Source organism: Aplidium turbinatum, chromosome 15 (genome assembly GCF_918807975.1).
Source record: "Aplidium turbinatum chromosome 15, kaAplTurb1.1, whole genome shotgun sequence".
Classification (NCBI taxonomy): Eukaryota; Metazoa; Chordata; class Ascidiacea; order Aplousobranchia; family Polyclinidae; genus Aplidium; species Aplidium turbinatum.
Window position 1 is genome coordinate 6782335 of NC_137486.1, and position 117223 is coordinate 6899557.

At 38.0% G+C, this 117223-nt stretch overlaps 5 protein-coding genes across 5 annotated transcripts; 2 read left to right on the forward strand and 3 right to left on the reverse strand.

Annotated features, from left to right (window-relative positions):
* Positions 1–3566: 3566 nt before the first annotated feature.
* LOC145784569 (delta(14)-sterol reductase TM7SF2-like) lies at positions 3567–22636 on the reverse strand. Its single transcript, XM_082596416.1, has 12 exons — positions 22454–22636; positions 22261–22360; positions 19111–19292; positions 17312–17563; positions 16436–16607; positions 13180–13331; positions 12889–13038; positions 12304–12426; positions 11357–11525; positions 10852–10932; positions 9881–10009; positions 3567–6472 (listed from the first exon to the last, which is right to left on the reverse strand). Exons 1-12 carry the CDS (start codon positions 22601–22603, stop codon positions 6312–6314), a joined length of 1821 nt encoding a protein of 606 aa, XP_082452542.1. The 5' UTR covers positions 22604–22636; the 3' UTR covers positions 3567–6311.
* Positions 22637–36638: 14002 nt separating this feature from the next.
* Positions 36639–38381, forward strand: LOC145784751 (uncharacterized protein F54H12.2-like). Its single transcript, XM_082596602.1, has 3 exons — positions 36639–37035; positions 37118–37353; positions 37446–38381. The coding sequence occupies exons 1-3, from the start codon at positions 36639–36641 to the stop codon at positions 38379–38381; spliced, it is 1569 nt and encodes a 522-aa protein (XP_082452728.1).
* A 3092-nt stretch (positions 38382–41473) lies between these two features.
* LOC145784752 (uncharacterized protein F54H12.2-like) lies at positions 41474–42595 on the reverse strand. Its single transcript, XM_082596603.1, has one exon. It carries the CDS (start codon positions 42593–42595, stop codon positions 41474–41476), a length of 1122 nt encoding a protein of 373 aa, XP_082452729.1.
* Positions 42596–61562: 18967 nt separating this feature from the next.
* Positions 61563–81661, forward strand: LOC145784781 (calcineurin B homologous protein 1-like). The gene is made up of 7 exons (XM_082596631.1): positions 61563–61719; positions 66025–66097; positions 72892–72972; positions 77524–77633; positions 78007–78068; positions 78618–78740; positions 79700–81661. Exons 1-7 carry the CDS (start codon positions 61653–61655, stop codon positions 79751–79753), a joined length of 570 nt encoding a protein of 189 aa, XP_082452757.1. The 5' UTR covers positions 61563–61652; the 3' UTR covers positions 79754–81661.
* A 5504-nt stretch (positions 81662–87165) lies between these two features.
* On the reverse strand, positions 87166–100264 carry LOC145784757 (cytochrome P450 2U1-like). The gene is made up of 10 exons (XM_082596607.1): positions 100177–100264; positions 99304–99401; positions 98037–98118; positions 97112–97346; positions 96263–96436; positions 95472–95605; positions 94811–94915; positions 91660–91791; positions 89290–89487; positions 87166–88056 (listed from the first exon to the last, which is right to left on the reverse strand). Exons 1-10 carry the CDS (start codon positions 100262–100264, stop codon positions 87875–87877), a joined length of 1428 nt encoding a protein of 475 aa, XP_082452733.1. The 3' UTR covers positions 87166–87874.
* Positions 100265–117223: the final 16959 nt, after the last annotated feature.

The following is a 117223-nucleotide window of genomic DNA, read 5'->3' on the forward strand; positions in this document are numbered from 1 at the left end:
ACTTGCACTGATAATGAAGACAGTTTAATTTTTGAAGCGTTTGCTTTCATATGAGTATGATTTCTTCTTTTCTTGGCTCTATCCTTTTTACTCAAGTTGACTGCGTGTTTCGACCATTATGCTCCGAAACAACAAATCAGTTAATGAAATTTCTTTTTCAGACAAGAAACAAAAGCCCATGGGAATCATACAGCTGAAGCTATCTAATGCAGCATTGAAGCATAAAATATTAAAAAATAACATTGAAGCATTGAATTTTGTTGCTTAGTGGGATTTTTGGAAAGTCTTTTGCTTGACTAAGCGTTCAATATTTGGTCGAACAGACGATGTGACAACTCTCAACTGCATAGCCTAGCCTACTAAGATTTTCATCTGTCAGACTCGACCTGTAACGACTTAAAAAAATAGCAAAGGAAAGGTGCACCAGTGAAGGCATAATCTTTTGTCTTTAATGCATGAGCGATTGTCAAATTGTTTTGCGGGCCGCACAAAATTCTTTGACGGGCCGCAGGTTCGTCACCTCTGATCAAAAGAGTACGGTACACTGTGGCTTCTTCAAGTTCACTAAAATTAACTTTAAAATCATTCCTGGTCCAAAAGTTCCTTCTGGATCCCCCTGTCAAATCTACGGTAGGTCTACTGCGTATAAAAATCAAAACATTACCTATTAGTCTCATCTCAACTACTGGCAACTAATAATTTGTTTTGCAAAGTCGGAAAAACGTTTTGCGGTGGCTGGGTAGCTGTTTGTTATTTCCGGTTACATCACTTTGGAAAAAAATGTCTGGTGATAAGAAATAAATAAATGAGTGCCATCACCGAAGCTTAAACCACAATTTGATAGAGGATGAGGCTTCTAGCCCTAAGAATTATGCTGCATTATTTTCCAACTTCAGGAATTTACATTAGGTATGTTTTATTGCTTGCGTTAAGTAGCTATAGGATTTTTGTTTTTCTACGAACTCTCTCTCTCTCTCTCTCTCTGTAGGTATTAAAGCTGATTCAGCCCTCAATGAACAACGATGTTCTAGTTGAATCGATCTCGTTCGCCTTCCAAAGTTTAATCCTTAGAAGGTTGGGCTCCTGGAGTCTTGCTCAGTTTGAGGGGGGGGGGGGCTGTCGATTTTTCTTATGCTTTAGGAGTTATATCTCCGTTATTTTTTAAGGCACGCTTTCACAATTTGGGATTCACTTTGTAAAATTATTCACGCTGAGCATATCCGAAAGTTAAAACTATGTGAATTTTAAAACTGCTCATATACGTTGAAATGTTGAGGTGACTTATGATTGTAATTGTAGCGTGAGTTTACACATTATTTTTGGTAGAGTAATGAAGAACATGCATTGCAATGTTGTGATTAAAAATTTTTTACATAATTTTACATACAGCCAATTCCCTTCACGCTGTGAAACAGTTAGGATTAACGAGACATGGGCCAAATTAATTAGGCTACTTTCATCCAGCTGGTGGGAAAATGTTTAACAATAGAATATGAAATATTTCAGAGGATGTGCTGAGAAATGCCTCATAACTTTCAATTTATAACCTTTATTTGCTCAAAATTTCAGCTCAATAGAGGTGAATAAAAGTTAGGAAAAGTCAAGAAATCTCGTAGTCGCAGCCTCAGTGGTTTTAGAGATACAAAAAAGTTGAATTGACAGCCCCCCAACCTTCAAAGGGTTAATAGGGTGTTCGTGGTATAGTTGAAAATTATGTAGAAAGGTAAATCTTTGAGCTCTTTTGGGGCGTTTTCCGGGTACTTTACTACAGAATAATCTTCGAGCTCGCCTTTCCTTATGATAAATAGCCAAACAAGTTCAGATCTACTTATGTTTATAACAGCTGATCGTAACTGGATGTAAACCGCACCCGCGCCAGCGAAAAGTTTAGTTTGCACTCTGCAGTAAGCTACTGTGATAACCTGGTAGAACAATATTTTTCGATTAGCCTATAAGAATGCAATGCATAAAACAAGCGTTTACCACTGGCCTACACAATTAGTGTGGTGACTGTTCTTTTCGGACAAAATGTCACAACACGGAGAAGGAAGTATTTTAATTCCCATGTCACTATTGTAGCGAACGTTGTGAACAATGGCGTAGGGCGAGGCAATTCGCACCAGCATCTGTAACTAATCTATTTTGGTATAACCCAGAATTAACATTTGGGCCATAAACCTAGCACTGCAGTCAGGGCCGGATTTAGACCATGAGAGGCCCTAGGCTACTCCATTTGTGAGGCCCCTCCCTATTTTTGAGCTCAGAATTTCTCTCTAAACAAAATCACATGTCATTGCTTAATGTTAAAAATATGAGTGCATTAACTCGTTGTTCTTTTCATTTTCCACATTCATGGGTGCAAATTTTGAATTAAAAGAATAAAAATTCAGTTAAGGCAGTTTTGCTTTTAATTTCTTTGATCAAACAACCGTTACAATAATATTGTAAAGTTTATTTACGAGGACATAAGAAACAGTTACAGCCATCAAATAGAGTAAGACTATGCTACAATTTTTTTTTCTAGCTGTCGTCAAAGCAAAATCATGCAAAAGTTCATCAAAATTTATCTGTTTAAATTTGTCACTCTCAATACACAGAATGCTCAGTGCGGATAACCTTTCTTGAGACATTGTCGATCTCAGTTCATTTTTGACGCTTTTGAGCCTTGAGAAAGATCTCTCTCCTGAGCAGTTAGTGACCATTAAGCTTAGAAACAGTCTTAATATTGCTTCCACATTAGGAAAGGCAGTGTTAATTTTTTTCCTTGCACCTAATTTCATAAAGGTCTCCATTATACAAGCAAATAAATTCTTCTGTACCGGCAAGCCCATGCCATGGTTTTGTGTTTGTCTCACGTACAAATGAAAATGTAGAAGTTCATCAGTAGCCTAAGTTTCGGGTCAACATCTTCCGGATACGCTTCCTTTAAAAGTTCTACGCCTCGTACAATTTTTACCTTAGTTGCTTTCAGATTAGCAAGAAAGAGGAACATTTCTGCAATGTCGCTGTACACATTAGCTCTTCTTAAATTGGCTTCAAGTGCGTCGAGCATAGGGATAAAGAAATTTATTTTAAACTTTTCCTTTGAAGAGAGTTCACTTAAAGCGTCAGGTGCATTTCTTTGTCTCCCAGTGACAGCTCTGTAGTTAATATTCGGCAAGGTTGCTTTTGTTTGCTGATCAAGTTGTGTATAGAATTTTCTACTCTGAAAAGCTTGATATACTTTAGGTAGGGTTTGAACTTGTCAAGTTTTTAAACGAATTACAAACTTCGAAACCGAATTTCGAGGCCCCTAGGTTTCAGCCTGCCTAGCCTATTGGTAAATCCGGCCCTGACTGCAGTGGGTTCGATCACTGGCCTTACAAATACATACGACTTAATTTTTGCTTTTGTTCAAACCCTATTTGCATGATATACAAATGTTTCAACTAAACTTTGCGCAAACGATGATTTCTACCAGCAAGTTACAATCCTTCCTATTGTGAGCCCTAGAAATCAAGACTCTGCCACACCCAAACTCATCTATATCGTCATCTTTTAGTAGAAAGACATGTTTCAAAATGTGGTACACCAAACTACAAAATCATGTATTTACAATCGCAAGGCATAAAGAAAAAATCTCAGAATTTTAGCACAATAATGCATCTTATTACTGTGACTAGCTATCACGGCAGTACTTAGATGGGTGGAAATTCTTTGAAAATTGGAAATTTAATCTAAAATGTAGAATAATCGCTCGCTAAGTTGAACTACACAATAAATTTCAATATTAGCGATTGAAGGGTGTAGCTTTAAAGTGTCTGTCACAAAATGTCAGGGTGGAGAAAACGGCATAAAAGCTTCGAACTGCTTGTAAAATTACATTTGTTAGTGGCACGTGAGCGTAGACACAACCATCCAAGCTGAAAATTTATGCCAAACAGATATAGTTTTCTATGAAGACTTGTTTCCACTGCTAAGTCTAAATCGACCACAACATGACTTTAGAACTTTTAAAACTACACTCTTCGATTGGAAAAGTTAACAAAATGGGGTATATGCAAAATCTCAATTGTCATTAGTGCAGCTACAAAAAACACATGTTTTAAAACCATATTATTAGTAGGTTGTTAAGAAAAAACGTTATACGCATTTGGTATAACAATTCTGTATATTAGTCAATTATATTTAAATAAATGACACAAATGAACATACAGGAAAACGTGCAACGGCTTGACAAATAGGCTAAGTAATTCCCAAGACAAAACTTAATCAATCAAGATCTATATTCTATGGTTTCATTATAACCACCTAAGTAGAGGAAAGCGGGGTAAAATAGGGTTTGGAGGAAGTTTGGGTTAAGGATTCAAGGTTTGGGCTAGGGTTCAGTTTTGGAGGAAGCCAAGCTGCAGGTTTCAACAAAGTTTTTCTGTTTGAAAAGCATGTAATAAACTATTCAAAATTCAAGTTAAAAGCTTTGAAGGCATGGTTGAGGTATAGGGGTTCAAATTAATTTCAATCGCACATCTGAAACCCGGTCCAAAAGAGTGTGATGATGTAGAACGTGACATATATTTACACTTTTGTGTAAGTAGAGTTTTGCTAATAGGCTACGTACGTTTTCTCCGCTTTCCCTGCGAAGTCCAAGTTGATTACATAAGAGGTGCAAGCTACATACCACACGCCCTCCGGAATGATAGAACCTTATCATGAATCGAAAAGACGGCTGTACAAGTACATTGTACAAGCGAAAGTACTTGTACAACCATATCCATACAATTCCTTCTTGGGATAACCGGCTGAACAGGTAAGGGGCAACATAGATCAGTAGAGCATTCTTAAGGCTAAAAGTTGATGCTAAAATTGCAGCAAGATTGACAATAATTTAGAAACTTTTTCAACTGATGCGAATAGAACGCACAAAGTATCTTGCTGAAAATGAAGAACAGTCGTAATTTTGAGGGTCGGTGTAAAACAAAATGCAATAGGAATATTTAAGGCGCAATATTTAATTTGTAAGACTAAAAATAATCACTTTAGACTTAGAATTAGGCACACATGGTCACAATCTGGAATGAGAAACCGGAAAAAATACACACAAACAAAATGAAGCCAATGTTCAAAATAACAAGTGAAAACATGATTCCAAACATTATTTTTTGTTCATGTTAACGCAATGACTTTACTCGAAGCTGCAAACGGTGAAGTAAAAATAAACGCGTTGCTCCACACCTTTGTCCAGTGCGTGACCACAACATTTAGTACGAGAGTTGTCACTGCTAAAATTAATTTAGATTAGCTTAATTTGCGAAATTTGTATACAAAAAACAAAGCAGCCAAGCGTGAGATGCCATCATCAAGGTTCAGCACACGTGCAGTAGGCTAAGCAGGAAAAAGGCGAAGCTACGTGGCACTTCCGTACGGCGCAACCCATTATGACGAATATCAGGTCAAAACAAGGCAGAGCTAATTCGAACTTTTAAAAACATAACTTCTCTCAAGTAGTAAACAAAAAAGTTTAAGCAATAACATTTTAGGCTAATGCTAGGTGAAAATATTTAATTAAACAAACGGGAAGGTACTCTCGTTGGTTACTTTCTAGCTGCCATGGTGTCTTGCAAGCCAGTTACGTGGTCTAAGTGAGCATGAGTCAAGCGCTTTTTCATCAACAAAGCGTTTTATCTTGAATGACCATTGATCAAAGGCATTAAAAAAAACCAGGAAGCGTAAGACTCATCCCCGCTAGCAACTCTTTCCTCCAAACAACGTCTGCGGACGTTGAATCACTGTGCAAAAGGTGGATTGTGAGCAGTTTGAAACAAAACAATATACTGGAAATTTGACTTTACTGTGTTAACCAAGCTTAAATAGTTCGCTAAAATGCATACAATGTCGCAGAGGAATGAATTATATTGAATATATACAATTATACATTGTCCAAGAGAATAAGAATTATAAGTTTGAAAGCCACGCCAAAAGTTAAAAAAATGCTTCTGTTGCACCGAAAATCTGTGCCAGGACATTACATTGCTCAAAATGAGGCTAAAAATGACACGAATACAAGCACGACTGTGGTGATTTCAATTTTGAATCATACCAATAGCAAATGACATCACCAACACTTCTAAATGCACTTTGCGACATAGGTAGAGAAGTGTAGAAACTTTGAAACCACGATTCTAACACATGTCAAGGTGACCTGTAAAGTCAAATGTAAAAGTAACCCCATAGTCAAGTTGAAATCAATGAATGGGCGATCTCAACCGGAAAAGTAGCTTGCAGCACAAGGCAGGCGGTGATAAACACCGCAATGGGTGCCAATGCAGAACGATCTAGAATACACCCGGTATGACACGGTACTTCACCCGATCGCAGTACACCTTCCACACAAGACCATGCTTCTGACGGCAACGAACATCGTCCCGCAGTGAACGGTGGCAGAGGAGGACGGTGACAAACACAGGGTAGAACCACGGCAAAAGGTGAGTGAAGCCTGTTTAAAATACAAAGTTTGATGAATGGGTGATAAGCAGAAGGTTGTGTATTGATCATCAGTCTGAAGTGATGAGTGAACTTGTTGAATGAAACTACAACGATTTATATACACAGTCCTTGCCAAAATATGAAGCTATGTTATTGACTGGCTATTGACTATGCAAGTCCAAATATTGTTTTCTACTGCACTAAAACACGTTAAAAATGTTGGCGGCTTAATATAACGTTTCACACAAACTGTTTGTATATAAGTCACGCCTTTGCGCATGGGCGTAGTCATGCGCACAAAGCGAAATGACCCGATAAAGCCAAAAACAGTAAAACTGTTTGCGGCTGTGTTGCAACGTTTTTAATGTGTTTTAGTACAGTAGCAAACAATACTTCAACTTCAAGTGCCATCAACCCATACAACAGCAGAGCAACTTTAATTGAAAAGTAATTTTTAGGGCGGGAGGAAGTTTTGGACGGAAATTTCAATTTTTTTTAGAATATACTTAGAATATACACTACAGTTATATCCTAAAATCAGGGCTGAAGTTGAATTTGAAAAAAAGCCGATTAACCCCCTCTCCGATTTATATCTCTCTTGAAAAACATTTTCAAAAATCTAAATTGCTAAAGTGTGATCACTGAATCTCAAATTACTGCAAAACTCTTTGTTTCACATAAAACGACAAATCTTTTCCTGTTCCCAGTGTTGTCATGCTCTTGTGCTAAAATGTAGTCCGTTATTTGTGTGGTAACAATTGCAAAAGAGTAACCCAAAATATGAACAAATAACATATTTACCAACTACTCCTCAGACAGAGACTATCAACTTATACTAGCGATTTTAAATGCTAACAAGCGTAGCAGATCGGCCTCCAGCCAAATTTGAAGTTCGCATGTTAGCATGGCCTGTGCATACAGGTCGTTATGAAGTAAACAAATTCATAAGAAATAACAATGGTCGAAAAAGCACATATAAAAAATCTTGAAAGTATTCAAGAAGAGAATGAAAAATTGCGCTCTAGAATGTTGTATAGTCACCTTCAGAAAAATCATGCTACTTTCAAAGCACATGTTGCATGAATGGCTTCATTTTATTACATTACAATGGGTTCCAAACAATCAATGGGCTTATTCATCAAGGATTACAGGCTAAACAAAAAAATAAGTTTTCTGTTGGTGAATACAAGACATATACCAAAGTAGAGTATTTGCAATTTGCATGGATGGCCCTTTGATTGCAGATATCTTAAGTTAGATACGATTACGTTTTCGGTTAGATCAGGGGTTCCCAACCTTTTTTGCTCTTCGTACCCCTTTGTCAGGTCAGACCATTCTTTGTATCCCCAAAAAAAATCTGATAAAAATTTTCAGGTATATCATATATTGCTAAATTAAATTGCTTTTATAGCTCAATTAAAAGTTAAACCGATATTTCACACAAAAATACAAAAATTACTAAAAGAAATTAAATGTCAGTTATTTTGTTTGTCACTTCTGAGTGAGATATTTGTTGCTGCTTCATAGATAAAATTCACTCAAACGATGGTTCGATTATACTCAAGGCAACACGTAAATCATCCACCAGTTGCAGACGATTTCTGTACTTATTCTTGCTATACATCATGGTCGAAAAGCCACTTTCACAGCGATAAGTTGTTAGAGAATTAACACTACCATGGCTTCCATAGCAAGACTTGGGAAAGCTTCATAGCAAAACACCAAAAATCTTCTAACTTTGATTTGTCAAATGGCAGTTTCAATTTTTGGTAGCTTTTCATTTCGATTATTATGTTCTCCTTCCAATTATCCTCATCCGACATTTTTGTTAAATCAAAAAGAAATGGATTTATAATCCAATGCTGGAAATCATTCAATTCACCAGCAAAAAAGTAACCATCGAAAAAATCAACCAGCATCTTTAAATGGAAAATAATTTCATTTTTGTCATTTTGCAGCAAAAAGTTATTTGCAATTTGGTCAAGACAAGGAAAATTAGCAAGGTTTTCATTTTCAGCAGCAGCAAGTAAAAAAACACATTGTTATGATGAGACAATGAGGCTTCTTAGCCTACTAAATAACAACAATTCTTTGTAGATAATTGTTTTTTTTTTCTTTTTCAAAGCAAAGACGGTAATGGCATACCGGCATAGGCGTCGAAATAGGGTGGGCCGGGTGGGCGCCGCCCACCCTGCTGTAAAGGGAGGGTGGGTAAAATATGTTTCGCCCACCTTGTTTTCATGACACTTATGAAGTGTTCATTACAATTATTTCCGTTTTTGTTAAACTATGAATTATCCAACCAACTGCAGCGCAACTTCTTGTTTTACACTATGTCTCTCGCTAGGTATCCGACAGAACAAAGCAATTTTGCAACAACGCTGCGTTGAAAAAAATGCGGTATCACTGCATTGTTGTTGCTACGGCAACTGCCACACGCTGGCAATTCCTGGTGAGAGAAAGCCACGTTTGATCTTTTCTCCGAATGGTCTCACTTTCGTTACGTCACAATCAAACTTCAGTTCCGGGTCAGCCTAAGAGAATATGAATATGACATCATAATGAACATGACAATAAAATAACCGATTCAAACTAAAGACATACTGAAACAATCGCTTTTTACAAATCTTTCCTCACAAACTTGTTGCTGGGTATATATTGGGGCACCGCGCGATGTTGTCATTTCATTATTGAAAATATGAAGCAAAGTCATTTATTCGCACATTTGTAAAACCAGCTTCCAAAAGGCGTCGAGATGCAGTGCTTCAAGGATAGACCATGGACAGTGGTGAAGTCAATGTCTCAGGCAATGCACTGATAGTTGTAGAAGACAGCATGAGCCATGGAAATCTACCTGCTCCATTTGACGTTAGCATGCTGCCGGATCAGCTTCCAGCTCGGGAAGATTCCGTTAGCACAGTCAGCAGTCACTCACCTGCCCGAACATTTTGCGGCAAATCCGAAGGCGCCACTTCAAGGTAACAGGTCACGCGCTTTTTAGGTCTCAAAGGAAAACAAAAGAAGTTTGTTTAGTTTAGCAGCGCTCATAAGATCGCAAGGCGCAAGAAAGCAAACATCATATCTATTAAAGCTTAATTGCAGCAACGACGCTAAACGCAGTCTTTTTGAGAAAGACTAACCATTGCGAATTTGCGAACATACACATTCAATGAAATCTGTTTGAAAAACTCTCGCCCACCCGGAATTCCGGTAATATCATTTACAATTTCAAAATAAAACTATACTGTGAAATCTGTTTGAAAAGCTGCTCTGTGGCGCAAGGATCTTTGCACCCTTTGATGTTTAATCTCGTACCCCCGGTTGGGAACCCCTGGGTTAGATGAAGGATAATAAAAAGTTTCTCACAACTAATTCATTACAACTGAACGCTACAATATATTCATTTAAACAAACTTACCACAAGCAACGCTCCAAGCTGATCCAATAAGGATTTCACCTAAGTAGTTAGGGTGGCGCAGGTAGCCCCACAACCCCGATATGAGCAAACGAGAGCCGTTTTCCTTCGATGGCGGCAAGCTCTCGAGATCTGGGAGTGGGACACAGAAAACGTTTTTACTCATCAACAGATGTCTGACAGTCTTTAAATATGAACAGAACGAGATGGAAAACAAGAGTGAAGGCAATTGCTGTAAGGAAAAAAAAACGGCCAGCCTCACTAGAGGAGACAAAACCGAATTTGGATGATGATGCTTTTGTACGTAATAGTAATTGATTTCTTGCACAAAAATACGATGCACTGATTCATTCAGATTGAACTGAAACCACATTTACTTTACTAGTCATACTGAAAAGAGCCGAAATCAGCTTACATCGTGGTTTCGAATATGTCTTTTTACCACCCTTTTCTGGGCTAAAATAAGCATTCACAAAGTCTACTTCAAAAATTAGAATTTGAATGACAAATAAAAATAACAACCTATTAATATAGTGACACTTAGGTAATTCCACTCGTGATATTGCAAGACACAAAGCGGGTTGTACAACATCACGATAGAGCTACCTAAAGAAGAACTCTGTTTGTGGCCCCTTGAGGGGACCCAGTTGAGAAACCCTGCTTTAGTGTTTACAAGAGTATTAGAACTGAATTGGTGTTACAGTACCTTAAGATAACTTTTTTAACTTCATATTTGTTGAACGCTGTAAAAAATTTAAATCTATTGGTACAGTACAAATTTGAAAATTGAAGATGCCAACGACAGAGAGAAATGGGGCTCACTGCGGACAACCAGTCGATCCTGATGTTTCGGAATGAAGACCAGGCTTCTCTGAAGCAAAATTTAAATCTATCAATACAATAAATAATTAGCTGATACTGCAGAAGCCTACGTTGAAAAGTTAACACTAAATAACTTAATGTTAAGTACGTACTTTGCACGCGGGGATCGAATGGATCCTTTCTAAAGATACTTTTTTGCCTTCCCGACCAAAAGACTAGAATGGATCCGGTCACTGCAAAACACAAGCTCATTACCAGACGTCAATTATGAGTTTGCGAAAAAGGAAAGACGATCAAGATGAATGAGTGAAAGAAAAAGAGGGGGTTGTACCTCAAACATCTGTTAAATTGGCCCAAAAAGCAAGAGAAGGTTCCACACCACAAGGATACAAACTAATTTATATACAAAGAGTAAACAATATCCCACCAAATCAGAAAAATAAATTTATTAAAATATAGAGCTTTCGGCACACAAGTGTGGCTTCTTCAGTATCATCTTATTCAAGTAGAATCATAACAGAATAGAATCGTCATCGAATAGATTCTATTTGAATAAGATTATACTGAAGAGTTAAATAGATCTGCTTTTTAGTCACAGAATATATCACAGCATTATTAAGCATCTGATTCAAACAGAATCGTTAAGTTAGTGCTTACGTAGCAGTGCTGACGTCACAACCAATTGAGCTGGCGACAAGTCAGAAGGGTAATCGATGACGTAACGCACTGGCATGGAATACACGAACGGGACAATCACGATCTCGCCGAAGAATTGAACGAAACCCAAGCCTTCGTTCTTGATGTCCAGCATGTAAGGGCACTGGGTCTAAAGCAAGTAATGAAACTAAAACGATCATCCCGAAACAGAATAGGAAGCGCACCATTGTTTTTTTGTTGTATTGCAAAAGTTTCCTTCATATGTAGCCTAAAACATTGATATAACAATGTATGAAAAGAGTTATACTTTCTTCGTAAATCAGGCATCTTTCGAATCTAAACACGTCACGTTTTTTGTTTGTCGTATACAGGCGTAAATGTATGGTAGAAGGGCAACAAAAACGGCTGTCACAAGTGGTGTTTCAAAGATAAAATACTTTGCGAAATAGATTTAGATCATTTAAATGGACTTAAAGAATGCCGAAAGCGAAACTGATCGTACGGCTTTTTCTGGAACGTGAATTACACCTGGTGGTTGAAGATTTAGATTAAGTGGACGGGAAGGCAAGGAAGCCAATCTTCATGTCCACCTTCAGGCATGCCTTCAAGTGTCCTGCCAAAGACACAGCCGCATGCTCTTGAGCGGTGTCGAACCGGCGCCCTTTCGAACGTCGTTCCAGGGTCACACCACTCGGCTATGCAGCCGACACGTTGAAGATAACACAAGAGAGCTTTTATCATTAGATCATTCATTAGCCATCTCATTACACCGAACTAAACCTTGCCTCAACACTTGAAAGGGCTTATAGTACTTTAAACAAAGCATTTAAAATTATTTGCAAGAAAAGGTGTAATTTGAAGTACCGGTATATAATTTAGATAATGGATCTACGGAAGACATTACCAGATTGCGTTGCGTGCAAGAACAACTGACACAAACAACCTACTTCGTCGTAAAAAAACTCGAAAAAAATGTAAAGAATTTGAGAAACGGCAACAACGAGGAATCGAACGGAATGTGAACCATGTAAATCGTAATCCCTCCCCATTTCAATCCATATCAAGACGAGCTGTAACAGAGTTTTGATATCAAGTTCAGCACATATGCCCAGAAGCTCGCTTTCTTTAACGCAGTGAATCTTAGCCTTTATTCTTGTTGACAATATCTTGACTTTACCAACCAGTTCTCGCACGTCTGATGAAAAACTTCTGCAACCGTTTTAAACAAACAGAGGAAACAGTTTAAAAAGAGGAAAAAGTTGCAAATAAAATAACAATCGTCATTAGGTGGAAATTCTTATTTTGCTTGTAAAGTGTAAACTATCACATTAACAAATGAACATGGACAAACATTTCAAGCACATGTTTGGCACAAGATGGTTTGGGTTTGTAGTTACGTACTGTATATATAGTAGCGGTGGTATAGTTATACTTCGGTTTAAGTAGTTAAACTGGAATGTACTCATTACCCAATGACAGACATGAAGCAACACACACACTGCTCCAACTACAAAACAAGAAAAAACACTTACCCATCCTGCCATGGCAGGTCTGTAAAGGTAAAGCTTTAAATCAAACAGTCTCCCGATGCGGGGATGGAAGTATCGGCCAAGAAAGCTATCATACAAGTGGGAGCCGGTGTTCGCTGCAGGATTGATATCTTTTTCCCCAGCCCAGAATGACTACGTAAAAAAGACAATGAATTAGAAACTGCGTGGTTGCAAACGCAGAATAAGCACACGTTTTGCGATGCATGCAAATACTCTAGAAACGCGATGTAAGAAATTTTAACTGCGGATTCAATGTATTTTTATTTGACTTACCGCAATGTGGATTAAAAAAGTGCCAAGGTAGCTTAGGACTGTTCCAGCAACCGCAAGTTGGAGCAGTTCACCATGTATGAAAGCAAATGAAAACTTGTAACGGATAACTGGTAGAAAATAGGCAACACCGGTGATCACCAGTGTATACATTGCTGCAAAGCAACAGGAAACTAGTTATATTCATTGCAATGCATTCATAACGCTGCAATGAAGTCCTCAGTGCAGACAAGGAATTGATGTCTGTGGTTGCAAAAAATTTCAGAATAAAGTTTCACAACGTGTCAGCGTTGAGAAAAAGAAAACAAGAACAGTTCCATTTTCAGCCATGCACATTGCACAGTTGTAATGTACAGTAGGGTGCGTCATGTGCCCCAATGTTCATATTTTTTGTATTATTTTTTTTCAATGGTGAGGTTTCACTGAAATAGCAATAATATGAAGTTTCAGCAAAAAATATTAATGTTTAGGTCCTCCACATTGCAGTTAAAAATACAGGAATTTGACCCTATGGTCCATAAATACCTTGTTTTAACATAACAGCACGAGTTTTGCTCTATGGACTTTGAAAACTGATTTAGAGTAATTTTGGGATGCTGAATCCGAATCTGACCTCAGATTGATCCTATCACGTCAGATTTGTGAGATATGATAACAGCAAATTGTTATTTTTGTCAAAAGTGGAAGATTTGACGTTGCGTTTATTGCACGTTACACATTGTGCTATATCCAGAAATCCAGGCCATGTGGTGCATAAGTAGCTGGAATACACTCACCAAGTCACCAACTATAATTTTGATACCAATTTGCTTTCTAAGCAACATTATTAACAAGGCAGTAATAACAAGCTAAAAGGGAGGCTAAAAGTATAACTGACCCCCTCCCCCATCAATGTTTTGCATAAAAATACAAAATTTTTAGCAGGCCTATGGCAATGCTTAGCCAGTAACCTTACTTAAAGGCTGTTTTGGCCTGTCTAACACTAACCTTTCGCTATAGCACTGCATATGTTGGTGGTGAACGCAACGCCAAATCTTCCACTTTTGACAAAAGTAACAATTTGTTGTTATCATATCTCACAAACTGACGTGATAGGATAAATCTGAGGTCAGATTCGGATTCAGCACCCCAAAATTACTCTAAATCAGTCTTCAAAGTTCATGGAGCAAAAAAAAATCTTTTTTTGTAGACCAGTGTAATATATGGATTATGCCTGCATTGCGCTTGGGCAATTGGGCAGGTTGAATGTTGATGAAGACTTGCAGTTTTTGTCAGTCGGGGAATTATGTCATTCAAGGTGGCTAACACTTGCTTGTAGGCTACTTACGACTCATGTAATCAACCCTTCCAAAAGTTTCATGAACTTGTCTGAGTACTGCATAGTGCATCAAGGTTTGCTTCCCATCTTGGTTTGAAATATAACACCACAATTCATTATCTGATGGGTTAAAAAACTTCTTCAACATGTTGCAAAGAAATCTTCCCAAAGCAAGAAGTAAAAGAGATTTCCAAGAAGGTTTTGGAACGCAATGCATTATTTGCTCAATCTGAAAATGTCATTGTTGGTATGCTAGGCGATGAAGGCTGCCAAGTTAGAAGAGCAGCAGTCCAACAAATCTATTCCTTAGGTTCACAAGCACAGGAAAAGCAAAGCAAGAATCATGTTTGCTCCTCACAAAAAGCAGAAGATGAAAATCGAAAGCTGAGAAAGGAAATTTCACCAGCGGTGCCACCTGCAATATGCAGATTTCTTGTGCCACAGCTTAATACTAAAACAAAATCATACCACCAACTTGTGAAGCTTGGTACAGTTCATAAGTCTGAGCCACCTATCATGAGATCGCTAACAGATCAACAGCTTGACAATGTCATCGACGAACCTCTGCGGCTGGATAATCCTTGCCACAACCAAGCAGTGGAGCGTCACGTCAATCTTGTGACTGAAGCAAGCTTATATGCTGTAGGTTTTGAAAGAAGGGATGACCTGGGCTGATTCATCAGGTACGATCTCGTCAATTTATGAAAGAATTCAACAGCAAGAAGCAATTCCCACTAGGGTTAACCCACTAGATTGACATGTTCACCTTTTTGTGCTGATTGCTGAAGACTCAATGTAGTACCGGTAGTCTAGCACATGCAGCAGTATGGAGTATATCAATCTGTGTGCTGGTATTTTCTTGACAATGATTTCATGGCAGATCACAGTCTACCCATCACCAATTACGTCTACCAATTACACTATATGTTTTATGCACCTACACTTTGAACAGTCCAGTTAGTAACACCCAGGTCATGCAGCTGTGTGTGTACATGACATGAGCACTATATTGTATTACCAATCACACTACTGTACCGTTAGACCACTGCCAACATCCTCTCGATTAACCCTTGTATTCTCTATGTCATGTGTGCCGTATATTATGCATAGTTGCATACTATGCTGTATATTTATTGCAAATGCAATAAGCAAAAGTATCCAAGTCATCTGTGACCAGTATATGCAGTACAGCATGTGCATTTACCCATTACTTTGTGCTTGCGCTACCGTTTTTGTCCAAAACATTGTCAAATATACGTTTTTTGTCATAACTTTTTTTCTAGTGAAATTAAGGCAAAAAGTCCTCTTAGAGCAGATAAAAACATTACAATTCTGCATCCAAACTCATGTTCCTAGCACCAGCAGTTCCAAAGTTACATCCAATTTGAGAATTTTGGGGGTCTTCCCCCATAAAATGGGGGGGGGGGGTAGCACGGCCAATAGGTGGTACAACTCCCTGAAACCAGTTTTGTTGTTGTTTTTTGCCAATTTCTCAGGGGTGTAGACCCCCTTTTTTTAATTAAAAAAAATTTTTTTTTTTCAATCCACCCTATTGTCAAGCTAACAAGGGGATACGGACAATTGGGATGTGGAGCACCTAGACCTTGACCAAATTCTTTGAAATTTTGTAATTTTGCTTTTTTAGTCAAGCCTCACCAACAAAAAAAAATAATTTTGTTTTCGATCATTTTTTAAATTTTTGGGGGCACACGACGCACCCTAATGTACAGTGTACACTGGCCTTTGTTTTGAGTTGTTAACATGTTTTTAACAAAACAGTATAATATGTTTCCCTTATCGGGCTCACTAATCTATCTTTTTATGTTGTTTTCTGGCAAGAAAATTAAATATATAGTAAACCTGGTTAAAACTCAACAATATAAAAACCTTTTACGACCTTGCAATCAATGTTTTGCAGAAGAAGCTTCCATAAAAACTCACCACTTATTCTATAGTCCAATCTGTTTCCATAAGGTGTTGGTGGTCCTCGAATGACACGGCCAAATGGCAGTGCATATATGACAGCTTGAAAAAGCATGAAACCAAGAACTATCAGAAACGCTCTCACACTGAAGTAGGCTTGCCAATCCAAAGGAATCATGGAAGGATTAAACTGCAAAGCGCGGTTGTTGGTAATATAAGTAAAAACAAAAGATTGTGTGACGCAAACGCCACCTCTGAGCTGCAATATCAAATACTAAGGAAACAAATTAAAGACCACATTAAACAAATTACGATTTAATAGTGTAATTATATATAAAGCTAGCAATAAAACAATAAATGCTGTTAATAGGCCTACTACAAAAAGAGCTCAATGCCAAGCGAAAAGTCAAGCAAACCAAATTACATCAAAATTAGTTACTGAGTCACTAAAAACATTAACAACCTGTTAGTGTTTCGCCTTAATAGGATCATCTGAAGGAACTTATTCAAATAGAATCTATTTGATTTTAAAATCCAATTTTAAATGCTAAAGTCTATTTTATAGAATCTGTTTGAATAAGTTTCTTCTGATGATGCTACTAAGGTGAAACAGGCAGTTAAGGTTTTTAGTGAACTAATAACTAATTCTGATGTAAAACTAGTAATATATATATAATATATACAATCATACAATTTTATTTCAGTTGAGTAGGGAAGATGAACTTAAGAGAAACTTGCCGTAAATAGTCAATAAAAGTTTATTACTAGGCAATGATAAGACAGTTAAATCAAACCGGATTTCCATACTGCACTTTGCATCATTAAGATTGAAATTAAAACTGACTGATCAATGCAATAAAAACCACTAATTTTTAATCACTGAAACCAATTTACCTTGGAAACAGAACAGTCGTACTTCGTGCATCCAACTAGCATCACTAACGGTAAGAATGGGGTTGAGATATATGTCAAAAAGACACCGAGCGGTCCTCCATATTCAAACGGAAGAGGTTCTGGAGTGGTTAATTGCTTCACAGTAGCACTGTCGAGCGCCACAAATGGTGACATTTTTGTTGTTCTTTCTCTAAGTCTGGTAACAATGTGTGCAGAGTCGATTGCAGTTGAATTTTTAGAAGTAATTGTCACCTTTTAGAAAAGATACAAAACAATTATTTTAATAGCCTATATATACAAGTTTGACTGAAAGCTACAATATAAAAGTGAAGCAATATTTTGAATAGTTTTATTTCAGGCACTACAAATGACACTGAAAAGAAACTGCCTTGCTTCTATGAGCAAATACACCTACTCCGGACAACTTTTTTTAGAGAAATTACAACAATTAATTTATCATTCAGCCACATGTTTCAATTCACTGACGAAGTTTTTGTAACAACGGACGCTGAGCAAGATTAGACGTAACTATCTGACAAACAAATGATAAGTAATCAGATAAGTTCCTCAGTAAGTTTTCTAAACAAATATTAACTACACATCACTGTGTACCAATTGACATAAAGTGGATGAATGCCTGTGGTGGGATTGGCAACTAGAAAAATTCTATCCTGCTAATTTAACAGATTGAAATCACTTGAATCAAGAACAGACTATACATATAAATTTCACAAAATTAACGTCCTAATTGAATAAAAATAATCATGTTCCAGCAAGCACGTTTTTCTGTACAAGGTATCTGTATCAAAACTGAATCTTCCTTCAACAAATCAAAAATTATGAATCCTTGATGCTGTGCAGGCCTCTAAACTCCTTTATTTTTTTCGGCGACCAAGCATGCCCTACAAGAACTTCTTTCCGTCAGAAAAAAAACTGTTAAAAATTGATGAAAATAAAAATCTATTCATTAATATCGTGTTTTTGCATTTACTCAGGTAAGAAGAAAGCGTACAATGTCCTGAAAAATCTTTGCAGTTATATATATATTTTAAATGCACTGCTTTCCAAGTAGTGTAGAGCTAGTCCGAGTATATAGGTCTATGGTTAGACTTTTTGCAAAACTGTTATCAGCAATATTTCTCTTAGCATGTGACAGACTTAGCCTTGTTTGTAAAAGAAGGTTGCGAATGCGAGTGAGAACAAAAAAGTTTCACGTACAAACGCGAGTGGAGAAAAAAAGTTTCAAATACGAACAGAGTGAAAAACGTTGACTCGTGAAAACCGGCGACCAAACATGGCCCTCTAGCACTGTAATTTCGGAGGCCATTAGCTTAGTGGCCTGCTGTGCGTATTCTGCACAGAAATCAGCTTGTGCTTTCGTTGTACAAAAACACTTGAATAAAAATTTATGAACAGACTGTGTGACAATATAAACTTACAAAAAAAAATCACCTAGTAGACAGTATCACACTAAATCAGTTTTATTAATAGAATTTTATACACATAACTGTGGCTTCTTCGGTGTAGTTTTATTCGAATAGAACATTCTATCTGACTAAGACTAGCTCGTATATTGAAGCCACACTTGTGTGGCGAAAATTGTATTAATGAAACTGATTTAGTGTAATTATACTGTTTACTTTGTTTTAAATATTTTATCACACTACACATCCTATTGTGGATCATTAGTTAAATCATAAGAAAATTTGATGAAAGGTTTAATAATAATATTAATAAGGAAGTTTTGTTTTGAAAAAATCCCCTGTCGTTACAATTAAACTGAGGTACTGAGAACTAACCATTGATTTGGTAAATTTGGTGTTGGTCACAACTTTTTCCTTTGTTAAATCTCCCACTGATTTAATTGTGGTGGTCTTTTCTTCAGATGATGAAGAACTTGACAAAAGTTTGTTTTGGTTGCGAGAATTGGATTGAGAGCGATGGCGAACCTTGGGCATCTCATTGGTGCATTTTTTCAAGGCTGAAAACAAATAAAACTTGTAATCAGCTTTTAACACTTAATATATTTTTTAAATACATCGTTTCAAATATGAAAGACATACTAAGCAGGCCTCTAATCTTCTTTATTTTTACGACAACCAAGCACGGCCTACCAGAGCTTCTTTCTTCCCGGTGGCCAAATTATCACACCAGGCAATTTGTGCTTTTAAAAATCCGTTAATTAATATTATGGTTTACATTCACTGAGGTAAGAACAACAAGGCCCTGAAATATATTTACAGTTGTAGCCTACTTAAACGCACTGCTTCCAAAGTAGGTGTATATACATCTAGTCTTCGAGTTTTTATAGGTCAACGCTCAGACTTTTTGCGTATGTTTTGTCAGCAATATTTTTATCGGCGTGTGAAAGATTTTACCTTTTCTGTAAAAAAAGATTGTGAATGCGAGTGAGGAGAAAAAAGTTTCATGTACAAACGCAAGTGGAGAAAAAAGTTCGAAATACAAACAAGCGAAGAATTATTGGCTTGCGGAAGCCGGCGACCAACCATGGCCAACAAGCGCAGTAGTTTCGGAGACAATTTAACAACTTCTCAGAGATTAGAGGCCTGCCAAGATAGTATGCTTGTATTAAGATTTCAATTTGACTGAAGGTTATTGAGGAGTTAAAACTTTAAGGACCACTGATAGAGAGTGGAATAATTTACAATAACAACACAAGCCTCCGGCAATGATTTAGAGTCTTTGCAGGAATGCAATTTGCAAATCTACAATAAAGTTTACTATTAGGTTTTCTCAGTCTGGAGATGAAGATTCCTAGTCCTATTAGGCCTTAAAAGTATCTTCTTCCAGCAGCCATCATGGCCTACCAGGAGGCGAAAAATTTTTTCCCACGAACTTTTTGCTACTTCGCATAAAGTTTGTATTTATACCGTGTGAATGCAATCATTTTTTGTTGGCGCGTTTGGTTCAGTGGTTACGTGTTTTGCCTTACGTTCGTGAGGACATCGGTTCGACGCCCATCAAAGTCCATATTTTTTTTTCTTTAGGCCTACATTAATTTTTGCAGTGAACAAAAGCTTTTCAAAAAAATAAGATTAGGGCTAATGGGTTAGGGTTAATTCCAAATCAATTCGGATACCGTAATCTTACTTGTAGACTAGTGACCAGAATCAATTTCTTTTCTCAACTTTTTTAAACTTGACTAGACCAGGTGTGTCTCTAGGCTACGTATTTTTTGAAGTTTAATGTTTACATTTGGACCTGCTGGAGCGGAATGGCCCGATTCGGTGAGTCCGATTCGGTGAGAGCCTTTTTCGGTGAGAGCCCTATTCGGTGAGTTTTTTTTTTTAAATTATTGCGCGCCGTAGCCTAATTATCATTGCCGTTATAGGGTTAGGGGATAGGGGTTAGGGGGTTGGGGGTTTTTGGGGTTGAGAGTTTTTGGGGTTGGGGGTTAGGGGGTTTTTAGGGTTGGGGGTTTTTGGGGTTAGGGGGTTGGGGGGTTTTTGGGGTTGGGGGTTTTTGAGGTTGGGGTTTTTTGGGGTTGGGGGTTTGGGGTTGAGGGTTTTTGGGGTTGGGAGTTTTTGGGGTTGGGGGTTTTTGGGGGTTGGGGTTTGCGGTTTTGGGGTTAGGGGGTTTTTGGGGTTGGAGGTTTTTGGGGTTAGGATTTTTTGGGGGTTTGAGGGTTGGGGTTTGCGGTTTGGAGGGTTTTTGGGGTTTTTTGGGGTTTGGCGTTTTTTGGGGGTTTGGGGTTTTTTGGGGGTTTGGGGTTTTTTGGGGGTTGGGGTTTTTTGGGGGTTTGGGGTTTTGGGTTTTTTTGGGGGTTTTGGGGTTTTTTGGGTTTGGGTTTTTTTGGGGGGTTTGGGTTTTTGGGTTAGGGGGTTTGGGGTTAAGGGTTTTAATTAGGCTACGGTACCCGATAATTTTCAAAAAAAAATTCAAAAAAATCACCGAATAGGGCTCTCACCGAAAAAGGCTCTCACCGAATCGGACTCACCGAATAGTAGCAGACCCCTGCTGGAGGGCGAAAATCGGTAAAAACAGTTACGCGCGTCGCGCGGTAATCAGTAATGGCTACGCTTACAGAAATATGCAAATGAGACAGAAAGTTTGTGGGAAAAAAATTCGCTACCGGGAGCTCCTTCTCGGCGGTCAAATCTGTGCATTTAGAGGCCGAAATACAAATTACGATAGCACGAGTAAATATAAATAAACTTGCTACAATGCTAAAATGATCACTTAGCGTTGTTGAAGTCTGGGCGACGTCCTGCAATAGAATTGTTGTACCACGCAAATAACTGCTTTATCGGGATTGTAATCCGGTACTGTGGGACCATTTAACGACACTAAATTGTTTCAACTGCATTACCGAATACCGCCTTTCATAAAACCTGACCATTTATACCGTTATGATGTCACCATTGAGGGTGTGAAGTCACTAACCAACAGGGTGAACATTTCTCAACTATGAAGACAAGTGTTTCCCCTCGGATGTCAACTAACCTAGTTCTCATTTTTATTCACGATTCAATGTCCGACAACATTGAATCGACATAAAAACGACAATATTGCCACCGATGTAAATTAGCACTTAGGATTAACACTGAAAATAAACGTCTGGAAATACAAACAAGACTTAAAACTGGTGATCGCAGCTGGATATATTCCATTAATATACAATAGCAAATGTTCCGCACAATACAACAGCGGTGATTATGACACGCTGACCCAATTCTGCGTCACTCTTTGATGCTAAATATTTTCGACAGTTAATCCAAGGTCATTCGAAAAAATTAAATAATTGGCGAGAAGAAACCGGCGGCCAGACTGAGGAGGCAGCACCGGCGGTCATTCAAAGACCAGCTTACTTAGCGGCCATGGCCACGATAGCCGCCGGCTGCTTTAAGGCTTGCCTATGACCAACCAACATAACAAACATGAAGTTTGATTATAAATAAGAATGTTATCAGCAGAGGGGAAGTTATCACCTTGTCCTTTTCTGCTGGGACTTCTTGCTGGAGATCTTGAACGCCGCCGAGATCGAGCTGGAGATTTAGCTCGCTTTGGATGAGCAAATGCAGATTCACTCTAAAATACAAAGAAAAATATGCCATCACTTTTGATTGAACATGGGGTTATTTAGTATTTACATTATCACTCAAAAATAGTTAACAGACTAACTTTGATGTAGCTCATTGGTATTTCCATTTCTGTGCCATCACTAAACAACACTTCTGCAGTATCATCATCGATGGCTTTTATTTCTGCATGAAAATACAAAGCACTTCCAGGCCATCTGGCCATCACTCTATCACCAACATTCCGCTTCATCTTAAACCAACCAAATACAAACTAAACCACTTCAAGAAAACCTGCATCAACCATAAATAAATAATTTGCATACAGTAATACAAATAAAATCGGTTAAGAGCATACCGCTTAAACGTATCAATCGTTTATTTGGATCAAAATCTGAAATCCCAAACCAAATCCTATCTAGTGTTAAATAAAGCCATCAGTTAAGCGTATCTCGCATAAAAGAATATATAAGTCGGATGATAGTATCAGGATTTGTTTCTCGTTTGTGTACTCCATTCATTTAATTGTATAATCCTCCTCCGAACAATAAAAAAGTTTTAAATGCTTTTGATGTCATCTGTGGGCGACTGATCGGACAAATTATTTTGGCTTGAGAGAGCGATGTTAGAAAGGACGTCCAAAAGTTTAACCAGAAAACATTTTTTAGAATTACTAAATAAAATTACTGTTGTGAAATGAAGTACATGATTTCATTTGCAAAATTTCATACAATTGATTGAAAAACATTGCAAATTAATTATTTTATGAGACACTTCAAAAGACTTGAAAGAAAACCCTTGCGATTTCAAAACAAACACGTGAGCAGCCTTTTTCTTCCGCACCTCTATTTCCAAACAGGGATGTGCCCACATTTGCCAAGTAAAACTGCATGTAAATATTACCATACCTATTTGATCTAGTTTACTCAGTCAAATTTTGTTTCAGTGCAGGCTAAGCTAGTTATTTGCTGGTTTAGTTTAGCAAAATAACTTATTTTTGCTGTAAATGATTAAGTTAGATGGCTGTACAAATTGGTAATTATATACTGATTTTTGAGAAAAGCATTTTATCAATGTAGGCCTATATATATTTTTAACATATGTTTTGATATTTTTTGCTTTTATTGCTATCAAGTTTGTGTACGTAGGTCATAAGATGCTATGAGCAAACTACATTTTACAAAAATATACACATCATGCTTGCAAGTGTGATGTAAGAAAACTATAGCTTGAGAAGATATGATAACCATATAATATGGTATATAATTATAATTAGAGGGACTGCTCGTATTCGCAAAGACTAATCTTACCAAATATTGTGAATACAGCCTTAGAGGCTATTTCTATTCACTCAAGCATGACACATTTTTTCTCACCTTCTTGTTCTCTTGTCTCAATAACAAAAAAGCTGAATTTATAACCCCCTCTAAGGCCATAAACAGTAAACATGACAAATTTTAGCATAAATGTCTGTGGCTCACAGCGACTGCATCGGTCTCAGATTCTAAAGAGCACTGTCGATTTTAAACTGCATAGGAGTATTTTTTTAGAACTTTATCAGCAATAGTGCTTTTTACTGTTTCCAGTTGTAACAGTATAAATAATCAAGACCAGAGACGTTGTTAGATTTTATGCACTGTATTTTCACTGTCAACAAGTAAATTTGGTGGGCAACACTAAAAGGCGGAAATGCAGAAATAACTTTAGAATTAAAACAGTCATAGTACCATATTTAATGATCTCACAATTGCTTCTAAATAATATCTTTCAATGATATTCAACATAAGAAAATGTTTGGCATTGAGTTGTGGCTAAAAATCGCATTTTCACCTTTTCCTTGTTTAAATAAATTCCTTTCAATTTTTGAAATTTACTCCAATAACTGTGGAATTAAAACAGTCAAAGTATTTAATGACCTCACAATTGCTTCTAAACAATATCTTGCAATGATATTTCAACATAAAAGTAGGTTCGGTGGTGAGTTGTTGTTAAAAATCGCATTTCCGCCTTTTTCCATGTTGCAACATTTCATTCTTTCATGATGAAGTTATCGCTATGTTAAACAATATGGACGCCAAGATCGTATTTCCGAGTTTTCTACATCGGCATTAAATCGCTACTTCTGCAGACAATGCGCCATTTCACGCCCGGCTTATTTCCGCGTTTCCGCCTTTTAGTGTTGCCCAAATTTGGTGGTTGCAAGATTTCAAGAAAATTTTACTACATGTATTCAATAGTTTTAGTTTGAGCTATGGTTGTGCAAAAAGATATAAACCTAAGTAACAATACGCTTGAGTGCATAATTGGGGTCATCGTCTTGCTTGAGTAAACGGATGCAACCTAATTCGTACCCTCACTTTGTAGCCTGAAAAGATTGAGAAAAAATAGTACAAAGCCGAAATCGCTGATTGCAACAAAGCCGAAGTCGCTAATCGGAGTTTCTGCAAAACCTTTAAAGAACTAGGGTTAGGCGGAAACTGCGATCCGTGTGCTATTTTGGCTTTTTTCAATTTTCTCCTCGATTTTTTTAGGGTACGAAATGAGGGTATGACTTAAGTTGCATCTGAGTAAACACAGGAATACAGCCTCAGTGGCTATATTTACAATATATGGTAAATATAGTCTTTGCCTTAAGTATTATGACACTATAAAGATTGAAATTATTACAGTTGCACTTTGAAAAAATATCTACCGGTACTTCCATTGCAAAAAGTATACCACAATCCGCACTAGAATGAATCATCCAAGCAATTGCGCTACAACTTTTTTTGCAAAATTTGTATTTTTTTACCTGATCATTAGGGGGGCCATCGCCCTTTATCCCCCCCTAAATACACTACTGCCTACACACTATTATGTTGTTGTTTTTTAAACCACCCTACCCCCTTAAGCTATTCACCAGATCTGCCATTGGGCTTGGCACCATTCTAGGCCTGATGAACCTCTTCTCAACCAGTAAGCATAAATATGTAACAAAATAGGCTACCATATTTTTTAATAGTTAGATCAATAATTATAATGATCAAAAAGTTTGATGAAATGGAATCCAAAAACATTCGTAAGTAGAACTGGAAATTCCACTACACTATAAAGTAACCATGCTGTATACTGTAAAATTAAGCAAAACTAAGACACTTCTTACTTAATAATTAACATTTAAAGAACAGCAGCAATTTTTATTTTGGTGCGAAGGGTGATGGAAAAGTAATAACACGATCATTTTATACTGCATCAATGATCAACTATCAAAAATTTTGATAAATTTTGAAAGATAAAATCATCTGCAGGGTTGTCAGATTAGTTGTAGCCTTCCCTTCCAGATTGCATGCCAGTTTGATTCTAAATTATTCTAAATTTATTCTAGACATTTCATTTCAAGTCTAAAACAAAATACCATTAAATACGCAGTGTATATTGTAAATATGATATAACTTACAATAAGTAGTGGTGAGAATCTTCATGTTGAAATGAAAATATCCCTAAGATGATGCCAGCACATTTTTTATCAAGTTTTGTAGCCTTTGTTCACCCCAATTTTATGTCTGTGCCTGCGTGCTTGTTGAAAAAGTTTGTCAAATGATTGGCAGTGTAAACGATGTATGCTGACAAATGAACACAGGAAGCGAAAGAGCAACTGTTTTTTCTTTATATTATTAGAATTCTTGAAAAATGTACGTAGGGTTTCTTCCTGCTGAGAAGCCTTGCCCAGTTTTTGCTCGTTTGTGTAAGAGCTACCTTTAATAAGTTAATCGCTGTATATCTGCTAAAAAATTTCATACCGTACGTAGGCGTATACCGTGCATACATACAAATATTAGCCTACCCAAAAAGTGTTTCCAGAAAGCACTACATATAATCTATTATTTGAGTGTAATTTTGCAAAATTTTTCCAGGGGGCATGCCCTCGGACCCCTAGAATACGCGTGCCTTCGGAACGTTCTTACCCCCCACGAGTTTCATTGCTTCCCTTCAATCCCTTGCTCAACCCACCAGGATACGCCACTGCGTAGAGCCATATTCTTCCTACAATAAACTTCACATACACTTGGATTTTTGAACTTCTTATCTAACTGCTTCGATGCAACAAAATATGAAAATCAATAAATATCGTACCGGTACTTAACAATAACTACGGTACTGCATTCTGTAACAACCTAAAAACATAACAGATTAAAAGTAAACTTAACATACATAGAAATACAACCCAGTGTTAAGTGAGCGGAAAGTCCTGTCAGCTAACTAGGTTGCGTCACACTTCTCACAGACAGGCTTTCGTGCCAGAGAGCGTGCAATTCAGCAACACAGTTTCAATCAAAGAGACGGAACTAGGGCAGAAAGTTACGCGCACGCGTTGCAGCTACTAAATGCAATGAAAAAAAGACAATTACCGAAACAATCTAGACTTGTCTAAACAATCCCAATTTGCTTCTAAAATTATTCCAGATTCCAGACATTTTTTTTCCCTACTAGACAGTTCGTTTTGATTCCAGATCTGGAATCAATTATTCCAATCTGACAACCCTGATCATCTGCTAAGTTTATTGGTTGGAATGAAGACAATACTGGACACGCTTCATCAATCACTACACCAGCGTTGCCAATTTACTTAAAGCTTAACTGAAAAAGTATCAAATACAGTCTACTTTCAAATTAAACTAAAAGTAGGCCTAAAAGTCAACTAATCAAATAAATAATTTTGAGTAAAACGTTTTCTAAATAGCAAAATTTATAGTTCTTAATCTCATTAAAGTTTATTCTGGCAACACTTATATTGAGTTACACAATTCATCCATGGCGGAAAACATTTCAAATCGAACAGCCAATCAAAAATTATGAATATGAAAAAATGACGTCACGATTCGAAAACGTGATCCATATTTGTTTTTCAACAATAAACCTTTTGCATAACAAACCAACAGAGCGTGACGTTGGAGTCGTGAACGACGAGCCGCTGTTTGCAATGCTGTGCCATAGGGTTAGTGGCGTAGTTTGCAGGCGAATAAATTGTTTAACGTTTGCTTGAGCTGTTGTTTTGTGGTCTTTACGGGCGTGTATCAGTGTTTCAGTATAATTTTCCAGAAAATAAAACTCTTTTAAGTTGTAAACTTAGGCTACAGAAGTGTTAACCTTCGACCAGTTCTTTACTGTATTGGAAGCGACAGTGGCGTAGCCAAGGGGGGGGTTTTGGGGGTTACAACCCCCCCCTTTGGCACGTGTGTGACGTCACGATATTGAGAATGATGCTTTCAGTCTTAAAAAAATTGCCTAATTTTAAACAAAATTGCATTAAAAGAGCGATTTTTGCCAATACCAAACATTCAAACATCTCAGCCAGGAATTAGCAACAAGAAAACAGAGACTTTAGCTTTATTTCCGAAAAATGCCGAAGAAAACATGATCTTATCCTTTTGCTAAGCCACCGGACAGCACCATTTTACAGGAATATTCATACCCACATTTTTGTTGAAAATGCTCTCAGAATGTACCAAACTCAAAGTAATTTTTCAAAATTTTCTAGGGGAGGCCCCCCAGACCCCCCGCCGCTGGGTCGTCAAAACCCCCCCCCTTTCAAAATTCCTGGCTACGCTACTGGGAAGCGATCTTGCCCGGCAAAGATGGGAAGAATTTCCTGTATTATACAGCTTCAAAAGCTAAGCATGCAAATCAAAATGTTGATGCAGAACTTAATGACGATGCTACTTTCAAAATACCTCAAAATGATACAGGAGCACTGCATCTAGGCTACATAGACTAGCGGTGGAAGATGAATTTTTCTTGATGTTAATGAAGCTTCGCCTGGGTTTGTTTTATACAGACTTAGGCACAAGGTTTGGTATTAGTTCTGCATTCGTATTGTACACCGTATTTTTCATTCATGAATGCATCTCAATCTCATGTATTTAAGGTTAATTAGTTTGAACATATTCCGTCATCGTGATGTTATCATAGCAGCCATGAAGCCAGACTTCAAAAAGGACTACTCAAGCACCATGATCACCATCGACTACACTGAAGCCTACGTCTCGAAACACCATCCTCACTTCACCGTCAGTCGCAAACGTACTCGAACTATAAAAGTACGAACACTGCAAAGGCATTAGATTAGTGGGACTTGATCCAAGAAATAGGGTTATTATGTTTGCATCTCAGTTCCAGGGCCGTTGACAGGATTTCTCGGGCCCGGTACCAATTTATTTTCGGGCCCCCTTCATCGACAAATTTATGAATATAAACGTTGTGTACAAACTTTTATTGATGTCGTTTAAGCAATGATTAGTTAACAAATCTTGCGCAATCTTAAAATTTCTTGAACCGCAAAACTTAGCCTACTATCTCTATCTAGCAGTTGCTTTTTTGAACTTTTGTTTGTCACATGGCGCTAGTATTACTTCACGATTCCATTGATGTTTCACTGGTCATTCTAGGCTCATAAGAAGAGAATTTACAGCACTGCAGACATTAAAAAGTTTTCAATTTGATTTGGAAAAGGTGTTTGGGCCTAGGTCAACCATTTGCTGATTGCTGCAATCTGAAAAGCGGTTTTGGTCTAATAATCTTCTTACCTGTGCCATTTCAGTTTTTGAGTTTGAACAAATATTAGCCTGTTTATTTTGAAATTCGTGTTTCGAGTAGGCTAATATTCGTGGCTAGGGAAAATCACTAGCCTATACGGTAGGCTACTAGACTAAATTCTTATTTTACTGTTTGGTGGCAGAAGTGGCTATTTTACTACCAGAGAGCTGAAGTGGGGCCGGTACCCAGAAGGGGGCCCGGTACTTTACCATCTGACGGCTGAAATGACTGTTTTAACCTCTGATGGCAATTCCTTTAGATCTGATTATATTAAGATCTTGATAATGTTTGAAGCCGCAGGGAATCTTTTAAATCCGGGCCCCATAAATATTCCGGGCCCGGGTCCAAAAGTACCACCTAGGCCCCCCTGTCAACACCCCTGCTCAGTTGTACACTGGTAATGTGAGTGACAAAGAAATATGTCAGAGGAGTGGATTTTTTCACCTTTTGAAGCAGAAAAAAGCTGCTAATGAACTGCACTTCAATGGTGCTGTTATGGCCGAAAAAGAGTTTCTTACAGAAAAAGATTTAGCCTACATGGTATTTGTATACATTTGAATATCTCACCGTTCCTAGGTAGGCCTCAAATGAGTGAAGACGAAGTGTTGAATACACGAAGTATTGCACGCCATCGCATTCATGTAGAAAGCGGGTCATAAAAAAATTTGTCAATTTCACATCTTCGACAGGAAAATACCAGTGACTATGCTTGGCATCACCAATAAAGTGTGGTTGGTTTGTTGCATATGTTATGCAGAATGAAAATAAAATGTTGCAAGACAAGGTACCACTAACGTGATCCATAATTCCCGGTCAAAATGCACACGCTCCACAATGGCCGTCCTAAATTGCCTTTCCTAGTTTGTTAGCCAACACTATGATTAAAACGAACAAGAACTGAAATGTACCGATAACCTACATTAATTCATAAACACAAAAAATTTACTTTCACCTGCCAGCGACCTCACGCTTGCTTGCAATAACAAGAAACGCCTTCATAAACCGTAGAAAACAAGCGATTCTTAACCCTCGGACTCCGCGTAACTCAAACGTCACGCTCTGGTGATTTTGAATGTGCAAAAGGTCTATTACGCATATTGGCCACAAAAAGAGTAATGGATTTTTACTCAGCTTCTAAGCACAAAACGACTGAATTGGTCGTTTGGAAGATTTTTGAGCTAAAAAACAAAAGATTTTTAAAGTATTTCTCAATGCGCCTTTTTTGTAAAGATGGAACTTCGGTCCAGTTCAGTTTGTTTTTTATTTCGTTATCACAACGAAAGACAATATAAGTTATTACGCCGAACATAACAGAGATCTAGCGAAAAAACTCAAACGTCATAATGTGCTTGATATCAAAACAGGATAATCAGCTTAAAATGTGGCACTGGCGCAACACCCAAGAAGCATATTAAAATTTTGAAAAAAAAACAAAAAAACCAAGAGACAAAAAACAGCAATAAAAGTTTTAAAAATTTATATAGCTAAATGTTCCGGCGGGTCAATTGCCCTCTCGATTATAATTGTGATGAATTTTGTAACTTGGCTGGCTGAATTAAGCAACGTTGAATTTGCGTTCTTTCACTGTTCTACGTGACGTGGTCGCCTGATGACCAATACGTTTAATCTCTGATTGTCGCCTTTGCCGCGTGCCTGGAGTCGTGATTTCTGGAGACTATTTGCCATTGTGTTGAATTTTATTTCATTATCGAAATAACCCAGCTCAGTGGCCGAGTGGTTTCGCCTTCGGCTCTGGTGCTGGTAGATCTGAGATCGATTCCAGGTCGGGTCAAACCGAAGACTTTAAAAACGGTACCGATTGTGTTCTATCCTGCCTAGCGCAGTGAGAATGAGTCGGGTAATAATGTGATAACATCGTAAACCTGATATAAATTAAAAATGAGCCTTGTCGCTAAAAGACCTTAGCTGTTGTAGAGCGACAATAAATAAAACCATAACATTATTATTATTATTATCGAAATAGCAAGCCAGAGAAATGCCAATGTGTAGCCTACCACGGATTTAAGTTATCGTTGTTAAAGCCATTATAAGTTTATACAAAATCAGGTTTTTATTCCAACTCGCTAACTCAATAACTCAAAAACAACAAGAAACAATTGCAAGTATGGTTGAGGCAGACAGAGGAGGGATTGTAGTAAGGCAGTGAGCACTTACTCTTGTAACCAAAAATAAAAACCTGATTTACCTTTCGACAACTGAAGTAAAAAAGTTATAAATTATCTAAATAACAAAAATTGACAGAATTAAAAGAACAAGAACTAACTTAAAGACTAACATATTTAAACTTCAATCAAGGAAGACTTCAGAAGGGGTGGTCAGCACTTCCCTGCAACGAAAGGACTTTAATAAACTTCGATTGTGCTGTAAACTGGAACTCTACTGTAGCCTAATTGTGTATAATAATTTGTTTAAAATACTGTATTGTTTGTCAAGAGGCTTGCGTCACCATAACTCAACGAGCGGTAAGTCCCTAATTAATGTTGGTTACGCTGTCCATTACGTTACGTGTGTCGCTATTACATGTGTAGGCTATAGTATACACTATACAGCATTGTAATTTTTTTAATTTTATAAATGGAAGGTGACGGTGGCCATCCGGTGTCTCGTACGTTTCCCGCTGGCAGTGGGACGGGGGGCGCTGCGTCTGGGGGTGGTGCGGCGGACTACCCAGGCGTTGGGCAGGTGTATCCTCAGGGGGTTCATGGCAGCCTTACCCATGCTGATTCCAGTGCAGAAGCTGTGCTCAGGAACGTCACACATAGAAAAAGAGAGGTGCTGCAGGGGGTTGGAGAATTTAGGAGAAGTCTCCACATGGTACAGGATGAAGCGTCGTTAAAGCGGGCCTTGGTTGATATGGCGGAGTTAGAGGGCAACTTTGGAGAACTGTTAGAACTTGCAAATAAACTAAACGATAGCACTACGATATCTGAAGCTACAGAACAGGTCAGGTCAGAGATTGAGGAATTGAGACTGACTATAAAACAGAAGCAAATCTCCAAGGTAGGCCTAGATACAAAATTAGGTAGGCTACAATAAAAAAAATCAACCACTAGTGCCTCGAGTAGTCGTTCGCGCCGTTCAAAAGAAGAGATTGAAATCCGGCTCGAAATGGAGAAGTTGCGGTGGGAAAAACAGATGCGGGTGAACAAAGCCAAAGCAGAGGAAGCCAGAGCCAAAGCCGAAGCAGAGGAAGCCGAAGCCAGAGACGAAATTGAAATGCAGATCAAGGCAGCCGAACTGAGAGCAAGGCAAAGTAAGCTTGAGTTGTTTTCACAATGTGGATCGGACCAAGGGTCGGAGCTCTGGCAACGACGGCCTACGGCCAGTAATCTCGGAGTAACCGACTACATCCCTACAGCGATAGAAAAGGTGCAGAGGTGGGACGCTGACATTGTCAATCCGCCTGGGAGATCCCATGACACTCATGGGGCCGCTAGCATAGATGCCCAACCTTAACAGAGCAAGGCTAAACAGGAGAATTTAATGGAACCGCAGTAGTACATTAAGAGGTATTTGGGACCCCATGCACCATGCTGTGACGTCACAAAAGAAACAAACCAAAAACCACTCATGCGTGACAATGAATTGTTGTTTGTTTCTATGATGATGCTAAGGTGTTGACGTCACAAAAGGTGTTGAAGCAGAACAGTCCCACTTTTAGTGTAAATTTACCCGCCAAAATTCAAATGTATGAAGAATAAACAAAGAAATGTGAGTATGATTGTATAAAGAATAAACAAAGAAATGTGAGTGTGATACAAGCTGCAGGGTTGCCAGATGTATGGTAAACATTCAAATGTATGAAGAATAAACAAAGAAATGTGAGTATGATTGTATAAAGAATAAACAAAGAAATGTGAGTGTGATACAAGCTGCAGGGTTGCCAGATGTATGGTAAACATTCAAATGTATGAAGAATAAACAAAGAAATGTGAGTATGATTGTATAAAGAATAAACAAAGAAATGTGAGTGTCATTCAAGCTGTAGGGTTGTCAGATGTATGGTAAACAAATTAGCGTATGATTCAAGCTCCAGGGTTGCCGGATGTATGGTAAACATGTTCCCTATGAGTGGCGTGACAAGAACTATATTCTCATGCCACAGTGTTGACGTCACTTGTTTCTATGATGATGTCACTGTGTTGACGTCATGTTTTCCTTGCACCATCCTTGAGTAATGGATGATTTGGTCTCAATTTTTTTTTCTTATTGTTTATGAGGTGTTAGCTATGCATGGTAGTAGGTTGCCATTTGTCGCGACATTGTTATTAGGGTAGCACATGGTGGTTATGGATAGGTTTTTTGGATCATCGATGCACCATGCTGTGACTTCACAAAAGAAACAAACCAAAAACCACTCATGCGTGACAATGAATTGTTGTTTGTTTCTATGATGATGCTGAGGTGTTGACGTCACAAAAGGTGTTGAAGCGGAACAGTCCCACTTTTTGTGTAAATTTACCCGCCAAAATTCAAATGTATAAAGAATAAACAAAGAAATTAAAATTCAAATGTATAAAGAATAAACAAAGAAATGTGAGTATGATTCAAGCTCCAGGGTTGCCATATGTATGGTAAATAAATCTCCAGGGTTGCCAGATCACTTTTTGTGTAAATTTACCCGCCAAAAAAAAATTCAAAGGTATAAAGAATAAACAAAGAAATGTGAGTTCTGCAGGGTTGCCAGATGTATAGTAAATAAATCTCCAGGGTTGCCAGATGTATGGTAAACATGTTCCACATGAGTGTTCAAGTGTGACAAGAACCACTCATGTGTGACAATGAATTGTTGTTTGTTTCCTGCAGGGTTGCCAGATGTATGACAAATAAATCTCCAGGGTTGCCAGATCACTTTTTGTATAAATTTACCCGCCAAAACTAAAATTCAAATGTATAAAAAATAAACAAAGAAATGTGAGTTCTGCAGGGTTGCCAGATGTATAGTAAATAAATCTCCAGGGTTGCCAGATGTATGGTAAACATATTCCATACGAGTGTTCAAGTGTGACAAGAATCACTCATGTGTGACAATGAATTGTTGTTTGTTTTTATGATGACGCTCCAGGGTTGCCAGATGTATGGTAAACATGTTCCACATGAGTGTTCAAGTGTGACAAGAACCACTCATGTGTGACAATGATTTGTTGTTTGCTTCTATGATGACGTCAAGGTGTTCAAGCTCCAGGGTTGCCAGAAGTCCCACTTTTTGTGTAAATTTACCCGTCAAAATTCAAATGTATAAAGAATAAACAAAGAAATTAAAATTCAAATGTATAAAGAATAAACAAAGAAATTAGATTAGAACACCGGTCGATCAGTCTCAACGCACACTATTTGGTGGTGTTTAAAAACCCTAGAGACAACTCTCAGATACTTCATTTGGCAAAGCTAGCTTATCCGAGGCAAACGGGTGTTCTTCAAGAAGCTTTCGCAGACGCAACATCTAAGCCTTTCGGTGATTAACTGTTGGATTTTAAACAAAGCACTCCGGAAAAATTTCGTTTGTGCACTGACATCTTTCCAGGAGAAACCAATTTTGTATACATCCCCATTCCTTGATGATGACTGCCCGTTTACAACGACACATCGACACACTCAAACTTCTTTCCAAAGTGAATCCTAATGTTGCTAAAGGGGTTATAAAGTCAGCAGATAACGAATTGATTAAGTGTGTTTGTGATTGCTGCTACAACGTGTTGAAGGGCAACGTCTCCATCTCTTCAAAGCAAAAGGCAAATCTGCTTAAATACAAGAAACCTTTGCGTGAGCTGGCCAAAAAGAAGACCAGTCTTACAAAAAAACGACAGATTATTCAACACGGAGGCTTTCTGGGAGCTCTCCTATCCGCCGTTGTTCCTGCGATCGCTGGGTTGATCGGCACTTTGGCTTCAAAATAACAAGATGAAGAGTGTCAAAAAGATGAGCCTTGTGGAACCACGCCTTCTAGAATCGATGCGAGAAAAGAACATGCAAAAACCTCCTTTGCTGAACGCGATGAGTGAGTTGGACTCCAAAATGAATGACATTCTTTCTCGTTCTGATCTGACCACGAGTGAAAAAGTGAAACTCTACGATCAAATCTTGCAGCAGTACATTGTTTATCGTGAAAAATATGTCAACACTCCAACCAAGATTGTTCTTGAAGAGAAACGACATTTTACTGAGGATGACATATTGGCAGGAGTTGCAAAAACCTACCTCGGAAAAAGTCGTGGTCTTGTGGACGTTGTCAAAAACAATTCTTCTCTCGGTTGGAACAAATCTGGCGAACTCACGATTCATGGACAGGCGATTCCTAACTCTAATATAAAACATTTGATTTCGGCTGTCGTTCATAAATCCAAAAACTTTCAACCGACCGGTTTAAAAGAGTTTCAAGAAGAGTTGGGTGAAACTCGCGCTTTTCCTAGTCTCAAAAAGAAGATAACATGGCGCCAGCACGATTAATTTTACTATGACGCCGGGAATCCTGGAAGCTTCGGTGGAGAGGAAAGGCTACATAGGGTGATCAAGAAACCTGTAAAATCGTGGCTCGGCTCTCAAGACGCTTACACACTCCATAAACCGATTCGCATACGCTTTCCATGTCGTCGTGTGGTGATCGGTGGCATCGCAGAACAATTTCAAACAGATTCGATCACGACATCTACAAGGTAGAACCGATTCTAAGAAGGAGAAAAAAGAATCGAAAGAAACAGATTCTTGTAAAGTGGCTCGGTTACCCGGACAAGTTCAATTGCTGGATTGACGAAGCGAGTGTTGTGCGTTATGGCTGAGTGGAAAATGTGTGGAAAAAACGTTCCCAGAAGTGAAATAGTCTATTTTTTTCAAATGGTTGTCATTTTGATTGTGATATCATTCAGTCTCTACAATCTGAGTTTAGAAGAGGACCCGCACAAACTTTGGATCGTGTTGCTTTCCAATTGTTTAGGGTTGGTTATGCCCCAACCCAAAATAAAATATCCAATGAAGAATGTTTTACCTAACCCTGCCGAGTAACAGTTCCATGAAATTTTTCCCCTCCAACACCTTGACGGATTATGTGGTCAGACTACCGAATGAGATCAACTTGGAAGGAGATTGGGAGGTTGGTATCGCCGAAATCCAATATCCACACTCCTGGAGGAACATCATCAACTCGGTCAATAATTGGTTGCACTATGTAGACGGTGTAATTGACACTGTCGTGGCCTTGGATTCTGGTCACTACCCTAATCCTCAAGCAATCCTTCAATACTTGGAAATGAAATTAAAGCGCACAATTGGAACGCAATTGTCATTACACATGTATTACAATCCTTACACAAGGCTTATCAATTTGTTGGTCAAAAGCGGCGCGCACATCACGATGGGTGAAGGACTTGCTGAATTGTTGGGGTTTCATAGAAAGCGTTTTAAAAGCGGTGAATATGAAGCAAGGCGTCACGTAGATATCCATCAAGGTTTTTATGCCATGTACTTGTATTGTGATGTGGTAGAACCCAGGGTGGTTGGCGACACTTTAGCTCCTTTGCTGGGTATAGTTCCTGTGGAAGGAAAAGATGGTGATTACATTTACCGAAGAAATGAGAACTGAAAAACTTTGACACGGTACATATATCGCTGCGAGATGATCAGGGCAAGCCAGTTCAATTTGAGACGGGAAAAGTAGTGGTCACGCTTCACTTTCGGAAAAGACGTCTTCATCAACTATAATGCCTCACAAGCCAGTGTTCTGTTGCAACGCAAGAGCCTACGAAAACTACTACGTCTCCCAGGTTGGTCACGGTACACCAGGCTTTTTTTCCGGTGCCCAATATCAAAACGGTTATGGTTTAGGGAGTATATTTTCTAGCCTTGGAAAATCGATCCTGCCTTTGATCAAGTCAGGAGCAAAGACGGTTGGAAAAGAAGTTCTCAGGTCAGGTGCACATTTTGCTTCGGATGTGTTGTCTGGAAAAAGTGCGAAAGAAGCGGCTTTACAAAGATCGAAGCAGGCTGGTGTCAATTTATTGAAACGCGTCGCGGCCCCGGTCCATCAAACCCCACCACGCGAGACCTTTTTCTCATCTCCACCTGTCAAAAGGCGAAAGAAAATAAAACAATCCAACAGTTTGAAAAAATGTAGACGGAAAGCGGTCGTATCAAAAGACATTTTCGATGGCTAGCTTGATTCATGAAAAGTCTTGTGAAGGGTTGAAAACCGAGCTGGATTTGTTTGCTGTTCCACCTACCCAAACCAGTTTGGAAAGTGGACATTATGTGGAACATCGCCCGCAATCTACTCTCACCGACAGCGGTCCTGTCGAGTTTTTGATTGTCGAGGAAGGTGACTACTACATCGATTTGGCCAACACCTTACTCTACGTTCGTGCTAAAGTGGTCAAAAACGATGGCACAGATTTAGCCGAAAACGATGCCGTTGCTCCGGTTTGCGATTGGTTGCACACTCTGTGGTCACAGATCAACTTAAGCCTAAACAACACCCAGGTTTCTCAATCGAATCACACGTATCCCTACAGAGCTTACTTGGAGACTCTCCTCAGTTTCGGAGGACCTGCAAAATCTTCACAGCTCTCGCAAACTTATGGTACAAGGACTCCAAGGATAAGTTTGATACGCTCGCTGTTGCAAATGCAGGCTTCAATCGACGCAAGGCGTTGACGCAAGAAAGTCGATCGGTGGACATGATAGGAAAATTGCATCTGGATATGACCTTTCAGAATCGATATTTACTCAACGGAGTCGAGATGAAGCTCAAATTGACTAGAGCCTCCGACGCGTTTTGTCTCATGGGGGCAGGAAAGGTCAAGCTGCAAGAAGTGGCTTTATTCTGTAGAAAGGTCAAACCCAGTGACCCTGTAAGAATCGCCCACATCAAAGCGCTCCAGTCTGGAACAGCCAAGTATCCAATCCGCCGTGCAGAAACTAAAGCTTTTACCGTGCCAAGAGGCAATCTCACCGTCACCAAAGAAAATTTCTTTCTCGGTCAGTTACCAAGAAGGGTGGTGATTGGCATGGTGGACAATGCTTCTTTCAACGGTCTGTCGGCCAGAAATCCGTTCGATTTCAAACACAACTCTGTCAATTTTTTGGCTTTGTATCGTGACGGAAAGCAGATTCCTTCCAAACCATACCAACCTGACTTTGGAAATGGAAAATATATACGCAGCTACCTCTCCCTATTTACAGGAACAAATCAATATTACGCAGACGAAGGCAATGATATCTCCAGAGCGGAATATCCAGGCGGATATACCCTGTTTGCATTTGATTTGACACCAGACCTTGGTTCGGGGGCGAGTCATTTCGAATTAATAAAGCACGGAAACTTACGATTGGAAATTCACTTTGCGACAGCCTTACAGCGAACGATCAACGTCATTGTCTATGCAGAGCACGACAATCTTCTAGAAATTGATCGCAACAAAAGTGTCATATTCGACTATTCGGCATGAACTCGGACCAGATTTCGAGGATTTTATTCAACGACTCTTGTCTAAAGCGTGTTTTCAAGGGTGTGTACGCGAGAGACATGTTGCCCCAAGACTTATCTCCCCCTGCTGCCTTTGTCTTCAACACCGACGAAAGCGATCCACCGGGTGAACACTAGGTTGCTGTTTATTTGAATGGTCACAAGCAAGGCGAATTTTTCGATTCTTTGGTATCCGACCCTACCAGCGTGAATTTATCGATTTCATGCATCTCCACTCGATCGATTGAATTTGGAACCACACCACAATTCAAGGACCTTTGTCGCTTGTCTGTGGTCACTATTGCATGTATTTTCTATTTAAACGCTGTCGCGGTGTAGCCATGAAGGCGATTGTCTCAAATTTTCATTCTGATCTCAATGCAAACGATCGTGCTATTGAAGACTTTGTACGCCAGCGTTATAAAATAAAAATTTAATTTGCACATTTGTTTAGTTTTTGTTTTTTACTATGTATTGGTGTCTATTACACAGTTGTTGCATTTTTACCTCAGTTTCATATTGTTTTTTTTTTTTTTTTTTTTTTTTGACATAAAATTAGAAGAAGAAAAAAAAAAGAAATTCTTCTTGCTTCACCTTTCAATGCACTTTTTTTTTAAATTCTACCTTTGCACTTAAAATTATATTGCTGTTGTTGCCTAATAAAAAAAAAACAAAAAAAATACAAGTTGTCAATTTTATTTTATTGCAAAGCGCAAAAAGCTAAAATGATACAGGTGAAAAGGGAAGTTTGTTCAATAAAAAAGAAAAAAAAATACAAGTTAGCAATTTTATTGCAAAGCGCAAAATGCTAAAATGAAGCAGGTGAAAAGAAACAAGTTTCTTTTCGAAATTTGTTCAATAAAAAAGGAAAAAAAATACAAGTTGTCAATTTTATTTTATTGCAAAGCGCAAAAAGCTACAATGATAAAAAGCTAAAATGAAGCAGGTGAAAAGAAACAAGTTTCTTTTCGAAATTTGTTCAATAAAAAAGGAAAAAAATACAAGTTAGAAATTTTATTTTATTGCAAAGCGCAAAAAGCTAAAATGATAAAAAGCTAAAATGAAGCAGGTGAAAAGAAACAAGTTTCTTTTCGAAATTTGTTCAATAAAAAAGGAAAAAAAAATACAAGTTGTCAATTTTATTTTATCGCAAAGCACTAAAAGCTAAAATGATGCAGGTGAAAAGAAACAAGTTTCTTTTCGAAATTTCATTTCGAAGAAATGAAATTTAAAAAAAAAAAAAAAGGCTTGGGAGGGGCTCATCAGAAGTGTTACACTGCTTGACCTGAGACCGCTTGAGCATTGTGAAGAGTGCCGCAAGTTGTTCACTATCGTCAAGGTTGTAGAGTCGCCCTTACTCGACTGTCGTATACTGGACATAGCAGAAATCGACCATGACTGCTGTCATCAGCAACGCGTCAACTTGGTACGGACAGAAATTGGTGAAGATGAGTTTGTGTAACAATGTCGCCACAACGTTTGCTTGGGAGGCTCATCAGAAGTGTTACACTGCTTGACCTGAGACCGCTTGAGCATTGTGAAGAGTGCCGCAAATTGTTCAACATCATCAAAGTTGTAGAGTCGCCCTTACTTGACTGTCGTATACTGGACATAGCAGAAATCGACCATGACTGCTGTCATCAGCAACGCGTCAACTTGGTACGGACAGAAATCGATGAAGATGAGTTTGTGTAACAACGTCGCCACAACATTGAGATGTTTTTTGTTTTTTTTTAAATTTCATTTCTTCGAAATGAAATTTCGAAAAGAAACTTGTTTCTTTTCACCTGCATCATTTTAGCTTTTTGTGCTTTGCGATAAAATAAAATTGCTAACTTGTATTTTTTTTTTCCTTTTTTATTGAACAAATTTCGAAAAGAAACTTGTTTCTTTTCACCTGCTTCATTTTAGCTTTTTATCATTTTAGCTTTTTGCGCTTTGCAATAAAATAAAATTTCTAACTTGTATTTTTTTCCTTTTTTATTGAACAAATTTCGAAAAGAAACTTGTTTCTTTTCACCTGCTTCATTTTAGCTTTTTATCATTTTAGCTTTTTGCGCTTTGCAATAAAATAAAATTGACAACTTGTATTTTTTTTCCTTTTTTATTGAACAAATTTCGAAAAGAAACTTGTTTCTTTTCACCTGCTTCATTTTAGCATTTTGCGCTTTGCAATAAAATAAAATTGACAACTTGTATTTTTTTTGATTTTTTTTTATTAGGCAACAACAGCAATATAATTTTAAGTGCAAAGGTAGAATTTAAAAAAAAAAGTGCATTGAAAGGTGAAGCAAGAAGAATTTCTTTTTTTTTCTTCTTCTAATTTTATGTCGAAAAAAAAAAAAAAAAAAAAAAAACAATATGAAACTGAGGTAAAAATGCAACAACTGTGTAATAGACACCAATACATAATAAAAAACAAAAACTAAACAAATGTGCAAATTAAATTTTTATTTTATAACGCTGGCGTACAAAGTCTTCAATAGCACGATCGTTTGCATTGAGATCAGAATGAAAATTTGAGACAATCGCCTTCATGGCTACACCGCGACAGCGTTTTAATAGAAAATACATGCAATAGTGACCACAGACAAGCGACAAAGGTCCTTGAATTGTGGTGTGGTTCCAAATCCAATCGATCTAGTAGAGATGCATGAAATCGATAAATTCACGCTGGTAGGGTCGGATACCAAAGAATCGAAAAATTCGCCTTGCTTGTGACCATTCAAATAAACAGCAACCTAGTGTTCACCCGGTTGATCGCTTTCGTCGGTGTTGAAGACAAAGGCAGCAGGGGGAGATAAGTCTTGGGGCAACATGTCTCTCGCGTACACACCCTTGAAAACACGCTTTAGACAAGAGTCGTTGAATGAAATCCTCGAAATCTGGTCCGAGTTCATGCCGAATAGTCGAATATGACACTTTTGTTGCGATCAATTTCTAGAAGATTGTCGTGCTCTGCATAGACAATGACGTTGATAGTTTGCTGTAAGGCTGTCGCAAAGTGAATTTCCAATCGTAAGTTTCCGTGCTTTATTAATTCGAAATGACTCGCCCCCGAACCAAGGTCTGGTGTCAAATCAAATGCAAACAGGGTATATCCGCCTGGATATTCCGCTCTGGAGATATCATTGCCTTCGTCTGCGTAATATTGATTTGTTCCTGTAAATAGGGAGAGGTAGCTGCGTATATATTTTCCATTTCCAAAGTCAGGTTGGTATGGTTTGGAAGGAATCTGCTTTCCGTCACGATACAAAGCCAAAAAATTGACAGAGTTGTGTTTGAAATCGAACGGATTTCTGGGGCCGACAGACCGTTGAAAGAAGCATTGTCCACCATGCCAATCACCACCCTTCTTGGTAACTGACCGAGAAAGAGATTTTCTTTGGTGACGGTGAGATTGCCTCTTGGCACGGTAAAAGCTTTAGTTTCTACACGGCGGATTGGATACTTGGCTGTTCCAGACTGGAGCGCTTTGATGTGGGCGATTCTTACAGGGTCACTGGGTTTGACCTTTCTACAGAATAAAGCCACTTCTTGCAGCTTGACCTTTCCTGCCCCCATGAGACAAAACGCGTCGGAGGCTCTAGTCAATTTGAGCTTCATCTCGACTCCGTTGAGTAAATATCGATTCTGAAAGGTCATATCCAGATGCAATTTTCCTATCATGTCCACCGATCGACTTTCTTGCGTCAATGCCTTGCGTCGATTGAAGCCTGCATTTGCAACAGCGAGCGTATCAAACTTATCCTTGGAGTCCTTGTACCATAAGTTTGCAGAGAGCTGTGAAGATTTTGCAGGTCCTCCGAAACTGAGGAGAGTCTCCAAGTAAGCTCTGTAGGGATACGTGTGATTCGATTGAGAAACCTGGGTGTTGTTTAGGCTTAAGTTGATCTGTGACCACAGAGTGTGCAACCAATCGCAAACCGGAGCAACGGCATCGTTTTCGGCTAAATCTGTGCCATCGTTTTTGACCACTTTAGCACGAACGTAGAGTAAGGTGTTGGCCAAATCGATGTAGTAGTCACCTTCCTCGACAATCAAAAACTCGACAGGACCGCTGTCGGTGAGAGTAGATTGCGGGCGATGTTCCACATAATGTCCACTTTCCAAACTGGTTTGGGTAGGTGGAACAGCAAACAAATCCAGCTCGGTTTTCAACCCTTCACAAGACTTTTCATGAATCAAGCTAGCCATCGAAAATGTCTTTTGATACGACCGCTTTCCGTCTACATTTTTTCAAACTGTTGGATTGTTTTATTTTCTTTCGCCTTTTGACAGGTGGAGATGAGAAAAAGGTCTCGCGTGGTGGGGTTTGATGGACCGGGGCCGCGACGCGTTTCAATAAATTGACACCAGCCTGCTTCGAGCTTTGTAAAGCCGCTTCTTTCGCACTTTTTCCAGACAACACATCCGAAGCAAAATGTGCACCTGACCTGAGAACTTCTTTTCCAACCGTCTTTGCTCCTGACTTGATCAAAGGCAGGATCGCTTTTCCAAGGCTAGAAAATATACTCCCCAAACCATAACCGTTTTGATATTGGGCACCGGAAAAAAAGCCTGGTGTACCGTGACCAACCTGGAGACGTAGTAGTTTTCGTAGGCTCTTGCGTTGCAACAGAACACTGGCTTGTGAGGCATTATAGTTGATGAAGACGTCTTTTCCGAAAGTGAAGCGTGACCACTACTTTTCCCGTCTCAAATTGAACTGGCTTGCCCTGATCATCTCGCAGCGATATATGTACCGTGTCAAAGTTTTTCAGTTGAACGGGGTGATAATGCACTTTCTCATTTCTTCGGTAAATGTAATCACCATCTTTTCCTTCCACAGGAACTATACCCAGCAAAGGAGCTAAAGTGTCGCCAACCACCCTGGGTTCTACCACATCACAATACAAGTACATGGCATAAAAACCTTGATGGATATCTACGTGACGCCTTGCTTCATATTCACCGCTTTTAAAACGCTTTCTATGAAACCCCAACAATTCAGCAAGTCCTTCACCCATCGTGATGTGCGCGCCGCTTTTGACCAACAAATTGATAAGCCTTGTGTAAGGATTGTAATACATGTGTAATGACAATTGCGTTCCAATTGTGCGCTTTAATTTCATTTCCAAGTATTGAAGGATTGCTTGAGGATTAGGGTAGTGACCAGAATCCAAGGCCACGACAGTGTCAATTACACCGTCTACATAGTGCAACCAATTATTGACCGAGTTGATGATGTTCCTCCAGGAGTGTGGATATTGGATTTCGGCGATACCAACCTCCCAATCTCCTTCCAAGTTGATCTCATTCGGTAGTCTGACCACATAATCCGTCAAGGTGTTGGAGGGGAAAAATTTCATGGAACTGTTACTCGGCAGGGTTAGGTAAAACATTCTTCATTGGATATTTTATTTTGGGTTGGGGCATAACCAACCCTAAACAATTGGAAAGCAACACGATCCAAAGTTTGTGCGGGTCCTCTTCTAAACTCAGATTGTAGAGACTGAATGATATCACAATCAAAATGACAACCATTTGAAAAAAATAGACTATTTCACTTCTGGGAACGTTTTTTCCACACATTTTCCACTCAGCCATAACGCACAACACTCGCTTCGTCAATCCAGCAATTGAACTTGTCCGGGTAACCGAGCCACTTTACAAGAATCTGTTTCTTTCGATTCTTTTTTCTCCTTCTTAGAATCGGTTCTACCTTGTAGATGTCGTGATCGAATCTGTTTGAAATTGTTCTGCGATGCCACCGATCACCACACGACGACATGGAAAGCGTATGCGAATCGGTTTATGGAGTGTGTAAGCGTCTTGAGAGCCGAGCCACGATTTTACAGGTTTCTTGATCACCCTATGTAGCCTTTCCTCTCCACCGAAGCTTCCAGGATTCCCGGCGTCATAGTAAAATTAATCGTGCTGGCGCCATGTTATCTTCTTTTTGAGACTAGGAAAAGCGCGAGTTTCACCCAACTCTTCTTGAAACTCTTTTAAACCGGTCGGTTGAAAGTTTTTGGATTTATGAACGACAGCCGAAATCAAATGTTTTATATTAGAGTTAGGAATCGCCTGTCCATGAATCGTGAGTTCGCCAGATTTGTTCCAACCGAGAGAAGAATTGTTTTTGACAACGTCCACAAGACCACGACTTTTTCCGAGGTAGGTTTTTGCAACTCCTGCCAATATGTCATCCTCAGTAAAATGTCGTTTCTCTTCAAGAACAATCTTGGTTGGAGTGTTGACATATTTTTCACGATAAACAATGTACTGCTGCAAGATTTGATCGTAGAGTTTCACTTTTTCACTCGTGGTCAGATCAGAACGAGAAAGAATGTCATTCATTTTGGAGTCCAACTCACTCATCGCGTTCAGCAAAGGAGGTTTTTGCATGTTCTTTTCTCGCATCGATTCTAGAAGGCGTGGTTCCACAAGGCTCATCTTTTTGACACTCTTCATCTTGTTATTTTGAAGCCAAAGTGCCGATCAACCCAGCGATCGCAGGAACAACGGCGGATAGGAGAGCTCCCAGAAAGCCTCCGTGTTGAATAATCTGTCGTTTTTTTGTAAGACTGGTCTTCTTTTTGGCCAGCTCACGCAAAGGTTTCTTGTATTTAAGCAGATTTGCCTTTTGCTTTGAAGAGATGGAGACGTTGCCCTTCAACACGTTGTAGCAGCAATCACAAACACACTTAATCAATTCGTTATCTGCTGACTTTATAACCCCTTTAGCAACATTAGGATTCACTTTGGAAAGAAGTTTGAGTGTGTCGATGTGTCGTTGTAAACGGGCAGTCATCATCAAGGAATGGGGATGTATACAAAATTGGTTTCTCCTGGAAAGATGTCAGTGCACAAACGAAATTTTTCCGGAGTGCTTTGTTTAAAATCCAACAGTTAATCACCGAAAGGCTTAGATGTTGCGTCTGCGAAAGCTTCTTGAAGAACACCCGTTTGCCTCGGATAAGCTAGCTTTGCCAAATGAAGTATCTGAGAGTTGTCTCTAGGGTTTTTAAACACCACCAAATAGTGTGCGTTGAGACTGATCGACCGGTGTTCTAATCTAATTTCTTTGTTTATTCTTTATACATTTGAATTTTAATTTCTTTGTTTATTCTTTATACATTTGAATTTTGACGGGTAAATTTACACAAAAAGTGGGACTTCTGGCAACCCTGGAGCTTGAACACCTTGACGTCATCATAGAAGCAAACAACAAATCATTGTCACACATGAGTGGTTCTTGTCACACTTGAACACTCATGTGGAACATGTTTACCATACATCTGGCAACCCTGGAGCGTCATCATAAAAACAAACAACAATTCATTGTCACACATGAGTGATTCTTGTCACACTTGAACACTCGTATGGAATATGTTTACCATACATCTGGCAACCCTGGAGATTTATTTACTATACATCTGGCAACCCTGCAGAACTCACATTTCTTTGTTTATTTTTTATACATTTGAATTTTAGTTTTGGCGGGTAAATTTATACAAAAAGTGATCTGGCAACCCTGGAGATTTATTTGTCATACATCTGGCAACCCTGCAGGAAACAAACAACAATTCATTGTCACACATGAGTGGTTCTTGTCACACTTGAACACTCATGTGGAACATGTTTACCATACATCTGGCAACCCTGGAGATTTATTTACTATACATCTGGCAACCCTGCAGAACTCACATTTCTTTGTTTATTCTTTATACCTTTGAATTTTTTTTTGGCGGGTAAATTTACACAAAAAGTGATCTGGCAACCCTGGAGATTTATTTACCATACATATGGCAACCCTGGAGCTTGAATCATACTCACATTTCTTTGTTTATTCTTTATACATTTGAATTTTAATTTCTTTGTTTATTCTTTATACATTTGAATTTTGGCGGGTAAATTTACACAAAAAGTGGGACTGTTCCGCTTCAACACCTTTTGTGACGTCAACACCTCAGCATCATCATAGAAACAAACAACAATTCATTGTCACGCATGAGTGGTTTTTGGTTTGTTTCTTTTGTGAAGTCACAGCATGGTGCATCGATGATCCAAAAAACCTATCCATAACCACCATGTGCTACCCTAATAACAATGTCGCGACAAATGGCAACCTACTACCATGCATAGCTAACACCTCATAAACAATAAGAAAAAAAAATTGAGACCAAATCATCCATTACTCAAGGATGGTGCAAGGAAAACATGACGTCAACACAGTGACATCATCATAGAAACAAGTGACGTCAACACTGTGGCATGAGAATATAGTTCTTGTCACGCCACTCATAGGGAACATGTTTACCATACATCCGGCAACCCTGGAGCTTGAATCATACGCTAATTTGTTTACCATACATCTGACAACCCTACAGCTTGAATGACACTCACATTTCTTTGTTTATTCTTTATACAATCATACTCACATTTCTTTGTTTATTCTTCATACATTTGAATGTTTACCATACATCTGGCAACCCTGCAGCTTGTATCACACTCACATTTCTTTGTTTATTCTTTATACAATCATACTCACATTTCTTTGTTTATTCTTCATACATTTGAATGTTTACCATACATCTGGCAACCCTGCAGCTTGTATCACACTCACATTTCTTTGTTTATTCTTTATACAATCATACTCACATTTCTTTGTTTATTCTTCATACATTTGAATTTTGGCGGGTAAATTTACACTAAAAGTGGGACTGTTCTGCTTCAACACCTTTTGTGACGTCAACACCTTAGCATCATCATAGAAACAAACAACAATTCATTGTCACGCATGAGTGGTTTTTGGTTTGTTTCTTTTGTGACGTCACAGCATGGTGCATGGGGTCCTAAATACCTCTTAATGTACTACTAACCGCCACATAGAGAAACTCTCCTAAGAAAGCTCTTTCCGGGGAATGCCCTCACAAACAAGTAGGCTATAGAACGTGGACTAAAGATAATTTTTTGGAAAAACCGCCCGGGGGGACCCATGGGGCCGCTGAAAGAGAACCTCATTATGATCAACATGATTTTTATAGAGAGAAGGCAGGGATATCTAGAACAACGGGATTGCTGACTCTGTTTTGAAGTGGACAATAGGAGGGTTACTGCTTCATTACTGCATCATTACTACACAAACTAAAATGTGGATTTCTCAACATACAACCCATTTCTTGTTTTTAAAATGATGCTTGAAGATAAAATAATGTAAAAAAAGCAAAAACTTTTTTTTAAATGTGGCCGTTTTTCCCCAAACCGCCATCAAGTGGTGAAAAATACACAAATTTTAAACACAAATATTTTTAATACCACTTACTGGATTTGAATCAAATTTTAACAGAATGTTTATAAGTATCAAGACTGATGCTCTATGGAAGGAAATGAAGATATTTTGAGAAAATAAAAAGTTATTCGAATTGTTGCATTTTTTCAAAAATTTTTGATCCTTGGACATAAAACAAATGGGTGCCGACAGCATCATGGACAAAATTTCCCAAATTCTTTGACCAGAGGCTTTGCATGTTTACTCTGTCTAATAGTGTTAAAAATTTGAAAGCGATTGGCAAATAAATGAAAGAGATATTTGGGATTAAAATTTGGTACTTGGTCAAAAATCACATTTTACGAAAAAACAACAATAAACATTTTCAACACCTTAAAGCCTCCTTTATCATAAGTAGACCCTTTTTTGCCTCTGCTTGGGTTTGTAATTTTTTCTTAAGTGCTTTAAATGTTTTTCTCCTGGCCTTGGATGTGTCAATGCTTTTTTTTCTTGATTTGTCAAGTCAAAACTTGTCGAGTATTTGGCAGGTTTCTGAATATGCAGAGATTTTGCTACTGTCTTGTTTTCCTAATTTTTTTTTGCCGAAGTAGAAGGTTGGCAAAAAGGGATTTGATCTTCTGTTGTTGGATGGCTTTCTGGTGTTACAGGAAAGGTTACACTTGTGTTACAGTAACAGTTTATCAAGTCTACCACCATTGTTAGACTTACAACCAACCTTATCCAACTTTCTTTGTTTAGCAATACCACGAAATTGAATTTTCTTACTTCTTTTCATGTTTTTTTTTATTTCCTATCTTTGATGACTAAAACTTGCCCAAAAGTGATGCAATAATCAATTAAATATGAAAACTAAAACTGTGTTCACTACTCAATAGTCTTGGATGACTAACAGCAAAAATTTGCTTTAAAATGATGATCTTAAGTTATAGACAAGGCCAGCCATTAGTTGTTGCTATGGGCGTTGCTAGGGAAGATGCCAAGGAGGGCCCACTTTCAAGACCTTATTTTAGCTTCACAGCAGGGATATCTAGAAAAGGCGACTTCTCAACAGCGTAATTGACACGCGCTTTCGCCTTTTTCATTTTCGGGCGTTAACAGCGCTGACCCTTCTAGTGTCCTTCGCTTTATCGAAATTTGCAAAGTCAGCAATCCCGTTGTTCTAGATATCCCTGAGAGAAGGTTGTGAAACCGTCACAAACATGCCCCTTAACTGTAAGGAAAGATCTTAAAAGTGAGAGATATAATTTACCACTAGTTAAAGATGATGGCCGTAAAACTAGACATGTTATGACACTTCCGCCAGGGCTTAATGCAAACAGAGGTGCTGAGGATCAACAAAACTGGTTCTATAAATATCATACTTGTCGCACTTTCTATGACAGGGCCGCATTGATCAGCTATGACGGCAACAACATGCCATTTATATTTTTTAAAAACCGTATTGAATCACTAATGGAGAGTTGCCCATTTGAGGAAAATCGGCTGACTTTGCTACAGGCAGCCTGCTTACGTAGCTCCGCGCAAACCATTTCAAACTTAGCATCGGATACTTCTGGTTGGAGCGAAAAGGAAAGGATCGATACGTCGCTGGATCGCTTGTCGCAGCGCTTTGGCGTTAGAGGCGGATTTCTCGCGGAGCCGGAGATTCGGTGGATACGGCATGGCAATAAATTATCTGGGATGTCATCATCCTCAATAAAGGAATTCAAAGACGCGCTGGCTCAGTGTACCCTCTTCGCTAGGGCGTATAACCAGCGTTATCAGCTAGAAGGACGTTTTGTACTAGACTTGGCAGGTCGATTACCTGGATATGCGAAGAAAGACTTTTTGTATAATCTGAAAGAGCAATATGGTAGCACCGAGGAACCAAGCTTCCAAAACCTAATGGATTTCGTAAATTGCGAAGAGACGTGTCGCTCTGCGGACTTCGCCATACGCTTAATGGAGGAAGTCGTTGCTAGAAAAAATACAAAACGGTCGGCGAGTGATATCACATTATGCGTATTCGTCAAACCTCAGCACAGCTTGTCAGAAATGTCACCCAAGGTAGCAGTCGCGGGTCTGACTTTAGTTCTGGGAGCCGAGAAGAAACGTTTGGTAGCGCTCTTTTGAGGGTACGAGGAAGGACATACTCTGTATCTATTGTGAGAGTAGGAATAAGCAAGAGCGTCACAGACTACCCAATTGTCCTGAGTTCCTAAACTTGATGGCGTCGGGACGCCGGGATGTCATTGAATTTAACTTAACTCACTTGTACAACAACCTTGCAAAGGCTTTAATAACGTAGAAAGCAACTGCATCTGCAAATAAAAGGATACACAAATAACTGCTTCCGAACGTACATAATGCTGCAACAACAGAACTGAATGAATGAACGAATGAAGAAAACGTAGAACCAAGGCGTGTAGAAAACAAGGCAATAATTAACTGAGTAGAAAGCTTGAGGGACAGAGCGCCGTGCTCAGAAACACACGACATTTCCCCCCTCTCAAAATTGCATTATATGTAGCACAACCACGCAAAATATAGTTCATAAACGTAACTTGGACAACAGGCGTGATTTTACATGAAATCAAAGCATACTGCTAAAAATATGGCACTGCACCATAACGATCAACCGAACGACGAATACGAGTAGATCTGCGTAAGTGTGTTGTATCAGTGGTGGGCGAAGACGATGACATAGAGTGATCAGTAGTTTCACGTTGTACAATGTCGCCATCGTCACTACGCACACTTAAATTTACATCCGGTGATGTTGAAGTCACGTTATTATTTACAAATCCATTGGGTAGAGCAATAGCCTCACCATTCGCCACTGGAGGAGGCAAACGTGTTAAGTTTGCTTCGACTGGAACATCCTGGTCAACCGGTAAAACAGGTTCATCCGATTGTCCCAATGGTGCAATATCTTTGAGAGAGACCGTTGTTTCTCTGCCAGAAGGAAAACGAACACGAGCATAGTTAGGGGTGGCGTGCATGAGCTCTACTTCGTCAACAACAGGATCATACTTTGATAAACGAACATGACGCCGTAGAAACACTTTACTTGGTGTTGATAACCATGTCGGCATAGAAACTCCAAATGACGATCGACGTTTATACACGAATAACCTTTCGTGAGGCGTTTCATTTGTAGCTGTGCAAAGCAAAGAGCGTATAGCTTGCAAAGCGTCGGATAGCACGCTTTCCCAGCGCGACATGTCAAGTTTACGAGACTTTAATGCTGATTTCACTGCAGACCAAATTATTCCATTATACCTTTCACATTGTCCGTTTCCAGGAGTATTATAGACAGACGTTCTACTGCATGCAACACCATGACTATTAAGATACGATGATAGTTCTTTGGACATGAAAGCCGAACCCCTATCAGAGTGTACATACGCAGGCAGGCGCGAATCTAAGAGTTTTTTTCGGGGGGGGCCCAGAAAATTTGAAAATCAATTAAAAAGAAAGAAAAAGCTAAACAGATATGAACAATGATACTACGACATATACGATATGCTAGAAAATAGACATTAAAACAACCATTTTCATCAATTGTGATGCCGAGGGACTAATATCAGCTGTTTAGAAGCATATCAAACCATTTGATGCGGAAACATACAATTTTTCACAAAATTTCGGGGGGGGCCCGGGCCCCCTGGGCCCCCCCCATAAATCCGCGCCTGTACGCAGGCATACCAAACAATGCAAACAATTGGTTTAAACAAGAAATAACAGTTCGCGCATCAGTACTTGCACAAGGAAACGCGAAAGGAAAACGAGAAAATTCGTCCACAACTTACTGTTAACATGTATTTGTTCTTGGACACAGACGGCATAGGGCCTTTGAAATCTAAACTCAGTCGCTCAAACAGCTGGGTAGCTTTAACAAGATGCGCATTAGGTGGTTTATAAAAATTAGGTTTGATTTCTGCACATACGCTGCAGTTTTGCACCGTTTTCCGAACGTCGTCGACAGAATAAGGTAGATTTTTAGTTCGAACAAAATGAAGCAAACGAGTTATACCAGGATGGCATAAAGATACATGAATATCGTGTAGCACATTATTATGCATCGTAGCGATGTATGCTCTGGACAGTGCATCGGGAGCGGAGTTATATTTCCCAAAGCGGTAAACAATGTCAAAATTGAACTCACTTAGTTCCATGCGCCATCGTTGCACTTTATTGTTCTTAATTTTGTTATGATTTGTGTTTGAGTACATAAGTGAAACTGACCTTTGATCCGTCACAACCGTGAAATGACGACCACTTAAGAAATGCTTCCATTTTCGTACTGCTTCGAAGATTGCTAAAGGTTTCTTTTCTACGCTGGAATATCGAATTTCACTCTTGTTTAGCATCCTCGAAAACAAAGCTACAGGGCGTCCTTGCTGATTCAGCGTTGCTGATACTGCGTTGTCGGATGCGTCGGTTTCAAGCACAAACGGGCAGGGCCGTTGACAGGATTTCTCGGGCCCGGTACCCATTTATTTTCGGGCCCCCTTCATCGACAATGTTATGAATATAAAGGTTGTGTACAAACTTTTATTGATATGCTGTTAAAATGAGGATGACACTTGCCGTTCAATGTAGAAAATTAAGAGGAATATCATTTATATATTCTCAAAGATTTGTTGTATCCACGAATTTCTCCAACTGTGCAATTACGCATTAGGGATTTCTCCATAAACCGCAAAATCCTTGCTCTCAATCATGATCTTCATCAATATGTTTAAAATTGTTGGATTTTTTGGCTGAAATTAATTCTTTGTAAAGTAGAGTAGCCGTTGGAGAGTAAAAAACAGTTTGGGGGGGGCGAACATAATTTTTCCAAATTTTGTCTTTGCGTATATATTTTCAAAAATACAAAATTATATACTCACAATCTCTGAGAGTCATCAACTTGGCCGTGTACGAAATACAAGCAAAAAAAACACGTACAACAGCAAAACAACTTACTTTAATCTAGTTTTATAGACCTGTCTGTGTCCCAATTAAATAAGCCATCAAATTAAAACATTCTTGTGTATCACAAAAAAATATACAGTATATTAAGCCTAACTGAATTCAAAAAAATTTGAACTGAGACTTCACCAATAACTGGATAACAATAATTGCTGAATATTCATGTCACCAGATTATATGAAAATCTCCAGCCCAACTTCAATAAAAGGCCTGACCAAAAGTAGCTCAATCTTTTCAATTCAAAGATATATAGTCCAAAGACTCAATATTTGTAAATTTGCACTGAAAAAAAATAAAATGACAATCCGTTTACTTATCAAACCAGTAACATTACTTAATCCATGCTGCTTCAAATCCTACAGCCTGAAAAAAATTGGACAGTTTACCATGCTATGTGCATCAAACTTCCACCTTTGAACAAAACTACTTTTGATACCAAAAATATTGATATTATATTACAATAAAATCATAGTCAATGTTTTTTCAGAAGATCATTACAAAGATAATCTTACTTCACAATGAAGCAGCTAGGCCTACTCAAATCACAAGCACTGAAGAAAACTGACTCCCAGATAATAACTTCAAACTCAATCGTTGCCACAAAATACAGATCACATTACCAAAACATGACACAAAAATAGCACTGTTTACATTGCCTGATATATTAACTGCATGAATTGGATGACAAAACAACATAACATGTGTCTTCATATTTGATTGTTGTTGCTCTAATACTGTGTCATAGATATTAAATAGCTGAGCATATCAACCCTAGGACTGGCAAAGACAAACAGCAGTTTCTACAAAAAAATTCAATATAGAAAACAGTTAAACCATAGCTCACAAAAATATGAAATTAAATCCAGGAAAATTCACTAGTTGTTTTCATTTAATATACTTTTTCACTTTGTACATATAACTACAGTTAGTGGCCGGGATCAATGCTCACAAAAGTGGTGTAGGCTATAATGTGGCCTCACAACTGTTGATTATTAAAGTTTATAACGAATGCTTATTTTGTTTGACCACATCTAAAAATGATAAGCTATCTTTGTAGTATTTAATTCAAGTTTTGCGAGTATAGCATAACCATGGTAAAATTGACTTATCCAATAATTGGATATTTTTGCCCAAGTATTTTTACAAACAAGTTCTACATTAGTGGGATATAGAGAAAAAACAAAAACTTCATTAGTTTACCAGAACCCAGCACGGTTTCAAAATTCTATCAATGAAGGAATGTAGGCTAGTGTGATATTCTAATGAATATCTGTAATAAGCTTATCTCAGCTTGTCGAAGCATTATTTTGCATTTTTTTCTGCAAATACTGAATCGAAACTTAACATTCTGCCCAAATTTTAATACCAAATATAAAAGTTTTCAAAATTGTCGATACCGGTACTCTGTTTTACATTCAAAGTAAAATGTTTTTTATACAAAATGCAACACTATAAAGTTACTAAACTGGTAGAATATTGAAAACTTATGGTAAGAATTGATTTGCCCAAATAACTAGACATTTTTGCCCAAATGATTTTTATAATCAACTACATTAGTAGGATATTGAGAAAAAACAAAAAACCTCATAAAGTTTCCAGTACCCAGTAGGCTTTTAAATCTTACCCATGAAGAAATGCAGCCTACATGTTAGTGAATATCAGCAATAAGCTTACTCTGTTTCCCAACTGTGCTTTTTACAGTTCTATTTTGCAGTTGTCGAATCGAAACTTATTCTGCCCAGATTGTAATACCACATGCAACAGTTTTCAAAGTCGGTGATAATACATTTACCTTAATTGGAAAATATCAATGTATCTCATAAATTACAACAATTATGTAAAGTTTCTAAACTGGTGAGGTGTCGAAACATTGTGATAAGATTGATTTGCCCAAATAACTGGACATTTTTGCCCAAATTTGCGATATTTTATTTCAGCGGCGGAGCAACCGCCCCCACTCCCCTGCCCACCCACCTCCTACGGCTATGATTTGCAAGTAGCTAGATGTGATTACCACCAAAAAATATATATATTCAGAATTAAAGAGTAGGTGAAAAAATATTTCGTGTTTTTGAAAAAAAAAATCGTGGTTAGGGAAATCACTATACCCGGAAGGGGGGCCCGGTACTTTATCATCTGACGGCTGAAGTGGCTGTTTTAACCTCTGATGACAATTCCTTTAGATCTGATTATATTAAGATCTTGATAATGTTTGAAGTCGCGGGGAATCTTTTAAATCCGGGCCCCCTAAATATTCCGGGCCCGGGTTCAAAAGTACCACCTAGACCCCCCTGTCAACGCCCCTGCAAACGGGAGTTGTTCATTTACTGTCCCAAGAGTAGCAATGCTCAAATCTTTTTTCAACGTGGAGAGAGCTTGTATTGCTTGCTTGTCAAGTGGAAAAGTTTTTGACAAAACCAGAGGTTTAATTTTTTCCGAGTACTGAGGGATCCACTGCGCATAGTAAGCAAACATGCCTACCACGCACTGAAGTTCTTTAGCAGTGTTAGGAATAGGCATTTCAATAACTGGTTTTATTCTTTCAGGATCTGGTTCAACTACACCTTTCGAGATGAGATATCCTAACAATGTTATTGTTTCTACGCAAAAACTGCATTTGTCTTGATTAAACGTTAGATTACAGTCTTTTGCAGCACCCAGAAAAACTTGAAGATTTTTATCGTGCTCCTCGCGCGTCTCACCACACACCGTAACGTCATGGAGAAACCGTAATTATAAGATCATATAACAATATTTGCGGCTTACATTCAAAGGCGGCTTACATTAAGTTTTTAACACTATCACATGCGGCTTACAATCAAGCGCGGCTTACAATCAAGTAAATACGGTAGACAATAGACATATCAGGCTATCACATCATCAATGTCTATAAGCCACCACCTTCACGCTTAACACCAACAGCCATCCCAGTGTTCCTCCAACCCAGCCTCTATGCTGGCGATTTTAATTGCCAGCACGTTGACTGGGGCTACAACACCACCAACACCGACGGAGAAAGCCTGGCCTCATGGTCAGCCAATAATAACCTCACCCTACTTCACGATCCCAAGGGTGCAGCGAGCTTCTTCTCCGGACGCTGGAACACTGGTACAAACCCCGATCTGGCTTTCGCAAGTGATGACTCCGATAATTGCCAACCGGACAGACGTGTGCTAGAGAAGTTCCCCAGATCCCAACATCGACCCTCGATTATCACGGCTCCAACGCTCATAATGCCTGTCCCGAGCAAGCCTGTTAAGCGATGGAACTTCAGAATGGCTAACTGGGAGTAGCCTACTATAGCCTCCACACCAATGAAGCCACACAGTATCTCCCATCCCCTCACACTAACAACGTGGAAGAAGCCTACCAGGACTTTTGTGATGCAATAACATCAGCGGCAAAACAATCCATCCCCCGCGGCCGACGAAAGACCTACATACCGTGCTGGGATAAGGAGTGCGAATGCCTCTACTCCGACTTCCTCCACGCTGCCCAGGGCAATGACACTAACAGCTCAGCCACAGTTCTGCTGGCAAGGCTGGACTTAAAGAGGAAGGAGCGCTGGACAAAAGCCATTGAATCAATCGACTTCACGCACTTCAGCTGCATAGCATGGAGTACATTGAACAACCTAACTGGTAGATCACGTGCCTCTCGTCAACAATGTCCCGTTTCGGCAAATTTTATCGCCTCACAACTCGTGAAGAACGGGAAATACAAATCGAGAGACCGTGAATCAGATAGATCCGTCTTACAAAAAATGACGGACCTCTGGAGGGTAACAACCCCAGACGGGGACAACATCTCGGGTGAGTTCACCCCGGAAAAATTTTCTGCCGCCCTCCAGCACATAAAGGGCCCTGACCAACTATGCACGGAGTTGACTTTAAAGTCCTGGTTAAAAGACTTCCTTTCCTGCTGTTTGCGCCACCTGAAAATTCCCAGAATCTGGAGAAGAGCCCTTGTGGTTGCAGTTCCTAAGCCGAAGAAGGCCCCTGGGGACCCGAAGAGCTACCGTCCAATCTCACTGCTCTGCATCCCCTTCAAGATCCTCGAGAGACTCATCTACGCCCGTGTCGAACCAATAATAGATCCGCAGCTCCCCCGTGAACAAGCTGGTTTCCGACACTGACGATCAACTGTAGATCAGGTCACACTTATGACCCAAGACATTGAGGACAGCTTCTCGGCTAAGAAGAAGGCTGGCGCCGTGTTTGTTGATCTCACGGCTGCTTATGATACCGTATGGCATAGCGGCCTTACCTGCAAGTTACTCCGTCTGCTCCCTGACAGACAGATGGTCCATATGATGATGGAACTTGTGCAAAACCGCAGCTTTACCCTCACAACCGGTAGCGGTCGTCGAAGCAGACTACGCCGACTTAAAAACGGCGTCCCACAGGGCTCAGTTTTGGCTCCTCTCCTGTTCAACATATACACCTACGACTTGCCCCCCACCATCTCCAGGAAATATGCTTACGCAGACGACCTGGCACTCCTGCACTCAGCAGGAAACTGGCAGTCAGTGGAGAGGAACCTCAGCCAAGACATGCAAACACTATCAGCATACCTCCAGAAATGGAAGCTACAGCTCAGCAAGTCAAAGACAGTGTGGGCGGCCTTCCACCTTAACAACCGGGAGGCACAGTGTGAGATAAACATCAACATTGATGGGGAACGCCTGCCCTACTGTGCCAACTTACATACCTCGGCATAACCCTGGACAGGTCACTCACGTACCGCCGGCACTCGGAGTCACTGCACAAAAAACTATGTGAGGCGATTGGCGGGTTCCGACTGGGGAGCTGGTGCTAAAACTCTTCGTACAGCTACCCTAGCCCTTGTTCATTCCACCGCTGAATACTGCGCGCCGGTCTGGTGTCGTACGGTAGTTCTTACACCCACCAGACTGATACCGCCATCAACGACGCACTGCGTACTGTGACTGGATGCTTGCGTCCCACTTTGACGGACTGCCTACTCATCCTAGCAGGCATCCAACCCGCTGAGCTACGCCGTAAAGGAGCCACGATTTCTCTCGCTCGCCGCGCTCTGGACCCCGACCATCTCCTCCATGCGACATGCAAGTGACTACCACCTATAAAGCAGCGGCTGAAATCAAGACTCCCCTTTGTGCCTGCCGAACAACAACTAGCCTACTTAAGAACGCAGAAGAACTTGGTTTAAGTGCGGCACACTGGACGAACCACATGTGGAACACGGAGTGGCAAAATCACACCTCCACGCTCAGTGACTTCATACCCGACGCCGATCCCCGTCCGCCAGGGATGTCCATCGCAAGGCTTGCGTAGGTCAGGCTTAACCGCCTGCGAAGTGGCGTCGGCCACTTTCGTTCGAACATGCACAAGTGGGGCCTGGCTCCTTCATCAGAATGCGAGTGTGGTGCCACGGAACAGACTGCAGACCATGTCATCCACCACTGCCTAACCCACCGGCCTCCACACGGTGCACATGGTCTGAGGGTCCTGGACGACGAGACTGCTGAGTGGCTGAAGATTTCCTGCCTTCCAATCTAGCCTGGAAAGTTCAATCGCTCATACGCCATCATCATTCATCTTGATTTGTCATGAAAGATACAATGATGCTAAGCAGCCATGACCACCTGCGGAAAAGCAATTCATCACAATAACCTCAAAACCGCTTGATGTAGTATGAATATGAAAAATACTGCATTTATAGTAGGAAAAAATAATTTGTTTCAAAGTATGTTTTTGAATGTTCACAAATCATCAAAATTAAAATTCGAACGAAAAAAATTGGACGTAGGCTACTGTAAAATGACTAAATGCCAGCAAAATTTGGGTTTTTAGAGCTTTTTTGCAACAAATGTTTTCAGAATACGCAAACTAAGCATTTATTTCAAAAACAAATAATTACAACATAAAATAAAAGCATTTCACTTCAGTGGTGCCGAAGTAAGGGGGGATGAGGGAGATACCCCCCCTATATTTTGGCAGCATCCCCCAATAATTTTGAAAAAATTATTTGCCATGAAGTTGTACTTCGATTTAGATGTTTGCAAGCACCTCGAATTGCTGTTTTTCTTTTATTGATGTTTGATCACAGTTCTAAACTGTCTTGGATTTGACGCTAGACTAATGACTCTATAGAAATCATTCTAGAGAAATGTCGTGATTTGGAGTTTGAGAACAATTACAAAAATGCAGTTTCACTTCCGGAAAAATTTGCTGCTAATTTTATTACGCCTTTGCAAGCACCACGGCAAAGAAGAGTCCCTGAAAGATTGGTTGGAGGCTCGATGGCAGCTACTGCATACACTCAACTGCATTATAAAATAGCCTATTTTACAATCAGTTCTTGTTTGTTTGTTTTTGTTTTATTATCTTTATCCTGCATTGCGGGAAAGCGGACTTGAGCGCTATGCATCGGTGTACGCCTTCCGACGTACACCTGATCCACGCTGCAGCCGACTGCAATGTCTGTTTCCGGTTGTCTACTCTACTTAGGCTATGACTTAAATTTGGTACTACCCATTACTCGAAATCGATCACTGGGTAGAGGCAATTATCGTAAAGTTTCTTGCCCAGAGAAACAACAGCAAGTGCGGGTGGCTGGAGTCGAACATGCAGGCTCTCGACTGCGAGCCCAACGCGCTAACCACTCGGCCACTGCTGCCAAGTTAACCACTCGGCCACTGCTGCCGATCATGGATAAAGTTAACTCTGAACTGACCGAACGGTTTGAAAGTAGCTACCTAGCCTGAATTCCGATTCGGCAAAGTATAAAGAACTTGCACGAATTTTCAAGACCGGCTTAGTTCCTGAAATTGTCAAAAATTATCCAGAGCTGAATAGACAACTGGTCACAACGGTAAACCATAATCTCTTCGTGGGAAAATGGTAACATAAGATTCCCAGATCCCTTCGTCTGTATGCAATGACCGAAAGAAATACCTTCTGAAAACGTCTATTTAAGAATTGTATTTGTGTAAACGCAACACCGTACGCCACTAAAACTTGTCACTACAATACAAATTACTGAGATAAAGACGGAAATTTCGTCCAGCTGGTAAGCACCAAGCAAAACAGTTAAATATGCGACCAACTTTTCAAGCAACAATTTTAAAATGACGAGAATGGATTGCAATATTCCAAACGCATGTAATCATCTTCTGTGACGTAATAATGATAAGCATTATGAAGCTATTCCAGCACCTGTTGGCTTTGGCTTACACCATATCTCGTAATTCAAGATTTAACAATGATGTAATGCTTCACAGGTGTGACAAAGGTGATGCAATCTTTGCTTATTTCTAGCAGGTAGTCCATATGACGTAAGACGTCAGGTTCAGTAGAGAACGGTTCTATGTGACGTTTGATTTGAAAATTGTCCGTAACAACAATCGATGAGTTATTAAATTGATTCATTCAGAAAGGCAATAAGACCAAAATCTCTGTACAATGCTAAAAGAGCTTACCAGGTGTTGTCCGAGTTGGAAAAACCCTTTCTATTTTCAAATAATCCAGCTGATTAAAATCCCCTTAGTTTGCTCGGGTAAGCTCTACTTTGTGAGAGGTTGTTTTGCAATCTTCTTAGATTGAAAGCCTGGCTGAGAAATACTTTGGGACAGGAAAGGTTAAATGCTAGCATTGTTTGCAACATTCACCAAAATATTCTTAATGACATCAGCATAAATGACATTGCCAATAAGTTTTCAATGCGCACTACCGTAAGACGCAATATGTTCGGTTGTAACAAGTTCTTGTGATGTGTTTGAAAGTTATTATTTTTGTCATAAATTTGCAGTAGTTCTTCTGTAGCTTCGATTGTATTCAGTCTCCTGACTAGTGACTTTGTCCTATAGTGCACTAATTCTAAGTGTAGTGATCAGTGGTGTAGCTAGGGAATGTGCCGGAATGTGCCGCCCGGGGCGGGTTCAGATTTTTCCGCCCCTTCAAGAAAAAGCATGTAAAATGAAATGCGTTTTTTTATCAGATAATAATCAAAATAAAAAATTGTAGTCTGAAAGTGCCACCCCCAGACGTGCCGCCCAGGGCGGTCCCCCCCCCGCCCCCATCTACGCCATTGGTAGCCTATAGTGATTCTAGTGAAGGAGAGGACAAAAAGAAAAGAATAACTTCTGCTCTTTTTAGAAAAACTAAGTATTCACTCGAAGGTCATAGGTTCGAATCCTGCTGGAGGTACCAACTTTTCTTTGCTTGTTTCTTAATCTTGCAGCAGTCATTCACAAGAGCACTGGTAGCAGTTTTATCTCCATGGTTTCTTATCTGTAGCCTATACTATAGGATACGGTACTGTTAGCAGCTAATTTACCGAGGTCCGGTGATTGTTTAATAAACTTACTACCGGTAGGCCTACCACTAAAACTGTGTATAAAAATATGCATTCCCCAATGTTCAAATTCCCTCTAAAATTTGATAAAATGTTGATTTATCTCCCCCAATTCTCAACTAACTTCGCACCACTTGTTTATGTGCAATTGTGCATGCAAATTTTCTCAAATGTGCGATATTTAGCGGCTGAGTTATAAGCCAATAGTCAGTGCGTGGCCAAATGGCCACGTCTCCTGCTTTTTGGGTGTTTTTGAAACAAATACCAGATAGGGTTAAATCGCCTTATTACAGTCACAAATGTTGATTGTAAGCCTATTTTTACAACCAACGAAATAATGTACATTTCTAAGATAATGTTTTCCAAACACTGTTTTATCGATGCATATTTTTAACCTTTCAGTAGGCCTATATCATCTTTTCTTTTCGTTGATGTCAAGTTTGTGTGTCTACTTTATCGTTCTCTACATGTTCGCGCCAGCAATGAAAAATAAAATAAAATTTTGGAGTGCTGCTTGCATGAAGGCTGGTGGCCACCTGGCAACACTGATTACTCAATTTTTTTTTATTGCTTTGTATTCACTGTTCAGGGTTTGGTCCAGACATCGTGCAAGCACAAGTTGATGCAGTGAGTTAATGTTATAAAAACTTAATTGGTAATGATAGTATTTTGAAAAAACTACAAATGGGATCCAAATCTTCTTTGCATTTGCGCGAGGAAGAAGTTAAAACTATTCAACAAGAAACTGGCTGTAAGTTTTAATTTATAGGCTACAGTACGGTACTGGTAGCTTCGGTAGAGAGATAATTTTGAATACCATAGACAGATAATTTATTGCAACTTGATAGGAATGGATTGCATATTTCAAAAACAATAAGATACATAAAATAAAAGATAACTACATAAACTTGAACATTTTTGGCAAAAACTTTGTGCCCTCGTCAAGTGAATTAAGTTAGCCTATTTTCCTGATGAGAGCAGAAAGTTTTGCTGAAAACATTCGAGTTTATGTAGTTATCTTTTATTTTATGTATTGTTTTGAATTATGCAATTTAATCCTATCAAGTTGCTATCAATTATCTGTCTAAAGTTTTTATTTTGTATTCGTATTCGGCATCAATATCCATGACACGCAGAACTTCCACTCCGTTAGGTGGCTTGAAGATGGAACAGTCATTGATGATGTGGTCTGCGGTCTGTTCCTCGGCACCACATTCACAGAAGGAGGAAGAGGCCATTCCCCATTGGTGCATGGTTGAGCAGAAAAGCCCGACGTCCTGTCTTGGTAGTGTTAGGCCGATTGGGTGTGTGTCGGCGTCGGGGATGAACGAATAGAGTTTGGTGGCGCTTGACTTCCATTCAGAACTCCATTTATGGTCCGCCCAAGCAGCCGTAGAGACGTCTTGTTCTCAAACCTTTAGTTAGGCTACGTTACGATTCAATCGTTAGGCTACGCATTTTTGTGGTCGTTCAGTTTAGTTTGCAGGCCTCGAAATTCGCTTTTGTTGACGGCGGACAAACGTGTCCGGTCTGAGCAGCTATCTCGGCGGACAAATTAAGTCTCACGGCGGACACACCAGTTTTAGCGTCGATCGTCATGCTTAATCACTTTATCTTGATAATTCTTCGCCATTTGAGAACAATAGCTACGGTTTAGAAGGCTTTTTAAAATTTCAGCAAAGTCACTGACTCTGAAAAGCTTTCATTAGACCAACGACGTGCGCTTGAAGAGCCGAAGCGCCGTGTAGCTTACGCCGCATAACTGATTAACTTCCACCGAACGAGGTCGTGTGGCTTCTTGCGTCACAATGCTCTGGGCACGAGTCGGAAAACTTGTACACTAAAGCTACTATTAAACTTAACTCAACAAATTTTGTTGGATCTTGCTATAATAGCCTACTCGTATTTTAATCTAATTTTGTAACCAACCTTGCCTTATCAATATTACTCGGAGATCAAATCCAGACATTGTGACGTAATACTTGAATTAAGTTGCGCGTGATTAGTGTAAAAGTACCGGTAACTCCCATCGGTTCTTAGCGAAGAATTCACCTTTGTTACGTTGATTCAATGTCACCAATCGTTGAAGCAACGTAAAAATCGAAACTTTTCCTGCTTGAATGGAAGCTAAGGGATACAGTATTCACATTTTCTAGATGCGCGCTAGCATCCGCCGGAAATAATATATTCGCAAGTCGCAACAATTGTTCGTGCTATGCAATGACGATTTGTATCTCTGTTTCTCGGCGGACAAATATGACCGATCTAGATGGTACTTCCTGCGGACATCACATGCTGTGACGGCGGACATGACCGCCGTGTCCGCCGTGAATCTCGAGGCCTGGTTTGTTTTTAGTTCTGACCATCACAACGCAAAATCAGTTTAAAATATGGCACGGTCGTAAACACCTAAAAATTTTATGAATAAGTAATAGAATTTTAAACATAAAAAACTCAGTGCTAGCCTTTTTTTTCTCTTCTAAATTTATAAAAAATTAATTAAGGTGTTACGACCGTGCCATATTTTAAACGTAAAGATTAGAAAAAAGGCATGGAACGGTTGTATGGTTGTATTTACGGCGCCGTAAATGCATCCACTTCCAAATTTTTAATGGAAGCCATATTGACCTGACATTTCCTGACATCTCTACACTCTTGAGTTAGATTGCGTAGGTCAAATTGCAGAAAAACAATCTTTACATGTTGCCTGCAAGCAGCATAGGTACAATTTTACGGATGCAACCTATTCCGTCCCCTGAACACTTCGTACCCCGATTTCGTCCCCTGAAAAGATTAAGAAAAAAAAATAGATTTATAATATCATAGGTATTTTGTTTACTAGAGATTTCAATGAAATGAAACCAAACAAAACACAAGCAACTATGTTATATATATATATTTAATGGGGTGTGCTTTGTGAGATCATTCATTATAAAGCGGATTGTTTTGACCGGTCGTGACGTCACAATATAGGCACCTTTTTCTCTTTCAAAGCAAAAGACGAGAAGAGAAGAAGCAAGTGTCTATATAAGTTCTAAATTTGACAATAATATTCAACTGTATCGGTGGCGCGTGCGATACTTCTCGGACTGGTGTTCCAGAGTGAATGAGTTCGATACTACCCGGAAGCGTTCTTTGTTTTAAACTAAACTTAGACCCGAAGAGACTCAATCGTTAGGCTGCTGTATTTTTGTAGTCAATTTGTAATTTGAGTAGCCTACAGCCCAATTTTGTACGTCTTTTCAAATATGAGTAATGAAGTTAGAGTTTTTTTAATTTGCTGGAATTTGAGAATTTCTCTGGGTAATTTTCCATTCGTCATAAGAGGATGTGAATTTCTAACTTGTTGAGAGCAAAAATGAAATGCGTTGTTCGGCAAACACGGTCACATCCTCTTATGACGAACGGAAAATTACCCAGAGAAATTCTCAAATTACAGCAAATTAAAAAAAAGGAAGTGGCTGCATTTACGGCGCCGTAAATGCAGCCGTTCCATGCCTTTTTTTAATCTTTACGTCACTTTTACTGGTCATGCGCGGCTGCGCGCTGTTGCTGGAAAAAAGTGCGTATACAGACGAAATCGGTTAATCGAATCACCTATTTGCCAGACGTTTTGATACGATTATACGATTGATTATTTTAACCAATTTACTAAAAAAAAAGGTTTATTGTGAATGGGCGTAATTGTTGGGAAGATGTCTGTGCTGACTAGGCTGCAACGCACATTACAACTGATGCTTCCTACAACTGTTTACTATTCTAATTAAACTTTAAAGAGTTTACTAGTTCTGTGTTACATAACACTATGCTGTATGTTCCAGCCGGCAAAACTGGTCCTTTTTACATTGATTTATCATCTGCAGACGTTGAAACAATGTAAAAAAGACCAGCTTTGCTGACTTGGCTGGGCAGGTATGATCAAAGCATTTTTCTGCAAACTGCGGCAATCGGACTTCTTTTAATCTCACCGATTTCTGTGACGTCACAACGCGAACTTTGACGTTGACGTTTTTGATTCAAGCGTGCTATTTTTAGCTCGTACCAGCTGTGTAGTTTTGAGTATGGAACGTGGCATACGAAAATAGTGGTATGGTAGAAAAACACGGCTCACACTCATTGTTTTGAAATTGCAAAGTTTTTTTTTCAAGTCTTTTGCGCTGTCTGGTAAAATAATTAATTTGCAATGTTCTTCAACTGAACGAAACTGCACAAATGAAATTATGCTCTGCATTTCACAACAGCAGGCTACTTTTTTTCAGCAATTTAAAAAAAATTCTCCAAAGTTTTCTGGTAAAAACTTTTGGATATGCTTTCCAACACTTCCCTCTTAAGCCGAAATAATTTGTCCATGTCCATTCCTTGGAAGGCCAGTCGCCGACGGATGACATCAAAAGCATTTAAACTTCTTTAGTGTGATTATTCCTTTTGTGTGCTTTTCTGTTTTAATGAAGCCCAGCTGTGCGAAAATTGGTTCTTTGTAGTGCGATGTCTAGCACATAAGATTATGGCTTGGGATTACAGATACTTGTCTTTGTTTTGATCGCATGCGTCTGTCTCACCTTTGCTTCATTTCACCTTTGAACATTGCAGACAATAATGCGAAGCAAAAAAGAGACATTCTCTTTTCGCTAACGGGTATGATTATACGATTAAATGAATGAAGTATGCAAACTAGAAGCAAATCCTGATGCTTTTATCCGACTTATTCTTTTAATCGGTATGCGCTTAAATGCTTAACCGATGTTTTTACTTAACATGAGATTGGATTTGGTTTGGGATTTCAGGTTTTGATTCAAATAAGCGATTGATACGTTTAAGCAGTATACTAACAGTATATGACAAACATAACAGAGGTATATATAGAAAAAGGTAGAAGCGACAAAACGCGGACGTTATAGCGTGTATGATAGCAAAGCAGGACAATCAGTTTGAAATAACACCTAAAAGTTTTGTATTATAATGTATTTTAATGTTCTTATTTATTTTTTTTAACTGTTTTATGTTGTTTGTAATATGTCAGCATAGCTTTATGGTTAAATTTTGCTTGTATTTTTAGTTCAGGCCAATCAGATCATAAGACTCTTCAGTCGTTTCACAAGTTTGGATAAAGAGCAATGTGGATATTTATCGTAAGTGCAATAAAAAATTTAACAAGTTATTTTGCATGGTTCTTTTTTTGACTAACATTGCATTGTGTGACTTGTGCGCCATTTTAGGCAGTGACCATGGTTACTGTAAAAGGTAGGCCTATCGTATTCCAATTCCTCTGGTTATTGAACAATGGTCACTCAAGCATGAATTTTGCAGTGGTTTTTACATTAGGTTCATGCATTATTATTCTCATCACTTTCAAATGATGCAAATAGAGCAATATTTACTAAAGGGGAGAGGATCAGTGGAAGAAAACTAGGACTTTGAGTTTATCAATGATTATGTGAGACATTTCAAAAAACCGCGGGCGCTTGATCCAGATAAACCTAGGATGAAAAGTTGCAAGACTGTCACCATTGAAGTATGTTTGTATTCTTTAGCAAAGAACGGACGTGTGGCTTTGCTAAAGAGAACATAGTTTTGATTTGAATGAAAATACCAAAACTGAAATAAACATGATTAATGTGGGCTGTGCGTTTTTGTTCATCATTATCAAAAATGTCTTAAAATCGTAATACGTACGGTACAGCACTCTTTAATTGCAACCATGCTGGCGATTGGTTAGTTTTCATGAGCAACATGTGATCTGGACAGCAGCCGCATTTGTATCAAACCTGAGTCCCTGATGTGTAATTATTACTTATATATATATAGTAAAGTAAGATGGCGCATAAAAGGCAACAACACAAACAATGGTATAAATTATCCTGTGAACATTGTTCAAAGCAAAACTGTTTTACATTGGCTGTAAAGGTATGTGGGACGTGGGTGGTGCCTTTTTGAAAAAAATTAACTTGCTTCTGTGCATTATTTATAAAAAATATTCATTAAAATCATGACTGGGGCAAAAAAAGTCAACTTTTCTTAACCATGCTTTATAATGAGTAGAATTACAGTTTATGACATTAATCACATGCAGACATTAAAATGACAACACAAGACATGCGTAGAGAACATCCTTTCTGAACAAATGCAAATATGACATAAAATCCTCCTCTTCAACATAACATAAAATTGTGCGTATTTGCCACTTTTTGAAATGTGCTCGTTCCAAAAAACAGTGGGAAGAAAATGTTGAAAGAAAAGTTTTTTCACAGTTGCAAGTAGTGAAAAAAATTCACTTTCACCCAAAATAATCTAACAAGCAATCACCAATCCCTGTTACCGAACAATGAAAGAAACAGTAGCCTAAGCTCTGGGAACTAGGCTATAAGTCACATCACCACTCACCAGTCAATGATCATGATAGCCTACAAGGTAAGATCCTTGGGTAAGATGTTACCAGTATCTCTGTTCATGACTTGTATATAACAATACAGTAGCATACAAGTGCAAAATCCTACCACTTTTGCACCCCCCTTAGACATTCTTCATGTGCCCACAAGGAGAGCGTGCCCCCCCGTTTTCCAACCACTGCTATACAAGGCAACAATTCTAATTATTTTGGAAAATGTTTTGCTTATTTGGAAGTGATGAAAAGTGTGTTTCTGCTTTTTCATGTTTACACTTATGCATGTGACAAAAAAAAAACAGATCGTATTTTTTTCGGTCCACGACATTAAGGCGCGAACAAAACGGCGCGAGACAAAAAGGCGCAGAAAAAAGGGCGCAGAGACAAAATGGCGCAGAGGCAAAACGGCGCAGACAAAACGGCGCCAAAGTCAATGTAACAATTTTTTTTTCTTTTGAAAATACTTAACTCAAGCGCGAAGGTTGATCAATAATAGTTTTGATTCAAACGCGTTGCTCACTTCAAGTTCATTTGGGAAGCACGAAATAACATTATTGTAAAGAGAAACTGCTGTGCAATAATATCTAATTTGTGATAATTAAATAAGTTCAATAACACTCAATGACATTCTTAATTCAAATGCGTTGCTCCTTATATTTGAAGTCAAGTTCAGTCGGGAAGTAAAGACCACATTTGGTCGGGGAGCAATTTGAAACAGCGTACATTTGTTTGCAATAAGTTCAAAGATTGTGTCGCATCATTTTCAAGACAAAATACGGCGAGATTAATATTCCCGCATCACACTTTGCGTTCTGTCTCTCACACTAACAACCGTGACGGCTTATCAACTGCCAAGAAACTATTTATTCTGTAATTATCCAGCTGGCAAAAGTGCGACCACAGTGCTTAGATGTGAAAATTGTTTGTTTTGAAAGGTACGAAGATCGGAAACAAATGTTTGCTTGAGATGTAGGCAGATTTGGCTACAAGCCGCAAAAATATATTCTTACACAGCTAACAATTCCATTGATTTTGCATTGATGTTGATTCAAAGTCTGGCAACGTTGAATCAAAGTAATAGTGGCGGATATTGTTACCTGGATAATTGCTTTGTAGTACAGAATTAGCGCACGTGACAGTTCAGAGAGATGGGTGTCAAAGATAGGATGCAAATCAATACCACAGTTGGACGGAATCTATGGCAAACCAGACGGGTTTTATTTTTACTTTTCGAGCTGGGTACAAATTGCAACGGTTTGCCGATGATTAGCGAAATCAGGAATTGTTTATTTACTACGTTTCTGCAGTAATTGTGAATGGGCGTAATTGTTGAGAAGGTGTCTGTGCTGACTAGACAGCAACGCACATTACAACTGATACTTCATACAACTGTTTACAATTCTGGTTAAACTTTAAAGAGTTTACTAGTTCTGTGTCACATTAACACTATGATGTATGTTCCAGCCAGCAAAACTGGTCCTTTTTACATTGATTTATCGTCAGCAGACATTGAAACAATGTAAAAAAGACCATCTTTGCTGACTGGGAGAGCATGTACGATCAAAGCATTTTTCTACAAACTGCGGCAATCGGACTTGTTTTCATCTCACCGACCTCTGTGATGTCACAACGGGAACTTTGACTGTTGAAGTTTTTGATTCAAGCGTGCTATTTTTAGCTCCTTACCAGCTGTGTAGTTTTGAGAATGGAATGTGGCCTACGAAAATAGTGGTAAGGTAGAAAAACACGGTTCACACTCATTGCTTGTTTTGAAATCGCCAAGGTTTTTTTTTTCAAGTCTTTTGCGCTGTCTGGTAAAATAATTAATTTGCAATGTTCCTCAACTGAACGAAACTGCACAAATGAAATTACGCACTGCATTTCACAACAGTAGGCTACTTTTTTTTCAGCAATTAAAAAAAAATTCTCCAAAGTTTTCTGGTTTAAACTTTTGGACATGCTTTCCAACACTTCCCTCCCAAGCCGAAATAATTTGTCCGTGTCCATTCCTTGGAGGCCAGTCGCCGACGGATGACATCAAAAGCATTTAAACTTCTTTAAGGAGCAACGCATTTGAATTAAGAATGTCATTGAGTGTTATTGAACTCATTTAATTATCACAAATTAGATATTATTGCACAGCAGTTTCTCTTTACAATAATGTTATTCGTGCTTCCCAAATGAACTTGAAGTGAGCAACGCGTTTGAATCAAAACTATTATTGATCAACTATAGCGCTTGAGTTAAGTATTTTCAAAAGAAAAAAAAATTGTTACATTGACTTTGGCGCCGTTTTGTCTGCGCCGTTTTGTCTGCGCCGTTTTGCCTCTGCGCCATTTTGTCTCTGCGCCCTTTTTTCTGCGCCTTTTTGTCTCGCGCCGTTTTGTTCGCGCCTTAATGTCCTGCTTCGTATTTTTTTGCCCTAGTTGGTATTAAAAATGTGGCTTAAAAAATAAACATCATTCAACAAAACTTTTCATCTTAGCAACTTTATTTTTATGGGACTACTGTTGGCTGTTCAATGGGACATTGTCTGACTGAAAACAGGAGCAAAATATTTGGTACCAAGTGTGTCATACAAAAGTTTAGAAAATCATAAAAAAAGTTTTTTTTTTTGTGATTTTTGAGCCCTTCATGTAAAATTAAATTGTCAGAAAAATAAACAGTATAAAACACTCGCTGTGACAATAGTTTCATAGGTTAAATGTATTGTAAAAATGTTGAAAAATTTTAAAAGGGATACTAAAGGAAAAACCTGACTTGACGATTTTCCATGTTCTTTCTGTTTAACATGCTACCATAAAACGATTTTCAATAACATTTTGCCCCATTGCGGTCTGACCACCATTGCGCGCATGCTTTTGTCAGAGCTTTCAAATCGAGATTGGGCTTGAGCAGCGAAGCGTGTGACTGTACAGTCTGCGTCACTAGAGACTAGCAATCAGCTGATCTCGCAATAGTTGTTACTGCGGGCGATTTGACTGTAGGCTATGTATGTATGCACTGGCGCCGACTTACGGGGTTATGGGGTGGCCACACCACCCCGTAACCGCTGTGGCGGGGTGGCAGCCACCCCATTTAGGTTACATTACTTACTGCAAATAAATGTAATTTGAACGGACGTTTAAATCTTTTTTTGATCATTGGTTTTCGCTTCAAGTCAACGTAAAGCAAGAGGTGAACCAATACAGGATTGCGAAGAAAATGATTGTTTTTGTCACAAGCATGATACTCGCGTAACATCAAGCAGGCTACGTGAAGATTACGCAACACGTGGCTACGAGTTTTTTCCTTGTTGTTGTTGTTGCGATCGTTTTATTTGTTACTTGTCATAAGTCATTGTTACATTTGTTAGGTTTACAATGGGATTTATTAATCAATAAAATACGATCTTTCCCTTGCCTCCCTCAAAAATCTTTTTTGAAAATTTTTAAACTGCTCATAATATCGCTATAAATTATGCCAGCTATAAAATACTTGGAAATAAAATTATCTCGATGATTGATAGCTCCACCCCCTAAATGAATATCAATTTTCAAATTTCATTAAAAAAATGCAATTTTTCAAACTTTTTGAGTTTTATTTAAAAAGTGCACTTAGTAAAGTAGCAGTTTTAACGTTCTGTAAATTTACACGTTTACGTGATTCTATTCGAGGAAAGCTACACCCCCTGCCAATTCCCAATAATAAAAGCAACCTTTTTCAATTACTCAACATTTTGCATTTTGAATTATTTTCCGATTTCAATTGGAGTGTACTGTCATCTACTTCATGCTTTAATTTCTACTTTGTTATCTACTTCATGCAGTAATATTGCGTCACCGTGTCAATGCGTGACAAACTGTGAGGCGGGAATTTATTGGTCTGACACAGGAGTTGCTTGTTACATCATCATCATCATAATCCATCGTCGGTTTGTTCCCCACTAGTGGGGGTGGCCGATTGTTTCCGCGCAGCAATTGTTTTTATCCCTTTCATACATCATAGAAAAAATTACGAAAAGTCGTCCAGTAAAAGTTTTCGCCGACATTCCAGTTTTATTCAACTTAAAGATGCCACTGAAAAAGCGTTCAAAATTGCAGCCCTCCATTGAGTCATTTTTTGTTGCGTCTACCGTCTAGTCAGGATTTCAGCCAGCATGAAAGTGACCAAACGCCTGAACGAAACGAAAGTGTACCACTGCCAAAAGGCGTTAGCATTATCAGGGAGGTGAAAGAACCGAGCACGAGCAGGATAATCGCTGTTGAAGGGAGGAGCTATCAAAAATCGTGGGAGAGCGACTTCCCGTGGCTAGAATACGATAGATGCAAAGATAGAGCATTCTGTCCGATTTGCAACTATGTCGCAACTGCTTGATCTATTTGCAAGCAATGAAACAATTTCATTAATGCTTTCAAACGTGGTCTGCATTGTGAAAATATACTTATCGTTGCCTTCCACCACCTGCGAGGCGATCGTTTAGTGCACTCAGGAGCCTAAAAACCTACTTGCGATCTACCATGACGCAACAGCGATTGAACCACGTCCTAATTGTAAATGTTTATCAAGCTGAAGCTTCACGGTTACAACTTGACCAGTTGATTGACAGTTGGATTGACAGAGCTGCTGTTCGCAAAAATACTTTTGCCAAATGTTAAGTGTCAGAGCAGCAACGTAACAATAAAATTCACGACATACCTCCTGTGCTTTGTTTTAAAGTTGCTTTGTAAATTATCGAGCTACAAATCAGGTGTGAAATAACAATTGCATCTACGAAACACGCTTAGTAAAAATCAAACAAAACATGCAGTTTGAAAGTTTTTAGGTTGCCATATTGTGCTATCCGCCACCCCGTGCAAAAATAAAAGTCGGCGCCTATGTATGTATGTACATCAAAACATCAGATTTCAACATCAAAACATCGGACAGTTTGCTCAAAACATCAGATGTGGTAACGTGGCTTTTGTTATTGCTGTCTTTTATGATGTATTCCCGAGCAGTGTTTACACTTGTGGTTATTTTGAAAAAAATGAAAGCAAATGAAACATTGGACTTTGGGCCTTGCCAGCGCCATTGAAAACAATTTTTTTTCAGTAATTTTTCTTGAAATGTATTCTTGAATGTTCAGTTTACGCATTTTAATGCTTAATTCCCGTTTGAAATTTTCATTTAGTAGGCCTTTCTTTAATTTAGTGCAACATTAAAATTTTTTAGGGGTTGTTTGTTTTTGCCGCATCTTACTATATCATACAAGTTGTTTCATACAACAAAACCATATTATACACTTCTGATCATATAAAACGAAAACTTCAGGCTGGTGTGGTTCTGGAGCTTTAGACTTTGAGATTATGGTTGCCCTTCACAGTATCAATACCCACCGCTTGCATTCAAAATACTATTTAAGATTAATATTCTATGGTACAGTAACTAAATAAACTAACATACATTAAAAATAGTAGGCCAAAAGCAAGATAAATTTCATGATGTTTTTTGTATATATAAAATACAGATAGTTTAAAAATTATGTCTCAGAATTGTTTATTAGTGATTAATACATTGCAGGGCAGATGATTTCCTTCGTATTCCTGAACTTGCTATAAACCCACTTGCAGAACGAATTGTCCATTCTTTCTTTTCAGAAGGGTGAGTGTTTTCTAAGAAGTGCTATCATTCTGGTGTGTCACTTAGTTTTGTCTTGGTGGAAGGGTAGCGTCTGCTTAATAAACAAAAGCGTTTTATGGTTTTGCCTTGTTTGTGTAGAAGATCCACGAGTTTGTAATATATTTGTTTGACGTTTTTTCTAATCATATGGTTTTCGAATTTTCCTTGAGGTGTCAAATTAGGTGAGTTCTACTGTATTAAAAATTGGGTAGGTTACAAATTTTCATTGGTCAATGTTTATTCTTGTTTGAAAATCACAATGTTTAAAATGCTGGGCTATATCAAGCAGAGGTGGGCACCCGCTACTTTTAAAGTAGCGCGTGCTACCGGCCTAGGGATGGGCAATATAGAATTTTGAATAGTTGCAATCCGAATATCTAATTATTCGAATTGAAATCACATTTCGAATCGAATTTTCCAAACCGAAATGAAACAATCCCCTTTTCCGACTACCAAAATTTTTTATCGATTTTTCGCCGATCAATTACATTCGGCTCAGCGATAGCTATTCGCTCTAGCGAAAACGGCTAGCCAGCTCCCATGACCAGTGCGGTTTGTGGACGTCGTCGGAAGACCGTTGTGCTGTGAATTTGCATCGTACTAAACATGAAACGCAATTCAACTCTGGGTGAAGCTACCGCTACACCTAGCGTCGGAATTTCCACAACAATGCAGCAATCCAATATAGATTGATCTATGGAGCTCCGGTGTTGAAGTGACAAATACTTCAGCATCAAGTAATGACGACAACGAACAGCTTTCAGCTGCCGAAGAAATATGATCGCACCTTTAGGCAAAAGTGAAAAACAGAGATGCAATTGAATGGTGGAACAAAAATTAAGAAAAGTTCCCGCTGTTGTTTGATCTTGAGGGGAAGTATTTAGCCACTCCTGCCACTTCTGCATCCTGAGAAAGATCCTTTGCGAGTGCGGGATTAACAGCATCAAAATTGCGAAATTTGCGACTCAGATAGCATTTAGAAGCTTTAAACATTCTACACTGTAACAATTAACAAAGACTTGCTCTCCTGGGCAGTTACTGTTGTTTTACGTTTCGTTGCCGCTTTTTCATTATGTGTCTTCAATAAAACCAGAATAAAAACAAAGCTTTTTGACATTTTCTGAAATTAAACAAAGTTATTCTAGAATAGGTATTCGAAATTCTAAATTAGAAAAATTATTCTAGAATAATTCTAGAATAGCTAATTATTCTATTTTGCCAATCCCTACCGCTAACCGCTATCAATTTACAAAAGTAGCGCGCTACCCGCTACCGCTACTCGGACCAAAGTAGCGCGCGTTACCGCTACTTCTTCCGCTACTTTTGTCTAAAATGAATCTAGGAAACACTCAAGTCCCTAGTAACACAAAAATGACGTTGGAAACGAATGTTATCATTCGATCGTTCACACTGTCATTTTAACGTCGTTATAGAAAACACATTCTAAGGGAAATTTATTGTTACGTATCTTTCAAAAACACAACCATTTCAAAATGAGAGTCACTAAGTTCTGCCCGCATTCGCGCACATCTTTTCCAACAGAGAAAGGTCTCTCCACCGCAGCACTGGAAGGAATGGTGGTGTTGTATTTAATGAACAGATGTTTTAACTCGGTATTCGAAAAGCTCAAGGACTTGCTCCTGTCCGAAAAAAGGCGTCCACAATTGCTGTTTCCTTCTGCACCGACGTTTCACGGGATGGGGCGCCAACACACCAAAAATTCATCCTGGGAGTCGTGACTGGTGTTGGTGTCACTCTTCTCCGTATCAACCTGGCTTGATGTCTCCCGCAACAGTCGAATTACACCTGTCTTGACTTTTTCGCAGTGACTTGCAGTTCCGTGGAAACATAGTGCAGAAATAGTAACCACGACGTCTTGAAGAAGGGATGAAGACATGATGCCATAACGCATTTCATGTCGTTGAAGCACTTGTTGAATCGTTTCTCCACCCCTTCAAGGACTTTCACTCTCAACTCCTCACAGGTCACAAGATCACTGATCTCGGTCAACTTCTTCACGCAAATTGTAATGGTTGGAAGCAAGACTCCGTAATACGCCTTGGACTCGCCCTGGAGAATGTCTAAAGCCTGGCAGATAGGCTTCATTAGTCATTACACGGAAACATTCGCCGAAAAAGCTGACGTCAGCTAGAAAAGACCGAAACTTTGCAACCAAACCGATTATATAGCTGCTTGACCAGTATGACCACGCCAGTCTTGCCAAAAAAACGAGTATTTTTTTCACTTTAAATTAAAAAGTAGCGGGTAGCGGGAGTGCGACTAAAAAGTAGCGCCTCTTCCGCTACCGCTACTTTGGAAAGAAATAGCGCCGCTACTCTAACTAAAAAGTAGCGCCGCTACCGCTACTTTTACCAAAAAAGTAGCGTGCTACTGCCCACCTCTGATATCAAGTATATCATATGCTTGAAAATAAGTTTTTGTTAGTTGGAATGAATGTGTTGTCCTTGTTGTTGTTATAAATGGAGTTTGTTTTCCACTATTAGGTGGTACCTTAGTACCAGTTGCTTGCAGAGTTTTAAATGTATATACCGTATAATAATCAGTTTGAAAATTTTAAATTTGTCTTTCAAGTTTTTTCTTTCTGTGGTTTGCAATACACTTAAAGTGCCCCTGACAGATTGGATCCAAGTATAGTAACTTTTTTAAGCATATTCTAGCGCAGAATTATGCTTAGCGAACTTTTTAATCTTAATCTTGTAGCTCGACTGGTTAGGGCGTAATTTATATCAAACATCTGCTCCGCAGCGCCACCACAGGCGAAACTCCATATTTCACTGCTCTGGGACGACTTTGGTGGTGTTACGTCATCCTAGGTGTGCGTCGTTAGCGACGGATGAAACAAATGTTTTCTAGATGTAATTGGTGGATCACAGTTTGGTCGGAGTTGGTACAAGCGGTTGCTTGTTTCAAAGATTTATTGTTTGGATACGTTCTGAACTGAACTGAAACTGTACTGAATTGAAACTGTACTGGATACGTTCCTACAAAACCTAAAATATACTTGAAGTGAAAAATGAAGAAATCGTACGAATCATCATTCATATTTACTATTCATAAATAAATAAAAGTTCTCTCTCTCTCATAATGTGCCTTCAGTTGGCCATTGAAATCCGGTGTAATGGCCATCTGGACTTGGAAACTTGTTTCGGATTCGCCAAACAATGCATGACGGCAGCACAATCCGATTGTTGCTTCCGAGAGCACCACCTTGTAGTATCCACTCCAATATGTGCCTGTATTGGCATTAGGCAACGAACCGATACTGCCTGTGCCAAGGAAATGAAATCACTTCTTTTAGTGTGTATTTTTAGCGTTTGGGGCATTTTTAGCCTAATATAGCATCCTTACTCTTTTGATAGGTCTCCGTTTTATCCTTTCGGTTTATTGGTTTTTCTCCAGTTCTTCCTGCTCCTCATAAAAAAAGTACCCAGAACTATAGGATGTAGCCTAAGTGTGCCTCAAAATCGGTCAAATTTGCAACACAACTAGATGCGTTTTTCTTCGAAAGTTCTTTCGTCTGTGGCACTTCATGGCAACATACACATTCATTGGGCTGGGGCATAGACTCGCACTTGTGGCAAACGCACCGCCTCGAGTGCTAGTTGTGGCAAACGCACCACCATAACAAAATCACCTTCAGTGAAGTGAAGAGAACATATATATACGACTAGTTTTGTATGGCCCATCTCACTTTCGAAACCTAAAGAAAACTTTGACCATTTTCTCCTCAGCACATTGTTTTGTGGAAAAGCGTGAAAAGAAAGCACACGGTCTTGTCACTGACAGTGACACTGCCACATAAACAGCAATTTATAGGCATTGCCTCAACCATAAATTAAGGGTGACTTATTGTTTGTGAGATACTGTTGTTACACTGCAAATGGCTATAGCCAGATTAGGACAAATAAAAAGTTATCCAAATTGCAATCGTACGAAACTGCAATTTCAATTGAATTGAGATGCTGTTTAATAAAAATAAACTCAACCTATTTAATCTAAACCTGATAGTAATAATAAGTTCACTTTTTCATTTCGGTAATTCTTATTTTGCACATGCTTTAGACCAAAAGAGCCCCACACATTCACGTTTTGCAGTAGTCGTACTATACCTTACCAAGTCAACACAGAAAAAGAATGTATCCTTCCCACTTATGGTGACGTCACAGCGGTGTTGCCGTTTTTATTTTCGCAATTGAATGAGTGCCAGATTCGCAGAAAGCCAATGAAAGTTTGCAAGCGTGTAACTTAGTAGCCTGTTGGTATTTTTTACGATTTGCTGGTCAGGAAAGTTTGTGGGTGTCATCTTTTTGGTATCTTAGGTAAGTTTAGCGAATTTATTTACCTGTCAGAGGCACTTTAAGGTATGATATGTATTATATAATATCAAAAAGTGCAAATATTATAATAACTATGGAATTCATCAATTTAGAAATAAACATGTTGTGTGGGGACTTATATAATTATGTAAGTTTTTGTTTTATTTGGGTTTTGTCATTTGTTTATTCATTTTAGCGACGAACATGTCAACTTCCGCCAGTTCATGAGAACGTTGGCGCATTTTCGTCCTTGCAGCTCTAAAACTCCAGCAGAGGCGCTCAACAGCCGAGACCACAAACTAAAATGTGAGTTTCATCTTCATAGAAGCAACAATCTGAATACCAATGCTATCGGCTTCAGTTTTCGTGTAACAATATTAAGTGTTTAAGGAGCAGTGCTGTTATGTTGTCAATTTATGACCAATGACCATCAAAAGCTTGGAAAATATTTCTACACCATCGCTTGCAATATAAATTTGATGACTGGATAAAGTTGTATTCCTACAGTACTATTTCCCGCATAACATGACATCATATTGAATAACATTATTTATCATCTTTTTTGCAATATTTATGAATTTTCCAGCTTTTGCTCAAATCGCTGTTAGTTGCACATTGCTGTTACTTGACTTTATAATTTATATATTTATTTTTCTTATTTACTTGTCTGGATTTTCAGTTGTCTTCTCCATGTACGACTACAATCATAACAACATGATATCCAAGGAAGAACTTTTGAATGTAAGACATGCGTTTTGCTAAGCTTGAGGAAAATTGTTGTGGCGAATTGCTCAGTTGCAATTGAGTTGCAAATAAAATTTGCATTAATTTCAATTATTTTCGATGCACATGTGGTTTTTCATTCCGTTTTAAATTCAATCCTAACATGAATAAACAAGTTGTAAAATGTCTTCTGGGAATGAATTCAATTCAATTTATTTTTCTTTGTCGCAAAAACAACAGCAATGATAAAGTTACCAATAGTTTACGGGAATAAAACCAACAGAAGGAAACGTCGGCAAAACCAAAAAAGTTTAAAACGTGCATGCGATGTAAATTTAAAGGATACGTCGATGAAAGTAAATTTAAGCACGGCCACCAAACCTAACAGTTTAAAATAGAAGAAGTTTAAAAAAAAGAAAGAAATACTAACCAATAACATGAAGTGTAACTTGATTCAAGTGAAGTAGCAATCCTTGTTTTCAGAAAACTTTTTTGGTCATGTAATTGTAAAGTGGACTCAAACTTGAACTGTTTTAAAGTGTTAGTATTGTGTTCTTGTGTGCATAGATTCTGAAGCTGTTGGTTGGTTCAAACATCAACCAAGAACAGCTTTCCCACATTGCTGAAAGAACGTTGCTGGAATCTGACAAGGACAACGACCGACAAATCACTTTCGAAGAATTCAAAACGGTAAATATTTTGTCTTAGTTCTCATGGAATGTGTGCAAACTTGACTAAACTTTAAAAGCAAGCACTGTATTATTGTCTTAAGAGAGCGTGTCACTTAACTCTAATTGAAGAAAAGATTTCTTTGCGTTAAAATGCTCTTTTTAAACCATGTGATTGCATGCACAGCGCATGCGGTTGCCCAACTAGCAAGGTGGCGAATTTTGCATCATTGTGAAAACGTAAAACGATGTAAAAATCGCATTTTTTCTGAGTGGCGAATGTGAACCACGAACTTGGTTGAGTGTTGCGCCGATACGGATTTAACCATGCAAACAGTCAGCAAGCAAATAGTATGATGACTGTAATCTTTTTAAAAGTTTTACAGCTTGTAAACTTAAGTAACCAACGTAACGTGTTTGTCCGCTTCGAAAATAGAAATCATTTCCTAGAAAATGTCAAGGGTGGCCGTTTTGTCAGCACACTACATTTAAATAATTGAAATTACTATGTATTTTAAATTGTATTTTACCTTAACAGCCTGTTTCACCGCATGTGAAATCTTCATAATAAGGCGATAATTTTTTTTGCTAAATTTTCTCTGCTTAACATTTTTCTGCTATGACAATATTTATTACAACACTATATTTATGTGGAGTACCGGTACATTTTTCTCAAAACGTTTATTTCTTGTTAGACGTAAAATTTGATTACTTCAATGTTGGAAAGATATGATCATACAATTCGCCGACATATTTGCATATGAAAAGTTAAGCAAACAAACTTGTACAATTTAAATCAACATTGTCCGTTTTAATGTTGCCGATAATTTTCCGAAACGAGTTCTTTGCGGTTCACAACCACTTCAGTGGTTTAATGGAACAAACACGCTTCTTTCAAATGATTAAAGCTGATGAGATAATTTATAATGCGGTTTTGCGAGGTTGCGTTAACAAAGAAATGTTGCTTTTGTCCTTGTTCAGGTCATGCACAAAACAGAGATTGATCGAAAAATGAGTGTGCGTTTTCTTGACTAGGAAAGCATTGAAGACGGTCTTCCTCCATGATTCTTCAATCGGGCATGATGTGCATTGCTGTGTAATTTTGTTGGTTTTTTATCTTGTAAACATCTGTAAATGTTATAGCTTTGTGATCAGCATAAAACTGTGGTTATCCAATTACTATCCCAGACAGTAAAAGTTGCCAGTCGTTATAAAAATGGCAACTTTGCTGTCTGGGATTGAGCTGTTAACACAATCCTAAGTATCATATAGAATCTAGATATTATTACATCGTTCTTTTTGCATCCGCACTTACGCTTAGTGGTTGACGATTTAGATAAAGTTAGTCGAAAGAAAAGTCGATTGTCTCTGTGTCTTTGCAAGATACTTCCTCGTGCTTGCAAATGGTATCGAACCCACGTCCTTTCGAACGTCGGAAAAGGGTTCTCACCACTCGGCTACGTAGCCAACGATTCTGTGTACCAGCTGGTGCAACATAAGGCGTATTTGTAATCTACAGGTTGCTGCAATAGTTGGGGTATTTTGACCGGTAGACACGTTAACATAGGACAACTTTCTCTGTAAACCAGCTGACTGCAGCATTGTGAGCCTTCCAGCACTCAGATAGAGAATTGATTCTTGCTTTGAACGATGTTTTGTGATTACAGACGAAAAAAGAGTAATGGCATGGGTGAGAATCGAAATGACTATTCCCTCGCCCTAAACCTATAGGCCACGCTGGCGACGGCAAAACGTTCATTTAATATCGTTTCTCACGTGCCTGAGTCGTACTTGTACTGCAATCAGCTGATTTAAATTTTGCCTTCTGATTGGTAAATAAACCTCGTCTACTGCAGCCACTTGCAGATTACGAATGCGCCAACAGGTGCTGACAACACATTTAACGGTTGACTTGCTGGACCTTTTAACGCTGAAAAATACGTTGTTTTAACATCATCAGACAGTCGTAACTGTAGAGCTTTTGGCTAACAAACTCACTTTATTGATTCTATGTCCTTGATTGCTTTGTGCATGTTGTGTGGTGTTTGTTCAATCATGATATAATTTCTATCATATCCCTGATTTCTATGCACATTTATGCAGCTGACAAAAGTGGATCTTTTTCCATTGATTTAACGTCTGCAAAAAGGACGCTTTTGCCAGCTGGGTTCTTATGGTAGCTTTCAATGAAAATCAAATTTTTATGCTTTATTAACATTGTGAAGTTTGTAAATGTTATATTGGTAGTTGATTTTCTTAGCCTACAATAGAATTTAAACTATGTGGTGAAAATGAAATGTATGTTAGATCACCTGTATACATTGTGATCAAGTAATGGTAATGTCGGCAGTAGCTTGCTTTGAAATGCATTTTCATATCCATATCTGCTTTCCCATGTGAAAACACACTGTTTTGTTCATCTATCTCAGCTTTGACAACCTAACCCTAAAACCACAGCTAGTGCAGTGCTTTAAAATCAAATTTCAAAATAAATATTGTTATAAATAACTTATGTTCTGCACAGCTAGAAAGCTGCTTACAGGTAAACAGTTATTTGCGTCTTGCCGTCTTGTATGTAACCCGGGTGAGCGATTAGAATCTTTAATTATCAGCATTTCTTGTGTGAGATCCACTTCATAAATTTATTGAAAGTTCCTCACGACAAAAGTGTAGTGGCAAAAATTTGTACATAATATAATCAGAACAACTCGGACAGCAAAATCCATCATTTTTACATTTATTCAAGGTCTGGAGACGGTGAATCAATGTAAAAATCACGGATTTTGTTTTCTGGGAAGAGTGCTGCTTGCAACTTACCGAAGAAGTATTTTGAATTATAAAAGTTGGATGCTCTCCACTGTATTATCATCAATCGTTGTTGCTGAAATGACGTCATAATGTGGTGATGCATTGCTGATTGCAATTAAATACTTAATCATCATTTTTCAATTGTGTTGCTCGTCTTAGTTCGCATCTGATTTTTCTGGTATTCTTTTACGTTATGTCTGTAGCCATAGGCGTAGCCAGGGGGGGGGGCGAACGGGGCCATGGCCCCCCCCAAATTTTCAAAGTTTGGATTCCGAAGTTGAACCCTTTGTTGAAAATATAATATAATTTGTATAAATTTATATTGTTTTCCAAGACATCTGGCTATTAACACCCCCCAGGACTTGTTTTAGACACACAAAAAGACACCAATAAATTTTGCAAATCGTAAATCGCGCAAAGTTTACGCGATTTACGCTTCTTTTAACTAATCTGTGGAAGCAATTTCAGAATCGCTTACTCTGTAGGGTTTTTGTGTAGCTGAGTTTTTTGTGTTCTCTAATTTTAGCCGCAGTTTTTGCCCGTTTGTGTGTAGATAAGAGCTACCTTTAATAAGTTAATAGCTGTTTATCTGCTAATAAGTTTCATACAAATATTACCCTGAAAGTGTTTCCAGAAAGCGTTATAATCCATTATTTAAGTGTAATTTTGCAAAAATTTTCCGGGGGAGCATGCCCCCGGACCCCCCTAGAATACGCGTGCCTTCGGCACGCTCTAACCCCCACCAGCTTTATTGCTTCCCTTGCTTAACCCACCAGAATGCGCCACTGCACATCAGGTGGTGATGTCTTAAATCAAACATTTTGTCGTTCTCTTTAATTCATCAAATATTTGGCCCCCCCCAAATTTTTTTTCTGGCTACGCCACTGTCTGTAGCCTACATGTTTGCACTCTTACAGGTCTTAGGATTCTCTGCATGCTACACGAAACCACTTCCATCGAGTTTTTTAAATTTGGTTGATACACAACAGATCGACACATTCTTTTGTGACGGAGTTTTGTATGTTAAAATGTCCCACTTGCTGCACTGAGTGGTAAATTGAGGGCACACGGTCCACTTTTTAGGCTTGGTGCCACAGATACATGTAACTGGGCCCGTGTTGTGACCCCACTTTACCATTGCAGATTTAGTACGGCCAACACCAGTTTGGAGTCGCTTCAATGTTTTTCCACTTCGCCCAAGGGAGCGTTTGCTCCTGGGGGAGGGACTCTGATGGTGGAACCTTCATTTCTGCGTATGATGGGTCATTTTCGAATTGTTTCCATTGCTTAAGCCTTGTTTCTTTTGTTGGTGAGGTCAGTGGCTGAACGTGTGTGAGGAAGCTTTTTCTTGATTTCAACGGCCAACCACTACGGAATCTCGATTAGTTCATCGCATATGCTGCCTGTCAATCTCGGTAACTGCACCAGCGCTAGTGGTTCAAAATCATTGCAAGTGAGCTATGCGAAACTGCCAGGATTGAGCTCTCAAAGAACTTTTTTTCAGTTTAAAAATAACATTCCCACAACAATCAAAGCATTATTCAAATAACCACGTGACCAGGTTGAGCTTACGTTATCACACCAGGCTTATTGCAGTAATATTCTCTGCTTGGAACATTTTACAAAGTTATAGCCTACGGTACCAGAATTTGCTTGTAGACCTACCACCATTTGGTGGTTTCCTTAGTGCCGTTGGTTCTATCTCTGGTAAGTTTATTTGTACAGAAATAATAAAGTGATTAATATAGTGAAAAATTGGTTGCTCCCATAGCCTATGTTACATGGTGGAAAATAAAGCTTTGGCGTACAATAGGTACAAAAATACAATAGGTACATAGCGTACAAAAAAAAAAAAAATAGGTAGAACCAGCCTTTAACGATATTGTGTAGCCCGCCTACCCCTACATAACTTAGTACCGTAGTAGCCTACATAGGCAAAAATCTTGAGCCGTCACATTTTTATCTGTCCCGGCAGCATCCCTATCTTTTTGTGTGGCCTACATTCCAGTTCGTCACCTTTATATCCCGCGAAACATTTTGTTCGGCTAAAATGGTGTTGTCCGGTGGCATATCAAAAGGATAAGATCACGTTTTCTTGCGTGACCCGACAGTTTATCGAAAGACAATTTATCGAACGACAGTTTATCGAAAGACAGTTTATCGAACGACAATTCATCGAAACGACAGTTTATCGAAACGACAGTTCATCGAAACGATAGTTCATCGAACGACAGTTTATCGAAACGACAGTTCATCGAACGACAATTCATCGAAGGGGCTAGGGGCTATAGGCTAGGAGTTAGGGGCTAGAGGTTAAGGTTAGAATTAGGGGTTAGTGGTTGGGAGTTGGAGTTTAACCCTTTGACCGCCAGCACTCATATTTGAGTGCAAGTCTAAAAACCACAACATCTTGCAAACGGTGGCATCGTTGATGCTCGTTGACCTTTTAAATCAAAGATAAAGCAATGGAGAAGTAAAATATATATTAAAAAAATATGGTTTGTATTTAGACTTTTTGAGATTTTTACTGCCAAACTTGGACAAAAATTTTTGCTTGGATTTTCCGCGCTCGCTTCAGACGAGAGAGCGTTACCGTCGCGCTAGAAACTGTTTTTTCAGTGTTGCCGATAATATTTCAAACATTTTATTAAATTTCAACACCAAAAGAGCTGAAAATTTAGCTTTTATTTGGGGTTGAAGTGAGAAAAGTATGAAAAAAAAATGCAGATAACTTTGCGAAAAAATTAATTAATATAACTGTATAAAATAATCTTTTTACATTTTTGAAAAGAGAAAGAATTGCTCTTTGACATTCATGTAAAGGTTATTGAGGGGGGATTCATACATGAGGTATTTAAGGCCAACAAACTCGTGATCACTCATGCGTGACGGTAGGGTAAATTTTTGGTGGCGGTCAAAGGGTTAAGGGTTAGGGGTTAAGGGGTAGGGTTAAGGTTAGGGGTTAGTGATTAGGAGTTAGGGGTTGGGGGTTAAGGGGTAGGGTTACGGGTTAGTGGTTGGGGGTTAGGGGTTAGGTTTTCGATTAACTGTTGTTCCAGGCCCCTAGCCAGCAGGGAGCCAGGGAGGCCTCGCCCCCCTTAAAAACAAATCCGCCCCCCCCCCTGGCAAAATCCAAACATTCAAGAGCAACAGCTACATTTATAATGATTTTGCCCATTTAAATTTTTTCGGCCCCCCTTGCTCTGCGGTCTGGCTACGGCCCTGTGTCGTTCGATAAATTGTCGTTCGATAAACTGTCGTTCGATAAACTGTCGTTTCGATAAACTGTCGTTCGATAAACTGTCGTTCGATGAACTGTCGTTCGATAAACTGTCGTAGTACCGTTTTCTTGAGCATTTTTCGGTAATAAAGCTATGTTTCTATGTTTTCTTGTTGCTAATTCCCAGCTGAGATATTTGAATGTTTGGTATTGGCAAAACTCGCTCTTTTAATGCAGTTTCGTTTAAAATTAGGCAAACTTTGTTTTGAGGCATAGAGACTGAAAGCATCATTTTCAATATCATGACGTCACACGCGTGCCAAAGTGGGGGGGGTTGTAACTCCCACCCCCCCCCCTGGCTGCGCCACTGCGCTCATCTGTCCATATGTTACCCATAACACTGAAAATTCTCTCAACATTGGCATTAGATACAGGGATAGACATTGCATACTGGACAAATTTTAACAATTTAGGTGCAGTTTCTTTCTGAAAGAAGTTAGTCCACTTTTCCAGCGACGATCTTAACTTATTAGCCACATCACACATGATTGGGTAGCTGGCCTACACAGTCTATAAACAAACAGTTAAATGGCCAAACTTCTAGGCTGTTGGTTGCTCAGGCTAGTGGCTTTCAGTATGTCAGCTACCTAGGCTGTACAGTGTACACGGTGCACTGTTTTTTTCCACTGTTGGACTGCGTGCTGGCCAAGCCTGGCTTTGGCGAAATTACACTGGGGTAGCATATTAGGGGTTTTTCCTCAAAGCACCAGACTCATGTGCTTTTACTCTCTAAGCAGCAGAAGTGTATAGTTAACCCATGGCTATTGGCTAAAATATATTGACAGAATTGTAGACAAAAATTAATTGTCAACATAGTGAACATGTTCACTATCACTATTAGCAAAATAGTTTACAGTGAACATTTTCTTAAAATAGTGATTTGTTCACTAAAATAGTGAACATCTGGCAACCCTAGCTTAGAGCCTTAGATTGTTTGTTTGATATTGCTTTTTTGGAACTTCGCTCTGATAGTAAACCTGAAATGAAGCGCAACTCCAATTCGTACTGTCAACTGGGGAAGCTTTTTTAAAGCTAAAACTATTATTTTACATGACAGTCGGTCCGAGTTTTGTTCCAATTTATTTTACGGCTAACATCGCAATTTTACGCGAGGAGGACTAGCCAAAAAGTGATGGGATTTTCTCATATTACTTTGATATTTTTGTAGCTATAAAACTGGAATTTGCTATGACGATTAAAATTTGAGTTGTCATTCATTTAGAAAAAAGTATGTTTTGGTGCGACGCACTGTGAGATGGTAAATCAAACTGACCTCGCTGGAAAAAAAGGAGCTACTCTATCAGATTTTTGTTGCCGGAAAATTGTAAAGCTGAGAAAGATTCTGTCTAGAGTACAAAGGCAATTTGGTTCTTTCTGTATGTCAAGAGCAAGCTGCAAATAGTTGCAAGCATTCGAAGATGGACGCAAAAACTTAATCGTTAATTCGAGAAGTGAGTGCTGACTTGTGGATGTATGTAAGCCAAAAGCAGTAGGCCTACAGGCAGTTGAAGACGTTAAAGAATCTGATAGACTTATCAATTTAGATAAAATTGCCACAAAGTAAAGACATGACACTTTCCAGTTTGCGCAATCGAGCATGAGAAGTTTTATTTTTTGAAAGTCATTGGGCATCCAAACGAAACAAATTTCCGTCGAGAAGTAGGCTACATTTCTTCTTTAGTAGGTTTACAATACAAAACCCCAAGCAGCAGCAAAAACCTAGCCAAAACATTCTGGGTTGGAATTAGTTTTTATAATGCAATTCTCGCAACACGGAAAACAAAGGGTATGAAGTAGTAAGTGACTTTCTATTACCCAAACATTGCACCATCTGATTTTCACCTCTCCATTTCACACAAGTAAGCGAGAAAACGTCACTTCCAAACTGATATGAGGGCTGCTGTGAATATCTTGTTGAGAAGCCAGCCAACAGAGTTTGCGCCAGAGCAATCTAATATCAAGGTAGAACAAGTTTGTTTCTCGGCAGCCAATTGTAGTAGGAATTGACAGCGATAACAACTCGTTTCGCCCATTTGGAAGGATTCATTAGTATCGCACCACTAATTCATGCCACAGACTATCGACCGCCGTCGTTTCCAGTCAATTGAATTTTTACCGTAGTGGAAAAAAATGAGTGAGACTATCTTGAAAAAATAAAACAATATTTTTCAGAGTGACAGTGGATAAAAACTTGAGGTTACGAAAAAGCGTTTTTGGATTATTATTGGCTCACAAGCATATGAAAGTATTTTGACCAGCGCTCAACAGTTCACTTGAGCATTGATCCGCTGTAGAAATTACATTAGATCACTCTTCTGCATTGCAATACTGCATCAATTTTTGGGTTTGAAGGTAGTGATTTAATTTTTTATTGCTTCGTTATTACACATACAATGTTATTAACGAAAGTGCACATTGGAATAAACTACAGTCAATTAACATTACAATGTCACAATAGTTCGACATTTATTAAAAAACACAAGGGTACAAAAATCTCTTTGGTAAAACTGCTACAACATTATAAAATCAACTAACACGTGTAGGTTTACAACATTTTCATTACCACCAAATTAAGAGCACGTTATGCGAGGTATAAATTAGTAAATTAGAACAATGAGTACAAATGGTAAAGCAGCTAAAGGCTATAGTAACCGTAAAATAATTTGCAATAGTATTGTTAGGAAAATGCACCAAGTGAAGCGCAACTCCCCGAAGTGCAATCAATGGCATGGCTAATAAAATCTTAAACATCGAACAATTAATAAAGGTCATAAAACCACATTAAAGCTATTTTACTACACTACAGTGCAACTATTTCAATTATATGAAAGTATAATCTATAGAATGAGTTTCCTCATCTGTTTTGAACATACCAGCAACGCGTAATAAAAAGTAAATTCATTGGGTGTTAAATGAATACAAAATAATAACTTGCAAAATATCCAAGATTTGAACTGAATGGCTACAAGAACTGGTTTACATTCGATTGTCACAGACGACAACTTCACATTTTAGGAAAAAATATATGATAAAATGTTGGTTTAAATGACAGCAATCAAGTAGCCACCTCAGCATCTTTGTATAAATCTCAATTTGTATTGCTTCGGGCAGAGCGTCACACCTGCAACGATCTCTTCGGGAATTTTAGAAACTCCAGTTGGAGGAAGAAGCTCAAACTTTTGCATGATTCCCACGAAGAACACGAAGATTTCTTGTTTGGCGATGTTCATTCCAAGGCAAACACGAGGTCCTTGAAACATAATAAAAACTTGACGGGTTTTTACAATAACTTTCATGAGACTTGATGGACCATAAAGTTTAGTGTTAACTATTTCACAAATGTAGAATGTAGATTAAACGTTCTTTTTCAGCCTAATGCTGCGGCTTAGCTGTGGTAATAGTGTTTTTTTTCACGAGCTTTCCGAACACAGCTCTCTAGTCATTTGCAAATTAGTCTTAACGTCCACCATTTTAACACCAAAGGGAAGAGTTACGTATATTTCCTACAAATATGATAGGAATGGAAAAAGACTACAACACAGATGCTACAGCAAAGATATCATTTACACGACATATTTGAAATTCCATGTTGTCCTCACCATGTTGTTAACTGTACATTGATCACATCGCGTGCAAAACAAGAGCAATAAAAGAACGAGATCAATAAAAATCATCATCATTAACGCACGAGCAAACATCGTAACTGTGTTGTAACTTAAACGTGTATGTGTAACTCCCGAATAGACAATCGGGAGATACAGCAATGCTCAGAACGACACAATTTAGAAAAAGTTGTCCTGTAGTAGAAACATGTGTTGCACATTTACTCTAAGTCTTCACAAAACCTTTTGCTGATACCTACAACGAAAAATCAACCTATCAATGAAAGTTATAAATAAACTAGTTCTTACTTGCGGTTGCTTTGTTGGCCAGCGTACAGACAGTTTGCATGCCTAGCTACCACAACAATAACTTAAAAATCAGTACAAAGTTTCCCCGCCCTCCCTTCCACAAATCAATACAATTTTGATAGAGAGGGAACCTATGTTGCACATAAGCAAACAAAAAAGTAGCACTACCGCGCATTTGTCGTGATTCAAAAGCAACTTTTTCGGCAAAAGATCTAGCCTTTGCCAACTATTTGAAAAGCTGATTTTACATGGCGCTAAAATACGACATGCTTCTGAATAGAATACGTAACAAAACCGAATAGGGTTGAGGTAAAGCCGAAAACGTTTACGTTTTCTTTTATAACTGTGGTGCTCCTTGGATTCGTTTCGCCATAAAATACGGCCAGTGCTACCTAAGTTTTCTGTTTTACCCAACTTATTCAGAATGATTGATTTTTGATATCTTTGCATCTAAACCATGCAATGTGAGTTACGAACCTGTTATCTTTATAAAAAAAAAAAAAAAAAAAAATTAAAACAATGGTTTTGTTTTGACATAAAAAACTTCTCTTAAATTGAAACTAGTACCTTACCAGCACCAAAAGGCATAAAAGCATCTCTAACTCCGACTGTTCCATCCGGATCCAAAAAGTTTTCCGGATCAAAATTGAGAGGATTCTTCCAATACTTGGGGTCGTGATGCATCGAATATAAAGCTGTCAGAACCGAACTTTCTTGGGGGATATCGTAACCGAAAAGAGTTACATCTTGCGTTGGAGCATGGGGCAAACCTATGGTACAGATTAGGGTCAATGAAATATTGAAGTTATGCGAACACTGTTATGCAGGTTTGGCGATACTTTGAGATCATTAGCAAGGATCTACATTAGACTCCTGTGTCGGAGAACAGTTAGACTCCTGTGTCGGAGAACGGAGAACGCTGGGGTTCATGTGGTAGGTAGACTAGATTCAAGATGGGAAAGTGTGCGCTTAGGAAGAGTTAAACTATTTAAAGATGCGCTGTACATCTCGATAAGCTGGCTGGTGTTGATTGGTATGGACAAGGTGGTACACAACTTTGATCAATTGCTGGTTGTGCAGAATTCGCTACGAGGTGCAATGCATTTGTACATATCATACAAGAGACCACGTTTCGGTTTTCCGCTACCAGTACCTCATGCAGCTGTAACATCCGGGTGAAAGTTCCAGTTTCCTTTCACATCTGGCTGCAAGATTTTACTCCCAGGATAAGCCACATAGCGCTACTTTCATTTTTCTAACCTTTTTCGTTCTATTTGATTTTAGATAGAATTTTACTTCGTAACAATGCTCACGCTTATCTTGTTTACATAAGCACGCCATACCAAGTACCACAAAAACAAACTTCCCGACACTATTTATTAGCAACCACAACGCAGCCTTACTAGAGAACTATTTTAAAGTGTAAAATATCACACTAAATTAATAAAACAGCCGTCTTTATTAAAGTTTAAGACGCAAAATTCTGTACCTAAAGTTCACTCACAAAGTTACACGAATAACTTCAAAGTGGGTCTTACAAATTTTGTATCATCTTATCAGGTCTGAGTTAGGGATGCGAATTATTCTCGAATAAATGCGGTAGTTCTTTGCATGTAATGCTTCCTTGGGTTAAAAGTCAATCCCATTTGATAAAACAAAAAATATTCAAACAAAAACTAATGACACATTTTTTACACGACCTGTCTCTACTTTGAAATACATGTTAGTTACATGGATTTCAACCATCCTGTGATGCTTTCAAAAGTGCTCGTGTTCTATAAAAAGATGCTTTTCACATCAACAAAGTCACATCATCAGTCAATGATCAAGATAGCCTACAATGTAAGACGTTACCAACATCTCTGTTCACCACTTGTACCGTATAAAACAATACAGTAGCATACAAGTGCAAAAGCCTACTACCACTTTTGCACTGCCGTTGGAGATTCCTCAATCTTCATGTGTCCCCTAGGAGAGCGTGCCCTCCCAGTTTTCCAACCACTGCTATGGAAGGCAACAATTCTAATTATTTTGGAAAATCTTTTGCTTATTTGGAAGTGTTGACAAGTGTGTTTCTGCTTTTTCATGTTTACATTTATGTATGTGGTAAAAATCATGTGGAATAAAAAAATACAACTGTTTTTTCCCGATTGCTATTAAAAAATGTGGGGTAAAAAATCAACATTATTCAACAAAAATTGTTCATCTTAGCAGCTTTTTTTTTTTGGTTTTACTGCTTGCTGTTAAATGAGACATTGTCTGACTGAAAACAGGAGCAAAATATTTGGTACCAACTGTGTCATACAAAAGTTTACAAAACCAAACAAAAAGTGTTTTTACTGTGATTTTTGAGCCTTTTATATAAAACAAATTTGCCAGAAAAAGAAGCAGTATAAAAACAATCCAGATGTGACAAAAGCTTCATAGATAAATATATTGTCAAAATATTAAAAAAAAATTCATGTAGTGCAACATTAAACTTTTTTAGGGGTGTTGCTTTTTTTCCCCAACTACCCGCTTGTTTTTTGCTCCATATTACCATAATTACGCTGTAGAAGAGGGTCAGTAAGTACCGTAATGCTACTACACTATTGTCAGCTGTTGTTTCTCTGGGCAAGAAACTTTTCGATAATTGCCTCTACCCAGTGATCGATTTCGAGTAATGGGTAGTACCAAATTTAAGTCATAAGTAGAGTAGACAACCGGAAACAGACATTGCCGTCGGCTGCAGCGTGGGTCAGGTGTACGTCGGAAGGCGTACACCGATGCATAGCGCTCAAGTCCGCTTTCCCGCAATGCAGGATAAAGATACAAACAAACAAAATATAGCAGTTGGGAAGGGTACACAAGAGCTTGCAAAATTGAAATTAGCCAATTAGTCCAACATCGGGTATATACGTATAACTGGTATTGAAGTTAAATTTAAAATTACTGTATTTTACCTGTAGGTGCAATAGAAGCCTGTCTTTGTACTTCTAAGACGGTTGCTCCGCAATACGGCATTAACAATCTATCTTCATACACAGGATCACGATTTAATCCAATAACCCGGTCAATTTCCTCATGCACTTTTTCTGGTAAAAACAAATAAACGTCATCAAGTTGGTGACGTAAGTGTTAAAAAGCTAAGGCAGTCGAAAGAAACGGAGATCTTCAGTGTATCAAAATTAAGAGACAAAACAAAAAGGTACCAAAATTGTCTTTATCTACCTCTCTGTATGAAACGTCCGTATTATTTAAGCTAAGTTCAGTAGAATTATCACAGATCACCAAGATCTAGTGCAGTGGTTCTTAACCAGGGTTCGATCGAACCCCTTTAAAATTACTGTATTCAGTACAGAAAACATCGAACAACCTGTTTCAGGGGTTCGATCGAACGTCCTCTGAAACATTAACATGCGACCTACAAATGGTAAATCAGCAAATATTTTTGAACCACACTGAAGTACGTTGACCACACTGAACCACACTGAAGTACGTTGAACCACACTGGCTATCGAGGGGGAAATTAAGTGATGAATCGCGTTTTTGCTTTGCGTACTATTGGAGTTCTTGAAAAGTCACAATCATCGGCATTCAAAACACTTTGAGGACAAGTTTTATCCTTACTTTGGCTTATTTAGCTGACATCTTTGGTGCTCTCAAGCAGCTGAATTACCAAATGCAAGGAGGTAGTAAAAATGTAATAGAAGCTGAAGAGTAAATGAGTGCTTTTCAGAGAAAATTACAGTTGTGGTGGCAGCGATTGGAATATAACAACTTCGCTAACTTTCCACGTCTGGACGAGGTAGTAAGTAGTTCCGATACAGCAATTAATGGCGAAATTGCAGAAGTTCAAAGGCTTTAAGCCAATATTTACTGAGCATTTGCAGAAGTTGCAAAATTTATTTCAAAACTACTTTCTTAAACAAGCGTAATATCCAGCATGGATACGTCAATCATTTGCTTATTATACTTCAACAGCAGATATAAACACTAAACAGTCCATACTTAGATGACATTATCGAGCTTCAAGAAAGCGAGATGCAAAAAAAAAACTTAACACAACAAATCTTCAATCGTTTTGGTGCCAACAAATGGAAAGTTATCCTCTACAAAAGTTGCCCTTGAAGTTCTCATGCCATTTGTAACCACTTATTTATGAGAGCATGCGTTTTCTATTCTGGTGGATGTTAAAGCAAAAAAACAATATCGACTTTATGCAAAAACAACATGAGAATTGCTGTTTACGAGACAGAGCCTCGAATAGCACTATCTCAGAAAAACGACAACAGAAGTCTCATTGATTCAGTAATGTATTATTATTAAATGTGGTAGATCTTGTATTTGTGACTCAGCGAAAATTTGGGGTTCAACGAAAGGTTGCAGATTAGCGTAAGGGTTCGGCAGGTTAGTAAAGGTTAAGAACCACTGAATTCTAGTGCATACGAATAGCTATTTACTGTGCAAACAAATTAACAATATATTACGAACGTCATTACAAACCTTTATTGACAATGGGTGGCCAGCGGAACTTTCTGTTTAACCAATTAGGCATATATTAAGGAATGTATCGTTTTGACTTTTGACCACGTTGTAATTTCAGAATGGCCCAATTCGGCGAGTCCGTTTCGGCTAGTCCGATTCGGCGAGTTCCCTATTCGGCGAGAGCCTTTTTCGGCGAGTTCCCTATTCGCCGATTTTTCGAAATTTTTGAAAGGAAGTTATCGGGTATCGTAGCCTAATCATCATTGCCGTTTTTACATCGTTTTAACGTCGCTAAACGTTGAAATCGTGCAGAAAAAAAAATGTTTGAACTATTAAATTAAAATTCGTGCACCGTAGTCTAGTTATCCCGACCAGCAAAATTTGTTCCAAGAACCCAGTTAGCCTAACAGTTCATTTTTACATGGTAGTAACAGAATGAAAAGGCTAACCAAATGTGTGGCCTACAGCTTGGATTGAAAGGAAATTATCGGGTACCGTAGCCTAATTATCCCGACCAGCAGAAATTGTCGTTTTTACATCGTTTTAACGTCGCTAAACGTTGAAATCGTGTAGAAAATGCACAGCCACCAAACCTAGAAAAGAAAGCGAAAAAAGAAAACTGTTATTTCGTCCATTGTAAAATAGACCTACAATAAATTAACACTTGCAACATGAGCAACAAGGGCGATTTAACACAAAAAAAATTCAAAAAGTGACAAGTTTCCCAAAGTTTTTATTTTGAGAGTCTCGAATTCAAAAACTTGGTTGTAATGTCATAAAAGACTCAGAAAAATAAACATTGCAGGAAACCGGCTCAGTGTGATCATGCGGATTCAGAAAAAAGTAAATAACAACACAGATATAATTAAATGTAATAAAATACAGACATAATACTTCTGTTCAAATAAACTTTGTTCAATCAATTTCATTTTCCAAAAGCTTTGCAAAAGTTATTTTATGGCGATTTAAATGCAATTATACTGTATTTTCACTAAAAAGGTAGTGATAAAAATAAAAAATGCAAAAAAAAATTGTAGTCAAAAGCAAATTAAGGAGAAAGATTATAGTTGCAACAATTTGTATAGAACATTAAAGCTACAGAAGTAAAGTAGTTTTGATGATAGGAAGTTTAGTACAAAAATTGAAAAGGTCTGGCAGCACTACTTCTAAAAAGTATAGTTAGGCTAGGCAATTTCATGACAAAAATAACTAATATATTAAGTTTGCATACAGATGGTGACGTAGGATTCAAACAACTCAATTAGCCTAACAGTTCGTATTTACATTGATTCAATGTCTGAATATGAAATCATATTCAATCGTTGGATTTGCAGAAGGCGTCGTTAGATTTTCAACAAATCGCCGAATAGGGAACTCGTCGAAAAAGGCTCTCGCCGAATCGGACTCGCCGAATAGTAGCAGACCCTTGTAATGTTATGTTGAATGGGATTTCATAAATTTTTGACAGCATTAAATTGCTATAACTGTTTATGTTAAACATTAAAACATTTTTTCCCAACAAGTGCTTTTGTCCCCCTAAAAAAATTTTCTGGCTACATCACTGTATATTATATATATACAGTATTATCTTTTGAGTTGGAATAAAATCAAAATCACACTATTCACTTTGCGTGTCCAAATTATTGGCCATGTACAGAAACGCCCATCTCAGAGTAGACGTTGTTGTTTCAGTTCCAGCTTGAAAGAGATCTAAGATTGTTTCCAAGAGCTCTAATAGAAAATACCAAACTTAACACAATGAAAACTAATCGAAACCAATATTTACGGAGTACAAAAACCCACAATTAGACTTGAACAATATAACAGTTAATTATTGATTTCCAGCTTTCAAATCCATGATATGAGCGATTTAATTTGAAAATCTACAAGGTAGAATGAACAGCCGTTCAACAATGAGATGTTTTGGCCTTGTCGGTGGCGAGGCTATTCTGACCACATTTCACCGACCAGGAAATATTCCAACACGAAGTTGTTTTCTTTAACAACAAAAATTGGTTCATCAGAAATTCAGTGGTCGCACTTGAACGTTCTATTTGATGTGAATTAATATGCTGAAATGCATTTGTTTTAGCGTTCTTTCCTGTTTGTATATGATTCTAAACATTTGACATTTTGGATGATCTTTCTGAACTAACGCTATTTAAAAAAATACGATGTCTTAATATCCACAAAATCAAAGTCGGCATTGTTTTTGCGTCAGTTCAAATCTATAATTAGGAACGAAATTGAAAACTTCAACTAAAATTTAATATGTTGGCTTGCTTACCAAGTTCCGAAAATAAATGATTATTCGGCTTCTGTATCTCCAACAAATAATGGTCAATGAAGTCTCTGGGACATTTTGAATCAAAATTCTTCTTGTGATGCACGATTTCAGATCGGACAAAATCCCTTATTTCACTTGAAAAGCAAAACAAAATTACCAAACTTGTGTTATCATGTAATTTGCACCAACGTCACTTTCTTTAGTTTCGACTTTGTCGAAGAAGACATAACAGCAATCCAATTTTGGTAGAGGTGATTTTCTTAAGCCGTAGACAACCTAGCAACCACATGGCATTTTTCACATAATACAGTGAAGTAAAAATAAAATTACGAACGTTTTCGGCCATACACATGTTAGCGCTCATCAAATACCATAACAAAACGACTGACTCTATACATAATAGAAAATACCTTAGCTTTACTTATTGTATTATGCTAAGTGCCGCTTAGTTGCTGTATTTGTCTGTAACAGCAATCATCAGTTACAAGAATCTCATGGCTTTTGCAACCACGACATTTACCGCATTGAATCAATGTATTTATTGAATAATAAAATATCATAATACCTTAACATTGACAATATAGGATACTGTTTTGTGATCCACCAGTCTACGGAGTTTCAAACGTTTTTCTCAAACCTATAAATTAATCTTATTGAAAGTTCCTAGATCAGAAGCAAAGTTAGCAAAACATAAGTAAATTAGATTGCAAAAAACACGCAGGCAATAAATGAAATCAAAGTAGCTCAATCAAAAAAATACGGTATCTAAGATAAAAAAGAAGAATATATACCTGATAGCTTGTTGTATATCTTTAGCGGATTTTATCATCCAAAAGTTGAGAATGTACGGAAATAAGGATGTTAATAAAATAAAAATTTTGTTGGAGAAGATGGTTATATAATTTCGAAAGAAATCATCATTATGCTGCAATAGCTTCTTGAACTTGGCATCTCCATAAGGATATCTGAGAAATACGGCTAAAATTAGCATCATATGTAGCCTACGCCCTACAGTGTACGTTTTAAAATTGTAAAAGCAACAAAATGATTGGTTTCATGTTAACTAGAACTTAAGATTAAAGTAAAACAATTACCAGTAATATGTAAAATATATTGTTGTAATGCTCAACCCTGTTGTATTGTTGTGTCTTGCCTGTTTTTGGTACAAGAAAGCAAACTCTCTCCCGAAACTATAGTAGAAAGATGTTGTTTAGTTGTGCCAAATCCATCTTTTGGGCTTGGAATATAAAGCCGTTTGATACAGCTGTACTCCTGTATTTTGAGAGAGAGGGTAACAAAACCATTGATGCTGATAACAGTTGGTCTTAATTACATTACAATCTCCAAATTAATCTGTCATATTTGTGATCTACATGGTATACATCCGCTAAGTTTATATTGTCTTGATTAAGCGCAAGTTTTAAAAGTAAAAGTTTAAAACTGCAAAAAAACAAACAAATCACGTTGAAATCACAGGCACAGAGGATAAACAAACTGTTCCCCTTGTCTTACTTAAATGCTTCGTCTATAAAACGTCACAATGGATTCATGACGCTGATCTTATCTGGCTTTCTGCTACCTGCCTTAAATTAAAAAAAAATATCCCGAAATGTGAAGGAAGAATCTGTAGTTTGATTTACCTGTCTCCAAAAATAACTGCAGCTAAGATATTTAGAGGAGCGTAAGAAAGGAATTCAGTTGGATCAACGCAACTTCCGTCTTTGCATGCTTTTTCAAGCTCTTCTATCATGTAAGGAACCTCATCAATGATTCTCTTTTCAAATCCTTGCTTACTCAAACTCATGTTGCGCAAGGCAGTGTGAAAGAATCTCCGCTGGGCTGCCCAGGCCGGCCCATACTCAGCAGCAGCAATACCTGCAACAATGTTAGAAAATGCGTTTCTTGGCGCCAAACTGTGCCCTACAAAAATAGATGGCCTGTAGAACCCAAGTGTACCTTTATCTGCAACCAATTTAGGCCTTCAGTTCTGAAGTTTGTGCATGGTGTCTTGGCCATCTATTTTTGTAGGCCATGTGCCAAAAACAAACAATGTCATCTTCTCTGGTTCCAAGCAAACTAACCACCGTACACTATTTAAACTACATACAAAACTGGTAGTTGCAATTTTCCAGACTACATGGTTGAAGTTTTCTGCGCTACCATGACAGAGAGAGAAAAATCTAAACTTTAAAAACGCCACAGCATACAAACTAAAATATATCTATCCCGCATCAGTTTACAATGAAAAAATAAATAAAAAAATGAGCAATTTGAAATCAGTAAAGCTTGATGGAAACTGAATGCAAAAAAACAGCATTCTGAAAGCAAATGATCAAAAAGCTAACTTTAGTTTCAAAGCATAATTTAACCAAAAGCAGATGTGGTTGATGTTAATCTTCAGTATTTTCAACCAGTCATCTTCAAATCAGAAAAGTCAGCTGGAATTTTATGGCAACCAACATGTTTGAAATACTTTCCAGGTGTCGAAACACCTATTTTTCCTCTCTATACCTAGCTAGACTTTATCAATTTAAATACCATAATTGTTTCTAAATTTGTAATCACCACCAGTTTTTTCTCCTCTCAATAATTTTCGTAGTGGACTACAAAACCGGCTTGCGAATTCCTTTCCATGATTAATCAATACCTGATAAACAAACAAAAAGACTTAATTACAGCAAATATAGAATTGCAATGTTACAATCTGGTGTTTGCTTGTGTGGTGTTCAGACAAAACCAGTTTGTAAAAGCAACACCCTTTGTAATACGGTACTCATATTGAACATCTTTAATTATATTACTTCTTGTCACGTCTGTAAGAGCAAATCTATAACTTCAATATGTTAATTTGTTTTATGTATATACATTTCATACAATGATCAGTCACTGAGGAGATGGGATTGTCGCATTCTAATCACAATCAGCTTTCAAATTGTATCACATGAGAGAGACATTTGATGCCCAGCAACATTTGACAGTTTTAGAAGATGATGAATCGAAGATTATCATCATAATATCAAAGAATTCCAATTCAATTAAAAATCAGAGGACCTAAGGAAAATTATTGAAGCCAAACTAAAATTGCCATTTTAGGACCTTGAATTTTATTCTGTAATTTTTCAAGAAAAATTCAGGTACAAAGTTGCATAATCTTTTAAGTCAGTAATTATTGCAAAATGTTGACTTGTAGCTGCAAAAGAATGATTAATGTTTAATAATATTCTCTAATGGGAAGTTTATTCATGCGTGCGATTGACAAGTTACTACAGTACTACACTGGGGTTGGTGTTTCAGTTTTGAAGCAGTATCTAGTGGAGATATTAAGCATTCAAAGCTTATTTTGTCAAAACAAAATTCTTTATTGAAGGACATGTCGAAACCGTGTCGAAACGAAAAGAAGTATTTGCATCACAAAAATTAAAATTTATTTTAAAGTATATTATATAGCACATTTTAAATACTGAATGTCGTATTAATAGTTTTCAAAAACATGGTGAAATCTCAGATGAAAAAATATTATGATAGTTTCTGGGCATTGAAATTCATGTGAAGGATTTCAAAGAGATGTAAATCTACAAATGTCAAACATGATCACAAATTAGTAGTAAACAGAATTGCATAAGAAAACCATTTCTATGCAGACAAATTGACAACTAAATTATATCTAACAATTTGATTTGAGAATAATATATAAATAATATATTAATAACTTTCATGCATTCACAAAATTTTCAACATAAAATTTTGTCTTGATTTTATTGTACTACAGTTATTCAAACTGTTTTCTTTCAAATCAAAATGCAAAAAATCTCAGAATGGAGAAAGATGCCACCTCTTTTATTGTATCGTATCCAGATACAACTATAATTCTTCTTCTACCACTCGAAACACTAAAAATATCACCATATATCTGCGCTGTTTTGCTAATATCTGCAAGAAAAAGACACACACATAAGCTTTGAAACAAGTTAGTCCATCGCCAAGACATAGAATTGAGATTTCTCATAAATGTTGCAAGTTTGGCAACTATTCTACTCATGGCTATGCATGGATAAATACAACAAAGAAAATGAAAGATTAAATTTAAAAGACACACTATAAAAAACAAGTTCAGAAAAATATGAAAGGATTCCAGAAAGCTGAAAGAGAGAAGGATGAAGTTGAAGCCACAACTGTCGTTGCTGGAAGGATAGATGGCCATGATGATGCTTTTTGTTGACTAATCTTTGCAATTGCATTGCAAAGATTATAAAAGGCAAAAAGAGAACCCCCAAAAAAAAAAGAACCACTGCCTAACAAAAAGGAAACATAAATACCATCAACTACAGTATTTACCATGCACTGGTATAAATAAAGTTAGAATATCACATGCATTAAATGTTTCTGCATTCAAAAATTGGTTTAAAATATTAATATTTGCAGCATGATAAATTAAAACAGACTACGCTTAAATAAAACCAAATATAACTTAGCCAATACTGCTGATGATGTATATATATATATATGATATATATATTTAAACTGTGCCAAGATTAATTTTTGCCTAAAATGGCAGCTGTTTAAAAATGCAAATAAAAATTGTGATAATAATTAATATACAGTAATATATGGTGGTAAATCTTTCAAATACCGGTATAAAAAATCTTTTCAATTTACTAAAATCATGACCGGTTTTGCTTATCACTACAACAAAAATAAATCTTACTTGTATGAAATGGGATAATTTTATACAAGCTTCCGATAAATGGCAATCCAACCGGTCCTGGTGGTAAATTCCTTAGTTTACTTGCCATTTTATACAAGAAATATATTACACCTGTTGTTGCAATTGCTACCGGTATTGCACTGCTGGGAATTTCTGGCAACATTGTTGGAAAGGGCATGTCTCAATTATTATTTGTCAGCAAGCAGCGACTAATTGCAATGTCAATAAATAAAAAAGTCATCACTTTCGCTTATGCTACTGCAATTAATAAAATAGAATAAGATATATATACGGTAACCTGCCAAGACCAACTTTTTTCCTTTGAGGCAAAACCAAGACCTAAAATTTTTAAAATATGGTCATATACTATTCCTATAGAAAAGTGGTTCCCAACCCAGCCATTTAAGGCGTGTCACTAAGCTTGTCTTCCAGCTCTCCGACTTGCATTCGTTCTAATTAATCCTCGGACTGGGAAAGCTTCTTGCAGAGCTTAATCCTGGCAGTTTTGCATACTTGTGGAGGCTTTGAATCACTGACGCAGACCCGGTCACCGTGATTGACAGAGTGAAGTTTTGTTGGCATATTCCATCCATTAGATGCTGCTGAATGGAGAGCAGTCCTCCACATGGTGTTACTCAAGTGCTATGATTTCATTTCTTACTTTGCCCTGCTTTGTCAACTCCAGAGACCATCGCAACTTTTTCATTTTTTATCAAGTTAGCCAAAAAGAATCAATTTATTTGGTGTCAGCTTACTGGAGCTCCGGGAAGTTTGTTTTACACCATGAGTGTACTTAGAGTTGAAAAAGGTTGAAAACCGCTGTCCGCTGCCCAGTGCCCATTGCTTGGCAACCATGCAGCGCTTCCACTTTTGTGGTAATTACCACAATTGTGGAATTTTCATCATGCTTGTGGTAAAAATGTGGTAATGAAAAATTTGTGGTAATTTTGTGGTAATATGGAAATTTTGTGTGGAAATGTTGCCAAAATGTGGAAATTGTAAATTTTGAAAATTTGACATAAAATACTATCAATAAATAAGAGCATTTAAACTGTTGTCTTCCGAAATCGAACAGATATGCAAAAAACTACTTATAATAGCATGCGACTAGCATGTTCCGCTGTTTTCAGTTTGATTTTGGAATGCATCCTGAATTTTGACTTTGAACGTAGGGTGACCATATTCATAGTCAAGATGTCTTTCAGATTCTAGCTGCGGTGTCAAGTACCGTACCGGTACAGTACTTTGCTTACTTATTTCGGACGTTTTAATAGCTGTTAATAACCGGTAGGCTACTGTTAATAAACTGAGTAGTTGTTTTAGACCTTATTTCACACTATATAGTGTAAATATAGCCAAATAATAGCGTTGCCAGATAAGGAATTCTGTCATAATTTGAGAAAAGTTTAAAGCTGTTAAAAACAAAAGCTTGCATTTTGGAATTTTTTTTTAGTTCTGAGTAAAGATCAAAACCCTAACCTTATTCCTAAGTCTAATCATTACCTTAACCTTTCCTAACTTTAATCCTAACTCTGGCAATACCTGATTGTGACCATGGCAACAAGTGGGTAAAAATAGCCACTTTGTTAATGTAAAAGTAAGTCGAAACACGGTTAAAATCGGGAAGAAAATCACAGCAAAAAATGTGGTAATCTGAGGACAAACGTGGTAATACAAGTGGTAATCTAGCTTTGTAAAAGTGGAAGCACTGCAACCAGGGCCGGATTAAGACGAAACTGGGCCTGATGCTGCAGCGCAAAAACAGGCCTATTTTTTCTAGGCATTGGTACATATGCATTCGACACTCTGACTCCACCGTACACGCGTAATCAGACCGACCAAAGAGCCTTTATTGCTTTCGACGCAGTCAGCCAAATTTTAATGAACATGAACAATAATAACGACGTGTTATCGTAAAAACTCGAGAGTAACATCAGGCTATGTAACACCAACACAATTCAATACCAATATTGCCTGAAAAGCGGAGTTAATGAAGAAAAGGCTAATCCAGATCAACTTAACGTTGGCATATTGTCAATGCTGCGCTAGTGCTGCTTACATATACTACTGTTTTTCGAGCCTTAGCAAGCGCGAAATCTTCGATCATGTCAGTGCAGTCAAGGCTGCTCAGCACCTCATGTTCAATGCTCATAAGCGCCAGCATGTTTAGCCTTTCCTCCCTCATCGAGGACCGCAGCTCTCCTTTGACTATTATACGAATAGTTAAAACTAAAAAAACTTTATTCTACGAATAGTTAAAACCAAAAAAAAGCATACACGATTGGGGAAGAGTTAATAAAGCCGTGCATCTTATCTGCGGCTGAAGTAATGAAGGGCCTTGAAACAGCTCGAAAAGTGTTATAATTTTTCATCTTAAATAAGTAGTCTATGCCAAAATCTTGCTTTATCTTACGTGCCTAGGAGTAACACTGTGCCTAGGCGTGCGAAAGTCGGACTACAAATTTCATAATAAGAATTATTTGTGGGTTAATTAAGCAAACGAAAACTGTTCAGCGTCCGGAAAATTCACGTCTGTTTTCGTCTGGGCCTATTTCAGGAATGGGCCTAATGCTGCAGCATCAATAGCATCCACCTTAATCCTGCACTGACTGCAACCATGCTTACTTTTTCTGAATGCAGCAAAAGTGTTGCCAAAGTTGCAAAAGATAGTGTTGTGTTGCAAATGATAGTTTTGCAAAGTGATAACAGTGTTGCAAAAGATAGTTTCAAAATTTCCAGTTTAATCACAGTCTCTATATTACTATGTAATAGTCTCTACTTTATGTAATAGTCGTATGTAATAGTCGTAGTCTCTATGTAATACTCGTATGTAATAGTCTATGTAGAGACTGTGCCTAATATAGAGACTGTGGCTTAATAGCCATAAAAAACTAGACCTTGGTTGCTTCATTGATCACACTGGTCTACACAAAATTTCAGGTTTGGGTTTTGACAACCCATTTTAGCTAATTTTGGGGCGCTGAATCCGAAAATGAACTCAGATTTTCTCTATCACATCACGTTTTTGAGATATGAAATATCCCTAATTTTTGAAAAAAATCCATTTTTGCCCCCCCTCTGTTGTCAAAACAAGGCATTCTGATGCAATAAACTCTGTTTTACCTGCAATAATCTAGCTTTAATTAACAAACAAGCATTCTATATTATATTCACACAAATTTGCATTGTCTTTATTAAAATTTCATGCCTTGGAATAAAAAATAGGCATGCAAAAGAGCAACCATAATAACATCAAACGCTACATTATGCTGACAAACATGTCGATAGGACAGTGACAAGGTATTTTCTGAATTATAACCTACAGTTCACACAATATGCACATAGACATTCCAATGGAGTGCAGAAATTCTGAAGACACACACAGAAATAGCAAAGTGCCAAAATAAAGATTGACTCATAGGGACTTGGGCAGGGCGAGTTCAGAAACAGTCAAAAAAAGAGCTTTCATAAATATGAACTCTTCACTTATAAGCTTAAAAAGGCTCTTTTGAGGGACTTTCTTTTATGAGCAGCATCTGGAGTTTCTCTTTTAAAGCTACAACAATAGTCGGCCATCATGACAATCCCACCGACCTTGATAACGTTCCTGCATAATTTTAATATCCTGGTGGAAACGTTCACCCTGTTCTTCACTAACTTTCTCAAGGTTTTCTGGAAACTCATCCGCATGGCTTTTCAAATAGTGAACTTTGATGCTCATCCTGCATCCCGAATCTTCAAAACTAAGCAGTAGCTCCCTTAAAAGATCTTTATAATTTTCTGCTTTTCTGTTTCCCAAAAAAATTCTTACAACAGCACCGAAAGCATTCCAAGCAACATTGATTCGAATGGCAACATTGATTTTACAAAATTTTCATCCTTTAACAATTGCCTGATTTGTGGTCCATTGAAAATCCCAGCTTATTTTTTCTCTTCACTGAGACCAGGAAAAGCATAACATATATACTTAAAACACTCTCCTTTATGATCCAAAGCTTTTACATATTGTTTCATGAGACTAAATTTGATGTGAAGAGGAAGCAAGAGGATCTTTTTGATATCAACTAACTGATCACGTATGATATTTTTGTCTCCAGGTGTCAAGGTGAGCCTTGGAGGCCACTCTTCTTTGTTCCAGTGCTGATCCTTGGCCCTGCTGTCCCAGTAGCATATGAAACATGGGTATTTGGTGTAGCCACTTTGTTGCCCCAGCAAAAAGTTCACCATTTTTAAATCTACACAGATGAGCCAACCATGCTCATGGTACTTTAACTTTTCAAGAACGGTTTTGATGTTCTGATCCTCTTCTTTCATTGTCACCGAATGTCCTATCGGAATAGAACCGTACACGTTACCATTGTGAAGTAGAACACACTTCAAACTTCGTTTGGAGCTATCAATGAAAAGTCTCCATTCGTCTGCATCATACTGTGGTAATCCCATTTCTAGAAGAAGCCCTTCTATATTGTTGCAATAAACGAAATTGGCCCCTTGTTTAAAAAGTTGGCTCTTTTTTGGCCCTTTTTGAACGTGCAGTTGGCTCCTTGCCCAATTTACATCTGGTAACCCTGCTGCACAGAGATAGCAGCTGACCCACAGATAACGCCTGAGAAGCCAAGACAGGGAATTCAAGCCAGCATGGAAAAACCCAACGCTACCAATCTCCACTATGTCCTATTACGATTATTATCATAACAGGAATTTTTTTTATTTTAAAGGAAATCTGAACCAATTTATGAATTTAGTGTAAAAATATCTCTATGTTTGAAAGTTTATAGCTGTCAGAAAATAATTATATTTGACGTTTTACTGCACTAAAAAGGGTAAAAATTGGTCAATTTCATTAATAATGGCAACGATAGAAAGAAAACTTGATGTGATAGAGAAAATCTGAGTTCATTTTCGGATTCAGCGCCCCAAAGTTAGCCAAAATCAGTTGTCAAAACCCAAACCTGAAAAAAAAAGTTGAAATTTGTAGACCAGTGTCATTATTGCCTACTTATTGGAAATATGGAAATAAAAAAATCACGTATTTTCTGAGCCACAAAAACCACACAAAGTTAAGTTTGTTATGCCATCTCTCTCGGTAACGTAGAATTTGAAGGGCACGTTCCCCAACCATTTCAAATTAACAGCAAACATTTTTAATATTCAAAAAAGTGTGTAACACCATAATTTGTTAGTTGGACTTCGTCACACATTTGTCTTTAAAAAATTTGATTTTTTTTATAAGGTTGGTTTGAAAAGTTATAAGTTAAGTTACGCAATTCGTGCACTTGAAACGTCGAAGGCAAGTGAAAGAAATAGCAGTGACATTTCAAGAATACGTCACCAATGATGTAAGTGTTTTTAAAAACATTGTTAGGCTACCAACCAAGTAGCTTATTCTATGTTGCATTGGTTTCTCTAGTTGTTGGTTATCGATTATCTGTACTTCGATTAACGGTCAATTTAATTATCCGGTCGCTTTGTTTTCCTACAACATTTCCAAATTTTATGGTTTTCTGGCCGTTGCACGAATAATTGTTTCCAGCAAATTTACTTTAGGCTACGATAAATCCAATCATGGATACACTTCGTTTGAATGATTCAACTGGTGAAGCGAAGTTATTGGAGGGTTGCGTCTAACAAATTTAGCTTGTGAGTAGTAGGCTAATCTTTCCAGCTTTCTCTAACTTGGATTACCGGTAGGCCTACATGTTCCTTTAATTAGATTAAATTTATCAGCTGATTATCCATTGGATAAGAAATCCGTTTTTGTCCGAAAATATTGGAAACAAGTATTTATATAGGTTATTAGGTAACCAAAAAAAGTCACATTCATGTAGGCTAGGCTATAGGCTACTGGCCTACCGAAGGCTATAGGCCTATTAGAAGAAAATGAAAGAGCACTAGTTTCATTTGAATTCAATCAATCAATCAATCAATCAATCAATCAATCAATCAATGTTTTATTTGTCAGTAACAGGAACATAGGTACATGTTTGAAATATGCAATATACACAGTACAAAAGTTACACAAGTTTCCATACCGACAGGGAGACAACGAGACGACCATACGGTCTACTAGTCAATTGCCACCCTTGAATTACGTTTATTATGAAGTTGATAGCCTATATTTTCATATTTCAGTAGTAAAAATGGCCCCCTCAAAAGTAAAAAGAGGATAAACAACTGGTTTTCCTATAGGCTAGTCCTACAACGTTATGTAAGGAAAAAAACAATTCCCTGATTTCTCCCTCACCATCTTGGCACCCCTGTCTAAAACGAAAGAATGTGAAAGCTGTTAGCAGGCTACAACTGACAAGTGACAATCCGAAGGAAGAGTTTTTGCAGCTACCGGTATAACTGTTTTAGCACATAGCCTAACTGCAGGGCTCAACCGTTGATGGCCCAAGGAGGGCTATCGGTAAGCCTCTAATTTTGCAGGACAAGCTCAATTGTTTTTGTGTAAATCGATGTTAAGGAAGACATAAATTATTGTTCTGATAATAGCAATTATAGCCAAGGAATTGTTTGTGAGCAACAAAAGAGTGAAAAAATGTGTAGCCTAGAGCTGGTATGGAAAATTTAACTTTTATATTTCAATATTTTTATCTTTTTTCAATAATTTTATATTTCCTGACATGTATGGTCGAAGCGCTGCTTACGCTACATATGCATATTTTATCTTTTACTGTTTTTTATTTTTATTTTTTTGATGTACCGGTAGGCTACTAAGCTTATTACAATTCTAAGGTGCCGCTGCACCTGCTGCTGTCCTTGACACTTGACACAACAAACGATATGAAGAAAGAGACGTGCCTCATATTTCAAACTAGATAAACCATCTACACTCAATGGGGAAAGCACATGTTTGAAATAGAAAGAGCAAAAGTCTCTTAAAGAAGACCATTGGTCACATTTTGTTTTTTTTCACAAAAGTCAAGCTGAAAATGTAGCCTACTTGGTTTGTAAAATATTGCTACAAGAAGGAGCTTTGATTCGCTACTTATTGTTAGCTAACCTTTTACTTAGACAATTGAGTTGATCAATGTTTTTCTGAGTTGTAAGCACAACGGCAGGAGCTGGCCGTGTAAGGGGGGGGAGGGGGCAGTCACATCCACGCTACAAATAAAATCATCTCGAATATGGGCAAATTGTTGTGTTTCTACAAATATATTTGCAAAGATGAAATTTGGGCAAATTTTGTTCGCCCCTCCGAAATGTTTGATTCTGCTACAGTTATGGTTGTAGGGACAATGGGTGAGGTTGCATGTAATACATCAGCTCTTTACACCAACCAGTTCCACGATTTTGTTTGCTGAGTGGGTGCACAAAGATCGAAGTTTATTCACTCCGAGAAACCGTGTCGTTTTTGCTTGTTATCCAAGCCAGCGAATCAGTTCTTTGTTACTTTGATTCAGCGTCTACAAACGTTAAATCAACATAAAAAAATCTAATTTTATGATTCGATATGTAATGGACATTGGACTACAGTGTCAATGAATCGGATTTAAGGAGCATGGCCTAGTTTTAAACTACAATTAGAGCATGTCTTTTTATGTTTGAGTAGTTTCAAGTATCTGTGATCGAAAACCTTTACTCAGAACGTTAAGATAACTAACGTGTTGACTTTGAATGGAGTTTAACCAAACACCGTCTATGTTTGTGCATGGGATTTTATGATAGGATTACGACAGTTCATTTTATTTGAAAAATTAATTGCATATTGAGAAAAATTATCCAAAACTGAATTGTTATAGTATAGGCAAATTAGGAGGCTTTAGGCCACGTGTGCTTACACATGTGTATTTAACACATTTTGCGTAATTTTTATTATCGTTTTGTTAACTATTTCCTTTGTTCAAGCTCACCACTATTGAAGGCGCAAAACATGCATATTATTCACAACACAAAGTATTACATTGTGTCAACTGTTTACACTTACAAAATAGACTACCAGCAATCGAAAACATGACGAAGAGGGTTTGAAACTAAATAACTAATATTTCTACTATATGAGTGTTTTACATCGCGAGTAAAACTACAAAAGTTTAAATAAGATCTTTTTTTATTGTGCAAAACTGCAAAAGTGTTGCTTGAAATAATATAATGCGCAGTAATTGTATATTGATTATCGCAATTAAGGTTAATAGCTGAGGTAGATTAAATGGGAATGTTAATTTAAGGATTTTGTGTATACAAAATATTAAATCTAATTAATCTTTAATGCTTTTAGAAAGGTTAAAAAGTGAACGATGTAATTCTATTTACACAAGTTATGACGTAAGACACACCAATTTAACAAACTTCGTTTCAAAACGTAGAAAACGATATTTCGTTATCACTGTCATTTTCATTACATATTTTAAAATATGGGCTATACTTCCATGATTCTTTTATTAAAGTGTAGTTTCAATTGCTGTTGAAAGCTCTGACAAGATAATGATTACGTCATAAGGATATTAACAAAGTTAAAATTGCATTAAAACTTTTTTTGTGAATTATTAAAGGTTTTTTTTTCAAATAATTTTTCAAGTTAAGCCACTTGAACGTTTTAAAAATTTGATGCCTCTTTAGGGCAACATAAAGCAGCGACGTATTTGACAATTTCATTACATGCCCGACATCCTTCTTGGACGACCAGTCCACTTGTGATAAATAGGGTACAAAAAACGTTAAATCAAGTAGATTATTTACGGATGGGAAAAAAGTGTTGCAAAGAAACCGTCAAAATTTACGTTGAAGTAATTTACGTTTGCTTTAATACGACGTCGAAAACTGGATTGGATGTGGATGGGTTGATTTTATTTGTTGATGCTTCGTGTGCAAATTCACATTGAGAAGTAGAATCTAAAATGGTTGAAGATGGATTGAACAGGTGAGTTCAGAAAGTTGTCGGCTGTTGGCAAGTAGAGAATTTTCATCATTTTACTGACATGAGGTTTGGTACTAATACTTGAGGAATATTTTCCCGCATGTTTTAGGCAAAAATTCTACTAAAATAACAAAATCGATTATTAATTAGTAGACTACCGTATATATGATGATAGATTTTTTTGTGGAAATGCCAAAATTTCAAAGTTTTGAAATTTCTTTTATGTTTGAAGAAAAAAAAATATATATATCTAAATCTTAAAACGCATGTTAAAATTTCTGTAAGAATGGTAAGTTTGAGATAAAGCATATTTCCAATATTTTTTAGATGGGAAATTCTGAACGATGTCGTATGATGCGGAAAGGTTTACTGAAAAGAAAAAGCTGCCAAACAGACCAGCAAAAGAAATGCATGAAAGGAAAGGTTTAGGCTAAGTGTTGCAGATGATTTGAAAATAATATAGATGAAAAGTGAACACTCAGTAGTTTGTGTATTTAGCATAAATTAATAACTAAACTATAGCACATGTAAGCCTACGTACCAGATGTTAGTTATATCAACTTAGTAAAGTTGTCTGAAATAAACAAGCCTGATCTACCTAAATTGACTCATAATATTTAACAGACAAATAAAATCCGTTAACAAACTGTTTTGCATAGACCATGGCTACGTGGAAGTTTGTTTGCACAGTTTGCATTCGGTTTTTATACAAACTAATTTATGCGATAGGCCTAAGCCTGTAGGCTTACAATGTTTCAAAGCGTAGCCTACTGAGGATAAGTTTAGCGTAGGCCTATGCATGACTAAAGATACGGCCGGATTTGTCACATGCTGACAAGGGCTACTGCTACTGTCTGAGTGAAATTTTCTAAGATTTTTTTAAATTTTTTTGCCGAGTCGTAATGACATAATAGCTTTTGTTGCCTTGGGGAGCAGTAAAAATATGAGAAAAATAAGTTAAAAAACGTTGAATCAGACTGCTAGGCCTACCAAGCGGTCTGGTTGGAATTTTCTGAATCAAATTGTTTTTGCTTTTCAAAGTCTGGTGATGTTTCAACTTTATTTGTCATCTAACAGGACGGCCAAAAAAAAACAAAAAAACGTGGAAACATGATTTTTAGAAAACTTCATTCAGACAGTCACTAAAAGTTGGCAAAATCTGAAAAAGTCTTCAAACTGAGACAAATCAAGCCTAAGGTAACCATATCGGCAGCAATGGCCGAGTGATTAGCGCGTTGGGCTCACAGTCGAAAGCCTGCATGTTCGACTCCAGCCACCCGCACTTGCTGTTGTTTCTCTAGGCAAGAAACTTTACGATAATTGCCTCTACCCAGTGATCGATTTCGAGTAATGGGTAGTACCAAATTTAAGTCATAAGTAGAGTAGACAACCGGAAAATCAGACATTGCCGTCAGCTGCAGCGTGGGTCAGGTGTATGTCATGTCGGAAGGCGTACACCGATGCATAGCGCTCAAGCCCGCTTTCCCGCAATGCAGGATAAAGATAAACAAACAAAGCAAAACATATATAAGCGTATGCTAAACCTATTCTCATTAGGTAGCCTATATTGAAACAACGTTAGCCTATATATCATAAATTAATTTATATATGAACTAAAATGAATGTTTTCATTCAGCCATGTTTTACGAGCAGGTTACATTCCGAGTTACCTGGAAGGATCAGAGGAGTGTGTTGTATGCGGAGATAATGCCACTGGATATCATTATCGGTGCATTACATGTGAAGGTTGCAAGGTAATCTGGTCGTTTTTATTTTATATTTTAACCAGAAGATTCAATATAGGCCTAATGAAAACTTTATTTATGAAGTACCGGTATTATGAAACATCAATCCTCAAACAATGCCTTTAAAACGTTGCAATCACATTAAAAATATATATTTGGGGAAGGGCTCCGTGGATACAACTCTGCAATAGATTTCATGCTCGTTTGGAGTATTTTCCGCTTCAGTTGTTCAAGTAAGTTACTTTTCGATTAGCGGAATTACTTCACTCGTGAGTCGTGACACAATGAACTGCTAGGTTACCAATCAGAAGCGATGCTTGTCACTGGTTCTTGTGATCAAAGCTTTCATTTCAGAAAAGGGCATTTCTGAAAAGTGAGAACGTGTGGCTTACTCATTGTTTTTTCTTACGTACATCAGTAGGCTAAAAAAGCTTATGTACAAGATAAGGCAACCGGAATGTTATTGGAGGAATAACACGAAAGGATTAAAACATATCGTTTTTCCGTAAAACCACATTATTTCTGTAACCACTTGCGTTAAGAAAATGTATAGCCTAGGCCTTCAAAATAAGCGCTCAATTCAGTGAAATACACCAGCTAGTGAACAAACCTATTTAAAATATTCAAAGTAGCAGTCAACAACTTTGAATTAATTTAAAGCTCGGCAATAGAAATACATTCGCCGCGTAGTTTCATAGGTTTGTGATTACAGGGATTTTTTCGAAGATCAGTGCAAAAAAATCTTCAAAAAAGATATTGCTGCAAGAAAAGAAATGTTTGTGAAATTAACAAGGTTTCGAGGAATCAATGCCAGCGTTGCAGATACACCAAATGCATTCGCGTTGGAATGGCAACAGAACGTAAGTAGCCTACTTACATAAACACCAGAGGCAAATAAATAACGACAAGAGGTAGACCAAATGGGCAAATTTAAATGGAGCAAATAGTTATTTTTAGTTTCAAGATATCAAATCCTCACTACGTGCACTTTGCGCATTGCGCATGTCAGCTTGGCTGCAAGTTTACCTTCTTCAGTGGTTTGATTAAGTAGCCCATGGAAAATGTTACGTCATCACTTGCAGTAGTTTTTAAAACGTGGAAAGTTCAAATTGATGTTGTTGACGTAGTAAAAAGTATATTTTCCTTAGTCGTTTTGAATGAAGATAAGAGAGTTGCCAAGCGACGACTTATCGAGCATAATCGTAAACTGAGGCTGCACAAGGAAGAGAACATACCAACGATGTCAGCTGACTCCAGCAGTGATATTACTATAGAACAAAGCAAACTGTTAATTGCTGAAATTGCAAAAGCACACTTGGAATCCTTCGAAGCAAAAAAGGTGATTTGTGGTACTTTTTAGTTGGTTTGTATAAATTTCTCAAACTCACGTTGGGAAATGAAATGACATACTGATTTTCTTTTATTAATCATGCTTGTGGAGACGTTAAATCATTGTAAAACTGGGCTGATTTGGTGGCTTTGTAGCAATAATGATGATGTATTTTGAGCCATAATTCTACTTAAATAGGCTATTGTCACTATCACTTTAACAACCTTTGGTATGGCCCGATTTAGATTCGAACCCATAGGGAGACCGGGGCAAGTTAAGCAGGTTTTTTTTTTTAAATCTAATTTTTGTTTATTTTACTAACTTTTTCGAAGACTCAGGTATTGCATTTCAAAAACATGCTAATAAGCCAAGTTTTAAGACAAAAACTGGTTGGTTTTATTTATTATTTTTCACTGTATTCAAGTTTAAGTAACGATTGCGCAACTTGCCCAGGATTATTTTTCCGGGGCAAGTTGTGCAACACCATTGTGGGCAAGCTGTGTAGCACCATGGGGTAAGTTGAGCAACACTAGTGCCAGGGGCAAGTTGAGCAACATATTACGACCATATTACAGATGCACAACTTGCCCCGTCATCAATTGCACAACTTGCCCCATTCACACTTTTTTTCAAGAACAAAAAATTTTAAGAAAACTAACAAATGTACAAAAAAATTTTACCTGCAAAAATACAACTACATCACATGTCTACTGACCCCTACTGCTAAAGTTTGACTAGTGCTACAGTATTGTGCATCCAAAAAATCAAAATTTCATTTGCATCCGAATTTAGATCCTAAGACCTAAACACCTTGTATCGTTGATCAAGCCTAACTTGCCCAAAAAACTGATAACTGCAATTCACGTGCTTTAAAGGCATTATAGGTAAAATATAATAATGGCGTTAAAGATTCATTACGCTCTTTATTTCCTTTCAAACGAGGACTTGCACAACTTGCCCCGTTGCACAACTTGCCCCGCCTTCCCCTACCTATCAAACTTATAGCTGAAAAAGCTAATCATTCTACCACTTCAATACGTTGAGTTATTTTTTTTGCTTCAAAAATGTAGGTAGATATAAACGATCTGTTTTAGTTTAACGCTGCTGGTTCGTTGCGGATATATCTTTGACTGGGAAACAGTGTTGTGAAAGCTAGTGCGAAACGCTACTACCACAACGGACACGCAGCATCAGGCCAAAACAGGTTGTTTCTTGTTTGTACACACATTTGTGTAATAAATAACGATCATGTTGCTGATTGCAAAACTCAATCTATTGCATATTTCTTTTTGATTTTGAACATACAGATCATTATTGTATTCGTTTCATCATTCTTACCTTTGTTGTAATAACAAGCGCAAAAAAATCTTGTAGGCTATAGCTGAAGAACGAAGATTATATCAGAACCATTTTGCAATGGAAACGAGTGGGGGACATTGTTTTGCTGGTCATTTGTTGCATTACTAACCTACAAAGGCATTTTTAAAAAGTAATTACAATGTAACGTGGAATAGATGCACTTGCAGTTTGAGAAGCAGTTAATTTGGTGCAACCGTGCAACCCTATAACTCGAGCAAACAATTTATCGCAAACGCAAAACCCCAGCTTACAGATCAGTCATTCATACATTGAATGAACGTCTGCAAACATTGATTCCAGGAATCCCTGATTGAATCAATGCTAAAAAGACCAATTTGCTGGGTGAGACAAAACTAATCGCTCTGGTTGAATGTAATTACAAAACTCTATTTATTTATGCAGGTCACGGAGAGTGTCTTTCTGACTTGTTCCAAATTACCACCAGTAGAGAGATTTTCAACAGTTTTAACGAAAGCCATCACTGGAGTTGTGGATTTTGCCAAAAGAATTTCGTGGTTTTCAAACTCAGTAACATTGCATTAATAACTTTCTAAAAGTTTTTTCCTGTTTGTTTTTCTTTGTAATCTGTTATGTCAACAATAAACATAATTATATTCTTCATAGGGCAAACGTTTGTGAAAGTAAAGTAGTGTATCCTTGATGACACAACGGACGTATATCACAAAGTTTAGTTTTATTAATATTTTCATTACTTCTATGGAAAATGCATATACTTGAGTAGTAGTGTTTTTGCTTTTTAAATATACAATTCTAATTGTAAAAAAACGCATAGGCTACTAAGAGCATTTTAAGTTTTTTAGTTTTATAAAAAAACATATCTTCGGTGAGTTTATTAGTTGGAAGTCTTCCTTTTTTATTTAGCTGATATATTTGAGTTCTTTGTATTATTGCCAGATTGAAATCGAAGATCAAGTGAAAATATTGAAATATAGCTGCATGGATGCCATAGTTGTCCGAGCAACAGCTTCGTACGATGAAATTCAAGAAACCCTTGATTTGTTTCCGTTGGTTATTGTCACGCATGAGCAGCTTTGTCGCACAAGTCTCAACGCATGCGCAGATGCATTGTTTCAACTGGCAAGAGACTTTAGTTTGCTGAAATTTTCAAACGTTGATAGAGCTGTTTTAGAAGCAATTGTTATTTTCAAAGGTGAATGAGATTTTGTACCCATAATTAGCAAAAGTAACACCAGCATTCAATTGCCTTGATAAGGGAGTCTAAGCGGTACTTTAGACTTCCGATGTTTCAAGAGGCTCGTTTCCCTTTCAAAGTGGTCAAGAACTTGAAGAAACGACCCCGTATTCTTTAGATGATGATAATTATGTGTCTGATCTGATACAGACGTTGGCGATCGTGGTCTTCCAAACTTTTATGTCATTTGCCATTCGTATAAAATCGTTCGTTTTGACTGTTGTGCTTGTGGCCCATTGATTCAAGCTGTTTAAATAAGTTAATCTTTGTCGACCCTTGCTTCTTTTTCCCTGTTTCATCCCCAATAGTGCTAATTTTTCCAAATCTTCATGTCTGTAACTGACCTATAAATTGCATCTGGCGCCTTGTAACTGTTGTTATTAATCTCCTTTCTGCTTTTGCCAATTTCATAACTTCGTCATTACTCTTCTTTTCAGTCCAAGATATCCTCAAACATCCTTCTGAGAAACCACATCTCAGCAGCCAGTGGCGTAGCCAGAAAAAAAATTTGGGGGGGGCCAAATATTTGATGAACTGAAGAGAACGACAAAATGTTTGATTTAAGACATCGCCACCTGATGTGCAGTGGCGCATCCTGGTGGGTTAAGCAAGGGAAGCAATAAAGCTGGTGGGGGTTAGAGCGTGCCGAAGGCACGCGTATTCTAGGGGGGTCCGGGGCATGCTCCCCCGGAAAATTTTTGCAAAATTACACTTAAATAATGGATTATAACGCTTTCTGGAAACACTTTCAGGGTAATATTTGTATGAAACTTATTAGCAGATAAACAGCTATTAACTTATTAAAGGTAGCTCTTATCTACACACAAACGGGCAAAAACTGCGGCTAAAATTAGAGAACACAAAAAACTCAGCTACACAAAAACCCTACAGAGTAAGCGATTCTGAAATTGCTTCCACAGATTAGTTAAAAGAAGCGTAAATCGCGTAAACTTTGCGCGATTTACGATTTGCAAAATTTATTGGTGTCTTTTTGTGTGTCTAAAACAAGTCCTGGGGGGTGTTAATAGCCAGATGTCTTGGAAAACAATATAAATTTATACAAATTATATTATATTTTCAACAAAGGGTTCAACTTCGGAATCCAAACTTTGAAAATTTGGGGGCGGACATGGCCCCGTTCGCCCTCCCCTGGCTACGCCTATGTCAGCAGCCTCTAGTTTTTTCTTCATATCTTTACTTATTGTCCATTAGGCCTAATTATTGTTAATTATCGTCAATTCTTTAGATGTAGAGCGCTTTTTCAAAGAAGTGTTTTGGTTTGGAACCCGAAGATCTCATTAGTACGGGGTCACAAAATAATTATGTAAAAATAAGAATAAATTATGCCAAACTATAAAAGCATTTTTGATACATTTAATGAACAAATTTTTATTCTTGCCATTTAGATCGTCCCAATACAAGTCACGTGACTCAGAGAGAACAGGGCTTCAAGCAAATCCTTCAAGCTTTCCACCATCACATCAATGAAACATTTCCAAGCAGACCTAACATTTGGCATAAAATTTTAGAAAAGGTGTTGGATAGAGTTCTTCAAAACAATTGTTAAAGCTGTTCATAAATACAATATGTGGGTTCGGCAGTTTTGAATTTCAGACACCATTTTATACGATTATCATCTAAGAAGAATGCTGGCTATTTTGTGTTTCAGCCTATAAATATGTAGAAAGAGTCGTGCAAAATGATATAATTCATCACTTGTGCTTGCGTGCTTGATGGCTACTTGAAACATCTTGCGCAGCATAAAAATGGCTATTTCTGGATTGTTTTTCTTGCCTCTGGCGACAATGCAAGATGGGTTTCACGTGACACATGACAACTTATAAGGCTATAGTTTGTAATGCGATGTGTTGTAGGCCTTCTCCTATTATGCGTTAATACAACTATAATGTACAATACTATAACTATTTAAAATTAGAAGTATCTTAACGAGGCATGATATAAAACTTAGATTATGTTTTTACTAAAATCTTGTCATCTATGATCTATATTTTCAGGTCAATGAAGTTCGATGTGTCAGTGAAAGCTTAGCGCAAGCCATTATGACCATGAGAAATGATGACAATGAAGTCTTGAATCCATTCTTTGTTACGTCGATGAGAAGTCTCGAAAAGCCACGTCTTGTGTTTTCCACTAAAAATTTTAGTAAAATGACTCCTTCTGTTTTAGTTGCACCTCAGTCAAATGTTAACAAAAAAACTGAAATAGAGATTCCCACGGTAAATGCTTTGACTCAAGACTCTAATACCAACAGATCAATGAAAAAAGATGTCATGCAGCCTAAAGTTGTACTACCTGTCGAACGCACAAATATTTTGGAAGACAGCGAGGAAGAAAAGAAAGATAAAAACCAAACGTTACTTTGTACTCAAAGCGACTTGCCTGTACAGACATCTCCACCACTTCTCACCGCCGATGGAACTGCATTTGCCACCGTTCGCCCAAATGAGGTACCACTTAATGAACCAGTGAAGAATAAAGGGTTTAAAAGGTTGAGTTTTCTAAACGATCTTGGAACCAAT

What these genes read in the sequence shown, in the direction of transcription:
- LOC145784752 (XM_082596603.1), bottom strand. Translation starts at nt 42,595, where the DNA reads ATGGCTAGCTTGATTCATGAAAAGTCTTGTGAAGGGTTGAAAACCGAG.
- LOC145784757 (XM_082596607.1), bottom strand. Translation starts at nt 100,264, where the DNA reads ATGGCAAGTAAACTAAGGAATTTACCACCAGGACCGGTTGGATTGCCA. An exon ending in AATTATCCCATTTCATACAA is followed by an intron (nt 99,402 to 100,176) that starts GTAAGATTTATT and finishes TTTTTCTTGCAG; the next exon opens with ATATTAGCAAAACAGCGCAG. An exon ending in GATACGATACAATAAAAGAG is followed by an intron (nt 98,119 to 99,303) that starts GTGGCATCTTTC and finishes TTTGTTTATCAG; the next exon opens with GTATTGATTAATCATGGAAA.
- LOC145784569 (XM_082596416.1), bottom strand. Translation starts at nt 22,603, where the DNA reads ATGAAGCGGAATGTTGGTGATAGAGTGATGGCCAGATGGCCTGGAAGT. An exon ending in TACCAATGAGCTACATCAAA is followed by an intron (nt 22,361 to 22,453) that starts GTTAGTCTGTTA and finishes TTTGTATTTTAG; the next exon opens with AGTGAATCTGCATTTGCTCA. An exon ending in CCAAATTTACCAAATCAATG is followed by an intron (nt 17,564 to 19,110) that starts GTTAGTTCTCAG and finishes CTTTTCTAAAAG; the next exon opens with GTGACAATTACTTCTAAAAA.
- LOC145784751 (XM_082596602.1), top strand. Translation starts at nt 36,639, where the DNA reads ATGCCTCACAAGCCAGTGTTCTGTTGCAACGCAAGAGCCTACGAAAAC. An exon ending in GAAAATAAAACAATCCAACA is followed by an intron (nt 37,036 to 37,117) that starts GTTTGAAAAAAT and finishes AGTCTTGTGAAG; the next exon opens with GGTTGAAAACCGAGCTGGAT. An exon ending in AAAACGATGCCGTTGCTCCG is followed by an intron (nt 37,354 to 37,445) that starts GTTTGCGATTGG and finishes GTATCCCTACAG; the next exon opens with AGCTTACTTGGAGACTCTCC.
- LOC145784781 (XM_082596631.1), top strand. Translation starts at nt 61,653, where the DNA reads ATGGGATCCAAATCTTCTTTGCATTTGCGCGAGGAAGAAGTTAAAACT. An exon ending in TATTCAACAAGAAACTGGCT is followed by an intron (nt 61,720 to 66,024) that starts GTAAGTTTTAAT and finishes TTGTATTTTTAG; the next exon opens with TTCAGGCCAATCAGATCATA. An exon ending in GAGCAATGTGGATATTTATC is followed by an intron (nt 66,098 to 72,891) that starts GTAAGTGCAATA and finishes AATACATTGCAG; the next exon opens with GGCAGATGATTTCCTTCGTA.